At 37.9% G+C, this 144179-nt stretch overlaps 1 protein-coding gene and 4 non-coding genes across 8 annotated transcripts; 4 read left to right on the top strand and 1 right to left on the bottom strand.

Moving 5' to 3' along the window:
- Nucleotides 1–37447: 37447 nt before the first annotated feature.
- DNAJC5B (DnaJ heat shock protein family (Hsp40) member C5 beta) lies at nucleotides 37448–121301 on the top strand. Of its 4 annotated transcripts, none has more exons than XR_006706613.1 (7): nucleotides 37448–37603; nucleotides 59698–59817; nucleotides 65666–65793; nucleotides 99354–99567; nucleotides 103467–103638; nucleotides 119973–120122; nucleotides 120195–121301. XR_006706613.1 is itself a non-coding variant. In XM_045455062.1 (7 exons), exons 4-7 carry the CDS (start codon nucleotides 65675–65677, stop codon nucleotides 120065–120067), a joined length of 600 nt encoding a protein of 199 aa, XP_045311018.1. In that variant the 5' UTR covers nucleotides 37451–37603; nucleotides 40731–41142; nucleotides 59698–59817; nucleotides 65666–65674; the 3' UTR covers nucleotides 120068–121301. The 4 variants fall into 4 exon arrangements, 3 of the variants coding, with proteins under 3 accessions (XP_045311018.1, XP_045311017.1, XP_045311019.1); XM_045455062.1 differs by adding an exon at nucleotides 40731–41142 and having other exon boundaries at nucleotides 37451–37603; nucleotides 119973–121301; XM_045455061.1 differs by having other exon boundaries at nucleotides 37451–37603; nucleotides 119973–121301.
- Nucleotides 121302–133661: 12360 nt separating this feature from the next.
- Nucleotides 133662–133734, bottom strand: TRNAR-ACG. Its single transcript has one exon. It is a non-coding gene; the product is annotated as a tRNA-Arg (tRNA).
- A 358-nt stretch (nucleotides 133735–134092) lies between these two features.
- On the top strand, nucleotides 134093–134185 carry TRNAY-GUA. Its single transcript has 2 exons — nucleotides 134093–134129; nucleotides 134150–134185. It is a non-coding gene; the product is annotated as a tRNA-Tyr (tRNA).
- Nucleotides 134186–134713: 528 nt separating this feature from the next.
- TRNAY-GUA lies at nucleotides 134714–134804 on the top strand. The gene is given in 2 exon segments: nucleotides 134714–134750; nucleotides 134769–134804. It is a non-coding gene; the product is annotated as a tRNA-Tyr (tRNA).
- Nucleotides 134805–134941: 137 nt separating this feature from the next.
- Nucleotides 134942–135014, top strand: TRNAA-AGC. Its single transcript has one exon. It is a non-coding gene; the product is annotated as a tRNA-Ala (tRNA).
- The last annotated feature ends 9165 nt before the right edge of the window (nucleotides 135015–144179 follow it).

Raw genomic sequence — 144179 nt, 5'->3', positions numbered from 1 at the left:
TATCCATGTATGGGGAAAAAGTGTGTGTGCCTCCTAAAAATCTAAATGGGGCAAAAGTTACAAAAAAAAAATCCCAAAGAACAGAAAATAACAAAAAATCTTGATTATCTATATGTGAATTAAAATTAAAGGCTAAGTTTTCTGGATTTTTTTCTAGAAAAAACAGACATGTAGAAAGGTCCAATTGATATCAGAGATTTCTGGGAAATGCCATTATTTTGTACTCTGGCACTTTCTACAGTGAGAGTAGTTGTTAAGGGCATGGGGGAGGAGAGATAGCTGGGAAAGAGGGTATAGACAACCCACAGTGGTGGCCTAAGAGACCTGTGAGGACATCAGAGGACACCAGTGCTAGAAAGCAGATGGGTCCACTTCAGGAAATGAGTCCAGAACTAGGCAATTCAATTTAGCAAACATGCATCAATTCAAACTATGATGAACAATACAATCAAACCCTGGTTTTCACCTTTTCAACTGTGGGCTAAGCACAACAGGAAAATTAAGATCTTGTCCTTCGGCCCTGACAAAAATGCTTGAGAATTCCCTAGGCCGAATCTTGAATCCTATTAGTGAACAGGCTGTTTCAGCTCCTTTCTTGTGGTGGGTGCCTGCTGCCTTTCACGTAGATCTCCTGAAGCTGACTGAAGTGCTTGGCAAGGACTCCTGCCTCTTGGTACCCAAACTCTTTGCCTGGTGGGTCACGGACTTTCTAGCCAATAGGTTTCCTCATATGATTCCTCCTCTTTGTCCTCTCAGAGTCTGGAACTTGTCTGCCCACAAACCTTCCTTGATCCTTTCTATCACTGACTTCTCAGGATCCACCCTCACCAATCCCTCTTCCTAGTTGAATTCCCAATCCTGGCTCCTAAGCCTTTCCATACTGTATAATGAAAATTAAGATCTCAAGGAATGCAAGTTCTTCAACTGTACACTTGGTCAAAGTTGGAATACATCTGTGATGGTCACTGCTGCTTGCCTGGCACCTAATAGTGTCCACATATGCTTGGTATAGAATAGACATAAAAGAAAGAAAAAATTGAAATAAGTTGTAATGTATTATTTACCCCAAATAGGAAACTTAGAAAAAGATCTTTAATATGGTTGACACAAAAAGATGTTTCTGCTTAATCAGCAGTTTATTAAAAAATTTTTAAGTGAAAATATTTATATGTTTATAGTTAATTGGGATTTAAATCCTAATAACTGTTCTACCCTGGCTTCCTCAATGTCCCTCAAACACACCAAGTGGCATCCTACTTTAGGACCTTTGTATTTGATATTCCCTCTGTCAGAAGTGTTCTTCCATTAGTTATTGCATGGCTCATGTGTTCTGGAAGGTTTTTTTCTCAGTTTCTTGAATGGCTTGTATGTTCACTTCCTCCATGTCTCTGATCATATGTCACCACAACAGGGAGGCCTTTCCCTGAGTCCCCATCTAGAATAACACCACCCCACCACTCTCTAGATCTTTTGCTTTGCTTCATTTTCTCTCACCTGACACATCATATGTTTATGGGTCCATTTTTGTATGCTCCTGCTAGAATTCATGAGCTTCATGAGGGAACACCTTTGTTTTCTTCACTACTGTATCCTCACTCACTGGAATGGTGCCTGGTATAAGGCAGGTGCTCAGTAACTATTTCATTGAATGAGTAATTCAAGGTGGAAACTTAAATATGCATTTTTAATCTGATGCTTAAAATTACATTCTTTTAAAAAAATGTTTATTTATTTTGAGAGAGAAAGAGAGAGAAAGAGGGAGAGGGAGAGAGAGAGAGAGGCAGAGAGAATCCTAAGCAGGCTCCATGCTGTCAGCTCAGAGCCAGACAATGGGGCTTGAATTCACGAACCGTAAAATCATGACCTGAGCAGAAATCAAGAGTCAGATGCTTAACCAACTGAGCCACCAGGCACCCCCAAACTACATTCTTAATCAGTACTTCAGTTCAATGGGTAACCATTATTGTTGGAACAGATAAGGAATTATGAAGAAAATAGCCTACTGTATTTAATTATATTATATTTAACTACAGACTATGCTTATATCTATGTATCTATCTATATAATCTATCTATCTATTATATATATTTACATATATATAATATATATATATATATATATATATATATATATATATATATATATTATTTTAGAGAGAGAGAGTGTGCACATGAGCAGGGGAGAGGCAGAGAGGGACAGAGAGAGAATCCCAAGCAGGCTCCACTCTCAGCATGGAGCCCAATGTAAGGCTCAATCCCATGACCCAGGGATCATGACCTGAGCTGAAATCAAGAGTCCAACACTCAACCAATTGAGCTACCCATGTGTGCCAACTATGCTTATATTTATAAACATTGTGATATGGAGTACATTTTCCTCATTTTTATTTACCCTTTTGAGCCTCATGAACCTATTCTAAAATATGTTACTGCTTACTCAACAATCTTTTATCTGTAGGCTAAATAAGACAGAACATCTCCCTCCTAGATTACATATAATAAATCATAAAAGTACAAATAGTATAGACACATGTTAGGAATAGCAAAAGCAGACCACTTTAAAAAACACTCATGTTTAATGTTTAATTTTTAAATGGATTTTCTAGTGGGGCTTTTGACAATCTGATAGCCAAAGTGCATTTATGAACTAACGCTTTTAAAGCCACCTACTACTCATTCATGGATAATTTTATTGAAAATTTTTTTGCCACATCTAATGGTAAGTCCCAAGCCCAAACCATGGGAAAGGATGCATTTGTCATGATACCATATAATAGATGCCAGATCCTAATCTCTGGCTTCCCTGCTAAGTCAGAGCACCCAGAAAAGTCACTCCTGGAAGTTAATGATCAAAATAGATATAAAAGGATTATAAACAAAAATCAGGACAATTGAAATGCAGAGGGAGCAAGAAGGGGAAGTAATAATGGTGATCCTGAATGTCCCGAGAAAATTGTGTGTGTGGTTGAACGGTGGTTAGGTCCGTAGACTTCTTTTAAGCCTCCAAAGCAAGATTAAAATTTTATTCCTTAGTTATTGAAACAAGGCAGGAGCCACTCTTTTTCAAGTATACACTGGTAATAAAATTTCTACATGGAAGATGTGAGGCCTCTCCCTCTCTTCCAGAAGCTAGATTTAACAAATAAGAAGCCTGGTCTGAATCAGAAAACCACTTCCTTGGCCTTAGGAAAGTTACTCAACTTCCTGAGCCTCACTCTCCTCACCTGTTAAGCCAATATAGTATTAATGTATATCATAGGTCATTATAAATATTAAATGAGATAATATACATATGTGCTAAACTGGAGATTAATCATATTAATGATTATTTCTTCCACATTCTTTCTGCACCCTCACTTTTTCTCTCTGCTCCATTTTCTTTTCCTTTATTTTTCCCTGACCACAAAGCCCAATTATAATTATTACTTGTAAATATTTATTGAGCATCAATCAATTATCATCAGACAATAGTTTCAGAAGAGTCAACATGTATTTGTGGATTTACTAAGCAATTATCAGAAGCAACAGGATGGAAGAGACTGTGTGTGTGGTCCCTTGCCCAGTTGGGTGTACAATCACACAGCAATGCAATGCAGGCTGTTATTCCATACCTTGGGGAACCATTGCTGTTGAACTGATGATGGTGGCTGGTCTTGATAGTCTAAGAATAAAGACCTGAAGTGTTTGGATTCTTAGGAAGCCCATTCCTATGTGGGATTAAGAAGGTTCTGGGTATGTACTTCCTGGGGTGGATAGTGAAAGGGGGCTCATTTCCCTGCCTTCTAGAGTCCCTGAGCTCAGAAGAACAGGCTCTGTGAACTTTGGAGCATGACTCTCTCAGGACAATTTCTGAGAAGTGGGCCTATCTAGAAAAAGGCTGTGTCCCATACATTTGGCTCAACCAAAGCTGGACAGAGATCTTTGAAAGTAGTTTTATGGAACTCCTCTCTGTGCTTTCCTTGCTCGTATCTTTGCCCTACCTGATCTGCTCCCCATCCCTTCACAGGACTACTGCTCCCAGCTCCCAAACTGAAATTTTTACAATTCCCTGAAGGAGTCTTGTCTTCTCTCCTTTGCTTATTAAGGAGCTGACCTCTCTGCCTTTATTTTGCTTCTTAGCCTATCTCTTATTTGTCAAGACCCAGCCCAAATACACCTCTGGGCAGTCTTTCTTCATCCCCATCCTACAACAAGATGTCTCTCAATATGTTCCCATGGTCTCAGTGCTTGGAGCCATGATGGCCCTCATCAGTCAGTCAGTATACAACTGTCATGACTCTCCATTCTTCTGAAAGTGCCTTGATAGTACAGACCAGATTTATTTGTTTACTCTTGGTGTCCCTAGTACACAGTACATACTATGTATATATAGTATAGTTCCTGATGCTTACAAAGTGCTTAGTAAATGTTGTGGAACAAATTAATAAGAATCTTCATTACATTCCCCTACATACTCTATCTTCAAGTGAGCTGCTAACTGCTCTCCCCAAATAGTTTGATGAAATAATGTTGACAAAGTGTACACTTTCTCCTGTTTCCTTGGGTATTAAAAAGATTAATACCTATTTGGCAACAAAAGTTTAGTGAGGAGCCTTAGTTCCTTGGAGGAAAGGGGTCATGCATATTTAAAAATTCAGTAACAACTCTGATCCATGGTTATTGCTACATTTCTCCTTGTGCTCTGCTTATAGAGAATTTGGGTGCCTTGAACTACTTAGGAAAGTGGCATAATTTAAATGACTAAAACTGACCATATATTACCCAACATTCTTATCAGATGAAATAAAAGAGATACTTTAGATGAGTAAACAACAACAACAACAAAACCAAAATGACCATTGATTTGATTCACATACTATTCACCCTCCATTTGGGGAAAAACAACTGTTTTATTTTATTTTTTAATATTTATTTTTGAGAGAGAGACAGAGCATGAGTGCGGGAAGAGCAGAGAGAGAGGGAGACACAGAACCCGAAGCAGGCTCCAGGCTCTGTGCTGTCAGTACAGAGCCCGACATGGGGCTTGAACCCAGAGGTCATGAGATCATGACCTGAGCTGAAGTCAGATGCTTAACCTACTGAGCCACCCACGTGCCCCTATTTTATTATTTTTTTTCTTAAAACACAGTGTGGACTGCCAACTGTTTCTGCTTTCTTTCTGAGATAATATGTCCAGACATTACATGCTACATTGCCATAGGTAGCAATTACAGAAGATGAGTAGAATACAGATTCAGAAATGAATACAAGAAAAATATCCACTGGGCATTGGTGGTGGCTGCTTTTGAGAAATCCACAGAAATATCCTTGCTGAGTAATAGTGAGGTTTTATTGAACACTAAATCCACTCTCTCTCCCAAAATTGGTTCTACTATGTCCCTTAATTTTTTTCAGAATTCTAGTTACCTTTGCTTCAGGTTACCCTTGGTATTGATGACTGGACTTCCAAAAATGACAATGGATGGAGCTAGGGGATTCCAACTCTGACCTACTTTCCACCAATATCACCACCTAGGGTTTGTAAAATAAATGTAGAAGAAAAGGCATTAAAAGCTTGATTGGGGGGGGGGGGACTTCAAAGATGAGCATAAAAATATGTAATGAAAACAGAATGATTGAATTCCCTAAAATGTCGCCATAAAGAGACATTGTCACTATCAGTGAAGAAAGTATATGTATGTATAAACTTCAAAGAAAGTGTATGTATGTATAAACTTCTGAAGTGTGAGAAGAGCGACCAGCTATGAGCTAGTACAATTGTTGTAAAAACCGACATGGACTTTGTAGTAACAGACCAGGTTCAAACTCTGCTCTCTCACTTAGTAGCTATGTAACACTGAGCAAATTATTTAACTTCATGAAGTCTACCTTCTGTTTAATTTGGATTCCTAACTACCTTACAAATTTACTGTTCACTCATTCAAATAAGTAATAAATGTTTGATTTTTGAGCAATTCCTAGAAACCAGATACCATGCTGGGTGCTAGAGATTCAACAATAAGACACAATGTTTTTCCTCATGGATTTCATTGTCTAGGAGCAGAGATAGTATAAAATAATTATAATACATTGTGACAACTGCCTTAATACTGTTAAGTTCAAGATAGTACATGGTGATTGTGTCCCCTTAGGACAATCAAGGAAGGCTTCAAAGAAGAGATGAAGTTTAAGCGTCAGTGAATGTTTAACAGATGAGCAGAGATAGGGAATGGAAAGACTGCGAGTGCAAAAACAATGAGTAGCCAGTGACATGACATGAAAAATTTAGAAACTTCACGAGTTCGGGAAACATCAAGTGGCTCAGCTTGTCAATATATTTAAGAAGTAGAAGAGGATTGGTGACCATCTGAATAAGAAGGTGTAGCAAGGAGAAGGATGACACCAAGGCTTCTATAGCAAAAGACTCAGTGGACGTTGATGTCCTTTACTGAGGGACACAGAGAAGGGATGTTAAGAAGAAGGGATGACGAAGATAAAGAGGCAACTTTGGGACAGGTTGACTGTGAGGGTTCTGTGAAACGTCTAGATAAAATGTCTTGTAAGCAGTTCAATGTACTGGTCTGGAGCTCAGGAGAAAGAACTGACCTGGAGATTCAGGTTCAGAACCCAGAGCCTCAGATGTAAGACCAGATGAGCACTCGGATCTTTCCTTCACATAGGCTGACCTCAAGGCAAATGACAAAGTGTGGGGTGTGGGGTGGTGTCCAAGGGAAATCCACAATTTGGTTCAGAGTCTTTGTGGGGAAGAGTGGTATGCTTGGGAAACCCTCTGGTCCGTCCTCATAGCAGAATTACCATCGAGGAAAACCTGCCATAAACCAAAAAAGTACTGTCAAAATTATATAAGTTATCTTATTTGCTTGCATTTTAGAAGACATTTTGAATGAATACAAAAGACCACAGCAGTACTTATTAAAATCCCTGTCTCTTTCTCATTTGCTTCCCTCTCATCACATACTGCTCCTTCAACCCTCCTCCATGTCCTGAAAAACCTTCCCCTACTTCCAGCCCCCACATTTCCTATTCCTATGTCCTTCACACTTTCTCTTATTCTACATCACAAGATCCCCAAATATAAGTCTGATAAGGAAGAGCTTCTCTGGAGGGTGGGGAAGGAGAACAAATGAAACCTGCAAAGTCAGTATCATTTTAGAGGCCAGGAAGAGGAGAAAGGTTGGAAGGACTTATGCATTAATAATTTTGTTCTTGTTACAGTAGACTCAAAAGCCAGGCTGATCATCTAAATAAGTCATGCATGCAAAGAAGCTCAGCAGAGAGCAGGGATCCTTGTTCCAGGAAATGGGATGGAAACCAAAGAGTGAAGAAGGCTCTAAGCCATGGGTGAAAGGTGTTTCCTAGAGAAATTCCCTGGGCTGCTGCAACTGCTGCAGCAACTTGGATATGTTGTAGTCATCTCTGGTACAAAGCGAAAGAAACTATTAAAGTTTCTGGTAAGGCCTGAACATCATTGGAAGAACGTATAAAGTGAGAAGAAAACAAGAGCCAGGACAGAAGCTTAGGGAGCAGGTTGAAGGAGAAAGTCAGTAAAGGATTCTGATGAGAATCTGTCAGGAGGTAAAAGAAAACTGGGAGTGTGTGGTGTCCTGGAAATTAGGATGCATTTTTTCAAGGATACAGTGTCAAATGTCTCATAACCATCAAATTTGACATGGAATGGAAAGTAATCATTGGATTTGGCAATTGGGAGGTCACTGATAACCTTAGCAAAAGCATATTCAATGAAATGGTAGAGGCAAAAGGCAAATTGCAGTGTATTCACAGTGAAAAATGAAAAACTGGGACATGAGGACAACTGTCCTGAGAAGATTGTCTGAGGATAGGAGACAACATAACAGCTAGAGGAGTTTGTGCCTTCCCTTTCTCCCTCTCCCCTCCCTCCTTCTCTTTTTTGTCTCTCCCTCCCTCCCTTCTTTCCTTTCTGATAGGCAAGACTTGAATCTCTTTAAATGCTATTGGGTAGGATCTTGTGAAAAAGAGTCTACAAGTCCAGAAAGGAAATTATAGAGAAGGGGTGGGGGGAGCAGATTTAGATTGAAGGATTCACCTGGAATAAGAGAAGTAGGATTATGCTTTCTTCTGAGAGTAGAGGGAAGGAAAGTTTTAGTAGGAAAGCAGGAGGTCATCAATCAGGAAGTTGAAGGTTTCTGTCTGCTAGCCCTCAAGCTCTCTGCAAGAAGTTGGTAAGGTCATCCACTGACAGTGAGGTATAAGGAGGGAGGAGTTGGGTAGAGGGACATAGGGAGAAGTTTGGAATAGTGACAGTATAGAATGGGAGAGGGGGACAAGATAAATGGCACAAAGGTTCATGTTTATAAGACCACATGTTGGAGACACCTAGTATATTTGAGACTCATAGGATATTTTTCTCAGTTGCAGCTGCATGAGGTGCAGAGATGCTATCATTAGATGTATTCAAGGATAGCAGTTTGAGGCAGGTGAGGCATTCAATGCCTGCTTCCTCGCAAAAGAATATAGGTTAGTAGTACAGAAAATCATGCAGTTGTGATTTTCTAGCAGGAAGAATGTTTTCATTTAGTGAAGTTTAGTCAAATGAAGTCAAGTTATGGCATTTAGTCAAGGCCATGAAGGTCTTCTAAAATTGTTGGTTTTAACTTTGGGCAAATAAACTGCAAAATATCAGGTGGTGCCACTTGGTTAGTGGACCTCAGGTTGTGACTGCTGTTATCTTGAGGATACAGCAGTGGTAATCAATTCCCTTTTTGCCCTACCCAAGTCACGGGGGACAAAAGAATTCCAACAAATATAATCCTCTTGCCCTTGCAGACAACTTCTAACATACCAGGAAGTAGTAGAACAGTGACTTTGGGGAACTTGCTTACAAAGTGTCCACACACATGAGATTATTTCTTACAATTTTTGCATAAAGGGAGAAATATTTTTTCTCAGAAGAGAGATCTGAATCCAGACAAGGTGGAAGCAAACATAAAAGAGCAAAAGCCAGGGGGCGCCTGGGTGGCTCAGTCGGTCGAGCGTCCGACTTCAGCTCAGGTCATGATCTCACAGTCTGTGAGTTCGAGCCCCGCATCGGGCTCTGTGCTGACGGCTCAGAGCCTGGAGCCTGCTTCCGATTCTGTGTCTCCCTCTCTCTCTGCCCCTCCCCCGCTCTGTCTCTCCCTCTCTCTCCCTCTCTCTCTCAAAAATAAATAAACATTAAAAAATTGAAAAAAAAAACCCTTTTAAAAAAGAGCAAAAGCCAGAATCAACCAATTTGTCCTTTTTTCATCCAGTTAAGAAAGCAAACTAATCTTCCAGCAGAGAGGAGTCAAAGCAGGCAAGAGAGATGGAGTGAATCAGAAAGAATGCCCAAGGATTCATGGAGGTCATAGCTATGCTCCTTGAAATTGCAGTGTTTGTGTAATATTTCAGAAAGAAACCTGCACCTGAGCCAGAGCCCATCTTGAGGCATTGATTGTGGAATGAATAGGAACACAGCTTGTGTGTGTGTGTGTGTGTGTGTGTGTGTGTGTGTGTGTTTATGTGTGTGATGTAGTACAAAGTGGAAGGAAAGGAAACTAACATTTGTTGGATCTTTACTATGTGCTAACACCTCACTTTTTCTCATTTAATTCACATATCAACTCTGTGCCAGGGATGTGATTTTCCTTATTTCACAGAGGAAACAATCTGGGGCTCAGAGTGATATGAGAACTTGTTCAGGTTTGCTTTCAGAGACTGCACACTGTATGGCTGCATGGGTTGTAGAGATAGGCAGAAAAAGCCTGAGGATTTGGCTCTGCCACTAACCACCTCTGTCACTTGGGGAACTAGTTAAGAATAATTGTACCTGTGATAATCAGTTTTTTGTGTAAACTTGTCTAGGTTACAAGTCTTCAATTATTCAATCACTATTCTAGGTGTTGCTATGAAGGTGTTTTGCAGATGTCATTAAAGTCCATAGTCAGTTGACTTTAAGTAAGGGAGATTATCCTGGATAATCTTCACAGGCCTGCTTCAATCAGTTGAAAGAACTTAAAAGTAGTGCTGAGGCTTCCTTGAAGAAGAAGAAATTCTACCTGTGGACAGCAACTTCAATCCCAGACTACTCTTCTCTACAGATTTTGGACTTTCCTTGTCAGCCACCATGATCACATAAACCAATTGCACCAAATCTCTTAAATTTGTGCCTCCTACTGATTCTGTTCTCAAAAGGAATCTTGACTGATGCAGCATCTCCCTCTGGTGGGTTGTGAAGATTAAATAAAGTAATGTATTCTCTATGGGAAGTGCCTAACATGGTTGCCAGAAACACTAAAAAGTAGTTTGAAAAATGGCAGTTACTATTATGATGACTTGGCAAACACAGGTTGAGTATTCATCTCGTTGACTTACATACAACCTGACATTTTACCCAACAACTTGGTCAAGAACTGTAGTTACTGGTCTGGGTTCAATCCCTAATTCAGGGTGACCTCAAGCAAGCCACAACATCGAAGGGCCTTGGTTTCCTTTCTGTAAAATGAGGAGCTGTACAACAAATGATTTTTTGTACAAACTTTTCCAGCGTTGATGGTCTCTGGGTCAGTTTTGACCTGATTTATTAGTTTTTTATTAGGCTGGTCTATTTCATCCAACTATCAGACAGAATCTATTCCATTACAGTTACATTCAAGGCTGCTTCTACACAAATAACTCTCTAATTACTGCATAGTTTATGGCCCGAGAATACAAACTAAGTTTAATATTAACCTGAGCAACGCATTCCTGGTCTTTTAGCCAGTGGTTATATAGCTCTTGCTTTACCCCAGACTACAAGCCATGGGGAACATAAAAGAGCATTATATCTGGCTCCTTCCCTCAAGGAACATAGGGAGACATATAAAAATCAGATACTATTATGAGGGACTATATATATTTAAGTCAAAGCACTACTGGAGTTGAGAAAAAGGGGAAAATAAGATCATTCTGAGTTGCAATAATCAGGCTTAATAGAAGAGGCAGGAATTCAGATAGATGAGATGTCTATGTAAGGGATGAGAAAGAAGTTAAATCTTCCACTCTTACTGTGTATTATTTATTCCACAATTGAATGCATGAGATTTGGGCATCTCTTTACATTGCTGCTTGCCTTTGTGGACACAGATGATTTTAAAAGTGACTCCTTCATAACTTCAGGCTTTCTCTCCTATTCTCCATGGCATGTTCTATGCAAAGATAAATGGACAGCAGGTATACTCCCTTGCTCTCATTTACACATGGATACCTGCAAACACCATGATAAACCCCATCATCCATGCATTAGGGTACCCCCTCATTGGAGATTAAGCTCCATTAAGGTGGGGACCATGCTTCTCTTGTCCACTGTATAAATATTCATGGATAAAACAGTGAAATCCTTGTTCTCCAGAATACAGGAAACAGACAGGGGAAGTTTCCCTATTTGAAATTTTCAATGGAATTATACCCTTAAAACAGGGATTTTTTTTTAAAAAAATGTTTATTTAGAGAGAGAATGAGAGAGTGAGTATGCATAAGCAGGGGAGGGGCAAAGAGAGAGAGAAGAAGAGAGAGAGAGAATCCCAAACAGGCTCCACACTGTCAGTGCAGAGCCCGACTCAGGACTCAAACTCATGAACTATGAGATCCTGACCTGAATTGATATCAAGAGTCAGTCGCTCAACCGACTAAACTTCCCAGGCATCCCAGGGATTCTTACACTTTGGAAATTCTTTGATTTTCAATGTCAGCCCAGTCCAACTCCCCACTCCCACTCTTTGCAAAATGTTGGTAAAGCCCTACTGGCAGAGCTTCTTATCCAAAGAAACATTGACAGAACTACTGCCAAAAACTTGATGGAGCTAAACAAAAAAACCAGTGGCTGTGGGTAGAAGAAAAGTTATGCTTGAATAACAAGCAAACACCAGAATGATTAATTTTATAAGCACACCTTTGAGATCAGATAAAGGCAGCTTGACTTTTAAAAGACAATATTCATTTTTATCGGTTTAATAAACATCTCTTAGCAATATTGATAGTCATCTTTAATGGGCAGGAACAAAGAAACCTTTAACAGTTAAATTTAAATTGTTCACTAATCTTACTTCAGTTTATTGCATCTCTCATGATGATCTTTTACTAAATGAGTCTAAAAATATACTTGGTGATGTGTGTAAACAAGCCAGAAATTCTCAAGACTGTGGTCTAATGAAAGCAAACAAACAGGGTTTACAAAATAATTCAGAACACTGAAAGAGGCAGTGTTTGAGATATAAATGTAGATTTCTACAAACAAGAAGTTAATAATCATAAGTTAATATCCATAAGGATCACTATAAAGATTGGAGTAGAAAAATATCCTCCATATTCAGAAACATTTCCTAGTCAATTGCAAAATAATTCTGTCCATCGATTATTAACATTTATATTCCAAAAAATTTTTGTAAACATTGATTCAGTTACAACTATGTACAATGGATAGTTCTCAAAACATACTGTATCCAATAAATGCAATCAATCATTACATATTTACCAAGGACTGAACTATGAATATTCTGGGTAATGTAGTGTATGTACACTGTTTTTGTCTGTCAGCTTCTATGTATTCTCCCTTCTTCTGTTAACAACACTTGAATTTGCCTTTGGGGGATCACTCTCTCCCATTTAACACTATGTGTTTCTATGGGATTGACCCCACTCTGCTAGCTCCAAGGATATTTAGGTAATAAAGACCTGCTTAGTTGTCCTTTGGCCACAGTGATTGATTTAGAGATGGCATAAGTACAGATAGAAATAGAGGTGAGTTTGGTTATAAAAGCCAGGCCAGTGAGATTAAATTCTTGGGTTTTATTAGAAAAACTTGGGCAAGAGAAGCTCTCCTTCTACAGATTGAAAGCTGTAAGGGTGATGAGCTGAGATCCTGTTAGAAAGACATCAACACAGAAGGTAGAGAGCAAGACCAAGTCTTATGGTGGTGTTGCCTTTTTCCACTTGCCCCCAGATCTCCTCTCTCCTCTTCACTACTGGATGACTAAATTAATTCTATCAATCTCTCTTCCCCACTGACTCTAGGTGGGAGTGCTATGAAGAGATCAGGGACATTAGGTTATTTCCCAGTCCCTTTCTGTGGGGTTTCCTCAGGATGGCTGTCCCTCTATTGGAGGCTACAAGTCCTGTTAGGAAATCCTCTCCATACAACTCTCTGCCTTCAGGTTCCAGTAACCACTCTTGGTTTGCTCCTTCAGGCCTGGAGATGGTAACAATGTCCCACTATTACTTACTCTGATATATCAATATCCCTTATAACTTTCCTAAGTTCTGCTTCCATCTTTGTAATTAGCCCTCTTTTTAAAACCCAGCTGGATAGAGATGTCTATTTCCTGCCAGGACCATGACAGATAAAATGACATTATTATAGTTCTTAATCCAGACACGCCTAAAGGTAGTGATACTCCTGATTTGTCAGTTACTTGAGCCAAATAAATTCTCTTTTTTCCAAAGGCTGTTTGAATTGTATTTTCTGCCTCTGATAACAGAAAGTCTTAATATAGTTTGTCATGTTGTTTTGATTGCATAGACACAAAACACTTAAATAAAAGGGAGAGGACACTGTTATTGACTGAATTGAGCTGCTCAAATATTTATGTTGAAGTCCTAACCCCCAATACCTCAGAATATGATTCTCATTTGGATACAAGTTCTTTAAAGAGGTCATTAAATTAAAGGTAAGGTCATTATCAGGGGCCCTAAACCAAGCTGATTAGTATCCTTATGAAAAGAGGAGATTAGGACACAGACATGCACAGAGGGAAGACATTGTGAAGACACAGGGAGAAGACAGCCATCTTTGATTGAAGTAGAAACCAACCCTGCTAATATCTTGATATCAGACTTCTAGCCTACAGAATTGTGAGAAAATAAATTTTTACTGTTTAAGTCACTTAGTCTTTGATACTTTGATATGACAGCCCCAGCAAAGTAATATAGGCATCTATAAACTAGAACTGGGAAAGACACTTCTAGAGGCCAGGTCTCTCCAGGTCTCTGATTCAACATGGTCTCTTAGCTATGGCATCTGTGTCTCTCTGCAAATTCGTTTCATTTACATTTATAACTCACTGGTTACTCCTTCAATATTTCCCAATCCAAATGATCCTAAACTAATTGACTTGGTTAACTGCCATTCATACTACTAGGGTGAAACCTTTGCACTGAGTCAACCTCATGAGTTTCTAGCCAGCAATGGATAAGCTTCCTTTGGATTATATGCCCTTATCTGGTTCTACCAGTGGCTGCTGTGTGTAAGGAAAAATCATATGCTGGTTCTCTGCACAGAAAGTGGTGGGAGGGCCAGTTATAGAGAGAAAGAGAGGCTGGATACAGCTGGCATTTGATAAGTTCAGCATTTGGTCTCCTGAACTAGTGGCATTAATAATTTTATGAAAATATCAACACCAACACATACTGCTCAGATCTGGCTTCAATTTTTACTGTATTAGTCAATTCCTCATTTCAGTTACTTACAAGACCCACTATCTTGACCTTGAGTCTTATAAGACACCCTAGAATCCTTACAATAACCACACTGCTGTGCTTGACTTAGTTTGGTATGTGTTTGTTACTTGAAAACAAAAAATCCTTGATTAAAATAGTTTCAAAGGAGAAAAGCAATTTTGTTCAGGGAAGAGGGATTTGTTTATGTTTATGTTTAATTCATCCTGACAGTTATATCAACTTTGTGACTATGCTAGTGTCTCTTCACCTCTTCATATACAAGAAACAGAACTGATACTGAAGAATGGCTTCTACCTCCCAGTAATGCTGCCAGAGAATCTTAAGAAGGTACCTCATGAGGTCATATACTCTTACCTGAGGTAGGAATTGTTATCTTTTAGTTTATGGAACCCTAAAGAAGAGAATTATTTCAAATTTCCTGAAATGTTCATTTTTTTTCCCTGCTCCATGAACTTCTCCACAGCTCTTTACTTACTTCCTGATACCACACAGACAAGATCAAGTAGGTGTAGGAATTAAGTTTCACAATTTGTGGAGCTGATATCATGTGTCCAGTTGTTTGAATAAATTTGTCTGCAGTTATTTCCCTCTTTGGGGAAGTCAGGGGTGACACATGGAGGAACTGGGTTGGGATGGGGCAACCTTGTGGGAACTTCAGCTTTCAGGCCTATTCTGCTGCCCAGTAGGCCCATCCAGCAGAATTACCAGGATTATTTCACTTTTATTCAAAATCCTGAAGGTGTGAGAGTCTGAGTGGGTGGGAGAAGCTTGATTTATTTTTACCAAGGCTGAATATTTTGGGACAAGTGGGGGCATACTTGGAAAAGCCTCTTTTTATTTACTAGAGACAAAATGTAAAAACACTGAATGATTTAAGACAAGAGGGCCACAAGATCAAATTTTCATCCCAGAAAGACCACTCTGAATCACTTTGAGTGGAGAGTGGTTTGGAGGTGGGCAGGCTGGAGTAGAGCCAGGCTCAAAGGCTGTTGCAGGAAACCAGGCTAGAGATTTTGATGGCCCAAATGAGTTGGAGTCAGTGGGAATGAAAAGAGGAAGGCAATGAGAAAAATGGAAGGATTACAAGTGTGGTTAAGGCCTGCTGTCCAATACTCCAGGAGGAGCAGGTGTAAGGGTACATCTGTTGTACTAGGACTTTGGCATTGAAGAAAGGGATGGGATGGTTAGGACCATGCCTGAACAACTCTGCTTTCAGTTCTTCTCTCTGCTTAAAGCCAGTAAAGAACTTGGAGACTTATCAGGATATTGTAAATTCCTTTAAAAGACAAAAGGATTAGCTGTCTCATCTGCTGCAGAGGTAGTAGGGTTGGAAAGAGCAATCTCTGGGTCATTAGGAGCTGGACAACTGGTGAAGAGCAAAACAGCTGCCCTTGGAGAGCACTGAGGAGCATCCAGCCATGGAATTGGAGTCAGATATTAGGGATATTAAGTACTGATGCAGCCCAGCCCTAGCTGGTCTTTCAGGGAAAGGAACTATTTAAGGGGGAGGAAAAAGGGGACCTGAATTTTAAGTGGGTGTACATTAAAAAAAATTTTTCCCCTAACCATATTTCATCCCTCACCTTCCTGCTCCTCATACACTTTAGTGACCACCTGAATGATGAATAACAGAGGCCAGACCTTTGCCTGGTGAGGTAGATGGTATTATTGTCATATAAGTATTTGCTATTTCCTCTCCTCCCTCCATTGACATTCGGTCTGGTCACATTTGACTTGCTTTGGCCAATAAAATGTGCATAGGGGATTTAAAATGTGCTCCTGTGATTTGGTTTGGCCTTTTGCATTCCTGCCCTTTGCCACAGATAGAGGCCTCTCCTTAAGCCTGGGTCCCAGAGTGAGTATAGAAAAGCATACTTGAACCACCTGCAGGCTGGAGCAGAGCCATTGCAGGCAACCTCAGACTCATGAGCAAAATATCTTTGTTTTATAAGTCATAGAAATCTGGGGGTTGCTTATTACACAGCATTATTACAGCAAAAGCTGACTAATATACAAATTATTCCCTAAAAGTATGATGCTGTTGTAATAAGAACTTAAAATATTGTCCTTGCCTTGGGACTGAAAAGCAGGCAGCAAGAAAGTGTTGAAGACTGGAAACATGATGATCTTGTAGTAGCCACAAGATTATGTAGAAGCAAAAATTTGGTAAAACCTGCAATAATTTGAAGACAGAAAACATACCTCATGAATGGGTGGTTTGGGGTGACAAAATTTTAAGACAGACTGTTATTAGCATGAATTGGTTACTGCCTTCGATTAAAGCCTTTCAAGAAAGAACTGGCCTGCTTGTAAGCAGGGATGAAAGAGTAAAGAGTGACTCCAGAAATTCCAGGACTTGCAAATTTTAAAAATAGAACTGTTTCTCATCTTCAAATAGAAAAATGAAAACATGAAAAATGCTAAAAACCACAAACTCTGATTGATGCTAGTTAAGACCAAGTCTCAAGACAAAGATCTAATAAATATCACTGTCATATGTTTTGTTAAACGTTTAAACGTATTAAGAGAGCACCCAGTAAATTCTTTCATCTGGACAAAATGGCTCATAGAAAAGACATGAGGACTAAGTTCCACTAACCTAATAAGCTCAAACCCTCTGTAATTACGCCTAGAGAGAAATAGAGGCATGACTTGAAAATTACTGTGGCTATGGTTGTCTCATGGAGTTAACTAACTCACACACAAAAAATTAAAAATAGTTTCTGGGGAGGAATTTAACTCCCAAAACACCGTTGCCCTGATTAAAAGAGACTGTGACTTAGGGATGCCTGGGTGGCTCAGGGGGTTAAGCTTCGGACTTTGGCTCAGGTCATGATCTCATGGTTCAAGAGTTTGAGCCCCCCGTTGGGGTCTGTGCTGACAGCTCAGAGCCTGGAGCCTGCTTCAGATTCTGTGTCTCCCTCTCTCTCTAACTCTCCCCCATGCTCTCAGTCTCAATCTCTCTCTCAAAAAAATTAAACCTTAAAAAAAATTAAAAAGAGACAGAGAGAGAGAGAGAGAGAGACTATGACTCTATTAGCCATGAAAAAGGCCTCAGGATAATAATGTTTCAAAATTGGTTCATTAATTGTAACAACTATACCAGACTAATGTAAGATTTAATAACAGTAAAAGCTAGGTGTTGGGTACATGGAACTCTGCAACTTTTGTGTAAATCTAAAACTATTTTCAATTAAAATTTTATATAAAAAACAGAAAGACTAAAAGCTTTTCCTCTAAAATCAAGAACAAAACAAGAAAGTTGATTCTTGCCACTTTTATTCACCATAGTACTAAAAGTCTTAGCAGCAGCAAGCAGATAAGAAAAAGAAATAAAGGACCTTTAAAATGGTAAAGAGGAGGGGCGCCTGGGTGGCGCAGTCGGTTAAGCGTCCGACTTCAGCCAGGTCACGATCTCGCGGTCTGTGAGTTCGAGCCCCGCGTCAGGCCCTGGGCTGATGGCTCAGAGCCTGGAGCCTGTTTCCGATTCTGTGTCTCCCTCTCTCTCTGCCCCTCCCCCGTTCATGCTCTGTCTCTCTCTGTCCCAAAAATAAATAAACGTTGAAAAAAAAAATTAAAAAAAAAAAAATGGTAAAGAGGAGGTAAAACTCACTATTTACAGATGTCATGATACTATACAAAGAAAACCCTTAGAACTCCACCAAAAACCTATTAGAACTAACAAATGAATTCAGAAATTTGCAGGATACGAAATTAATATACAGAAATCTATTGTGGTTTTATACACTAATAGCAAAGTGGCAGAAAAATAAATTGAAGAAACAATCCCATTTATAATTGCATCAAAACCAGAAAATACCTAGGAATAAATTTAACCCAGGAGGTTAAAAACCTGTATTCTAAAAACTATAGGATATTGACGAAAGAATTGAAGATGACACAAACAAATGGGAAGATATACCAGGCTCATGGATTGAAAAAATTAATATTGTTAAAATATCCATAGTACCCAAAGCAACCTACAAATTTAATGCAATACCTATCAAAATACCAATAGTATTTTTCAGAAAACTGGAAAAAAGTTTACTAAAATTCATATGGACCCCCAAATGGCTTAAGCAATCTTGAGAAAGAATGGTATCACACCTCCAAATTGCAAACTACACTACAAAGCCATAGTAATCAAAACAGTATGGTATTGGCACAAAAACAAACACAAAGATCAATGAACAGAACAGAACAGAGAGCCTAGGAATAAACCCATGCTTATATGGTGAATCTATGACAAAGGAGGCGAGAATATACAATGGGAAAAGGACAGTCTCTTCAGTAAATGGCAGTCGTTAAACTAGATAGCTAAATACTATCCAAGTCTTGCAAAAGAATGAAACTGGACCACTTTCTTACATAATATGCAATAATAAATTCAAATGGATTAAAGACCTAACTGTGAGACCTGAAACCATAAAAATCCTTATTTTAAATAAATTTTTTTAATGTTTATTTATTTTTGAAAGAGAAAGAGACAGAGAGAGACAGAGCGTGAGAGGGGGAGGGGCAGAGAGAGAGGGAGACACAGAATCATAAGCAGGCTCCAGGCTCTGAGCTGTCAGCACAGAGTCCGACATGGGGCTTGAACTCATGAGCTGTACAGTCATGACCAAAGTCAGACACTTAACTGACTGAGTCACCCAAGTCCCCCCGTAAAAATCCTAAAAGAAAACTTAGGCAGTAATCTCTTGGACATCAGCCTTAGCAACATTTTTCTGGGTATGTCTCCCAGGCAAGGACAACAAAAACAAAAGAAAACCTACTGTGACTACACCAAAATAAACAGCTTTTGCACAGTGGACGAAACCATCAACAAAATGAAAAGGCAACCTACTGAATGGTAGAAGGTATTTACAAACAATATATCTGATGAGAAATTAATGTCCAAAATACATAAGGAACTTATACAATTCTGTACCAAAAAAACAAACATTCGGATTAAAAAAATGGGCAGAGGACCTGCATAGAAATTTTTCCAAAGAAGACTACAGATGGCCAACAGACATATGAAAAGATGCTCAACATCACTAACCATAAGGGAAATGCAAATAAAAACTACAATCAGATATTACCTTACACCAGCAAGAATGACTAATATCAAAAAGAAAAGAAATAATAAGTGTTGGTGAAGATTTGGAGAAAAAAAGAACTCTTGTGCAGAGTTGCTGGGAATGTAAATTGGTGCAGTCACTGTGGAAAAGTATGGAGTTCCTTAAAAAATTAGAAATTGATGTACTATATAATCTAATAATTCCACTACTGGGTATTTACTCAAAGAAAATTAAAAATAAGATAAAAACACAGAGGGAGGCAAACCGTAAGAGACTCTTAAATACAGAGAACAAACTGAGGGTTGCTGGAGTGGAGGTGGGTGGGGGGATGGGCTAAATGGGTGATGGGCATTAAGGAGGGCTCTTTTTGGGATGAGCATTGTCTGGGTGTCATAGATGAATCACTGGGTTCTACTCCTGAAACCAAATACTACATTGTATGTTAACTAACTTGAATTTAAATAAATAAATAAATAAATAAATAAATAAATAAATAAATAAATCACATCATATGTCAACTATACTTTAATAATTAAAAAAAGAAAGAAAAATGAACCATTAAAAATTAAAGACCTTAGGGTCCCCAACATTCTGCAGGCAGGTAGCAGGATGAGGAAACTGCTCAGTGGCCAGGGGGTACATATTTTCCTTCAGATGTACCCAAGAAGGATAATGGAAAATTACCTCTCAGAAGATGGAGCCAAGAGTCATGAGAACAATGAAAAGAAAGGCTATTCCCAAGGAACAGAATTGGAGCCTAATCAAAGAACACTTCCTACCTCCAGATTAGGAACTTGGCAACATTTGCAGAGTGAGATTTCAGAATTGCTACAGACCAGTGACTGCTTCCCCCTTCTCCAATGGCTATTTGTTTTTGCTCTCCTGTTACTGTCCCAGTAGGGTATGTTGAATGGGGATACTATTCAGCAAATATTCACTTCTGTCTCCTCTTTCTCACTTATATAAAGAGTATTCTATCCTCTACATTGATGTTGGCCAAATGAGCTGTTTTGGCCAGTGAATGTGAGCAGAAACTCTGGACGTGCTTGCACCATTTGACTTGACCCCTCTGCCTTCTGTGTTCCCACCCTCTATTTTAAGAAGAGTTTACCCAGAAGCCACTGTTCCTTTAACCTGAGTCCTAGAATGGAGACTCATGGAATATACTTGAACCTGACCCACAGCTCAGAACAAAGCTGCTGTAGCTGCCCAGCCAACCTGTAAGTAGGATAAAAATGTTTTGTTATTGGAAACCGCTGAGAAATTTTGGTACACAATAAAAGCTGATTAATACATATAGCAAAGGTTCCCAAGAACTGAGGAATGGCTCTAGATGGGACTTGAGCATAATAAAGGTAAGGGAGTAGGTGGAAGAGAAAGTTGTAGGGCATTTCCAGATAATAATCCGTTTTATCTCCAAAATCAGGGTAGATATTCCAGGGTAGAATATGTTCACAGGAGATATTAGAAGTGTCTCAAATAGGGGCGCCTGGGTGGCTCAGTCGGTTAAGTGGCTGACTTCGGCTCAGGTCATGATCTCACGGTCCGTGAGTTCGAGCCCCGTGTCGGGCTCTGTGCTGACAGCTCAGAGCCTGGAGCCTGTTTCAGATTCTGTGTCTCCCTCTCTCTGACCCTCCCCCGTTCATGCTCTGTCTCTCTCTGTCTCAAAAATAAGTAAACGTTAAAAAAAAAAATTAAAAAAAAAGTGTCTCAAATGACTAGAATCCAGAATTTTGTATGTCAAATTTTAATAATTAATGATACCATTAAAATCTAGATAATAACTATAGTCCCAAATAAGCTCTTATAATGAAGAAACCCCTTGGAAATGAGTTTGAGATATAGAATGCTAATGAATACTAGAACCTCTTAGATCATTTTAATGTAGAGTATACAAATCTTAATGACACAATCTCAACTGTGTTTTTCTGATAATATCTTGAAAACAATTATTAAAATAGACATGTGAGGCAAAAATTAACTGCTATACATATCAAAGAAACATTTAAAAAGAACTTGTTCATTTTTTGAGCCATAAGTTTGCACCTGCTAAGATAAACACAGGTAGAATTAAAACTCCTTTACTGCAAAATTATTTGCCAACAATGACTTAATTAATAATAATATTGATATTTATTTTGCTGTGATACAACCTTTACATATTTAGTTTCATACTAAGCAATATTTGATACAACAAAATACCAACACAACAAAATAATTCACTTACCCATGGAGTTTGTTTTAATGGGAACTGACCTATGTTCAATGACTGCAAACCACTTTAACAGGTTTTACTTGTTTATATAAGAGACATTTTTAAAAAGACATTTATTTTCCATTTTTCCTGGCATTAACTAGGGACAATCTTGCCACAATTCTACTTTACAAAACTACAAGGAAGGAACACTCAATTTGATGTTCATGTGAAATATAATTACCCACTTTTCTTCCTTTACAACATGTACTCTATAGACAAGATGACAAGCCAAAAAGTACATAATACATTGCCTGCCATTAATAACAAGCATGCTCTTTTGAAATTATTTCACAATAACACTTATTCAAAATATCCTTAACTTGCTTTTTTGAATATTATATTAGAGCACCTCAATAAGCATTGCCTATTTCAAATCAAAGATAGAAACAGGAATTTATTGAATTAATTGACTAGGTGCAATCATAAATAAGTACTATAACTTTTAACATGTAAAAGTTTCATCTCTGCCTATGTCTCTTAAAGTAGTTACACTGGCAGAGTCAGGGTTCATGTGCCAAGGTTGTAAAAAAATGCAACTCTTCCATCTTGCCTTAAAATACATATCATGCAAACTTCAAGGCTCTTCACAAAGGCCACCTACTTAATAAAGACTTTGTTGAGTCTCCCAAGCACATATGATCTATTTTTCCTTTAAATCCATAGTGTGTAGTTTCTCTCTCTATAATAATAACAAAGCTAATAATAGCCAAAATCACACTGACTTATCACTGAGAACTTCCATGCTTCAACCATGTTAAACTCACCATCTCATTTTTTCTTTGCAGCTCTCCTGCAAAGCAGCAATCATTATTTTCACTTTCTAGATGAGGAAACTGGGAAAGAATTTGAATTCAGGATTTAACTTAAAAAATGATCATCTTAATAACTCTGCTGGAAATATAAATATTTTCTTAAATTTCCTAACATGTTTGTTATCGGTCCTCTATATAACTTCCTGTTCTTCAGAGAGGAGTCACACAGCAAAGGAATCCTATAGGGATCACCTTACAGGATCTGAACTGAGAAGTTCCTGAGGCTTTAATTACAATACAGAAAAAAATGTATCTGGTAATAACTTTAGCATTGTATGTTTTGGATCTGTGATCATTTATTATTTTAACCTTTCAAAGTCAAAAATTTTAAAGCGTTCAACTCAAAGTACTTTCATTGGGCTGGAAATATTTTATTGCAGTTTGGCTGACATTTTATTTTACTAATGTCATTAGCACTGCTTAAAAATGAATTATGTCGAACAGAACAGATGAACACAAGGGAAGGGAAACAAAATTAATATAAAAACATGGAGGGGGATAAAACATAAGAGACTCTTAAATATGGAGAACAAACAGAGGGTTACTGGAGGGGTTGTGGGAGGGGGGATGGGGTAAATAGGTAAGGGGCATTAAGGAATCTACCCCTGAAATCATTGTTGCACTGTATGCTAACTAACTTGTATGTAAATTTAAAAAATAAATAAATAAAATAAAATGAATTATGTCGAGGTGTACAGCACGATCTTTGTTTCAAAAAAAATATTATGATTTTGTGAGTACATGAGGTGGGCCTCATGGCAACAAACATTAGAAATATGTATCTTTCTTATTTTCCAAGCATGCTTATATTTCTATTTAGCATAAGTAGTTTGGCTTCGAAAAAGACATAGATTTAGATTTACTTTTCTGGAATTATGTTGAATTCTCATAACATCCTTTAATTTTTTTTTTTAACATTTATTCATCTTTGAGAGACAGAGCATGAGCGGGGAAGGGGCAGAGAGAGGGAGACACAGAATCCAAAGCAGGCTCCAGGCTCTGAGCTGTCAGCACAGACCCGACCCGGGCTGGAATCCACAAACTGCGAGATCATGACCTGAGCTGAAGTTGGACACTTAACCGACTGAGCCACCCAGCCGCCCCTCTCATAACATCCTTTAAAGAAGAGTCCAGTAAGGCTTAATTAAAATCTTGCACATAGGCTGTTCAAATCCCTTCCCTATTTTATAGCTTTAGCTCTGGTAACTGTTGTTAGGCTAACACTGGTGTTCAGTGGGTCACTGAAATCAAATTAATGCAGGCATCTAAAAAATCAAACATCAATTGCATTCATTTATCAACATTCTCAAATATAAAAGGTACAAATGAAGGGAAAATGATGCTATTTAGCCTTGGAGAATCCTGAATGGATGGACATAGACTGCAAGCATTTTATGTGAAAAAATAAACATTATTTGTGGGGGGAAAATCCTGATTAAAATAAAAACCAAAGTAAGGACAAAATCTTTGACACACAAATTCTTTTCTGAGTCTTTAATAAAATGACTCAAAGTCTCAAATTGCATTTCCTAGGTCTCTGGAAATGCCTTTAGAATCTCCCTAGTTTCCTGGGCTGAGCACAGGGGTTCTCAAAGTGTAGTCCCAATCCTAGTCATCATCTGGGAACTTCTTAAAAATATAAAGTCTTGGGCCTCTCCTAGGCCTCCAGAACTAGAAACTTGAGGGTGGAGTAAACAATCTGTGTTTTAACAAATCTGAAGGATTTGTTAAAACTCTGACATTCTGCTCTAAAGTTTGGGAACCTCTGGCCTACAAGCAATTGTTCTCAAACATTTCTGTGCAGTAGAATCTCCTGGAGGGTTTACTTAAACATGGGTCCCTAATCCAGCCCCTAAGATCAAGTAGCAGTAAATCCAGGGAGTTATGTGAGAATATGCATTAATTTTTAAAAATATAGTAGATAGTTCTGATTTAGGTGGCCCATGATTTGAAAATTCTGGCTTGAAGCGAAATTCAAGTGTCGACAAAATGAGTATTTTTTTCCCCATAAAATTCCCCTCCACAACTGAGCAACAACATTTGAACTCTGACTTCCAATCATCTATAACTTATTTAGCCTGAAGAATGCCTGCTTCCAGTGGGATTCCCTCATTACAGGCTTCCCTCCTCCCACTGCCTGAGGGACTTGAAACCTTTGTGGGCTCCATCTGTGAGGTTTTGCCCACCTCTTCCACAGGTGCAGTATGTGTTTCATTACAGAAGCTTACACAAAAGAAGTGATGTAGTCCATACATCTGCAGAATGTAGAATACTAATTATATGCTCAAACAAGATAAAACACAAGTGAGGATCTAATTTTTTTCCCTGAGATAACTAGAAGGAGATCACTTTAGGAAAAGGGAGCTCAATCCTTACATGTCCTGCCATGAGAATACTTTGTTCTAAGAAGGTGACTTTTAAACTAAGTTTTGGAAATTACTTATTTAATCCATGGACACTACTAAAAATACTAATGAAAGGAGGAAAAATGTTGGTTCACTTTATGCTTCTTCTAATGAATCTTTGCTTGCTCTACAGGTCTTCCCACTTTGTGTGGCAGGAGAAATATGGTAATGTAAATTTTTGGATACCAAATAAATAAACAGAAAGACGTATGCTTATACTGGTTTCGTACTACACTGTTTAGCTAGTTATGATATAAAATTTATTACTATAATATTCCTGGTTCAACTCATTCATTACATTTACAAGTACATTCCTTTCAACATTTTTGTGTTTTATTTTTCATTTTATTAGACTTTTTAATAAGAAAAGTAATGCTTGTTAAAGAAGACAAACATGACAGAGATGTATATATGAATATATGCGACCCATAGCTCTCTCCAATTTTATCTCCAAGTATATATATTTCGGATAGCCTATTTTTCTTAATTTAAGAATAAACATCCTTTCTAAAACATTTAGAAAAGGTAGACAAGCAAAAGAATTGAATCACACATAATCTCCCATTCTGAGGTAACTACTGTTGATATTTTGGTGTAGCTCTTTCGAATTTTACTCAAGATGTGTATTTATGAAAATTGGTAACTATTTTTTACAGCTTATCCTTTTTCCTCACTAATATCTGTGGGCATTCTTCTCTACCTTTAGAATTGGAAACCCTGGGGGCGCCTGGGTGGCGCAGTCGGTTAAGCGTCCGACTTCAGCCAGGTCACGATCTCGCGGTCCGTGAGTTCGAGCCCCGCGTTGGGCTCTGGGCTGATGGCTCACTCAGAGCCTGGAGCCTGTTTCCGATTCTGTGTCTCCCTCTCTCTCTGCCCCTCCCCCGTTCATGCTCTGTCTCTCTCTGTCCCAAAAATAAATAAACGTTGAAAAAATAAATAAATAAATAAAAAAAGAATTGGAAACCCTGTATTTCCTAAAGCATGATATGTAATATGTGCCACAGTTGATGTGTGAGATTATTTTTTGGTGTTGCATGAACACATTTTAAACATTTTTAGTGATTACATTTTTTATGAGTAACTGAAAAATATAGAATATTGAGCCTGTAATTTTACAGATAATCTTGCTTATAACAAGGATAAAGAAGGAAACAGTGATAATCAACTTTATGAAAAATGTGTGGATTACAGTGCAATCTTTTTTGTTTTTGTTTTTTCTTCAGCTGGACCTGACATAATTCCTGATGGCAGAATATGGATGTTTGGCTTCAATCCCTACTATTTCCAGCACAGTTCTCTTTGCATAGAAAGTACCCCCAAAAGGGTTGGATTTCAGGGCTGTGCCCAAATGGATTTTCTTGTATTGTTTATCATGCCACTTCTGATCTTGTCAGTGACTACGGGAACTTCCTGGCAGTACAAAGACCATGACACTTGCCCATCCTGCCTGCATCATGGGCCCTGAGCACAAGAGCTATAACTCTTTTCTGTTCCTTTCTTCCAGTCTGGTCTTTTCCCTTGTGATTTGGTGATTTTTCTTAAGTGTTATGTTTAGATTTCTCTATTTTTTTTTTCGTATCCATTACAGGTTTTTGGCTTATGCTTATCATGAAGTTTATATGTAACTACCTACGTATATAGTACTCTAAGTTGGTGGTCACTTTAGCTGGAACACATTATTAAAGCACTACTTTTTTGTGCTCTTTCCACCATGTTTTATGTTTTTGATGTCATATTTGACATTTTTATTTGGTGTTATCATTATTGCAGTTAAGCTACTTTCACTACTTTTGTTTTTTAACCTTCATACTAGCTTTATAAGTAGTTGATCCACTACCTTTACTGTATGTTTGCCTTACCAGTGAGGTTTTTTTGATATATTTTATTTTTTTCTTTTTATTTTTTTGAAATTTATTGTCAAATTGGTTTCCATACAACACCCAGTGCTCATTCCAACAGGTGCCCTCCTCAATGCCCATCACCCACTTTCCCTCCCCTCCCCCCCACCATCAACCCTCAGTTTATTCTCAGTTTTTTGAGTCTCTTATGGTTTGCCTCCTCCCCTCTCTGGAATTTTTTTTTTCTCCTTCCCCTAGCCCATGGTCTTCTGTTAAGTTTCTCAGGATCCACACAGGAGTGAAAACATATGGTATCTGTCTTTCTTTGTATGACTTATTTCACTTAGGATAACACTCTCCAGTTCCATCCATGTTGCTAAAAAAGGCCAGATTTCATTCTTTCTCATTGCCATGTAGTATTCCATTGTATATATAAACCACAACTTCTTTATCCATTCATCAGTTGATGGACATTTAGGCTCTTTCCATAATTTGACTATTGTTGAAAGTGGTGCTATAAACATTGGCGTACAAGTGCCCCTATCCATCAGCACTCCTGTACCCTTGGATAAATTCTTAGCAGTGTTATTGCTGGGTCATAGGGTAGATCTATTTTTAATTTTTTGAGGAACCTCCACACTGTTTTCCAGAGTGGCTGCACCAGTTTGCATTCCTGCCAAAAGTGCAAGAGGGTTCCCGTTTCTCCACATCCTCTCCAGCATCTATAGTCTCCTGATTTGTTCATTTTAGCCACTCTGACTGGCATGAGGTGATATCTCAGTATGGTTTTGATTTGTATTTCCCTGATGAAGAGTGACGTTGAGCATCTTTTCATGTGCCTATTGGCCATCCGGATGTCTTCTTTAGAGAAGTGCCTATTCATGTTTTCTGCCCATTTCTTCCCTGGATTATTTGTTTTTCGGGTGTGGAGTTTGGTGAGTTCTTTATAGATTTTGGACACTAGCACTTTGACCAATATGTCATTTGCAATTATCTTTTCCCATTCCATCGGTTGCCTTTTAGTTTTGTTGACTGTTTCCTTTGCAGTGCAGAAGCTTTTTATCTTCATGAGGTCCCAATACTTCATTTTTGCTTTTGTTTCCCTTGCCTTTGGAGATATGTCAAGTAAGAAATTGCTGTGGCTGAGGTCAGAGAGGTTTTCTCCTGCTTTCTCCTCTAGGGTTTTGATGGTTTCCTGCCTCACATTCAGGTCCTTCATCCACTTTGAGTTTATTTTTGTGAATGGTGTAAGAAAGTGGTCTAGTTTCATTCTTCTGCATGTTGCTGTCCAGTTCTCCCAGCACCATTTGTTAAAGAGACTGTCTTTTTTCCATTGGATTTTCTTTCCTGCTTTGTCAAAGATTAGTTGGCCGTACTTTTGTGGGTCCAATTCTGGAGTCTCTATTCTATTCCATTGGTCTATGTGTCTGTTTTTGTGCCAATACATACTGTCTTGATGATTACAGCTTTGTGGTAGAGGTTAATGTCTGGGATTGTGATGCCTCCTGCTTTGGTCTTCTTCAATATTACTTTGGCTATTCGGGGTCTTTTGTGGTTCCATACAAATTTTAGGATTGCTTGTTCTAGCTTCAAGAAGAATGTTGGTGCAATTTTGATTGGGATGGCATTGAATGTGTAGATTGCTTTGGGTAGTATTGACATTTTAACAATAGTTGTTCTTCCAATCCATGAGCATGGAATGTTTTTCCATTTCTTTGTATCTTCTTCAATTTCCTTCATAAGTATTCTATAGTTTTCAGCATACAGATCTTTTACATCTTTGGTTAGGTTTTTTCCTAGGTATTTTATGATTCTTGGTGCAATTGTGAATGGGATCAGTTTCTTTATTTGTCTTTCTGTTGCTTCATTATTAGTGTATAAGAATGCAACTGATTTCTGTACATTAATTTTGTATCCTGTGACTTTGCTGAATTCATGTATCAGTTCTAGCAGACTTTTGGTGGAGTCTGTCGAATTTTCCATGTGTAGTATCATGTCATCTGCAAAAAGTGAAAGCTTGACTTCATCTTTTCCAATTTTGATGCCTTTGATTTCATTTTGTTGTCTGATTGCTGATGTTAGAACTTCCAACACTATGTTAAACAACAGTGGTGAGAGTGGACATCCCTGTCGTGTTCCGGATCTCAGGAGGAAAGCTCTTAGTTTTTCCCCATTGAGGATGATATTAGCTGTGGGCTTTTCATAAATGGCTTTTATGATGTTTAGGTATGTTCCTTCTATCCTGACTTTCTCAAGGGGTTTTTATTAAGAAAGGATGCTGAATTTTGTCAAATGCTTTTTCTGCATCGATTGGCAGGATCATATGGTTCTTATCTTTTCTTTTATTAATGTGATGTATCACATTGATTGATTTGCGAATGTTGAACCAGTCCTGCAGCCCAGGAATGAATCCCACTTGATCACGGTGAATAATTCTTTTTATTTATATGCTGTTGAATTCTATTTGATAGTAGCTTGTTGAGAATTTTTGCATCCATATTCATAAGGGATATTGGCCTGTAGTTCTCTTTTTTTTCTGGGTCTCTGTCTGGTTTGGGAATCAAAGTAATGCTGGTTTCATAGAATGAGTCTGGAAGTTTCCCTTCCCTTTCTGTTTTTTGGAACAGCTTGAGAAGGATAGGTATTATCTCTGCTTTATATGTCTGGTAGAATTCCCCAGGGAAGCCATCTGGTCCTGGACTCTTATTTGTTGGGAGATTTTTGATAACTGATTCAATTTCTTTGCTGGTTATGGGTCTGTTCACATTTTCTATTTCTTCCCATTTGAGTTTTAGAAGTGTGTATTTAGGAATTTGTCCATTCCTTCCAGGCTGTCCAGTTTGTTGGCATATAATTTTTCATAGTATTCCCTGATAATTGCTTGTATTTCTGAGGGATGGGTTGTAATAATTCCATTTTCATTCACGATTTTATCTATTTGGGTCATCTCCCTTTTCTTTTTGAGAAGTCTGGCTAGAGGTATATCAGTTTTGTTTATTTTTTCAAAAAACCAACGCTTGGTTTCGTTGATCTGCTCTACAGTTTTTTTAGATTCTATATTGTTTATTTCTGCTCTGATCTTTATTATTTCTCTTCTTCTGCTGGGTTTGGGGTGTCTTTGCTGTTCTGCTTCTAGTTCCTCTAGGTGTGCTGTTAGATTTTGTATTTGGGATTTTTCTTGTTTCTTGAGATAGGCCTGGATTGCAATGTATTTTCCTCTCAGGACTGCCTTTGTTGCATCCCAAAGCGTTTGGATTGTATTTTCATTTTCATTTGTTTCCATATATTTTTAAATTTCTTCTCTAATTGCCTGGTTGACCCATTCATTCTTTAGTAGGGTGTTCTTTAACCTCCATGCTTTTGGAGGTTTTCCAGACTTTTTCCTGTGGCTAATTCAAGTTTCATAGCATTGGGGTCTAAAAGTGTGCATGGTATGATCTCAATTCTTTTATACTTATGAAGGGCTGTTTTGTGACCCAGTATATGATCTATCTTGGAGAATGTTCCATGTGCACTTGAGAAGAAAGTATATTCTGTTGCTTTGGGATGCAAAGTTCTAAATATATCTGTCAAGTCCATCTGATCCAATGTATCATTCAGGGCCTTTGTTTCCTTATTGATTCCCTGTCTAGATGATCTATCCATTGCTGTAAGTGGGGTACTAAAGTCCCCTGCAATTACCACATTCTTATCAATAAGGTTGCTTATGTTTGTGAGTAATTGTTTTATATATTTGGGGTCTCCCGTATTGGGTGCATAGACATTTATAATTGTTAGCTCTTCCTGATGGATAGACCCTGTGATTATTATATAATGCCCTTCTTCATCTCTTGTTACAGCCTTTAATTTTAAAGTCTAGTTTGTCTGATATAAGTATGACTATTCCAGCTTTTTTTTTACTTCCAGTAGCATGATAGATAGTTCTCCATCCCCTCACTTTCAATCTGAAGGTGTCCTCAGGTCTAAAATGAGTCTCTTGTAGACAGCAAATAGATGGGTCTTGTTTCTTTATCCATTCTGATACCCTATGTCTTTTGGTTGGAGCATTTAGTCCCTTTACATTCAGTGTTATTATTAAAAGATATGGGTTTAGAGTCATTGTGATGTCTGTAGGTTTCATGCTTATAGTGATGTCTCTGGTACTTTGTGGTCCTTGCAACATTTCACTCACAGAGTCCCCTTTAGGATCTCTTATAGGGCTGGTTTAGTGGTGATGAATTCCTTCAGTTTTTGTTTGTTTGGGAAAACCTTTATCTCTCCTTCTATTCTGAATGACAGACTTGCTGGATAAAGGATTCTCGGCTGCATATTTTTTCTGTTCATCACCTTGAAGATTTCCTGCCATTCCTTTCTGGCCTGCCAAGTTTCAGTAGATAGGTCTGCAACTACCCTTATGTGTCTACCTTTGTATGTTAAGGCCTGTTTATCCCTAGCTTCTTTCAGAATTCTCTCTTTATCCTTGTATTTTGCCAGTTTCACTATGATATGTTGTGCAGAAGATCGATTCAAGTTACATCTGAAGGGAGTTCTCTGTGCCTCTTGGATTTCAGTGCCTGCTTCCTTCCCCAGATCAGGGAAGTTCTCAGCTATGATTTGTTCAAGTACACCTTCAGCCCCTTTCTTTCTCTCTTCTTCTGGAATTCCTATGATACAGATATTGTTCCATTTGATTGCATCACTTAGTTCTCTAATTTTCCCCTCACACTCCTGGATTTTTTATCTCTCTTTTTCTCACCTTCCTCTTTTTCCATAATTTTATCTTCTAATTCACCTATGCTCTCCTCTGCCTTTTCAATCCGTGCTATGGCTGCCTCCATTTTATTTTGCACCTCATTTATAGCAGTTTTTAATTCCTCATGACTATCTTTTAGTCCCTTTATCTCTGTAGCAATAGATTCTCTGCTGTCCTCTATGCTTTTTTCAAGCCCAGCGATTAATTTTATGACTATTATTCTAAATTCTTGTTCTGTTACATTGCTTAAATTGTTTTTGATCAATTCATTAGGTGTAGCTACTTCCTGGAGTTTCTTTTGAGGAGAATTCTTCCGTTTCATCACTTTGGGTAGTCCCTGCAGTAGCTCCAAACTGCAGTGCACTTCCCCTGTGCTGTCCAGAGTAACTTGTGTTGGTGGGCAGGGCTGCAGTCAGACTCGACGTCTGCTCCCAGTCCACCCCTGGAGCCACAATCAGACTGGTGTGTACCTTATCTTCCCCTCTCCCAGGGGCAGGACTCACTGTGGAGTGGTGTGGCCCCTGTCCAGGCTGCTTGCACACTGCCAGGCTTGTGGTGCTGCTTCGATGGTATCTGGCCAAGGGCATATTAGACAGGGTGGATCCGCAAGTTGCACAGGGGCGGGAGGGGTAGGCTTAGCCAGCTTTGCCATGGGTGGTCCCCTGTGGAAGGGGCCCTGCAGCACTGGGAGGGAGGCAGGTCTGTCGGAGGAATGGATCCACAGAAGCATAGCTTTGGGCATTTGTGCGGTGCAAGCAAGTTCAGTGATGGGAACTGGTTCCCTTTGGAATTTCAGCTGGAGGATGAGAGAGGGAAATGGCACTTGCCAGCATCTTTGTTCCCCCGCTGAGCTCTGTCCTATGGGGGCTCAACCACTCTCCCTCCCGGAGTCCTCTCGCCTTCCCTGCTCTCTGAGAGCAGAGCTGTTGAGTTTTAACATTCCAGATGTTAAGTCCCGCTGGCTGTCAGAATTCACGGAGTCCAGCCCCTCCGCTTTTGCAAGCCATACTTCAGGGGCTCTGCCTTGCCTGGTGGGCTGCCCCTCCACTGCCCCAGCTCCCTCCCGCCAGTCTGTGTAGCATGCACCACCTCTCCACTCTTCCTACCCTCTTCCCGTGGGCCTCTTGTCTATGCTTGGCTCTGGAGAGTCTGTTCTGCTAGTCTTCCGGCTGTTTTCTGGGTTATTGAGGAAGATGTGGGTGGAATCTAAGCAATCGGCAGGACGATGTGAGCCCAGAGTCCTCCCATGCTGCCATATTCCCAGAACTCTCTTTCATATATTTTCTTAATTCTAGTTTTGGCCTTTTATTTTCCACTTAAAGAAGTTCTTTAATATTTCTTACAATAAAGCCTGTTTAGTGGTGATTAACTCCTTCAGCTTTTGCTTATCTGGGAAACTCTTTATCTCCCCTTCAATTTTTAATAATAAACTTGCCCGGTATTCCTGGTTGTGTTTTTTTTTTTCCTTTCAGCACTTTGAATATATCATGTCACTGCTTTCTGGCCTGTAAAGTTTCTGCTGAAAAATCAGCTGATACTCTTATAGCAGGTTCCCTTATATACAGCTAATTGCTCTTTTCTTGCTGCTTTTAAGATTCTCTCTTTGCCTTTAATTTTTGACATTTAAATTATAATGTATCTTGGTGTTCATCTTGTTTGGGACTTTCTATTATTCCTGGCCTGGATATCTGTTTTCTTTTCCAAGTTAGGGAAGTTTTTAACTATTAATTATTCAAATAAGTCTTCTGCCCCCTTCTCTCTGTCTTCTGTCTCTGGGACCCCTAAAAGGCAAATGTTAGTATGCTTGATGTTTTCCTAGAGGTCCCTTAAACTATCTTCACTTTTAAAAAATTCTTTTTTCTCTTGTCTTTTCAGTTTGGGTGATTTCCACTAAATCTTCAAGATTATTGATCCACTGTTCTGTATCACTTAATCTGCTTTTTATTCCCTCTGGTATATTGTTAATTTCTGTTACTGTATCCTATAGTTCTGATTCATACTTTCTTATACTCTGTCTCTTTATTGAAGTTCACACTGTTTTCATATAATCTTCTCTTGAGCTATAAAGTAAACATGGCAATTACTTTGAACTGTATTGGATAGATTGTTTATCTTTGTTTTGTTCTGTTCTTTTTCTGAGGTTTTGTTTTATTTTTTCATTTGCAAGTTTTTCCTCATACTCCTCATTTTGCCCAAATCTGTGTTTGTTTTTCTATATTAGGTAGTCCAGCTATAACTCCCAGACTTAAAGGAGTGTCCTTATGTAGGAGATGTCCTGTGGGGGACAAGAAGGACAATCACCCTGGCCATCAGAACCAGGTGTTCCAGGGGTATCCTATTTGTGGGCCATATGTACCTTTCTGTTGTGGCAGAATCATGACTGCTGAGGGGGTAGTGGTGGGTGGGATTGACTCAGAGCCTGATTTTGTTATATTTGTTTTTATGGTTATCTGACATTTAAGGTAATTGTACTACATTTCTACTTATGTAGTGATAAAAAAAATTACCTTTAAATTCTCTTATTTCAGTAAAATGTGAGAGTTAATTGAAAGAATATATTAAGTAGAACCCTTATGAAAGAAGCTGAAGGGGACACATAGAAATAGAAAAGCATTCCATGATCATGGATTGGAAGAACAAACATTGTTAAAATGTCTATACTTCCCAAAGCAATCTACACATTTAATGTAATCCCTATCAAAATACCGACAGCACTTTTCACAGAGCCAGAACAAATAAACCTAAAGTTTGTATGGAACCACAAAAGACCCCAAATAGCAAAAGTTAATCCTGATAAAGAAAAAAAAAAAAACTGGAGGCAACATGGTTCTGGATTTCAAACTACATTACAAAGCTGTAGTCAAGACAGTATGGTACTAATACAAAAACAGACACATAGATCAACAGAATAGAAAATTCAGAAATGGACCCCAACTATATGTTCAATTAATCTTCAACAAAGCAGGAAAGAATATCCAATGGAAAAAAGACAGTCTCTTTAACAAATGGTATTGGGAAAACTGGACAGCAACAAGCAGAAGAAAACTGGAACACTTTCTTACACCATACACAAAGATAAATTTAAAATGGATGAAAGACCTAAATATGATACAGTAAACCATCAAAATGCTAGACAAGAACACAGCAGTAACCTCTTTGACTTCAGCCCGTGGGAGTAACTTCTTACTAAACGTATTGCCAGAGGCAAGGGAAACAAAAGCAAAAATGAACTACTGGGACTTCATCAAGATAAAAACCTTTTGCACAGTGAAGGAAACAATCAACAGAACTGAAAGGCAGCCTATGGAATGGGAGAGGATATTTGCAAATGACATACCTGATAAAGGGTTAGTATCCAAAATCTATAAAGAACTTATCAAACCAAACACCCAAATAACAATCCAGTTAAGAAATGAGAAGACACTTTTCCAAAGAAGACATCCAGAGTACTAACAGACACATGAAAAGATGCTCAACATCACTCATAATCAGGAAAATACAAATCTAGACCACGATGAGATACCACTTCACAACTGTCAGAATGGCTAAAATTAATAACACAAGAAACAACAGGTGTTGGTGAGGATGCAGAGAAAGGGGAACCCTCTTGCACTAGTTGTGGGGATGCATATTGGTACAGCCATTTTAGAGAACAGTATGGAGTTTCCTCAAAAAGTTAAAAATAGAACTACCCTATGATCCAGCAATTGCACTATAGGTGCTTGCCCAATGGATACAAAACACAGATCCAAAGGGGCATGTGCACTCCGATGTGTATAGCAGCATTATCAACAATAGAGCACAACTATGGAGAGAGCCCAAATGTCAATCAACTAAAGAATGGATAAAGAAGAAGTAGTATATATATGAAATGGAATATCACACAGCCATCAAAAAGAATGAAATCTTGCCATTTGCAATAATGTGGATTGAGCTATAATGTATTATGCGAAGCAAAATAAGTCAGGCAGAGAAAGACAAATACTATATGCTTTCACTTATACGTGGAATTTAAGAAACAAAACAATGAACACATGGGAAAGGGGGGAAAGAGAAGAGAGGGAAAGAAAATGCAAGAGACTCTTAACCATAGAGAACAAACTGAGGGTTAATGGAGGAAGGTGAGTGGGGGATGGGCTAGATTGGTAATGGGTATTAAGGAGGGGACTTGTTATGATGAGCACTGGGTGTTGTATGTAAGTGATGAATCACTGAATGTTACCTCTGAAACCAATATGTACTGTATGTTAACTAACTAGAGTTTAAATAAAAATTTGAAAAGAAAAATAAATTAAAAAATAAAGAAGATATTAAGTAGGTATTAGCACAGATGGCAATATTCTAAAGATAGCACATGAATGATTAAAGTTCTGGAAAACTTCACCAACAACATTATTTTCATGAGTTAAGCATAATCCATTTTACCACTTTTCTAATATTGAGCTTTTAATTTGTTTTCTATTATAAACAATGCTTCAAAGAACCTCTTATAGCTAAATATTATTCATATCCATGATGATTCCCTTAGGAGAATTCTCAGATGTGGAATTGTCAGGTGGAAGGGCAATGATTATATTATTTTAAAGTTTGAAATTAGTGTTCATTAACCATTTCTCTAAGTTTTTATTGAGACATGTAGGAGGTTAGCAAAGCAACATTTATGACCCAGAGGAATAATTTCTTGTTAATCAAAAGGTTGCTTAATGCAATTAACTTCAAGTGTGTTCCAGGACCACATGACAATTCCTCCCACCCTGGGGAAGTCCTGTGGTAGGGAAAATGGTTGGTTGGAAGATCTGATTTGTAGTTGATGTTACTGTTTCCACTTAATTAGCTTTGTGATCTTGTGCAAGTCACAACCTCTCTCTGAGCTATAATTTTCTCACTCATAAAGTCATACTAAAAATAATACAGTGTTTACCTCACTGAGCTGTGAAGATTAAATGAAATATGTGGAAATGGCTTGTAAATGCTAAAACATGATATAAAATGTTAGTAGCTGGTGTTATAAAAGTACAATATATGCTCCCCACTTGAGAGATTTTGCAAGTACAATTCTCAGGCTTCACAGATACAGGTCATCTCGTGCAATGCAGACAATTTTTTAATGTCATATGGGGACAGTATATAGAAAAAGTGGAGGGTATGAAAGAGAATTAAATTCCAATGAAAGTCTATTTCCTTACTGATTATTCCTTCCCATTCTCTCCTCAGCAAGCACTAGAACCTCGTATGGCATTGCAGCCAACACTAATCCTGGGTTGAGCATTCTTTCTTATCATTAAATCTCATTGAAAACATCAGTTACTCAAAAGTCACATTACTTGTTAATCTAGAATTGGTCAGGTGGCTCAGAATTTCAGAGTTTGGGCCAGAACCAAAGTTAGCTATTTCTGGTACCTATAGATTTTTTGAAAAACTAATGATCTTCCCTGAGACTCTGTTCTCTTCCCATGATGCACGTTATCTGAATGGTCTCTTGTCATGGGTAGATTCAGGTAAAAATCAACCAATGAGCTGCCTACCAGAGAACAATGATGTTGATAAAGCCCAGAGAGCAGAGCCCATTGTGAGTGCAGTGTGTTCAGAAGGGAAGGGGGCTGACCCTGAAGGCAGCTGGGTTCTAGATTTAGCTCTGCCATGAACTACCTAGAATCTGAATGTCCGCATCTGTAAAATAAGTGAGTTAGATTAGAATCTAGTCACAAGGTCTTTAAGGTCTCTGTTCACAGTAAGATTCTATAGCTCTATAAGTCAGTTAACAAATAAAGGGATTAAGCTTCCCAACCTTCCACCATGGGCAAGACAGAAAATACTGAAGCCAGAGGGTCTCAGCTGGGAGTTTGGGAGGAGCAAGGATTCTACTCTGTGACATCACAATATTCAGCCCAGGCTCCAACTTGGCCACTGAGAAGAAAGTAACAGGAGGTTCAGCTATTGATATATTAGAGGCAGGACACTACCGGACAGAGCTAGAAGGAATCAGCTAGCCATGCCTCCAGTTCAGGTATGTAACAATTGCTAAGCTTAGAATAGAAATTGCTGTTATCTAAAAAAATAGAAAGAGAGGACCAGGAGATGAGTATATCTCCAGGCTTAGGAATAAGATAAGCATAGAGACTATGCATCACATACTTTATGGTAAAGGTTCCCAATGATCAGACAAAGGCCAAAGGCAGTCCCACCAGAAAGTGTTATGTCCTCTTAATAGCCAGACTTATTTAATGTCATGAAGCCAGATGAAGATATTTCCAAGACTTTTAACCCCTCACCGGTCTATCCCCAACCATGGCAAAAATGCAAAAGCAACAGTTACCCCGAGGAAGTCAGTGTAAAATTACTTTGTAGAGTAGTTTACATTTATTGCCTGGTGGTGTTTATTCTTTTAATAGCTTCTTCCCAACATTGAAAGGGAAGGATAGACTTAACAAAAAATAAGTTAACTGAAAGAACTGAAAGAAGTATTTTCATAGAAGATAATACAAAGATAGAAACAAAAGTAATAAAAAGAGGAGAAATAAGTTTATTATGGGTTAGCAACCAAGATTAAATTTAAAGCCTTGAAATTTCAAGGCTTAAAAGGCAAAAGGCCATCATCTCCTATAAACAGTGAAAGAGAAGGGCCTTATGGTTGAGAAGTAGGTAAAACAGTTCAGCTGGAACCATCTACAGCTCCTCCCCCTCTAAAGAACTCATGCCAGTGAAATCATCGCTGGGGATGCAGACATTTCTGTTTTCTTTACCTTGCCTTGGGGTTTTGGCTTCTAAAGTATTTGTTTCTTCCTGGAGTCTTGGGGCCCTGAGAGGCTCAAGTGACGGCAAATAGCTGTTCTGTTTACCAGTAGGGCGGAGCATGGGGTGAGCGCCAGGTCCTGACTCATCTCCATTGGCCTCCCTCCGTGTCTCAACACACTGCGACCCCAGAGCTGAGTACAAGACTGTTCAGGCAAGCACGCTGAGATTTGCCCGCAAGAGCTAAGTTTATTGCCACATTCCCTCAGTGGAAGCAGCAGTCCGGTGTTCTGACAGGTAGATTAGTTACCCACAGGGGACTCCAACAGCAATAGACCAGGGGACGGGAGATCCAATCTCTAACCACAGGACACAATTTTAACACACTATGACCTCCAACATCAGGAATAAATATATCTCAGCAGTAAGACCAATACTCTATACACTATAAAAGTAGTAATAACCTAAAGCATGTCAATAAATCCGGAGGTCCAGATGAAAACAAAATGTACTTGTACATTAATTCTACTATATATTCAACCTCCCTCTAGAGAAACCATCATGATTTTTACAATTGCAGTATTTATTTATTAAAAAATGTTTTTTTCATGTTTATTTTTTGAGAGAGAGACACAGACAGGGGTGAGTGGGAGAGAGACTGAGAGAGATGGAGACACACAATCTGAAGCAGGCTTCAGGTTCTGAGCTGTCAGTGCAGAGCCTGATGCAGGGCTTGAACCCACAAACCACGAGATCATGACCTAAGCCAAAGTCAGATGCTCAACCGACGGAGCCACCCAGGTGCCCCTACAGTTACATTATGATCCAACTTCTTAGGTCCTTGAAAATTAAATCCTCAATGGTCCAACTTTTAGACTTCATTAATAGCTATTGAAAACCAAGTTTAGGTTTAACTTAAAATAATATCCAAAAACATAGTGTCCTAACGTCTACGTTTATATTCCTTGACTATAATGTTCTCTGAGCATTGTGTTAGTCACATACCATGGAATTTTAGAGTTGGAGGGGAACTAAGAGATCATACATTCCAATGTCCTCATTTCTACAAGAGGGAACCAGCACAGAGAGGTTGTGTCTTGACTTAGGTCATTAAGCTAGTTAGTGTTAGCTTGGGGAACATAGCTTAAGTCCTCTTACTTTCAGCCAGGTGTCTTCAATATTCCCTGCCCCTAATTCATGCTGAAAGAATTAACTATTCATATCTGACCTATTTTAGAATATCCTAAGAAAGGAAATCTCATTTTATACCCTTGGAGTGGTTATTAGTAAATTCAAGTACTCTATATAGGTGGCACCAGTCACCAAAACTCTCCTAGCCTTTATAGCTCCAAATAGAACAAGCTTTGGTCAAGGTCAAGAAAAGGCATCCAAGACCCCATCCAAAAGGCTGAGATAACAATTAAAATAAATCCAGGGAAACTGACAGGTTATTCTGCCTTGAGGCCTGATTAGAAGTAGTTCACTGAAAAAAAAAAAAAAAAAAAGAAAGAAAAGAAAAAAGGCATTTATAACATTAACAACCTTTCTGCTTTTTAATAAATATGCAGACTTTCTGTGGCCTTGCCTTTTCCAGTTTAGCTAGATCACTTTGTTTATGTGTATGAGTGTGTATACTCTGTATATATATCATATATATGTATACTCCATAGATGTATGTATGAGTGAACACTTCATCTGGCAGGTGTGGCTATTACACCATCTGTGGTAACCTATCCTTACTACCTAATATACCTCCTTTATGAGCCTCTCCTGACTCTTCCCATGAATTAATATTTTATTTGTAATTATGAGCTGCCTTAGATTTTTCCAGGGTTTGTTTTATGTAGAGCTGTATATGTCTTGCATCTCTAATTAACCTGTAAGTCTGAGCCCAGGCATTCCCTGGATACAGATATTCACAGCTTTTTCCTATTCAATTCATTGCAAATATATTAATATCTGTCTAAAGTCCCAAAATCTGAAAGGAAATGAAATTGCTAAATATAAATATAGATCTCATTTTCATAGTCATCAGTGCCAAAGATCTGATGAATATTTTCTAGGCTGCTAGACTGTTTTTTAACCAACTGAAAAGTGTATATCCTGTAAGGAACTTCCATATGTTTCTAGCTATCCATGCAGATTATCTTTCATAAAAGAGAATTATTAAATGATCACTAATAGAAAAGAACATTCCATCATGACATAGGGTTTAAACGGGTTGTAGTAATGTCTTTCAGCTTCCACATTAATTTCAAAGGTTGTGTAATATATTGAGTAACTTTGCACATACTACAGCATAAAACTTCATGAGAAAGCTGATTGTAAGAAATGGAGGGTTTTATAAAAAGAGCTTTAATTTCAGATTCTTCATTGTGGGTTTTGCATTTTCATCTCTACAGTAAACTGAAACACAGGTATGCCAAGTGAACTTTCAAAATGTTTTCCATCAAATTACCCAAGAAAATGCATCCTGATCAGTTTTATTTAACAGCTTTGGGAGGAAAAAAAAGCAAAGAAATCTACCTTGCCAGAGATCAAGGCATTTGATTCTTTCTCTTGCTGCCACCACCTGGGGTGCCTTGGCATCTGGCCACACCTGGATCTCTGACACATACAGGACTCTCCTTTATCCCAGCCCAGCCTCCATGCCCACTCTCCTAAGAATTGTGCAATGAGACCTTTGTAACCTGAGGCTTGTGAAGTCTGGAAAGGAATGTGACACAGAGCCAACAGACGTTGCTGCCACCAGGGCTTAGAAGGAGCTTTCCTACCTGTTCACCTGGTGCCTGGGGGAATCTCAGAAGGGGAAAGGTATGCTCTAAAAGGAGTGGGAATGGAGCCTTTGGCAAGACAATGAAGCAATCACTCGAGTGTCTTTTCCCTGTTCTCTTTGCCAACCTTCAGAGTCATGTTTCATGCTGCTCCCAAGAGTAATCTCAGATCCACTTTTGAACCACTTCCTTTCCTACTCCTAATTACACTCCCTGCTGAAAGCTATGAGTAGTAGGTTCATTCTTCCAGTGGCTCTATAAATGCTGATGGGTGATCCTAATGGGGGTTCTATATTAAACAGTGATATTGATGACAGATTGGTGGGAGCTGTTGGCGGGACAGCTGGAGAGATCTTTGTGATCAGAGCCCCACCCTATTGGTACTTGTCAGTTAGCAACACAAAACTTTTCTCCCCACCTCCCCCACATACATCTTCCTCCATCATGGCAAATACACAATCTGCCCATTGGCAATACTTGAGGTTGTCCTACCTCTTCTGCCCAGGGAATTCTGTCATGAGCTGAGTCAGGAATAAGTGTCTTTTAAGTTGCCCATTTATCAGGGCATTTGGGTGGCTCAGTCGGTTGAGTGTCCGACTCTTGATTTCAGCTCAGGTCATGATCCCAGGATTGTGGGATTGAGGCCCATGTCAGGCTCCGTGCTGAGGATGGAGCCTGCTTAAGATTCTCTCTCTCTTTCTCTCTCTCTCTCTCTCTCTCTCTCTCTCTCTCTCTCTCCTTCTGCCCCTCTCCCTTACTCACACTTCTCTCTCTCAAAAATAAAATAAAATAAAATAAAATAAAATAAAATAAAATAAAATAAAATAAATTGTTAAAAAAAAGTTGCCCAATCATAATGGTCACACAAGTAGACCTCTAAAAGGAAGAACTAAAAGAAAGTGAAAGACTTACTCTTCAGTCTTATACTGTTTAGAACAACCAAATATAATTAATTATAAAGGACAAGTTCTGTATTTTATCCATATTGTTTATAAACAAAAGGTAGTCCCTGAAAAACAGATTTTTAGCGAGTTGAGAAGGTAATTTACTTGACAATTACCAGTATTTTCCTTTCTTTAGAACATATTTAGAATGCAAAGTCATTTTTCTTAGAAAATGGAGGAAGGATTTCTTTTATGTTAGAATAGGTTCTTTTCTATGTTAGGAACTGATACCACCTCACACCTCTAACCAACATATCACCTCTTGCTGTACTCTGTCCTTTCAAGATGGTTCTCCTTTCTTCCCCAAATGAATTCAGTATCAGTTTCAATCCACTTTGTGGTTTTTGAAAACTCAATATGTACCAGGCTCTGTGACAATAAAAAAGTTAAATGTCTGGCATAAATTTGGCTCTTTAAGAATTAAGAATTTAGTTAGGGAGACAAGATATACACCTTTGAAGAGTTCAAAAGCAAAAAGGAGTTTAAAAACTGCATAACTATGAAAAATATTTGTATTGTGGACTTCAAAGTGTCCAGGGGCTAAGGGAAGAGTAGAGGTGAAGTTGCCCCAGGTTGCTCATCATAGCAGAGTTGGGACTTGAAGAGAAATAGTAGCGTGCTGTTTAAGTAGTAGGCTTAAAGAGAAAAACCATTTTCTAGATTTTGGTCCTGGAACAACAGGTCTTCTCCTATTCACAGACCTTATCTCCACTCTCCCTGTACTTCTACAATTCCGTTTTTGCATGCAAGGGGAACAAACATTTCACATGGCTTTGTTGGGATATGGAAAATAGGAGTCATGGAAACATGCCACACGAGAAAAGATTAAACCAACCTTAACATGTGGTTTCTGTGAAAGGCACAGCATACTGTATCCTGAACTGTGTCTGATTTTAATTATGGACATGGGCTTCCTGATCTCCCACCCAAAAGTTGGCATGTTCCAGACCTAATTCATTGTATTCCTCCAAATCTTCTCCCTTTTTTGTGATTCCCATCTCGGCCAATAACCTTACCATATTCCCAGTTATTCTGACAAGGTGGTGAGTCCTTTCTGATTCCTTTGACTCTCCTCCCATTCACTTGGTTATGAAGCCCAGGAGGTTATCTCCACATCTCTTTCAAGTCCATTTCTTCTGCCAGTTCCACCTGCTGTTGCCCTGGGCCAGGCTCTCATTCTCTTTCCCTAAGATTACCCATCTTCCCAACTTCATTGCTCTGATCTCTGTTGTTTACATCTTTCTAAAATAAATACTGGAGGTTGTCACTTGCTAGGTTAAAAATGGTTCAAGTTTACTCACTGTTTAAAAAATGAAGACCAAACTCCTTATCTTGGCTTTCAAGGTCTTTCACTTTTTCTAGCCATTCTCTGCCAACCATTCACTCAGTCTTCCCCAGTTTATTAACCAGATGGACTCCTCTACTTTCCATTCTCCAGACTGCCCAGCCCTTTCTTTCCTCGATGGTCTTACTCATACAGTTCTCTTCGGACAGCTGAATTCCTACAGGATTCCTCCTCAGATTGGTGACTTTTTCTTTCTTCCTTCATTTATGATTTTCTCATGGAATTCTTTTTTTTTAAATGTTTATTTTTAAGAGAGAGAGAGTGTGAGTGGAAGGGGCAGAGAGAGAGAGAGAGAGAGAGAGAGAGAGAGAGAGAGGAAGACAGAATCTGAAGTAGGCTCCAGGTTCTGAGCTGTCAGCACAGAACCCGATGCAGGGCTGGAACTCAAGAACCGGAAGATCATGGCCTGAGCTGAAGTCAGATGCTTAATTGACCAAGTCACCCAGGTGCCCCTCTCATGGCATTCTTATTTTTATGACCCTTTTGGCTGAAGGAGTGAGCCAGGTGGGGTTGGAAGATCAAGAAGAAGAGAGAAGAGTTTCTTAAGACCCGAAATAGCATGTGCAAAGACTCAGAGTAAAGAGAGAATGGCATCTTCAAGGAACTGAGCAGTGTACAGTAGTTGGTAGAAATCAAATCTAAGCAGAGAGGAAAGAACTGGGGAGAGATGGCACTGGACCTGCTACGGAGCTGGGGTTTTAACTTAAGATCAGTGGGCAGCTTTCTTTCTTCTTTATAAAGTTTATCTATCTATTTTTAAAATTTATTTAGTAATCTCTACATCCAACATGGGGCTACTCACAACCCCAACATTAAGAGTTGCATGCTCTCCTTACTGAGCCAGCCAGGTGCCCCTGGTGGGTAGGTAGTTTTAAAGGGTTGGTTATAAGCAGGGGAGCAATAGATATTATTTGCACTTTAAAAGAAAGTAATTTATGGAGAACAGATGGGAATGGAGAAAAACTGGAGAAAAGACTGTCAGTTAGGATCCTGGTAGGGTAAACCAAGGAGATGATAAGCTTGGTCTAGGGTAGTGACAGTAGAAAAGAGAGGAAGGCAGTGGACTTCTGGAAGGCCCAGGAATGATACTGTACTAGGTGCAATATCACTTCCCACTAATGCCCCACTAAGCAGATCAGACTTTATCTTGTAGGAAACAGGAAGCAACAAGTATTTCTTAGCTTAGGTAAATCTACATTTTTGAAAGAGAACACTGGAGATGGTATGGAAGAAGGCTAGAAGGGGAAGACTGGTTGCAGATGGACAGGAAGCAAAGTCATTGAGGTGGGTGTTAAATGCTGATGGCACAGCTGCTCAAAGCAAGTGAACCCCTCTCAGCACTGGTGATCCTGCCCCAAGTGCAGTTAAATAAAAATAAATACGTTTTAATTGAAAAGTTATATGTGCATGCAGTAAAAATTTAAACAGTATAAACTTTATGCCATGAAATAATTCTCCCTTGTATCCCAGTCCCCAGTCCCTTCCCTCCATGGAACTTGAGACAAATTTTACATGCTCTCCAGAAATTTTCTATGCATAAACAAACATGTACAAGTATGTATTATGCACATGCTCTCTATGTATATATGCACACATATGGATCCACTTTTTAAAATAAGATTACTATACACATACTTCTATGCCTTGCTTTTTTATAAAAATGTGAAACTGCATTTTTATACCCTTTTTTATATCACCTCATGGAGATGTGTGCTTCATTCTTTTTATGCCTACATTGAAAATACTCCTACAGTTAACTCACAAGTTTCCCTACTTATGAACATTGAAGTCAAACATGGCTTCACAGGAGGAAGTCAAATTTTCACTCTTCACAGATGACATGATATTCTATATGGAAAAACCTAAAGGTTCCACCAGAAAACTCTTAGACCAACCCATGAATTCAGCAAACTCACAAACTATAAAATCAGTGCACAGTTTAAGGAATCCACTCCTGAAATTATTGTTGCACTATATGCTAACTAACTTGGATGTAAATTCAAAAAATAAATAAATAAAAAGAAAGTAAAATCAAAGCACAGAAATTGGTTGCATTTCTATACACCAATACTGAAGCAGAAAGAGAAATCAAGGAATCTATTCTATCCCATTTACAATTGCACCAAAACCCATAAAATACCTAGGAATAAACCTAACCAGAGAGGTAAAAAATCTATACACTGAAAACTATAGAAAAGCTTATGAAAGAAATTGAAGAAGACACACAAAAAAATGGAAAAATATTCCATGCTCATGGATTGGGAGAACAAATATTGTTAAAATGTCAATACTACCCAAAGAAATCTACATATTCAATACAATCCCTATCAAAATAGCACCAGTAGGGGCGCCTGGGTGGCGCAGTCGGTTAAGCGTCCGACTTCAGCCAGGTCACGATCTCGCGGTCTGTGAGTTCGAGCCCCGCGTCGGGCTCTGGGCTGATGGCTCAGAGCCTGGAGCCTGTTTCCGATTCTGTGTCTCCCTCTCTCTCTGCCCCTCCCCCGTTCATGCTCTGTCTCTCTCTGTCCCAAAAATAAATAAATAAATAAACGTTGAAAAAAAAAAAATAGCACCAGCATTCTTCACAGAGCTAGAACAAACAATCCTAAAATTTGTATGGAACCAGAAAACACCCTGAATAGCCAAAGCAATCTTGAAAAAGAAAACCAAAGTGGGAGCCATCACAACCCTGGACTTTAAGATGTATTATAAATCTGTAATCATCAAGACAGCATGGTACTGGCACAAAAACAGACACCCAGATCAATAGAACAGAATAGAGAGCCCAGAAATGGACCCACAAACGTATGGGCAACTAATCTTTGACAAAGCAGGAAAGAATATCCAATGGAATAAAGACAGTCTCTTCAGCAAAAGGTGCTGGGAAAACTGGACAGCAACATGCAGAAGAATGAACATGGACCACTTTCTTACACCATACACAAAAGTAAACTCAAAGTGGATGAAAGACCTAAATGTAAGACAGGAAGCCATCAAAATCCCAGAGGAGAAAGCAGGCAAAAACCTCTTTGATCTTGGCCACAGCAATTTCTTACTCAACACGTCTCCAGAGCCAATGGAAACAAAGGCAAAAATGAACTATTTGAACCTCATCAAAATAAAAAGCTTCTGCACAGCAAAGGAAACAATCAGCAAAACTAAAAGGTAACCGACAGAATGGGAGAAGATATTTGCAAATGGCATATCAGATAAAGGGTTAGTATCCAAAATCTATACAGAACTCACCAAACTCCACACCCGAAAAACAAATAATCCAGGGAAGAAATGGGAGGAAGACATGAATAGACACTTCTCTAAAGAAGGCATCCAGATGGCCAATAGGCACATGAAAAGATGCTCAACATCACTCATCATCAGGGAAATAGAAATCAAAACCACACTGAGATACCACTTCACACTGGTCAGAGTGGCTAAAATGAACAAATCAAGAGACTATAAATGCTGGAGAGGATGTGGAGAAACGGGAACCCTCTTGCACTGTTGGTGGGAAGGCAAACTGGTGCAGCCACTCTGGAAAACAGTGTGGAGTTTCCTCAAAAAATTAAAAATAGATCTACCTTACGACCCAGCGATAGCACTGCTAGGAATTTACCCAAGGGATACATGAGTGCTGATTCATAGGGGCACATGTACCCCAATGTTTACAGCAGCACTTTCAACAATAGCCAAATTATGGAAAGACCCTAAATGTTCATCAACTGATGAATGGATAAGGAAGATGTGGTTTATATATACAATGGGATACTACTTGGCAATGAGAAAGAATGAAATCTGGTGCTCTTAGCCTGTGTGGTAGCTGTCTCCCAGTGCTGTTGCATCATTCCCCACAGGTACTGAGATGCCCCCTTTGTAGTTGGACAGGTCTGAAGGTATTAGTTATTGGTCCAAGCTCAGGGGCAGCATTGGGGACGGGAAGGCTCATTTTTGTCTTCACATGTCTGAATACATTGAACTTGAGTGCAACCTGGAGCTACTAGGAGAGCTTTACTTTCCTTTGCCTTTGAAGTAAGCCACAGAACATTAACAGTTGCTACCCTTTATTGAAAGTTATGTGCTTGTGCTTTGATCAGGATAATTTCATTTAATGTTTGCAATGACCCTGTGCTCTTCCCACCACCCCACTCTCCCATGGAAGGGTAGGGATGACATGGTCACTGTGGGCTTCCAAGGGCAGGGACTGTGAAACACCTTCTTAAACCACTGTCCTCAGAGCTACCAAGAGCACCCTACATTGCCTTCAAGGTCCCCATGGGCCAGAAACATTCTGTTACACTCATCCCCAATTATGTCCATAAAAACAGCTTACAACATGCATGAATCAATAATTCTACAGGTGTGTGCTGTCTGCTGATTCACCCATGGAACAGGCCTGGGCTTTCCCTTCATTTGGTTTGCTCTTTGTAGCCTAACTAACATGTTGCTGCTCCTCACTTTCCATCTCCTCTGGCACTTTCAGGAAACACTGTCCAGTAGCAAACTTATTGTAAGTCCCTAAATCAATCTTATTTAAAGGAGACTCCTCTGTCCTCTCTTCCTTCATCACTTTCTGGGTTCTTCCCTGGAGGTTCTCTTTGTGGTGACAGCATAAGCAGTTTTCACAGTGTTACTAAGTTAGCTTTGGCCACAGCAAACCTCTTGTCTGAGAGAGGAGGAATCAAGATCAAGAAGACATGTGTCTTATCCAAGTTCACAGTTAGACGCCAAGTCATCCATCTCCCAGTCCAGTGTTTCTGGTGTACCCCACAGATATCAGTTCTGATGGGTGGGGTTCAGTCCAATCCATTGGAGTCAGGCTGAAGAGCAGCATATCTCCAAGGTGAGAGGCAGATATGCAGGCTGTACCAGATGACAAGGGAGGTCAGTAACTCTTTTGCACGGCTGCCTCTATGTACAACCGTGTACAATGATGTAGGTACAGCATGAACAAAGCAAGGTATTGGTAGAACAACTGGGATAGAGTAGTCCTTTTTTATCAACAGGAGCAAATTCCCTTTGGTTTTCATGCTTCACTGGAAGGCCCAGGAAAGATCTGAGACTCTTATCTGTCTGGAATTGCAACAAGTGATTCACTATGGCCCCCATTCCCAATGGAAGTGGCTTTGGCTTGTATCGTGCGTTTATAGAAAATCAGCTGGTAAGTCTGCATGGATTCACCCAGTGAATTCTCCATGACACCTTTGTAGGCCAATAGACAAGCATTTGGGCTTCATGGGATGACATTTCCAGATCAGAGCCCTGGTCTGGTTCCATCTCATCACCAGTGTTGTTTTGAGTGTGAATTATACGATAGGAGCTGAGAGTAAATGGGATTGTTTCAGCCAAGGTTCTGAGAACTCTCTATCAGATAAACACTAACACAAGGAAACAATCATTGGTGGTAACAACTCACAAAAGAAAGAAGAATAAAACTGTTTTCAAGATCATCCTACTTTTTATTTTTAAACAAAGAATACATGAATTTCAGGTGCTTTGAGAGCAATAAAGCAATTGTTGAGAAGGCAGCACACTCTAGAGGTGGGTAAAGACTTTGGGAGGTACCCACAGACATGGATGTTCATCCTGGCTGCCAAGACCTCATTGGTGCCCTTGGGCAAATCACCTACTTCACTGCTTGACCTGGGATTCTTGGAACTGGGAGACCTGTGATCCTATCCAGGCTCTGTTAGTAACTATTTGATGTTGACATGTGTTACTTTTTTGAACCTTTGTTTCTTGATTTGTAAAATGGGAATAATAACATTTTCCCTGCCTACCTGTCCCTGTTGTTGTGTACGTTAAATGAACCTATGTGAAAATACTTTGTTAATAACAGTGTGCTCTCTATATTATATTTTCCTGTGATGCAGACATAATGTCTTTTGCTGAAAGTGAAGCAGGAGATTGGTGGAGAATGGTGGAGCATGGTAAAAAGACCAGGGTCTTCTGGGACACAGAGAAGCATGCAGGGCAGGGTTGCAACTGGGTTTGGAGATCATGGATCTGTGATGGCAACATTCACCTCACCAGTGGATGTTCAATTAAATATTGGTTGGGGCAGTAGAAGGAATTAGGGGTATTGACAAAGGAATAGTTACAATGGTGATGCCAGAGTCTAAGTTGAACAGGTAAAGGGTTAAAGAAAGGGACATGGCTGATAGATTTGGGGAATTAGGAGGTGTTAGTGAGACGTAAATGCTGTGTGTACAGATGAGCTAGCTGGTGAGGTGGGCAATGATGGGTTTAGGGTGTGAGTCTGGAGTTCAAGGTTTGAGAGCTGGAGGACATCCAGCTATCCTAGTAGGGCAACGAGCCATGAGGGAAAGGGTGCTGGCTTGGAAAACCACATGGGAACTGAAGGGCCCCAGGTCAGTGACAGGACTTGGGTTAGAGAGAGCTGATTGCCAGAGTCCTGAGAGAATACGAGCGAGGTGTCAGATATAGGAATGGATATGGGGAGGACAGGGAAACTATGAATGGTAGACAGATCAAATGTAAGGGATAGAGTGTCTGGAAGGGCTTGGAGGAGAATGTTGAAGCTATTTCAGGGTAAATGAGAACCAGAAAACAGAATGACCCAGAGGCATGTTTGACTTAAAATTTGATATGAATTATATATAAACCAATCATTTTACACATAGATAATCAAAAGTTGTAGGGGAATCTTGACCTCAATATGCAAATATTTAAAATAAATTTTAATGGGAAACTCCTTTTAACCATTAACATTTTTAAAAATAATAGGCCCAGTGGCATGCTGGAGCCAGTTAGTTAGTACCAGCGGATGGGAGCCACATATTGTTAAATTCTCTGGAATTCTGCAAGTGAGGTGTCATGTTGGTAGCTTGAAACAGGCCTGGGAGGGAATAGTTACACCATGAAAATCTGCAAATACTATGAACTAGGGCTTTTTCTTCCCTGAAAAAATCTGGTTCCATCGTATCACTAGTGTTGTTTCCAGAGTTTGTGAATTATATGACAGGAGCTGAGAGTAAATGGGCTTGTTTCAGCCAATGCTCTGAGAACTCTCTATCAGATGAACACTAACATTTCCCAGCACTTCAGCCTAAATACAAAATCCAAATTTGCCCAACTTTATAGCCCTGTCATTGTGGTTTAATTGTATTACTAACAGAGATATGTCCAAACCCTTGGTTCCTGTGATTGTGATCTTATTGGGAAGTAGTCTTTGCAGATGCAATTAAAATGTAAGTTAAGGTACAGTCTACTGGAGTAGGGTGGGCCCTTAATCCAATTTGACTAGTGTCTTTATAAGAAAAGGAGACCCAGATACAGACACACAGAACACCGCATTAAGACACAAATGCAGGGGAGAAGGCCATGGCTATGGGAGCAGAGACTGAGGTACCCTGAGAGTTGCCTGCAATTCCAGAAGCTAAGAGGAAGTTGTGAAACACATTTTCCCTCAGAGCTGCCAAAAGGAAGCAAAAATGCCAAGACCTTGATTTCAGTCAGACTTCTAGCCTCCAGAACTGTGAGAGAGTACATTTCTGTGGTCCTAAGTCACCCCGTTTATACTACCTTTTTACAGCAGTGCTAGGAAACTGATATCTGTTATGCTATCAAGTTTGGACACAAAATAAGTGGAAGTTCCCCAAGGTGAACTACAAAGGGAAGGTCCCTGTTCCCTGTGCTCTGGTTCCAGGGAGAGGATCCTCCCCTCCTACGTCCTCCAGCATGTATTTTCTGTACCATCCTCTGGTCCTTCTTGTTAGCTGCCTTGTATTGTGGATTATGCTTTTAAGTATAGACGTGTTGCCTCCTCCTCTTCTAGGTGGTAACCAGAGGTTGTAAATTCAGATGCCTCATGGGTCAAAGTTGCTAAATGTGATGCCAGGGGAACCATTTCTGGCTGGAATGTGTGTCTGCCTTTAAATAAAAACACCTCACCCTGCTGGTCAAGGAAAACTTGACTAAGACCTGCCATCTGGGGACTTCTGGGATGTGCCTAAGGGAGGGGGAATGTCTCTTGGCCTTTGCCTCCGCCCAGTAGCAGCTGGCTGGCACATATTCACTGTGAATTTGCTGCCTGGATCTCTTACATCTTCTGTCCTGACCCAGCCAACGAGTGGATGGGTCTGAGACCTCAGAAGTTCAACAACTGCCCCAAAGTTTCTGCTTCCAAACAGAAGCTTCAACACAAATTTTTGTCAGGTTATAACTTAAATCCCCCAGCTGACTAACTACTTGACACTATTGCAAAACTTCAGCCTCAGAAGAATGCAGTAAAAGGGCGGCGCCCCTCTAGACACGGCCCTACCCTGGTGCTTCCATGAGTGTTTTTCTCACAATTCTTGAAATCTCAGATGGCTGAGAGAGAGGCATCAGGGATACTGAAAATTGAGGGTGATTTGGGGTGAGGAATATTTTGAAGTTGAAACTCCTGTTTACAGTCCATTTCCTTTTGAACAGCAGAGGGCGATACATCTACACTGAATAGCCAGTCTGCCTTGCTTCAGGACTGAAATCCTGGGAACCAAGGATTTTCTTTTTTTAATATGAGAACAAAGGCTGAATTGAATATTTGTTCATTTGACTGTTTTGCTTAGGCCTCTGAGAAAGTTACAGAGAAGGCCTTTGAGTCGCTTACAGATTGTTCAAGCCCTGGGACCTGGGGCAGGGAGACTCTCTGAAGGGTTGTTGCAGGGTTGGGCAGGGTTGCTGCTTCCCTTATGGGCAAGCACTTGTCACACTCTCACTCCACCTAGAGACTGTCTAGTTCTGGTCAGTTTTGTGGGAGGGTTTAGACTGTGTCTCAGGTAAGACCAACCTTGTATAGGGACCAAGCGTGTCACTTCCAGAGCTATCCTTTTTAAATTGGTTCCATGGGATTGTTCTACTTAGTATCTGGAGGTGAGGCCTGGCCCTAAGAGAATGGAGAAGACTGAGAGAAGGAGATGCTGTGAGGAGGGTGGAGGAAATGCAGAGGTCCTAACAGTTATTACCTAGATGGTAGCAGAGCTCTAGTGATGGTAGCCACTGACCAGTCTTTGTGTCTTTGGTCTTAGACCAGCTCTAACCAACCTCTGATAGTGAGGACATCCAGCAGAATGTTCATGTTTCTGGAGCAACACAGAAAACTCTACAGTGCATGGAAGAGTCTGGAAGGAGCAGGTGTAGAGCAGTTGGGGAGGCTAGGAGGCTTGCTTACGGAAGTGGTGGTGAGGGCCCTGGGAAAGGGTGACTAGGTCAACATGTAGGTGAGGGCTTGGCTTTGGAGCTATGAGGCCTGTAAGGAGAGCCCAAGTTGGACAGGTGCTCACCTAGATGGCAGGAGGGAGAAGACCACCAGCATCAATTCTCATCTAACCTTGCATATCTGGAATCCATTCACATGTGTGTGCAGTTGCAGAAAAATCTGCACCCAATTACATGATTCATTCAAAATGGGATCTGTCTACTTTTGCCACCCGGGAGAGGTTGGCTAAGCATTAGCTATTCATCTCTGAGCACCTCCAATGGCACTTAGCAGAGATTAAGACTGCTCTTAGCAATGGTGTGTTGTCTGGTATGTTGTCAACAGCAAAGCACCATTTACCTTACAAGATACAAGGTCCTGTAGACCAAAAGTTGTGCTAATGGGTTGATTGGAATTTAGTAGGCCAGCTGAAAAAGAATACTTTGACAAAATGAGGGAAGAATGTGTATCTAAAATAGAAGGCACAAGGTAATTGTTATTATTTTGATGAATAAGTTGAAATGTACCAGTGAGAAGATCCACTTTGGACACTAGAAATTGGTGCAAGGCCATAATCTGCCTGGTGCAGTGGACCCAGAAGGCAGAGAGGACTGCTCTGCTTCCTCAGGCCTGTGACCAGATAAAAAAAGATTATCTTTGTCATTTACAATTATATTGCTCAATACAGCCTTTTTACTTAATGAGGATATAAAACCACAGAATTTGGAAGCAGAGCACTTAGATTTTACTCCGGTTCCTGCTTCTTACCACTCATCATTGTAGGTATTCATTCTTGGGGGAAGTCACATGACCACACTTAGCCAGTTATCTCTTTCTTAAAATGAACATTGAGTATCAAATAATGTAATGACATGTGAAACACTTAGGAAATTACCAAGTGTGATATAAGTGCAATTACAAAGTCTCTAGAGGGAGTCCTTGGCAATTCCTTCCCTTTCAAATATTTGTCTGTTACCTGGGTGGGGTGAGGCTTCACTTGAAAGGGGGCTTCATTAGAGTTAAGATAAAGATTTATCTTAAGGTCAATACTATTAAATTATCATCTAAATGCTAAACAAATAGGAATGACAACTATTTTGGTTTAGGTGTACTCTATTGTTTTCATAGGCTGTTTAGCCACATTCAGATGACAATTTGTAGAATGATCACTTACTGAAAACTCTATTGAAAATGACTTTTGCTTCAAGCAAAAGTTTTTGTCTTCTATCTTTTTTAGCTAATTAACTTAACAGACATCTTGGGCTAATGTGAACAGGGAATAATTATTGGTAAAAACAAGGATCAAGAGTCTGCTTACAGACATTTTATAAAAAAAAATACTTCTGTTGGACCTGAAGCCTCCTTGGTTATTACAGCAATTGTTTACTGTAAGTGACTAGGTTTGTTTGTCCTTTTTTTAAATGTTTATTTATTTTTGAGAGAGAGAGGGAGTGGCAGAGAAAGAGAAGGGGAGAGAGAATCCTAAGCAGGCTCGGCACGGTCAGCACAAAGCCCAATGCAGAGCTTGAACTCATGAACCATGGGACCATGACTTGAGCCAAAATTAAGAGTTAGATGCTTAGCCGACTGAGGCACCTAGGCACCCCGACAAGGTGTTTAAATTTCACACCTGTGAAATACATATTGTGTTTCCTAATCAGGGGACAAGACTTTGTTGATATATATATTTTTTCAGTAACACAGGTCTCAGATTCAGGGCTTTACTTAACCAAATAGATACTGTACTTGATACTGAACTACATACACAGTAAACCTCATTAATGAATGTGCTTATGGTAGTTCCTTGTTTAAAGTCATTATTCCAACAATTTTTTTTCTTGAGCTTTAACACATACACCATCTAGTTCAGTCACAGATTGATCAGCAAGGGAGTATCGCAGGCTGTAGTCTCCTGCAATTAGACTATAAGCTTCTGAAGCAAAATACTGAAATGAGTTAGAGCTTAGACCATGAAACAGCGAGCTGGTTTCAAAGCCTGGGTCTACTGCTTACTGGTTGGTGACATCGGGCAATTCATTTAACCTCTCCTCTAAAATAATTTCATATTCCTCCTCTGTAAAATAAGGATACGAAAGTACCACCTAATACTTTTGTAGGATTTTAATGAGATAATCTAGTTAACAAGTTAATTATCATCATCATCATCATCACCACCACTACCACCTCTGAATCCCTCACAACCTCCAATATAGTACTCTGCACTGTGTAACAAGGGAGCAATTTCCCTTTGTTGTACAACTGATTCTACCTACTAATGAATTATAGATTTCAGATGAAATCTACCCGGATTGCACATTCAAATTCTTAAAGCACTACCAGTGTACTGTGTTCCAATTTTAGGGGGCAAGAGAGTAACTTCTTAACAGTTGCTCAAACCCTAACCCTAGAAAACAATCATTAGTTCTGTATTTATAAAAGTTCCTGGCATAATGTTGGCACACTGTAGACTTTGATAAAAGGTCTGAGAAGTAAAAAGGTTCATATTTCATTACTGTTTTACAGAGAAGACACAGGCTTATAGTGACTTTCCCAAAGTCTAAGAAATAGGAATATTGTCTTTATTGTCTTTGGATAGTTCTTCCTAAGTTAAATTAGGCAAAGTCAAGTTCTATTTTGTGTTTAATAACACAGATACCATTATCTTTAGTAAATGTTTTCTTAGGATATCCAGGGAATGGAAAATTCCTCCAGAGAGCTGCTTGGTTGTTTTCCATGTTACTTAACTGAGGAGTCTCTGCCCATAAGATCTGGTGTATAAGGGAAGTGATGAACAGTGGCTCTCAACCTGAGCAGCTATTTAGAAACACCTAGAGCCCTGAAAATGCCCGAGTGTAGCCCAACTCTGAGATTTTACTTCAAGATAACTCAGAGATTTTGCTTTGGAATAATCTGGTGGGGCCTATGCACCAGAATTCTTAAAGTCTTTCTAAGCTATTCTAGAAAGAGCTTCCATCTAGTTCTTCCTCCATAGTCTCCTATGATTCTATATTCTAATGCTTTCTATGTAGATTATAGATTTAGGCACATTAAAATGCCATGCCCTTTGTAACTTCTGTATAAAAGGGACATTTTTAAATTTTGGAAAATTATGAAGCATGACAGGAATTAATTTGTTCCTCTAAAACATATATAAACACTTGATTTTACAAAAGAAATTCCAGGATTATTCCATAATTATGTCTGAGATACCACTGGTGTGGTAGCAAACAGCCTCTTCATTTAAATGATCAAGCAATCAACTGTCTTTTTCCCTTTTAAATTCACTTAACAGAATGAAGCTTGCCCCAAAGATCTTCCCTTTGAAATTTACAGAATGAGGGGTGCCTGGGTGGCTCAGTCAGTTGAGTGTCTGACTGACTCAGGTCATGATCTTGTAGTCCATGAGTTCAACCCCAGAGTCGGGCTCTGTGCTGAAGCTCAGAGCCTGGAGCCTACTTTGGATTCTGTGTCTGTCTCCCTCTCTGCCCCTCCCCTGCTCAAGCTCTGTCTCTGTCTCTCTCTCAAAAATAAATAAACATTAAAAAAAATGAAATTTACAGAACGATAACCTGAATTCCATACACTGTAATAACAATACAATGTAGAGAGGTAATAAAAATAGTAACCATAATATTGATAATTCTCCTTTTGTTCATTGTATTGGGCTCTTTCGATTAGGATTTGTTGGGGCTAAGTGCCCTTGCACATCACAAGTTCAAAAATGAGTGATAGTTGCACCTGTAGAGATGTGAAGTTTAAATGAAATACTGTGTACTCTAATTTTTATATTAAATTTTTTTTAATTTTATTTAAGTATTCTCTACATCCAGCATGGGAGTTGAACTCACAACCCTGAGATCAAGAGTTGCATGTTCTTCTGAATGAGCCAGCCAGGTTCCCCTCTAATTTTTATGATTGATAGATTATTTTGGTTGAATATCCAAAGTCATCTGGTACCTGCTGCAGATTCTCTGTTGATGTACTAGTCATTTCTTATAATAACACTAACCCCATGTAGTAACAGAGAGAGGTAGGTAAAAGGTCTCTAGGAGCACCTCAGGGAATGGTGAAGACCTCATAAATAGAATACACAGGGAAAACTGGCATGTAAACTACTCCCTCTTCACCACATACATGGTTCTCTTTCCAATTTTTACCTTCCAGAGAGACCACTTTTGTCCAGTTGTGGAATATCTTCTAAGCTCTCCTCTTCAACCTTGAATGATTCAATTGGCAATACTTTTACAATACACTTAGTGTATTTTGTATCAAGGAATTATTTGTGTGCTTGCCATGAGTTATTTCCTTTTACAAACATTATTTGAAATTCACCACTTCTAGAAAGCCTTCCCTGGTTAAGTGGTATATGATCCCATTAACCTTTGGCTATATTTTTAGATGATATATCAGAAACCATATATGTATAGGTATGTGTTGATATCCTATGTATGAGAGCACATGTCAGCATGTTTCTTTATTTCTCCAATTTAAGCACCCAGAGACAATATGTTCAGTGGAGAATACTCTTCCAACTGCCCAGAATATATTTTGTTTCTACCAGCAACCCCCTCATCTAGTTCTTTTCAGATCTCTGTTTGGTTATTTTTGTTCAGGGAAGGTGTCTTTGACTGATTTACATGGTCTTGTAACATCTCTCCAAAGTTTCTTGTATATACTTATTTGGATGATCATTTGATTCATATCTGCCTTTCTTGGTAGGCTGTAACTTTGTGACCCACAAACCCCGAGCTTACATTTGATTTTGTTTACCAGTGTATTTCTAGTATTTAGCCCAGTGCCTGGATCTAATAGGTGACTAATTGCTAAATGACTAGATGAAATAGAAACTCTGTTTTCTCTATGAAGCACAGCTACAGTCTACTTCACACAGGAGTTTTGCAATACTTACTTTTAGAACTCATGGCTTAGGCAATATGTTAAAAAATTAAAAAGTAATGATTAAGAAGATTTAATAAGTGGTTAATTATACAAAAATAATGAATTTTACCAAAAATATTAAATTGAATTTGAAACATAAACTGTACTTTTTAAAAACAGTCACCCATAATCTCATAATATTATTATAGCCATTATTTTCATTTCATCAAAGGATGCTGTCCTTAAGCTGACGTGATTTTAGTTTTAAATGTCTTTAGCTTCCCTTTCCCCACCCACTTCTCTGAGTGATGATAGGCTGCTTCCTAAACTCTGGCTGGAAGTCAGGATCTATGGGAAATAGCCTTTTATTCCTTTGTATCTAAAAAATCAATACTATCTAGAGATAAGACTGCTCTCTGAAATGTTCTCACAAAATAACCCTAGGCTTCCTACCTGTTGTGCCAAGCAACACGCTTAAACTCTGCCTTCAGCCTCAGGAACCAGACCCCATTGTCCCAAATTCAGAGTAATACCTGTCTCATTTAAGACTTTTTCAGTCATAGGATCTTAGTCAAAATCGTAAGAATTGTCCTCGTGGTTTGACCTTTTGTTGCATATGAAAGTTAGAGCATTTTTATTAAATATTTTTTAATGTTTATTTATTTTGAGAGAGAGAGAGAGAGAGCAGGGGAGGGGCAGAGAGAGAGGGAGACACAGAATCCAAAGCAGATTCCAGACTCTGAGCTGTCAGCACAGAGCCTGATGTGGGGCTTGAACTCAGGAACCATGAGATCATGACCTGAGCTGAAGTCAGATGCCTAACCAACTGAGCTACCCAGGTGCCCCTAGAGCATTGTTTTAACAAGAGATTCCTTCATTCTTTTTTTAAAAGTTTATTAGTTATTCATTTTAAGAGAGACAGAGACAGAGACGGAGACAGAGAGAGAGAATGCTCCCATGCACATGGGAGTAGGGCACAGAGAGAGGGAGAGAGAGAATCTCACAAACCATGAGATCATGACCTAAGTCAAAATCAAGAGTCCAAGAGTTGGACACTTAACTAACTGAGCCACTCAGATACCCTAATTCCTTCATTCTTAAAACTACCACATTTACCACTATGGCTCAGTGCCTCTAGACCAAGGCAATTGACCAAGATTCAACTAAAATGTTCAAATATGAAAACAGTTGGATTGATGTAGTGAGCAATTAAAGTCTCCTCCTTATTGATGTTACATGTTCTTTCCAGTATTTCTTAAATTATTGTAGTTGACATACAATGTTATGTTAGTTTCAGATGTAGAATTGAGAATTATATACATTATGAAATCGTTATAATACAAGTGTTGTTATCTTCTGTCACCATATGATGTTATTACAACATTATTGACTATATTCCCTATCTATACTTTTCATACTGTGACCTTATTTATTTTACAATTGGAAGTTTGTACCTCTTAATCCCCTTCACCTTTTTCACCCATCTCCCTATCCCTTCCCCTTTGGCAACCATCAGTTTGTTCTTTGTATTTATAAGTCTGTTCCTGTTTTAATTTTGTTTTATTTTTTTAGATTCCACATATAAGTGAAATAATATGGTATTTGTCTTTGTCTGACTTATTTCACTTAGCATAATACCCTTTAGGTCCATCTATGTTGTCATGAATGACAAGATTTCATCATTTTTTATGGCTGAGTAATATTCCTCTCTGTGTATATGTGTGTGTGTGTGTGTGTGTGTGTGTGTGTGTGTGTGTGTGTTCTTTATCCATTCATTTATTGATGAATACTTAGGTTGCTTCCATATTTTGGCTACTGTAAATAATGCTACAGTAAACATGAGGTGCATCTTTTTGAATTAGTGTTTTAATTTTTTCTGAGTAAATACAGAAGTAGAATTAATGAATGGTATGGTATTTCTGTTTTTAATTTTTTGAGGAAACTGTAATGTTTTCCATAGTGGCTGTAACCAATTTAAATCCTCACCAACAATGCACAAAGTTTCCCTTCTCTTTATATCCTAATCAACACTATTTATTTCTGCATATTCTCTTAATTGGAAGTTCTGAGGGAAACCTGGAGGCAGTTCCATAGCAGCATTTGGTTGAGCCAAGCACCAGTTTACTAATGATCAACAGTAAATGTAGCATATATTTTGGTATCAGTTGGTGCCTTGTAATGGCAGCCTTTACTATCATGCATGTTTTATTTTCTCTTTGTTATGTTTTCCAGAGGGATAACCAATTGGCTGATGAAGTAACAAATGAAAAGTAATCTAACTCCACTGACCCGCTTAACCCTGGATGAGAACAATGGAAAGGAGTAGCCTTTTGCTTTGAAACAGTGGAACAGGTATGGAATAGCTCCTTTCATTGTTGCCTTCCTTTATTTCTTTGCACATCTATTTCCAGACCAGTTAAAAACAGCAAGTTGTTCCTGTTTTGAGAACACAGAATCGGAGTTATAGGAACAGGTACTGTGGGTTATTTCTAACATTTCCAAGTGGTCCCATCTTCAAGTCGCTGTTTATATAAGTATCAATGTGATTAAGAGATAATTATTTTTCTATAATGAGTAATTATGCTAGGGAGAATTATTACTGTTAAACATAGGCTTAGTTAGCATTTTGGATATGTGTTTAGCTTTAAGATACAATGTTATTTGAATAAGGAAATTTTACCTCACTAAATAGATTTCAATGTAGGAATCACAAAAATAATAAGAAAATGGCAAAGCATGTTGGTTTCACCAATGACAGCCATTGAAAGTGTTTTTGCTGCATTTAATGATCTAATTTTCCTTGCCCACCATCACTTTCTCAGTCTTGAAGGAATGCTTTCAAGAAAGGTATAGCTTGATTTTTTCCAATTTTCAGAATTGACATAATAGATATAGGTGAAGCATCTTTTGCTTTGAAAAAAATATTTTATGTCAACATGAAAATTTTAAAACAGCATTTGTAAAACTCCTGGAATTAGAATCTTTGAAATAAGTATTTATATTGAATTGTATACCCATCATCACCGGAGTGCTGAACCTTCTTTCAATTATATCTGTTATCAAAAGACAGATGAGCTATATGTGACTGAATAGTGGTCAGTGCTTTAAGAAATTATGATATTAATGGAATTGTAATGTACCAAAAAGTAATTTAAGTTCAGAAGATTAAATATCATGTACTGGATGATCAAAATTAAATTACTTAATAATTTTGCATGACAACATTTTTTTCTACATTGGATGGCTAATAGATGAGGGACTATGAATAAATAATAAAGACCTGAATTTTACATTGGAGTATTAGAATTCAAAAGGCTACAAAAAAAGAATTCATAAATATTATATTTTACATAAGGAATTTAAAAAAGGTATGGCTCCATTATTTAGTTTAAGGTTATTTAAGGAGAGTTTTTAGATGTTTTGACTATCACTCTGTAGTTAGTATGTTCTCAGGGCATATATCTATATTTATACATTTTTATACAACTAAGTTTTTCACTGAATTACACTGTTGCATTTGAAACTAGATGTCATCTACATCAATAATGTATGAAGTCTGGTTTCTATATCAGCATAGAGACAGGAAAGGAGCCATGTTGTTGCTATTTGATGTACAGAAGGCAAGTTTGCAGTTTTTTGGTCCCTTTGTGTTATAGTCTGTAGAGTCCGCTAACAACTCACCACAGTGACCAACTATTGACCAACTATCTTTCTTGTGTTACAGTACTGATGTAAAAGCGCTTTTTTTTTTTTTAGTACTTTAATCAACAGACTTCATCTGTTTGAAAGGCAATCTTTTGGGAATAGGGCAAAGAAGGTGAAACATAATAATTTCCAAACTCTTTACAACAACCCACTCTGAATATTGTTCAATCCATACCATAAAGCAAGTCAGCTACTGGATTTTATTTAGTAGGAATAGATTACAGTGTTATTGGATTTCTAAAAAAGAAAAAAACATGATTTGAAAAAAATACATAAACCAAAGTAATAGCAAGTTTTCCTGGTGAGTTTCTATGTATGAAATTATTTAAGAAATAGAATCTGCCTTCCTTTTTTCCATTAGGAAGAGGAATGTGTATAGAAGGATAGATCCTAGGCTGTTTCCATGACTATTCTCTGGAAAGGATTAAGGGTAGCCCCCAACTGACCCCATCTCTCTTTTCTATACCTGGGATAAGTTTGAAGGGAGTAGTCTTAGAAAAAAAAAGTCCCAGTCACAATGTCAGAATGTCCTGCCTCCTCTTTCAGCCCCCAAACCCAGAAGTCTTCTTTTCTGTTGATTTATGCAAATAATGGTCAAGAAAGGCAATGGCTACCACGTCTATGCAGATCCAAGGTTAGGCTTACATGCGAGAGCTATAATAGAAATATATGCTAAGTTCTACAGAAATAAATGGTAGTATTATTATCAGCTCAGATTTCATCTTTTCTATGAAGTTCTCCCTAACATTCTCATTCAAGTTAACCACTCATTTTTGATTCAGTTACCCAACAGACATTTATCACACACCTAATATATCCCAGGGACAATGTTGGGCCTCTGTTGGCAGAAAACAGAATCCCTGTCTCCCAGAAAATTCCTTCATCTATCCTCAGTACTTGTTCAACCTCTAAACAGTAGTTTCATTATTGGCTTACAGTTTTGTATCTCATGTTAGTCTGAAATCTCCCTAAAGACTTGGCCTGCATTGCAGGCTTTGACTAAACAATTGAACTGCTGCTGTGAGTATTACCATAACCTGTTTAAAAGATTATCTTCCGTAACCTGTAAATCCTTTTCCTGGATTAGTGACAGCAAGACCCAAGTAGGAAGGAATCAAAGCTGGTCATGCAGCATGATACTCACAACTGTGGAAATTGTGCATGTTTTGTTAAAATTGATTTTAGGACCATCTGTTGATTTATGGGAGCCATGGCATCTGAGAGATGGGTGAAGAGTGAATACATTTTTTCCCTCAAATTGAAACTATTTCTTTGGAATGCTGAATACAAAGATAAATAGATAAAACAAAAACAACTATTTGTCTTATTTTTATTTCTTCTTAGTGTTCCTGAATAGCTCTCCACAAACTTTCTTTATGAAAGGGTCTTAAGATAGATTTATCACTGCTCCTTTTATCTGTACTAGTAATGTTTACACAATATATATAAATGAATCTGTTAGAATATCTTAGTATATTATTGTTATTTCCCCCAAAGTATTAATTCCCAAGTATCAGGAAGCCACATTCACTTTAAAGGATGAGTAGGTGCAATAATTTAAGATTAGCCTCCTTTGGAAGTGCCTTGGGGAAGCCCTGGTGGTGTTTAATTGAGAGAGTACATGACACTTAGGAATTTTGGTTAACAGTGACCAAAACCTAGTGAAAATATGCTCAAAAGAAAAAACATGTGTGTAAATTTGGGTATGGGGAGGAATTTTATTGGTTCCATCTGAGGAAGAGTTGATTGACAAGCTGTGGGAGTGGAAGAGTTGCAAGTGCACCCTGAAACAACTAGAACCACGGGATTGAACTCTACTGGCTGTCTCCCCATCTTCTAGCCACTGCTCCTCTTCTTCAAATCAGTTTCAATTTCTGTCGTTTCAGGCCAGCCAACAATACCTAAATTTTACATTTTACTGATTTTACCATCTGTGAGATTGTCCTATATATAAAAAAATGCTAGGGGAGGACTCTGATTGGTCTGCCTTGGTACCCACTCTTGGTCTACTCAACTGAGATCAGGTAAGACTGAGGCAAGTGTCAGGAAAGGCATATGTTGCAATGGGGACCTAAGCATTCCTCAGAGAAAGGACAACTAGTACACTAATAAGTAAAGTCTGCTACAATGATCTATGGCCCAAATTTCCCAAAAAGCATTTGTTAAGTTGGCTTAGATGATCTCTAACTCCATATCTTACAGTCCTAAAATTTCAATCATTAGTTGATATATTCTTAGTTTGTGACTCTGGGGATCTTGCTAACCAGTGACATCTTAAAATCTCAGAGAGACAAGTAGGATGACTGTGGACCTACTCCTTGTCCACAAAGCCACACAGAAATCCCTATCTTCCAAACCCACTCATTTGTGGCATTTAGTATGACTTGTAGAAGCCTACTGGTTGCCTTCATTCCTGGCAACCACAGGTGTATGAATGGTGCAGAGCATCAGTATCCTGAGCATATCTCTGTGTGGTGGCAGTAGGACAGAGGAGACAGAGAAGGAAGTAGGGAGGGTGTCAGTTACTCAGGCAATTCTTCCTTCAATTGTGAATAATCAGCTGGTCTGTGGTTGCAGGATAGGGCTGACCTGTCAGCCTGGAATACAGAGATGAATGGCATACCCCAAGTCTTGAATTGCTTACTCCCTAGGAAGTTGTAATGGGTAGACAAGAAAGGTAAACTAGCACAGCAATGAAAATAAGTGCTATAATTTACTGAATGGCTGCTAGTCAGTATGAGCATCAGTTAGATTTGTTTTGTAGCTCGCAAAGTAAGGATTCCTTTTCCTCTTGGTGAAGGTCCTTGGGTGAACCAGGAATTTGGGACGAGGCTCCTTCTGGCCTCTAGGGACACTCTTTTCACAGGTTGCTAATTGAGGAAGGAACAATGAGCTGTGCCACAAAACAAGCATTTGTCCTTGGTGCCTCTAGGCAAGATTTTTGCCTCGGTCTTCCTTTTCTTTCTTTCTTTTTTTTTTTTTAAGTTAATTTTTTTGAGAGAGAGCACAAGTGGGGTGGGGGCATTCACTCTTACAGCACTTGCTGTACAAGGCCCAATGCCAAGAAATGGACAATGATTTTCAAGGAACTTCTAGTCAGGGGAGCTTACAATCTAAGTAGCTTTTATTTTCCTTATTTTGTTTTTGTGACAAAATTTAACATTTACTCTTTGAACTGTTTTTAAGGGTACTATTTAGTGACATCAAGTACAATCACAGTGTTTTCTAATCATCACTACTATTTCCAGAACTTCTTCATCATCCCAAACAGAAACTCTATGCCCATTAAATACTAATTCCCCATGTCCCCCAGCCCCTAGTAACCTTTATTCTACTTTGTGTCTTTATAAATTTACTTATTCAAGATATCTCATATATGAGGAATTATACAATATTTGTCCTTTTGTAACTGATTTATTTCACTTAGTATAATGTTTTCAAGGTTCATCTGTGCTGTGGCATGTGTCAAAATTCCATTTCTTTTTATGGCTGAATAATATTCCATTGTGTGTATGTACCATATTTTCATTCACCTGTTGATGGACATTTGGATTGTCTCTACCTTTTGGCTATTATGAACAATGGTGCTATGAACAATGGCTTATGTCTTTGTTTCTTAATATATGAATACACTGAATTATTACAGCAACTCCATGATTTTAGGTACATTTCTATCTCCAGTTTACAGATAGGGAAGGTCATGCAGCTGGTCATGGCCAGGCCAAATCGACTACAGTGCACTCTCAGAATTACATACTGAGCTGCTTTTAATAAAAGTAGTTATCTTTTTCTATCCTGTGATGTGGGCTTTATTACCCTTTTATAAATGGAGGTTTAGAGAGATTAAGTGGTGGATACAGGTATGCCTCCAGGTATGCTTGCTTCTCTTCACCTTCCCTAGAGCCAAAGCATGGCAGGTAGATGGCTCCTTGGGTCAGATAGCCCAGCCCCTTCTTTATAAACCATAGGGAAAGGATCTATCTCAAGTGCAAAACCCATGAGCACTGTGGGGTCTTTGGCATCCATAGCTGCAGAGAAGTTCTAACCTGGCACTCAGATGATTTTTTTTCCCCCTGATATTTATAAAAGTTGTCTTTTATTGTAAAATGGAAGATTATTTCCATTGTCTGGCTAAATCGGGAAAACATACATAAAAGGAGCTATGCAAATTCTGGCAAACAAAAAAATCTACATATGCCTGACCTGTGAGGATTCATTTTCAACAATTCTGAACTGGCTGGGTATTTAGATTACATTTCTAACCATGTGGACAAAGCCATATTCCATTTACATGGCTGCCTATAGCCTTTAACACCCTGACTTGAAGCTCCACTTTTGGCTCTCCTAACCCTTTTCTCCTCTTCTTTTGTGGCTGGCACAAAAATGTATTTCAGATTGTCATTTTACAAAAGGTTAAAAATAAACTATCTTTTCTTTAGAGAGTGGGATCCAGTATGCATAACCTTCATGGCTATTTCCCCTCTTTGTTTTGCAGCCTGAGAAAATGGCATGTAACATACCTAACCAAAGACAGCGGACTATGTCTACATCTGGAGAAGCTCTATATGAAGTTCTTGGTCTGCAAAAGGGAGCATCAAATGAAGAAATAAAGAAAACTTACAGGTACAGAGGAAGTTCAATGATGACATTTCTTATACCACTAGTGATAGTTATTTTGTGATAGGCATGTGCTCCCAATTAAAGACATAAACTTCTTGCCAAAACCAAGTCATCGGTGTTTTGAACCTGATGTTCCCTGTTCTACAAAATAGGCAGTTAGGAATAGACAAGTGTGACACTGACTTTTAAAAAGAATGCTCTCATGATTTGGGGCCTTAGGAAACAGAAGCCTGTGTTCTAGGCCTGCAGTGTCAGAGAGAGAGAGAGGTCACGGAGAATGACCAGGAGTTTTAACTTAACCCAAATGATAGACCATCATGGAACCTGGTAGAGGGATTTTAAAAAAGCTGGAGTTGGGGGAGCAGGGAGGGAGGCTTGTCACTATTCCTGTATTATACAGTATGCTTTTCAAGTCTTCAATTTTGATTTTTCATACCTGATCTTGTTCCAAGTTAGCTATTTTTGGGAAAAACTCAAATATGTTTTTCTTTAAAGCTCCAAGGAATAAAGAAAAAAGTGTTGATTACAAAATAGTTACTTACAGCACAAAATTTGGAAATTACTCAAAATGAAGACAATAACATTTATCCATAATTCTATCTCTAGCAGTAATTATTGATATTTTGTTTTTTTCTCGTTTTTTTTTTTTTTTTGTCTAGAAAAAATCAGATTGGATTCACTGATACCCTCTATCTTTTCCAAGGTTCTGTCATGAAAATATCTTGGTATTACTAAATATTGATTTTTTTTAATGACCGTAGCCTATGGCTATTCTGTAATTATTTTATGAGATATTTTTTGAAGTTTAAGTTCTTTTAATTTTCCTCATACTTAATATCCCTGTACACAAATCATGATGCCTATTTCCAAGTATTTCATTATTTTCTTATTGAGGAATAAAGATCTGCCTTTAGAGAGAAAAAAATAAATGAAAATATAAAAGAAAGTTTCTCTTGATTTGACTTTGAATTAGGTTTTTAAAACTTATTGTACTTTATTTGACATATTGCAGTTTAGAATTTTTAAGTGGGCAAATTTCCTTTATGGATTTTGTTTTATTTGTCATGTTTAAAAAGCCACTCTCAATTACAATAAAAATACTAACCCATGTCTTATTCCAGTACATTTATAACTTATTTTTATATTAAATCTTTGATCCATTTGGAGTTTATTTTGATGTAAGTAATGAAGGTAGGAGTCTAGATTTATTTTTTCACAAATCACTAGCCCACCAATATTTATTGATTTCACTGTTTTTACCTACTGATGGGAAATTCTTTGGCTTTGGATTGGAACCTTCACCATGTGCTAAACTGTGGTACCTGAAATGCCTTCAAGAAGCATGTGCTGGAGAATAAATGACAGAGGTGAAATTGCCATTTGTATCCAAATAGTTACATGAAAATGGTCAAGGAGTTTAATCAAAGTCAATATCAATCTTCTAGTTTACATTTCACTTAAGGTGCTGGGGACAGTAAGTCTTCACTGTTTCACTGCTCCCCAGAGTTATTTAGGAGTGTGCCTAGGAGCTGCTCAGCCTCCTCTGGGTGGAAACCCATAGCTGAGAGTTACTAAACTTGACCCTTAAGGCTTCAGGCTGAGACACTATGCTGGAGGTGGGGGCTTGGAATCAAAGCAATTGCACGGCAAGCTTACTACCTCTAAAGATGCTTCCCAAAATGAGAAAAAAAGTGATATCTAACTACCTTGTAAACTTTAAAACCCACTTTACTTTACAAATGTGACTTTTAATTGCCTCAATTAATTTTCTAAGCTAAAATTTCAGGTCATATCCTAATTAAGGCACTAATTATGCTGAGTTGTTTGCAAGTTTAATAATTACAACCTAAAGTCTTTTCATGTAATCAGCGTCTTGCTATTAATTTTGTTTTAATGTCATACAAACATCATTTTTTTCAGCTGATTAAGGTGATAGTATGCTGCCAAAAGCATCTACTTCTATCTAAATTACACATTTGTATTCTGCAAGTTATTCAAAATGTATGAGCAGGCTGAAAATCCACTGAGAACATTATTCTTACATTTAGAGATCGGGATCAAAGCAGTCACAATACAGTGAAATTAAAAGTCAGTGAAAGTTGGGGCGCCTGGGTGGCTCAGTTGGTTAAGGGTCCGACTTCAGCTCAGGTCACGATCTCGCAGTCTGTGAGTCTGAGCCCCGCGTCGGGCTCTGGGCTGATGGCTCAGAGCCTGGAGCCTGCTTCTAATTCTGTGTCTCCCTCTCTCTCTCTGCCCCTCCCCCATTCATGCTCTGTCTCTCTCTGTCTCAAAAATAAATAAACATTAAAAAAATTTTTTAAAAATCAGTGAAAGTTAATAAAATTACAAATTATTGAATCCATACACTGCTTGACCACTGTTGGAATTCTTGGTTGTGCCCCTGAAAGCAAATCTGAATTAGAAGATTTCCTTCTTCTTTTACATTTTATTTTTGACTAGATAATATATTCATCTGATTAAAATGAAAATATGCAAGCACATATACAAAAAAGAGTTTCTCTCCCGCCTCATATTCCCCAGATTCCCTCCTCAGGGAAGGCAATTTTTGTGTACCTGTCTAGAGAGATTTTAGGCCTATATAAGCTTATATAGAGACCTTCTGATCTGAGCAAAATGATGTAGACTTGTTTGTCTCTGCTTCTTCTTGCCAAGCATGACTAAAAGCTTTGGAAATAACATAAGAGACAACTAAAAGGTAGAAGGAGGAAGATGAATTAGTTAGGGACCAGAGGACCAAGGGAACGACACAGTGGCATGGCATTCAAGAGAAAGTAACCCAGACCCAGCCTTTCCTGACACCAAATCTAGCAAGAGAAGGGGGCCAAATAGCTTTATGCTTCCTCCAACCTGAGTAAGAGTCCTGCCAATAATTCTAGCCTAGAGGAAATAGCAAGGGGAACCAACTAAATGTTTCCCTAACAATAACCCACCAAAGAACTTTCCCACCAGGCAGAGACTCCCCTCTCCCAACCCAGGGACTCCACTTGACAGGGGACATTAGCAAGCAGGTTCCTGCCACAACAAGCACCCAGTCCCAAAAGTCCTTCTTGTCTCTGCAGGCTGGAGATTTCCTTCCCCCACCTAAAGGCACCAGGCCACTCATCTCAGAAAGCTCCTTCACTTTCTCAACTAGTACCAACAAGTACCAGTGGGGGTCCCAGAGGCAGGAGAGAAACCAAGAAGACCAACATAGTACTATCAAGTCTCTCAAAATTAGACTATCTTTGGAACCACAGCCCATAAAAAGTAGGCTATAACCAATATGTTAAATCTAAACAGAGTAACAGTCTGTTAAAATTAAAAATTTAAGTAGGACCCAGAGTTTCCTCACTTAATAGCCAAAATGTCCAGATACAATTAAAATCATTTATCATACAAAAAAATAAAACAAACAAGAAAATCTCAACATGAATGAGAAAAGATAATCCTCTGATTCCCACACTGAGATGAACCAGAGATTAGAATTATCTGACAAGTAGCCATCATAAGAAAAATTCAACAAGCAATTACAAATGCTCTTGAAATGAGTGAAAAGGGAAAATTTCAGAAAAGAGGTAGGAATTATAAAAAAGAACCAATGAAAATTATAGCACTGACAAAATAATAGAAATAATAAAAACGACTGATGAGTTCAATAGCAGAGTGCAGCTTACAGAGGGTAGAATCAGTGAAGTTGAGGACAGATCCATAGAATTTACCCAATCTGAACAACAGAGAGAAAATAAACCAAAAACAAACAAGCAGGGCCTCAGGAACCTGCGAGACCATAACAAAAGATCCAACATTTGTAACATTGGTGTCCTAGAAGAAGAGAAAGATAATGGGACTGAAAGAATATTCAAAGAAATAATGACTGAAAATTTCCCAAATACAACAAAACATATAAATCCACAGATCAAGCAGCTAAGTGAATTAGAAATAGGATGAATTCAAAGAAATCCATGCCCAGACACATAGTAATTACACTTCTGAAAACTAAAGACAAAGAAAATATCTTGAAAGCAGCCAGAAAGAAACAACACATTACCTATAGGGGGATGCCAATTCAAAAGACAACAGATTTCTCATCTGAAATAACAGAGGCCAGAAGAAGTGATACACTGTTTTTCAAGTGCTGAAAGAAAATTACTGTAAACTGCAAATTCTGTATTTGATGAAACTATACCTCAGGAATTAAGGGGAAATAAAGACATTCTCACATGAAGGAAAACTAAAAGAATTTGTCACTTAGCCATATTTATTCTTCAAGAATGGCTAAAGGACACATTACAAAAGAAATAATAAAGGAAGAAATCTTGCATCATTAGGAAGTAAGAAAGAGCAATGGAAAGGCAGAAATATAGGTAAGTACAATATACTATCTCCAGAAATTTTCTAAATTATATATGACAATTGGCACAAAAATTATAACACTATCTGATACTCAAGACAATGATATTTAAAAGTGGGGAGGATATGGAAACCTAAATGAAAAGTTTCTGCACTTCACTCAAATTGGAAAACATTGCTATCAGTAGAATGTGATGAGTTGTATATATATATATATATATATATATATATTCAACCACTAAGAAAACTATACAAAGTAATACACTTCAAAACACTATAATAAGGCTCTTCAGCTCTGGGAGATTTCATTGAGGTTCTAGCCACCAGATTTCCAAGGATGCCCTTATGTACCCAGACTCCCAGCCCTGAATAGTAGACTGTGGTGGCTCAAGATGCATCCCTATCATAGCCCTAAAACAAAGCTACCTGATTGTGTTCTCTTTGGTAACTTGAATGAGGTAAATATAGCTCACCATTCTACTGCTGCTCAGCAAGCACTTCAGGTGTGTAATTAGATCCTTCTTTTTTTGGTACTTTTTTTGGTACTGACTGACACATAAAAATCCTTCACTCCAAATCCAGTAGATTGTTGATCTACACATACTGTTACCCAATTATAATGAAGCCAGGAAGGCTGATCAGAGCATGTAGCATGTAGTATGTCTAGACTCTCTTAGATTCTTAATGACTTCATAACAACAAGTCTAGTTCATTATTCAACAAATATTTATTGAGCACTGTTTTAGGCACTGAGAAAAGTGCAGTGAAAAAAGATGAAATCCCTACATTCTTGAAGCCTATATTCTGGGCTGGGGGAGTAGGGAGGCCTAAAAATAGCTAAATAAACTATACAGCCTAGTAGATATTGGCAAGTACTATGGAGAAAAGCGAAGCAGGTAGTATTGATTTTAACACTAAAATCCCTCTGTTGCAGTGCATTTTAAGTATAAAGTAGCAGTTAAGAATGTAGGGTATGAAGTCAGAAAGACCTGGATTCAAACCCTTTCTCTTCACCTCATTTTATTCATAAGTAAAATGCAGATAACAGTACTGACCTCAGAGGGTTGTTAGGTTTGAATGAGGTGATACATGTAAAGGGTTTAGCCAAGTTTTGGGACACAGTTACTGGGCATCACAAAAAAATACATAAGGCATCAGAGAAAAAGGCATTCTTAAAAGTTAGCTGGGGTATGAATACAAGGAGACTCTCCAAGGAGTATGTGTGTGTGTGTGTGTGTGTGTGTGTGTGTGTACGCGTGTGCATGCTTCCAAGTGCATGTGTGAGAGTGTGTGCATGTGTGTATGTGCATACGGGTGACTGGGTGTTTAGATTCTGTGACATTTAAATTCTAGTGAATACACTTAAAAGAGTGTTAACAACTATTTTATTTTAACATGTTAATGTCTGTAATATGCTGAAAATTACACCTTTGCATCTGTTTTATCTTACAAAAAATTTAGATACCAAGTTAAAAATGTTGAAGGGACAATTTCTCAAAATTACTTTAAGGAACACATAAGCAAAAAATTAGAATCTAATTGAGAGAGAGAGAGAGAGAAAGAGAAAGAAACCTAAACATCATACCCAAAATGATTACAAGGAGCCATTTAGGTAAATTTGGGAGAGAGGCCTGAGGGCCTTCCCTGAGGCCCTTTGTAGGTCCGATGTTGTTCAATCAGAGCATAAAACCCTCACAGGTTGTGAAATTCACTCTTCTTTTCTCCCTCTCACATTCCATGAATTCCCTGAGGCCAGGCATTATGTCTTGTCTTCCACTGCACTTTTATTAGTTCTAGCTAATATTTACCAAATTCAAAAATGCTTTGGTCAACAAAATGATTTTGCCTGTGGTATATGTCTGTGTCTCTTTAATTATATTCTCAGCTTCTTCAGGACCATTTCTCAAGGGTTTTGTCACCTAGATGTCACCTAGATGTCACCTAGTCATTCACTGACCCAGTAAAGAGAGGGACAGCTCACCAAAGAAAGACCATAGTTTCAGATTGGGACACGGTGCATTTTTTTTTTATGGCTATAAGACCTTCAGGTAAAATGTAGTTAGGGGATAAAAAAGGGAAAACTCTGAGAAAAATAGAGCCAGTTATGTAATATCGAGAATGTGAGTCTTGAGTATTCAAAATCTCATATGGAGCTTAAATGTTTTTATTTACACCGATGTGTGCATTTTTGTAACAAGATTAAGTTACAAGATTAAGTAACAAGTTAAAAATGTTGAAAGGACAATTTCTCAAAATTATTTTAAGAATAGATTAATATGCCCAAAAAGGAAGCCACCTGGTTCTTCTAGTGTTTTGGGGACAAGAGCCTAGCAATGTGCTGGCCTACTAGATGAGAAATCAGACAAAGATCTAGCCCTTCCTTAGCCCCTCAGAATACCACAAAATCAGAGTGAGCTAGTTTTATACATTAGCACCTGGGTTTCTGTGCTTCATGAAAGTGCTGAATTTATCCTTGTTGATGAGGTACCAAATATCCTGGTTCACAGGGCAGCAGGGACTTGATTTTTCTATTGCATTCAACTTCACATGGAACATTCTGGAAATCATCCTCCATCTCTGAAGAGGTGAGTTCTCAGAGTAGACCAACATGAGGCAAATGTTATGTTCACAAGAAGCAGGAAAGTGTGTCATTTCCATAGTGATCTATGGCAACCTCAATCTGTGGTGCTCTTATCCATCTTTATTAGCAATTATAGGTCAAAACAGAGGCTGCTTATGAATAAAGTGTAAATGTCAGGGGAATGCATAGCTAATAGAAGAATTGTAAATATTTACAAGGCAAAGTGATGATTCAAGCTCACAAGATAAACTGAAATTAATCTCTATCAGTACTAATTTGTTTCCTGAATTCTAAAACCTTCCACTAAAAAGAAGAGTATATGAGGCTATGTCAGTTATCTTTCAGGTCAGGGGCATATCCTCCCTTCTCCCATGGAAAATCTACTTGGTCCTCCCAGTTCTTCATGCAACTTCATTTGTTCCTAGGCACTACAATCATTATGATCAATGACTTTTCTTTCCATTCATTCATTCAATGCCTATTTGTATTGGATACTTATTTATATTATACTATGAGAAAATGAATATAAGTATCTATCTATATATCTGTAACTACCTGAATACATGTAATTTGTACCACTTAAAAATCTTACCTTATAAAGAGTTAGACTTAGTAAGGTTAAAAGATATATACAGAATGACAAGCAAAATAAGGGAGACTGTGGTGAGTAAAATAGACTGACTAGAGTATAGAGTTCATATTAATCATTTAAACGAAAGTGAATGCTTCATTCCATCATTCATTCTTGTCCTAGGTACTGTGCCAGTATCTATAAGGAAATCATTGTCACTGACCTCATGTAACTTGAGATATAATGCAGGAAACAGAAATGAATCAAATGTTGATAAAAATTAGTATATAATTACCAATGAGATAAAATATTTTGGGGAAAAAAAGCATTGCTCCATGAGAATTTATAACAAAGAAGCTAATTTTGGACTCAGGAGTATGGAAGTCTTCCCTGAGAAAGTGAATGCAGTCTTTCTTCACTTATTCATTCTTTTTTCTTTTTGCTCCTCTGACTGGATAATTTCCAATGTCCTATCCTCCAGGTTGCTGATTCTTTCTCCTACATGGTTGAGTCTACTTTTGAACTCTCTATTGAATTCTTCAGCTCAGTTACTGTATTTTCAACTCTAAGCTTTCTGTTTGGATTTTTTGATGGTTGCTATTTCCTTGTCAAATTTCTCATTTTGTTCATGTGTTGTTTTCCTAATTTTGTTTGTTTAGGTTTTCTTTTAGTTTACTAAACTTCCTTAAAGAGATTATTCCAAATTCTTTGACCATTCATAGATCTCCATTTCTTTAGGATCTGTTATTAGAACTTTATTAGTTTCCTTTGATGGTGTTATATTTACCTGATTTTTCATGATCCTTGATTCCTTTCTTTGGTACCTGTGCCTTTGAGTAGTGGGATTCCTATTCCAGACTTTACAGGTTTGCTTTGGCAAAAACAGTTTTTCACCAGTCAACTAAGTTTGGGTGTATCTGCTGATGATGTTTTTGAGCAAGTGGGGCCTCCTATTATGGCCTATTTGGGGGTAAAGCCACTGTCTGGGCTCTGAGGACAAGCAAGAGGGTCTGTGCCACTGGCTAAGAACAGCTGAATGGGACCATTGGCTTGGTTTCCTACCCAATCAAGGGGTGTAGAATAGGCTCTGCAGTTGTCTGAATTTTCTGGTCAGGCTTACTAAATGGTCAGGACTGGGCATTGTATTCAGTGGTAGATGGGTTTATGAATTAGCTTCCCTGACCTGGCAGAGCAGCAGACCAGGGCTCAGGGCTTATACAGCTCTTTTGGGGGCCCAAATCAAGCCTGAGTGTGCACTGAATTCCCTGGTTATGTAAGGCCACTGGTTTTGCTCCACAGATGATAGAAGTTTCAGGGTATGTTCCCTGTTCAAGTGCCACTGTACAGAGGGCTATTGAATGTACTAGGCAACTTCTGTGTGCTCTGGTTAGCTTCCTTGGTAGGACAGGCTGAATGCTATATTTAGTGATGAGCAGGTCTATGAATTAGATTTCCTGAACAGGCACAGTAGGGGGGTAGCTCTAAAACTAGTACATTTCTTTGTTGTCTTAAGTCAACCTAAGCTCCCCAAGCTCCCCGGCCAAACAGGGCTACTGGATTTACCCTGCAAACTATTGTCTGTCTTCTCTTCTCTCTGCCCAAACGGTGCTAGGCTGCACAGCTTCAAGTTGTTGCTGGCCCTCTGGTCAGATGGGGCTGGAGAACTTTCTCCACAAGGGGTGGGGTTATATCTCAGCCCCCTTGCTGAGACAGGTGGGAATGGGAGTGGATGATCCAGGCTCCTCTCAATTTCCCAAACAGACTCTAGTTGAGAGAGGCCAGGTACTACCCTTAGCCTTTCCTTTCAATTAATATGCCTGCCTGTGCACAACACAGGAAGCCTCCATGCCTGGTACTGGCATTGTTCTGCAGGTGATCAGCTCTGCCTGTCTACTTCTTGGCTCGAGTGCTACTGGGCTACACAGCTTTCAGGAGTTGTCAACAGCTTTTCTGATCAGATGGGGATGAAGGCACTCCCCACAGAAAGTGAGGCTGTGACTCAGCACCCTGCCTGGGTAAAAGCAAACCAATCTCTAGGCCTGGCAAAACTCCTCATTTGAGGATCCAAATCAGGCAAATCTGGACCCTGCCAGGTTCCCTGGTCAGAGTGCACCCCCAACTTAGTTCTGCAGATGAGCAAAACTGCTGGTTAGGATTACAACTTGGGCACTGCAGGTATGAACTCAGTCTCCCAAGTTCTATGTGCTGGTTGTTGTAATTCCCTTACTCCTTCATCATTATAGTAAGATTCCCAGTGCCTGGGCCCCAAAAAATCCCTTGCAATACTTGTGATTCAAGACTAGAGGAGAGCTCCTATAAAGTGACCCACAAGGCTGGGGGAGATTGGTTGTCTCCCCCTGGGTTCTCTTCATCCACTGGAGGAACCTGAGGCTCAGGGAGATCTCTCCATTTGGGGTTGTGCTGTCTTAGGGAGGGGGCAATGTGTTAATGTGTAACCACTTCTCTTCCCTTCTAATGAAGTTTGTCTTGGTCTGAGGTGCAGGGGAGTACTTCAGCCTCACCCCCATGTTCTAGGATTCTCTCAGTGTTGTCTTTTTTTAAAATAGATGTTAGTAGTTGTTCTTTCAAGGGGAAGTGAAGTCAGGAACCACCTATGTCAACATCTTGGTGACATCACCTCTATACTGCCTTGATTTTATTACAATTTACACCAATTTCTTGAAGGTAATAAAAAAAAAAGCCAGAAAGGCAAGCCCAAGAGCCACAATGAAGCAATGATAACAAGAATAATAAAAATAACCAGTATAAATGGAATACTTATTATGTGCCAGGCACTGTGTTCAGTGATTTGTATTCATTTTTCTATTTAATTCTCACATCTCTAGTGTAGGTACTTTGTTATATTCATTTTACAGTTTTCTCAACCTCCTATAAGGGTAAGTTAAGTAGCTGTCCAAAGTTACACAGCAGTACATAGTGGAGTTAATACTGGCAATGGGTTGTCTTACTCTAGAACCCACTGCTTTCAATTACTACATCTTTGATTTTAGAACAGCTCCCATGAATCCCAAAGATTCAAAGACCAGATTCTGAGTGATGAGTCATTCTGGAAAATGGAGTAAAGGTTAATGTCTGAGAAGAAAGTCTAGGGATGAAATTCAGGGTTCTTATCCCCAGTTGGGATTTAAAGATGGAAGTAGGGAGAGGAATCCAGAATGAGCATAGAGGTTTAAGTTACAAACAATGTGGGTAAGTGGGTCCACTATTGGCACAGCCTGGGAATGACTGTACATCCCAGCTAATATGATATCTGTCCTTTCACTAGACAGAGTAGCTTTTGGTACTGACAGCAAGGTTCTGTATATTTGATAGTTAAAAGAGTAAGATCTGCCAAGGAATCCTTATAGGTCATAAGGTAAGGCAATGCACCTTTTCCTGGCAATACTATTAAGTCCAATTGCTTCTTAAGTCATCTGTTGATAAACTAAAATCGTGTCATCATTCAGCATATGTTACCTTCCAATATTCTGCACCTTTAGCTATTTCTGATGGACTAAGTGCTTAATAAATAACTGGTAAATAAATGCATGAATAAAATCATAAATGAGAAAAAGCAATGTTTGTCTTCTTGTGTGCTTTAGCAATGGGCATTGAGCCAAATAATCTCATACAGTAATTGAAAGAAATTACGTGAACATAAATTTAAAAGTAGGGGTATGAAGGTACAACACTGTTAGACTTCATTAAAAATTGTTAATCTATTAGGTACCAAAATATTCCTTAAATCTTCTTAATGTCTATCAGTATTCTCCTAACATAAGCATAAATAATCCAAGTATACTTTCAAATGAATATGTTTTCCATAAACCTCAATACATTTTACTGAAATTGGTATAGATACTAAAACTATCAGTAGATGATTATGACAGTGAAAGTGGTGGAATAAGGAACTCTAAAAGTCAGCTCTTCCATAAAAACAACTAAAAATCTGAAAAGAACTGTCAGAATCAAACTTTTCAGAATCTGGAAATTAACCAAAAGCCTATGGCAATTGAGCTGTACTTATATATATATATATATATATTTTTTTTTTTTTAACATTAACTATTGATAAGAATGATGATTTTCAGGGCATTTTAGGTTGCCTTAGTCCCATACCCTGCTTCTCAGCTCAGTGGTAAACTTGAAAATAACTGCTAGCACTCCCAGTAAGAATACTAGTAGTGGTACCAGAGGATTGCAAAAAGACCTAATTTTCAAATAATTATCATTTGTTAATCTGTGTGGGCTCTCTGAAAAACCCACTCAAAAGGCTTGTCTTTTCTCACCTAAATCAAATTGTCAGCGCTAAAGCCAACATGAGAGGGCAGGGGGGACATTTGTTGAAAATATTTACAGGAAAATTTTTAGTTATTGATACCTGAGGTAATGGATAACAGTTGGCACAACAGTAAACTTATTAAAAAAAACTTGGGAGAAAAGGCTGATGAATGAGATGTTTTGGGGAAGTAGGGCTTTGAAAAGTTCTGACATATCCCAGGGAATCTAGAAGCTCCTCACCTGCTCACAGGTGTGCACACACTCAGGAAAGACCGGAGAAAGAACTCAAGAACTAGGGTTGCCTGGGGGGCTCAGGCAGTTAACCGTCCAACTTTGGCTCAGGTCATGATCTCATGGTTTGTGGGCTCGAGCCCCGCGTCAGACTCTGTGCTGACAGCTCAGAGCCTAGAGCCTGCTTCAGATTCTGTGTCTCCCTCTCTCTCTCTGCCCCTCTCCCACTCAAGCTCTGTCTCTCAAAAATAAATAAACACTAGAAACAAAGAAATATATATATATATGTATATATGCCTAATAACAAAGCCCCAAAATACATGCAGAAAAACCTGATGGAACTAAAGGGAGAGACAGATAGTTCAACAATTGTAACTGGAGACTTCAACACCTCACTTTCAATAGTGGACAGAACAACTAGGCAGAAGATCAGCAAGGAAACATAAGACTTGTACAATACTATAAATCAACTAGAATTACTAGACATCTATAGAACACTCTACCCAATAATACAAGTACATGTGGGATATTCTCCAAGTTTAACAATGTTAGGCCACAAAACAAGTATCAATAAATTCAGAAACATTTAAGTCAAATGAAGTATGTTCTCTTGTCACAATGGAATAAAATTTGAAATCAATAACAGAAGGAAATTTGCAAAATTCAGAAACATGTAGAAATTAAACAATACACTCCTCAATAACTAATGGGTCAAAGAAGAAATCACAGGGTAAATTGGAAATACTACGGGATCGATGAAAGAAAAAACATATCATACCAAAACATATGGGATGCAGTGAAAGCAATTCTCAGAAGGGAATTCAGAATGGCAAATGCCTACATTCAAAAGGAAGAAAGATCTCAAATAATTTAAACTTCCATTTTAAGAAACCAGAAGAATCACAAACTAGACCAAAAGCAGGAGGGAAAAAAGAATAGTGAATATTAGAGTGGAAACAAATAAAATAGGGAATAGAAGAATGAGAAAATCCACAAAACCCAAAACTGGTTATTTGAAAATACGGACAACATCGAAGTCATTGCAAATGACAAGATTTTCTTCTTCTTCCAGACTATGGAGAGAGCGCCAATGTTCATCAACTGATGAATGTATAAAGAAGATGTGGTGTATATATACAATGGAATATTACTCAGCCATCAAGAAGTATGAAATCTTGTCATTTGCAATGATGTGATGGAGCTTGAGTGTATTTTGCTAAGTGAAATAAGTCAAACAGAAAGACAAATACCATATGATTTCACTCATTTGTGGAATTTAAGAAACACAAAATATAAATATATGGGAGGGGGAAAAAAGAAAAGAGAGAGAAACAAACCATAAGAGACTCTTAAAGATACAGAACAAACTGAGGGTTGATGGAGGGAGGTGGGTAGGGGATAAGCTAGATGGGTGAAGGGTGTTAAGGAGGACACTTGTTGTGATGAGCACTGGGTGTTGAATGTAAGTGATGAATTACTGAATTCTATTCCTGAAACCAATATTGCACTGTATGTTAACTAACTAGAATATAAATAAAAATTTGTAAAGAAAAAAAGAAAAAGATATTCCATGCTCATAGGTTGGAAGATTTAATACTGTTAAAATGTCCATACAACTGAAGGCAATCTACAGATTCAATGCAATACCTATCAAAATTCCAATAGCATTTTTCACACAAATAGAACAAAGAATCTTCAAATTTGTTTGGAAGCACAAGAGATGCATAATAGCCAAAGCAATCTTGAGAAAGAAGAACAAAGTTGAAAGTATCATGCTTTGTGATTTCAAGCTATGTTTACAAAGCCTATAATAATTAAAATAGTGCAATATTGGCATAAAAACAGACACAGATTCATGGGTACAATAGAGAGCTCAGGAATAAATCCAGGCACATATGGCCAATTAACTTACAACAAAAGAAGCAAGAATATACCATGGGGAAAGAACAGTCTCTTCAACAAATAGTGCTGGGAAAACTGGAAAGCTACATGCAAAAGAATGAAACTTGACCACCATCTTACACCACACACAAACATCACCTCAAAATAAATTAAAGATCTGAATGTAAGACCTGAAATCCTAAAACTCCTAGCAGAAAACTTAGGCAGTAAACTCTTGGACATGGATCTTGGTGATGCTTTCTGGATTTGTCAACAAAAGCAAAAGCAATTAGAGCAAAAATAAACAAGTGGGACTACATAAAACTGAAAAGATTTTGTATAGCAAAGGAAACCATCAACAAAATGAAAAGTCAACTTACCTAATGAAAGAAAATATTTGCAAATCATATGTCCACTAAAGGATCAATATCAAAAGTTTATAAAGAAAATGTAAAACTCAATAGCAAACAACCAAACAATCTAATTTAAAAATGGGAAGAAGATCTGATTAGATAATTTTCCAAGAAGATCTACAGATGGTCAACAGTTATAGGAAAAGATGCTCATCACTAATAATTGGGAAAATGCAAATCAAAACCACAGTGATATACTAATAAAAAAGTAGCAGAAAGAGAAATTAAGAAAACAATCCCATTTAAAATTGCACCAAACAGCCTCCCGAAATCTAGGAATAAACCTAACCAAGGAGGTGAAAGACCTTTCACAACTATAAAATCTTGATGAAAAAACTGAAATGGCACCAAAAAATGGACAGATATACATGATTATGTATTAGAAGAATTAATATCATTAAAATGTCCATACTACCCAAAGCAATCTACAAATTGAGTGCAATCCCTATCAAAATACCAACAGAATTTTCACAGAACTAGAACTAATAATATTAAAATTTGTATGAATTATAGACTCCCAATAGCCAAAGCAATCTTGAGGAAGAAGAACAGAGCTAGAGATATCATAATCCCAGATTTCAAGATATACTACAAAGCTGTAGTAATCAAAACAGTATGGTACTGGCTCAAAAATAATACAACATAGAACAAAATAGAGTGCCCAGAACTAAACCCATGCTTATGTGGTCAATTAATCTATGACAAGGGAGGCAAAAGCATACAATGTGGAAAAGACAATCTCTTCAATAAATGGTGTTGGGAAATTAGACAGCTACATGCTAAAGAATGAAACTGGACCATTTTCTCACATCATACACAAAAATAAACTCAAAGTGAATTAAAGACCTAAATGTGAGACATGAAAGCATAAAACTCCTAAAAGAAAATTAGGCAGTAATCTCTTTGACATGGACCCTAGCAACACTTTTCTACATATGTCTCCTCAGGCAAGGGAAACAAAAGCAAAAATAAACTACTGGTATGACAGCAAAATAGAAAGGTTTTGCACAGTGAGGGAAACCATCAACAACATGAAAGGGTAACCTACTGCATGGGAGAAGATACTCACAAATGACATATTGGATAAGGGGCTAATATCCAAAATATATAAATACTTATGCAACACAACATGAGAAAACAAATAATCCAATTAAAAACTAGGCAGAGGACCTAAACAGACATGTTTTTCCCCAAAGAAGACCTACAGATAGCCAACAGACATATTAAAAGGTACTTAAAATCACTAATCATCATGGAAATGCAAATCAAAACCACAATGAGATATCATCTTATACCTGTCAGAAAGGCTAGAATCCAAAACACAAGAAATAACAAGTGTTGGCAAGGATATGGAGAAAGACAGCCCTTGTGCACTGTTGGTGGGAATGTAAATTGGTACAGCCAATGTGGAAAACAGCATGGAAGCTCCTCAAGAAATTAAAAATAAAAATACAGTAAGATTCAGTAATTCCACTACTGGTATTTATCCAAAGAAAATGAAAACAGTAACTTTAAAAGACATGCATCCCTGTTTACTACAGTTATTTACATTAGGCAACATATGGAATCAATGCAAGTGTGCATTAATAGATAAATGGATGAACAAAGCTGTAATCATCAAGACAGCATGGTACTGGCACAAGAACAGACACATAGACCAATGGAATAGAATAGAGACTCCAGAATTGGACCCACAAAAGTATGGCCAACTAATCTTTGACAAAGCAAGAAAGAATATCCAGTGGGAAAAAGACAGTCTCTCTAACAAATGGTGCTGGGAGAACTGGACAGCAACACGCAGAAGAATGAAATTAGACCACTTTCTTACACCATTCACAAAAATAAACTCAAAATGGATGAAGGACCTGAATGTAAGGCAGGAAACCATCAAAACCCTAGAGGAGAAAGCAGGAAAAAATCTCTCTGACCTCAGCTGCAGTAATTTCTTACTTGACACATCTCCAAAGGCAAGGGAAACAAAAGCAAAAATGAAGTATTGGGACCTCATGAAGATAAAAAGCTTCTGCACTGCAAAGGAAACAATCAACAAAACTAAAAGGCAACCAACAGAATGGGAAAAGATATTTGCAAATGACATATCGGGCAAAGGGCTAGTATCCAAAATCTATAAAGAACTCACCAAACTCCACACCCAAAAAACAAATAATCCAGTGAAGAAATGGGAAGAAGACATGAATAGACACTGCTCTAAAGAAGACATTCAGATGGCCAACAGGCACATGAAAAGATGTTCAAAGTCACTCCTCATCAGGGAAATACAAATCAAAACCACACTGAGATACTACCTCATGCCAGTCAGAGTGGCTAAAATGAACAAATCAGGAAACTATAGATGTGGAGAGGATGTGGAGAAACGGGAACCCTCTTGCACTGTTGGTGGGAAGGCAAACTGGTGCAGCCACTCTGGAAAACAGTGTGGCATTTCCTCAAAAAATTAAAAATATAACTACCCTATGAGTCAGCAATAGCACTGCTAGGAATTTACCCAAGGGATACAGGAGTGCTGATGCATAGGGGCACACGTACCCCAATGTTTATAGCACCACTTTCAACAATAGCCAAATTATGGAAAGAGCCTCAATGTCCATCAACTGATGAATGGATAAAGAAATTGTGGTTTATATACACAATGGAATACTATGTGGCAATGAGAAAAAATGAAATATGGCCTTTTGTAGCAATGTGGATGGAACTGGAGAGTGTTATGCTAAGTGAAATAAGTCACACAGAGAAAGACAGATACCATGTGTTTTCACTCTTATGTGGATCCTGAGAAACTTAACAGAAGACCATGAGGGAGGGGAAGGGGAAAAAATAAAGTTAGAGAGGGAGGGAGCCAAACCATAAGAGACTCTTAAAAACTGAGAATAAAATGAGGGTTGATGGGGGGACGGGAGGGAGGGGAAAGTGGGTGATGGGCATTGAGGAGGGCACCTGTTGGGATGAGCACTGGGTATTATATGGAAACCAATTTGACAATAAATTTCATATTAAAAAAACTCAAGAAAAGAAGATGTACTGTATATGTATATATATTATGGTATATATGTATGTATGATATGATGCATATATAATGTGTATATAACATATATGTATATACATATATAATGGAATATTACTCAGCCATAAAAAAGAATGAGATATTATCATTTGCAATAACATGGATGGATCTAGAGGGTATTATGCTTAAGGAAATAAGGTAGAGAAAGACAAATACTGTGATTTCACTTATATTTGGAATCCAAAAAACAAAACCAAACAACAAACAAACAAAAAAGAAGCAGAAATAAACCCCTACAGAAAATGAACTGATGATTGCTGGGGGGGGGGGGGGGGGCAGGGGAGGCAGAATGGGCAAAACGGGTGAAGGGGAGAGGGAAGTACAAGTCTCCAGTTATGGAATGGATAAATCATGGGAATGAAAGGCACACCACAGGGAGATAGTCCATAGTATTATAACAGCATTGTATCATGACAGGTGGTAGCTACACTTGTAGTGAGCATAGCGTAACATACAGAGTTGTCAAATCACTGAGTTGTACACTAGAAATTAACATAATATTGTTATGTAATATTGTGTGTCAAACACACCTCAATAAAAAATGTTTAAATCACAATGAGATTACTTTGTGCCTATCATAATGGCTAGTATCATAAAGACAAAAGATGAGTGTGGTGATGATGTGGAGAAAAGGGAACCCTTGTGCATTGTTGGTGAGAATGTAAGTTGGTGCAGTCACTATGGAATACATTATAGAGAGTCCTCAAAAATCAAAACAAAACTACTACATGATCCAGCAATGCCACTTCTGGGTATTTATCTGATGGAAATGAAAAAACTAACTGGAAAAGATATATGTACTTCTATATTCACTGCAGCATTTTTTCAATACCCAAGACACGGAAACAACTTAAGTGTCCATTGATGGATGAATGTATAAATAAAATGTAGCATATATATATACAAGGGAATATTGTTGGGCTATAAAAAGGAAGGAAATCCTATCATTTACAACAATATGGATGATATTTGAAGGCATTACACTAAGTGAAATAAGTGAGACAGAGAAAGACCAGTACTTATGGTCTCACTTATACGTGAAATAGAAAGAAGAAAAAAAGAAAGAAAGAAAGAAAGAAAGAAAGAAAGAAGAAAGGAGAAAGAAAGAAAAAGAAAGAAAGAAAGAAAGAAAGAAAGAAAGAAAGAGCCCTAAATACATAGATACAGAGAATAGATTGGTGTTTGCCAGAGGTGAGGGGTAGGGGTGAAGGTCAAAAGGTACAAACTTACAGTTATAAAATAAATAACTCTTGTATAAAAAAATAAAATAAACAAAAGGAGGCTATACATGTTTAATAAAGATCAAATTGCCATAACATGATGGTATGTGTATGCAATGCTGTGCCATAAATATTGCACAATATATTTAACTACCATGGAGGGGAAAAGCATCAAATAATTAATAGTATAATCGCATTCCAAAAAAGTTGCCAAGAAAGTGTTAAATAGCTTTGAAGCTGACAATTCAGTAGTATATTTAAAAAAACAGAAAACAAAACAAAACAAAACAACAAAAACAAAGTTCTATTTAAATAGCCAAATTCATAGAAACAAAGTTAGAATTATGGTTTCCAGGGGTTAAAGGGAGGGGGAAATGGGAAGTTGTTCAACAGATACAGAGTTTCAGCTTTGCAAAGTAAAAAAGTTCTAGAGATCTGTTACACAACAACAGTAATATAGCTAATGGTACTGATCTGTACACTTAAAAATGATCAAAATAGTAATTTTATGTTGTGTGTGTTTTTTTTACCACAATTAAGGAAGGAAGGAAGAAAAAAGAAAGGAAGGGAGGGAGGGATAGAGGGAGGGAAAGAATTTAAGAAAGGACGGGAAGGAAGGGAAGGGAGGGAAGAAGGAAGGAAGGTAGAAAGAGAGAGGAAGGAGGGAAGGAAGGAAGGAAGGAAGGAAGGAAGGAAGGAAGGAAGGAAGGAAGGAGAAAGACAAAGAATCATGTGTCAAGTAGAATAGCAGCAAAACTTCAAAACCAGACTTTGATACACAGCCAAATCAACTTTGGAGCTTTTGCAAGCATACAGATGTCCCAGACCTACAAAATTAGAACCTCTAATAGTAGAGCCATGACACATGAGTTTTTAAAAACAACATCCCATTCACAGATGATTCTGAGCATCACATGCTGAAAACTACGGATTTAACTGGTGAGCACAGGAGAAATTATAAACATACATGACTGTAGCAACACATTCAGATTGTCTACTCTGTTCCTTGTCCTTTTTATGAGAAGTGGCCCTCCTTTGGTTTATGAAGAATGAATAAAATCCTGTCTCTGACATGTCCACTTTACTCTCAAGTTCCTGCTCCTGGCTTCCCAGTTGTTTGTCTGCCTTATCCTTACTTGGTGTTTGACTATTTGCTTGCTTTTGCTGCACTGGTCACTTTGGATAAGACATACTCCTTCTGCCAAACTTGGCCCCAAGGGACCCACATATGTCTGAACTACCTTGCGCAGCCCCCCAGTCAGGGCAGGAGAAGAGTCAAGGAAGACATCCTGGAAACCAAAGGAAAAGAAGGTGTGGTCAACAAACCTTGTAGAAAAGTCTGATAGAATGAGGGTTAGGATGTCATGGGATGGAGAGCAAGTTGAGAACTAGAAATTAGATTACAGCGGGTTGAAGAGTAAATGATATTGAGGATGCAACCTTTTTCGTGTAAACTTTGCTTTGAAGAAGTATTATGAAGAAGGGAAGGAGGAGATAATTAACAGTCCAATAATTTGAAGGGGAGGCAAGGACATAAAAATAGGTTTCCTTTTTAAAAAATGATGGGCATGTTTTTTTGCTGAAAACAAAGAGAAATTACTGAAGGTACTGAAGTTGAGGGTAGGGATTGATGACTGATGGACCAGGATTCAGGAAGGTGCAGAGGTAGATCCTAGAAAACACTGGAAAGGTTAATCTTAAAGAGAATAGGTTCTTCTTCCCTCCAAATAAGAAGAAGAGGAAAGATGATGCAATTGTGCAGAATTATTTCCTTCTAATGAAGCTTTCCCCTCTTTTGAAGTAGGAAATGAGGTTTCTTGTTGAGGGGTAGGGTGAGGGAATGAGGAAGAGGAATCAAGGATAAGTCATAAAAGCTGGAATATCTGCCACAGGAGACTTAAGAAGGAACTTGAGGCCAAGCAAAAGGATTGACAAGCAGAATAGAAGACCAGCTGAGGTAGAAAGTTGAAGGCCTTTATTGGCTCTAGTTTGCATGGTTGTGCAATCTTCTCCAGCAATGCTGGTCATTACAGAAATGGGAGTGGAAGCAATTGAAGACTAGAATAATTTCTTTGAGGATATGACAGGAAATCAGAACATTTAAACAACTGAATAATTTGGTTTGAGTAGCACTCAAGTGCATGACTGCAAGGGTCAGACTGTATAGTTAAGGAAATTAAGTCAGTGAGATGTCAGTCTGGAAGAACAGGTCCTGGTAAGTTTAAAAAATGGGTTTGGTGGGGGGTCGGGAATGGGTTTAGGGGAGAACAAGAAAGTGAGCACTTAATATAAAGATGTATCTGAGAGTTATACTATATATATTTTCACTGAGAAACCTAGAAGATAAAGAGACTGGGGACCCTATAAGAACTACCAGCCTGGACCACCACTGGAAATTACCAGGAACTGCTTGTAGCTTTGACACAATTCACTATGTCTGGCACTTGAGCCATCAGACAGCAGTAGGAAGGTCTACAGAGAGCAAGTGCCTGCTAAGGGCTTTGACTAGAACAAGTGGTGGGAGCTGCTGTTGGTAGGAGACAAAGTTTGTATAGCTGTTTCTTCTACATTCCAGGTCTCTCCCTTGATGATTGATCACAGTTCTGTAAAGATTGCTGGCTTAAAAAAATGCAAACATTTCCCTAAGAAACATAGTAAGATTAGAGGTCCAGAAACTTTTGTTGGAAACCTGAGCCAAATACATAAATCTTAAGTTCTATGCAGCTCTTAGATTCTGGACAAGCTTTAGGCTGGTAAGAAAAAAATATTTTAAAAATGTAACACACAGAGATCTTAGTGGCTTGCTGAAGGTTTGAAGGCTTATAGTGGCCTACTGGTTTCAGAATATCAGGTCCTCATTCCTTAAGGCAGTACTCTTATGACTGGTGTAGATAAATACTTCTAATATTGGGCACAGTTTATCTGTGTTTGTACAAATATTCTAGTCTATTCTACCTTATTAGGGGAGGTAAAGAGCTGGCTCTTAAAATTAGCCTAAGAGTTCTGACCAGAAAACTATCTAAAACAAAGATATATCAATTAGCATTTAAACTTTTCAAAAGTTTAAATATTTTTAACTCTCAAATTAAAAAAATACTCAAGCATAATGCCTCATAAAGTCAAATTATTACATAGTCTAGTAAAAACTTGAGAAGATTATTGTGAAGTGATATCAATGCATTGACTGCCACTAGAGGTCAGCACTTGACTCTCCATCAGGTTTTATGTGATGGGGCGAAAAGGTCAATTCTCTAAAACAGATCATCATTTATGGTTCCTATTGTTATCTCATGCCATCTGTCTTGAATCACGAATGTGACTGAGGATCACACAGAACTAGAGAACACCCTGACAATTGCTGGGGTGAGCTGTTCTGATATTCCATCTGCAAATGTGAGGAAATCATAGGACTGTGTAATGTGGCCTTCAGAGGGCCCTGGGTGGCTTGGTGATCAAAATACTTGAATCATATACTATGGCAGCAGGTGTTTCAGAAATAATTACATGGCAGGGGTAGCACTGGCATCATTATTTGCAATTTGAAGCCAAATGGTGCCCTGAAATTGCTATTCTGTCCCTTTTGCAGGACTCTGTACTAATCCTCACCCAGTGGCTCCTCTTCCTTAAGTCCCAATAACATCTTGTTCTGGCCTTCTTTCATCAGTAGATTGTATCAAGTTTCTTGTGGGGAGAAAATATGTGCTAAGTACAAATGCATGAAGGGGTTGTAAAGTGTTCAAGGGATTCAGAGGTTGACCAAGAGAAAAGATATGACCATAAGAGGCAGTAACCCACAATAAGTTTTATTGGGTGGGGCTTTATTGCTTGAGAGGGGAAGATGCTCACAGCATGAAACAATCCAGAGGTTTTTAGCTAGGGAGCCACTTACAGAAGGGGAGCAAGGCAAGGGAACTCAGTGAGAAGGGAAGGTGGGGGCATTGGCAAGGGGGCTTACATGTCTAGGTGATGTCACTCAGGAGCATAGTGGGAAGACTCTGAGCCAGACAGCTCCAGAGGGCCATGGCAGGTTGGATTCTTAGAACCTCAAGGCTCTTAGAGAGCACATATGGAGCAAGGTCTTGCAGATATATAAAGTAGGTAGGCTCCAAATGGCTGATAATCTGCTTCTTTCAGCTATTTTTAAAATAATTAAACATGTAAAAATTTGAGTCTAGCTTTGGTGGGCTTTTGAGCTAATGGGTCTCAGGTTGCAGTAAAGAAACAAACAATGGGTCATTTACATAACAGTGGTATAGAACAGAGGCCTTAGGTAGAATTAACATATATAGTTGACCCTTGAACAACATTGGTTTGAACTGTACTGGTCCACTTTCATGTGGATTTTTTTAAGGTAAATACAGTATGGTACTATAAATGTATTTTCTCTTCCTTATGATTTTCTTAATAATATTTTCTTTCTCTAGTTTACTTTATTGTAAGAATATAGTATATAAGTTAATTGACTATTTACTTTATCAGTACGGCTTCTGGTCAACAGTAGGCTATTAGTAGTTAAGTTTTGGGGGAGTCAAAAGTTATATATGGATTTTTGACTGTGGGAGGTTGGCACCCCAACTCCTGCATTGTTCAAAAGGTCAACTATACTTGAAAGAGAAGAATGGAGACATAAAAGATAACCAAGAGTTTCTGGTTATCATTGACTAGGTAATTTGGGTCATTTTCCTTTCCCCTGAGAGAAACTAGAAAAACTGGATAAAAATTATCTTTTAATATATACATCTGAAAAGCACTTGATATTAAAGAATTACTGCTGACTAGGTCATGATAAGGAAGAAGAGAAGCTGAAAGGCTGAGCAGGACTCTACAGAGAAAGGAGAAAATTTTGGGACCCTAGCCAACAAGAATGAGAGTCTTGCAATTCTATTTATACTCTGAAGTGCTGCACCCCAGGACAAAGGACAAAATGGAAGTAAATCATCTGTGGTTCACTATTACTTTTGTGGTCCTCTATAAACCATATTTCCTGGTATTCATGTCCTTGTATAACCCTCTTGAATCTGGGCTGGCTCTCTGATCTAATTTAACCAATAGAATGTGGCAGAAGTGATGGTGGACCTAAATCCTAAAAAGGCCTAGCAGCTTCTGCTTCTGCAATATGGTTTAAGTTAGCCACTTTTTAAGAAGTATGGATATCCTGAGATTATCATACTTTGGGGCTCCTCATTTAGCCATGTGGAGAAGCCCCATGAAGAACAGAGTTCCCAACCAACAAGCCCTAGCTGAGCTCTCAGCCATAGCTAGTGCCAACTTACCAGCAAGTCAGTGAGGCCATCTTGAAAGCAAATCCTTCAGCTCCAATTGAGCAGTCTTAGCCAAAGCAAACAGGACTTGTATCCACTAAGTTCTGCCTAATTACAACATTGTAGGCAAATTAATAAAATTTTTGTTGCTTTAAGCTATTAAATTTCACTGTAGCTTGTTACCCAGAAGTAGATAAAGGAAAACACCAGTTTTGTATGGATTATAACTGAACTTGGAGCCATCTAGGTGACTGAAAAAAATCTCAATCCCTAATATTGGATTAAGATGACCTCAGTTTAGTAAATGCTTCCAGGCATCTGAAAATAGGAAATAAAAGTGCTCTCTGGTATAAGACAATATTCTCTTGGCAGTCCAACTATTTCTTTAAAAATTTTCCTAGTTTTATTGGGAAATAATTGGCATACATCTTTATATAAGTTTAAGCTATATAGCACGATGGTCTGATTTACATACTTTGTGAAATGATTATTGCAATAGGCTCAACTAACATCCATCATCTCATATAGATACAAAAGAAGAAAAGAGAAAAAAATTTCTGCTTACCATAAAAAGTCTTAGGATTTACTCTTTCACAACTTTCCTACATATAATACTCTTTTTACAGTTTTAAAAATACAGTATTTGGCACACAGAGACAAGCACAGAAGTCAAGACAATATGAACAGGAATCAGCAGAAATGAGACAATAGACACAAAACCACAGACAACCTCAGGTATTAAAATTATCCAATACAGATTTAAAATAACTATGATCAAGAAATAAAATATAAGATTGAGGATTTTCACAGAAAACTGAAAATTATGAAAAGGGATATTTCAGATTTTTTAAATGAAACATAAGTTTCACAACTAAAAAATACAGCAACCAAACTTAAGAACTCAAAGGCAGTGTTTAACAAGTTAGAGAGCTGACTGGAAGATAGACCAGAAGAAAATAGCAAGAAAGAATTACAAAAGGACAGGAAACAATGCAAGAAGATGAAACACATAGAAGAAGATCCATTAGATAAATGCAACTGGAGTCTGAAAAGAAGAGTAGAAAGAGAATAAGAGGAAACTTATTTGAAAACAATGTTTGTGAATTTTCCAGGCTCATGAACAATATCAATCCATTTATACCAGCAGCCAAATAAAAGCCAAACAGAACAAATAGAAAGAAATCTGTATCAAAGCACATCACAGGAAAACTGTTGAAAAATGATGTAAAGCTTTGATGGCCACCAGAAAAAAAATACAAACTATCTTCAAAGAATAACAATAGACTTGTAACAGATTTTTTAACAGAAATAATGGAATCTAGAAGACACTGGACTGAGATCTTCAGTGTGAAAAAGAAAATAGTTGATAACTTACAATTCTATATCCAAGGAAAATGCCCTTCAAAAATGAAAGTGGAATAAAGACATTTTTAAGTTAAACAAAAATCGTAAGAATTAATTATCAGCAGATCTATACAGATATACTAAAGGGTGTTAATATGCAGGAGGAAAATAATTCTAGATGGATAGTCAGAGATGTAAGATGTTCCAATCAATGGCAACATAATTGGAAAATATGCGAGTAAATGCACACAAACACTAATTGTGAAAAAGATCATTAAATAATAATTGTATTAAATAGCAATTCTTGAGGGACTAAGAGACTTAGAGAATTAAAGTACATGCTACCAACAACACTTATGTTAGGAGGAAAGTAATAGTGTTCATGTCCTAAGACTTTTATATTCTCTTGAAGGAAGACTAAAGTATCTTGATATTGGACTTTGATAAGGATTTTCTAAGAGGAATTTTAAAAATGTATAATTTCCAAAAGCAACCATGGAAAAAAGTAGAAAAACTATAAAGACTTAATCCAAAAGAAGGCAAAAAGGAGGAAAAATATATTTTTATATGGGCAAAAAAAATAATGATGTGGTAGATTTAACCTGAATTATATCAATAATTATATTAAAAATAGGGGCGCCTGGGTGGCGCAGTCGGTTAAGCGTCCGACTTCAGCCAGGTCACGATCTCGCGGTCCGTGAGTTCGAGCCCCGCGTCGGGCTCTGGGCTGATGGCTCAGAGCCTGGAGCCTGTTTCCGATTCTGTGTCTCCCTCTCTCTCTGCCCCTCCCCCGTTCATGCTCTGTCTCTCTCTGTCCCAAAAATAAATAAACGTTGGAAAAAAAAATTAAAAATAAAATAAACATAGGCTAAATGCTTCAATTAAAAGAGAAAGATTGTCATTGTAAATAAAAAAATAATATGGGATTCACAAAACACACATCTAATACATAAGTATACAGAAAATGTGAAAATAAAAGTAAAGAAAAATATATTCTAGGTAGATGCCTACCCAAAGAAAGCTGGTGTTGCTTATTCATATCAAAGTAATGACAAAAAGTATTACTAGAGGTGAAGAGGCATATTTCAAATGATAAAAGTTCAATTCACTAGTCATGTATAACGGTTGTTAATTTGTATGCTTCAAAAACCATGGCCTAAAATACATACAGCAACAAGTGACAACTATAAGGAGAAATATGCAAACCTGCAGCCATAGTGGGAAACATACCTTGTTTGGTAGATCAGTAAAATGGTTAAGAATATAGAAGATTTGAACAAGAAAAATTAGCAAATAAAATCTAATGCTCTTCTACAAGAACAAAGCACTCAACAGGTATGGAATATATATTCTTTAAAGTACACATGGAACATTTATAAAAATTGAACAAATAATGAGACATAGAGCAACCCTCAAATTTTGAAGGACTTAAATCAAATAAAATGTTTTCTCACAGCAATACGATCATGATAGACAGTAAGAATAATAAGATAACTAGAAAATTCCCATGTGTTTGAAAATCGGGAGGCATAATTTAAACTAACTCATGGGTAAAATAAACCACAATTAAAATTAGAAAATATCTAGAACCAGGGGCACCTGGGTGGCTCAGTCGGTTAAGCGTCCAACTTTGGTTCAGGTCATGATCTCATGGTGGGTTCAAGCCCCGCATTGGGCTCTGAGCTGTCAGCTTTGGATTCTGAACTTTTGAGACTGCTTTGGATTCTGTGTCTCCCTCTCTCTGCCTCTACCCTGCTCATGTTTCTCTCTCTCTCTCTCAAAGAATAAACATTTTAAAAAAGGAAATATCTAGAACTGAATGTCACATATTAAAACTTGGGAAATGCAGTTTAAGTAGTACTTAGAAGGAAATTTATAATTAGATGCACATTTTAGAAAACTGAGACTAGCAATAAATAAAAAATAATACAAAATGGCCAAGTTGAGTTTATCCAAGAACACAAACTTCAATTAACATTAGAAAATCAATCACATAAACAGATTGAAAGACAAAAAAAATGTGTCTTCTCAACAGATAAAGAAAAAGCATTTGATAAAATCTAACATCCATTCACTGTTAGTAAATTAGTAAAAGAGAAGGATGGCTGCTATAATCACTTTTATTTTTTTAACTTATTTTTATTTTTTGTATTGTTTATTTTGAAGAGAGAGAGAGACAGAGTGCAAGCAGGGGAGGAGCAGGGATAGAGGGAGACAAAGACTCTGAAGCTGGTTCCAGGCTCTGAGCTGTCAGCACAGAGCCCTCAAATTCATGAGTTGTGAGATCATGAGCTGAGCTGAAGTTGGATGCGTAACCGACTGAGCCACCCAGGCACCCCTGATACAACTGCTTTTATCTGACATCATACCCAAGGTCTTAGCCAAAACAATAATAAGAAGAAAATGTTAAATGATATAAGGACTGGAAAGGAAAGAAACAATTTTTTATATATTATATAACTGTGTATGTAGAAAATGCAAAATAATCTGTAATTTATTAACATTAATAAATAAGCTTAGGAACATCAATATATAAAAATCTCTTATATCTGCAATGAATTAAGAAAACATTTTGAAATGTCAAAACCACACACACAAAGTATAAGTTCCTAGGAATAAATCTAATAAAATATATGCAAGACGTAAATGGTAAAATTATAAAACTTTGAGAATCTTTCTGAATTCAGACTAAAATTGATCAATTCAACTAAATTAAAATTAAGAATTTCTGTTCATCAAAAGAGTCCATAAAGAAAATAACAACAAGTTCCCAGAATGGGAGAATATATATGTAATACATATAAGTGACAAAGGATTCATATATAGAACACATATTTTTTTTTTTCAACGTTTATTTATTTTTGGGACAGAGAGAGACAGAGCATGAACGGGGGAGGGGCAGAGAGAGAGGGAGACACAGAATCGGAAACAGGCTCCAGGCTCTGAGCCATCAGCCCAGAGCCCGACGCGGGGCTCGAACTCACGGACCGCGAGATCGTGACCTGGCTGAAGTCGGACGCTTAACCGACTGTGCCACCCAGGCGCCCCGAACACATATTTTTTAAATACTACAAATTAATTTAAACATCAAACTAAACACTGGCAAAAGATTATGCACTTAAATGGAGGATATCCAAATTATAATTGCAAGAATATATATATCAGCCTCATTAGTAATTAGGAAAATACAAATGAAACTACAAAGAGATGTATATATGTGTATACATATGTATATATGTATGTATGTATATATATGTATATATGTGTATATATGTATGTATATATACACATATATACATACATCTATATCCATCCAACTGTCAAACATTAAAATGTCCATCACTACCAAATGTCAGGGAGATGTGTGCACTGGGATTCCTATGTTGGTTTCTTATGTTTTCACTTGGGTGTTGATTTAGTCCAAGAGGGCACAGGAGGTCCACCAAACTTCCAGTATTATGACAGCTATCAAGTTCCATTATGCAACACTTGCCATACATCTAGGGTTACTAATCTAGGGGTTGTTTTCACCTTCAAACTCTGGTTTATAGCAGTTAATTTTCCTATTTACCACCAGTCTCCTTCCCATTATAGCCAATTTTTTCTAGAAATAATTATCTGAGAATAATATTTAAGAGAATATTATCTAGAATATTTCTAGAAAGTCTATCTCTGAACTCAGATTTTGCTTTGTTTTGCTACCTGAGCTTTTTCAAACTCAGATTTTGTTTGGGTTTTTTGTTTGTTTGTTTTGTTTTGTTTTGCTATCTTTGCAGTAGATGCTAACTTTATTTTAAAGGTTCTAGGAGATGGGAAGAAATCATGCTTCGCTCTTCTTCTACTCTTTCATCTTAGGCAACAGGGACACTGGAGGGGAAATAAACTTTGTGGCTGAGAGAGTTTAACAGAAAGTCACACTGCAGTGGAGAAATTTTGAAATAGGAAACAACAGGAGGTAATTGGAGAAAGCAGCTGAAAATGTGTTGAGTGGGGAAAGGCAGCTTATAGACACAGCCATGCCAGGATGGAACTTAATTCCCTGAAGTTCAGATGCCACCCTTCCCAAACAAGTTCTCCTCTGATATTTCAACCCCATGGAGATAGATCTGGCCTAGAATTGAGGCAACATGGTCAGAATCAGGTCTTAGATGACGTAGAGACTGGTAGAGAGTAGTAGGTAGATCTGATCTGAGTGTTAGATGTTAAGAGGAAAAGAACTGGGAAAACATCATACATCTTAGAAGTATGCCACTGTCTCAAAATAGGGGCCATAAGTAATTACAACTATAAACCCCACGTTTATCTTCTCCACCACTCAACTGAATTCACTATGCATTTCAGTTTACGGTTGTCAATGGATTGCAAAGTGGAAATGAGAGGCATTGATGCTATTTCTAACATTAGTTATAGCCATACCAGATTAATTAGGTGATTAAGAGTAGAGAGAGATTTAGGATAAAAAGCACACATTCTGGTTAGAATTCTATTACTTTTTAAGTTTAAAATGAGAAATTATAAGAAAGATCTTTAAAATGAATTAGGTGAATTTTATATTTAAACGTACTCCAAGCACTTTCTTTCACCCTAAATTCCACACATGCTTCCTTGGTCTATAGGCAGTTCCCAAGTGTGGGTCATTAACCAATTACTTCCTGAGCAGTTGTGTAATTTTGGTAGCTGCCTCTGCTAGCCATATTTCCCAAGGATTCCTCAGAGCCAAGAGCATCTGCCAAGAGGAGTCAAAATGCTGCTGACGACCAGGAATTGGATTTGTTACAAATGGAGATGCTCCAGCCCTCTGAATTTGCCAGTGCTATTGTTAGAGGAGTGTAATAAATGGCTGGGTGCATCTGCCCTTGTAAGCTGACAAAGATCCGAACAGCTTAAAATATGACAGGAAGCTAGGCTTCTCTGGCTAAGTCTCGGGCAGTATATAATCAGTCTACAACTGAAACCTAAAAAGAAGCAAATGTATGCAAAGAGGCACTTTGCAGGGGTTTCTTTTTTCAAGGCAGAATTAATAGCTCTTGTATCTGATTGGCTTGAATTTGATTTCTGGAACTAGTAGGGGGAAATGCTGTAAATTGTATTCGAGGGCATGGTGTGAGAATTCCAGGGATATCATGCCATTAAAATTAATGTGTTTAAAGAATCCACTTGATGTTATTTGATGATGATCATTGTATCACTGAAGTTAGAGGACTTTTTTCTTTCTTCCTTTTTTACCCCTTCTAATTTGTCAGTGGGTCATTTAAGAGAACAAACTCTCTAAACTTTCAGCTATTAAAAGAGAACAACATTTGTAACTGGACCTTAACAATGCTTATGGAAGGAAACTACACAAGCGATATGTATATTTTTTGTAACAAGCAAAAACAAAATAAAGAATCACCTATAATCCCAATGTGCAGCTATAAACACTGTTAATTGTGGTCATAACCTTCCATTTTCCTCTTTCTTCTCATTTTTCTGCTTTATTTTTCCTTATACAGACATATATACCACTGTCTATGTGTATGTGCATGTGCATGTGCGTGTGTGTGTGTGTGTGTGTGTGTATCAAGGTCACCAAAAATTTCTATATCACTAAACCTAGTGATCAGTTCTTAGTCCTCATCATATATGACCTGTTAATAGTATTTGACAAAAATGACCACTCTCCTCCTTGAAATACTTTGTTCACTTAGATCCCAAGACCCCATATTCTCCATATTTTTCCTTCTGCCTCATTGATCTTTCTTTCTTCATCTCCTTTGCTTGTTCTTCCTTCTCAAAGCCCAGTTTTTTGGACTTCTCTTGGACCCACTCACTTGTGAATCTTTTCCACTTCCATAGCTCTAAATACCATCTACTTGCTGAGAACTCCCAAACATGCATCTCCTACAGTAATTCTTGCCTAAACTCCAGGCTCATATATCTCTCTTACCTCCATCTCCACTTAGAAGTCTAATAGGCATCTCAAATGTGTCTAAAATATAAACTCTAAATCCTAACAAACCATTCCCTACTGCCAAAAAAAGAAAAAAAAATTCTTGCCAACTCATTAAGTAGTAACTACAAACTGCTATTTGCTCAGGCCAAAACTCTGGTGCCATCTCTCATTTCTTTCTTTTGTATCCCACATCCAATTCATCAGCTAGCTTTCAAAATATATCCAGAATCCAACCAGTTCTCATTATATCCTCCACTACCACACTGATCAGAACCACCATGGACTTTTCCTAAAAGAGTCTCCCTGCTTTGGTCTTTGTCCTCTCCAAGAGTCAGTAATCCTTCTAAAACTAAAGTCAGATCATACCACTCTTTTTCTGAAAAAAACCCAATGGCTTCCCACATCACCTTAAAGACCAAAAGCCAAAGTCCTTTTATAATGGTCTACTAACACTGTGTGCCTTACTTTTTTAATTTAAAAATATAAAAAAGGCAGCCTAGTGGTGGTTAAGAGCATGTGCTCGAGGTCAAATTCCCTGTGTTCAAAGCCTGGCTGTAATTATTAGCTGTGTGATATTGGGCAAATTACTTAACTTTCTGGTGGCTAAATTTCCTCATCTGTAAAATGGGATCATGATAATACCTATTTCATAGAGTTGTGATAAATATTAATGAATTAATATTTATAACATGCTTACAATAGTGCTAGCACATAGTAAACATTATAAAAGATCTTTTAAATGACAAAATAGGCATTTTATGCTATTAGCACAAGATTTCATTATGAATTCTGCACATAAAAAAACATAGATACCCCAAACATCTCTCAAAAAGCATGAAAATGTTTTAGTTAAACAAATTTAAAATGAACTATCATTATTCTTTTTGCTTATTCTGAGTTCAGAGTTGAAATCGCTTTTACACCATGATTTACACTTTTAAGTATTTTGGTACTGTGCTGAGCTGCTTAATCACCTACTTCCTAATCAGCAGTACTTTAATTCCTAAAATATGTGTGATTTTTTTCCAGCTTATTGTATAGATTGACTTATAAAGTAGACTTTACTTTTCTGTTCTACTATGGCCTTTTATTATTGCATTAAAATGAAACCATTTAATCTAAACCAAAATAAAAGCTTAAGGTATATTCGTACATAGAGCTATAAAGGACACAGCAGAGAGAACAAGTCACATAAAATTTCCAGTACGGAGTCATAAAATTTGTTGACTTTTTAGTGGAAAAATTACTACAGACTCAATTTTGAACACAGCTTTAATCATTATTTAAATCTGTCTGCAAAGGGAAGTGAAGGAAATGGCCACCAGCCAGACCCTGACTATCATAGCCCAGTTCTCACATTCGTGTTATAGGTTTTTTAATACTTGAGTATAACAAGAATAAATTACCCTCAAATCTCTCTCTCTGTCTCTGTCTCTCTCTCTCTCTCTCTCTCTCTCTCTCTCACACACACACACACACACACACACACACCACTGCAACACAACACATACATATATTCATCAGGAACTGATTCATGATCCACAGAGAACACAGGCCCTTTTACTCACAACTAAATTTCTACAGATTATTTGAAGTGGAAAGACCTATTTTAAAAGAAGTCAAATAGGGACGCCTGGGTGGCTCACTTGGTTAAGCATCTGACTCTTCATTTCAGTTCAGGTCATGACCTCACGGCTCATGCAATCTAGCTCCATGTTGGGCTCTGCGCTGACAGCACAGAATCTGCTTTGGATCTGTCTCCCTCTCCCTCTGCCCCTCCCCTGCTTGCTCACTCTCTCTCAAAATAAATAAATTAAAAAAAAAGAAGTCAAATATACATTTGACAACAAGGAAAGTCACAGTATCTGTTCATAAAAACAAAAGGGAGTGAAAAAGAGTTTGTGGAAGATCTGTGAAAAAGGTCATAATTTTATTCAAGGGAGTATGAATCAGATTTTTTTGGACAATTTTTCATTTAACTTTTAGAATATGTGGTGTGAACTTTTGTTAATTCCAGAAACTTGTTCCAGTTCTAAATGGAATTTTGGTGTAAACTTACTCTATTGCTCAAACACTTGAAAGGCCTCTGCATATTGAAGTGGGCCACTGATCAGCTGCCAGGTGAAAATAAACTTCACATATCCGACAACAGCAAAATGGCTCAGACTCAACAACTACGCAGCTATTGAGAATTCCTTTGAGGATGTGAGGAAAGAAACAATACTACTGTGCCTGCACATAGAAACAAGAGACAACATCTAATGGAAACTTGCTTAGTCACATCAACATTTTTGTGAAACTTATCACTTCACAGTAATTGCATGTAAAAATGATGAACAAATGAATAATGCCCCCCTAAAATGTCATTGCAATTCTTGTCAAATAATACTTTCCCTCACTTTTTTTATTTTAAAAGAAAACTGGCCTTGAAACATCATCCAGACAAGAATCCAGATGATCCAGCTGCTGCTGAAAAGTTTAAAGAAATCAACAACGCCCACACAATACTTACCGACATGTCAAAGAGAAACATATATGACAAGTATGGATCACTGGGACTCTATGTGGCTGAGCAATTTGGAGATGAAAATGTTAATACCTACTTCATGCTGTCAAGCTGGTGGGCAAAGGTAAATCAATTTTTTCTTCAAAAACAATTTCCTAGAAAAACCATGATATTATTCACTCTTTTAGGCTCCATCTCAGAGAAAACCTAAGCTTACTATATTATTAAACTCTTATAAATAAAAAGAGGTATCACTTTAATCAAAAGCTATTATTTGAGGATCATTTTTTGCTTTAGCTCATTAAATAATCATAAAATACAGCATGACTTAAAATATCTCTAGACATTAATTATAAATGAATTTGAGGCTTCAGGTTAATTCTGACTGCCCCCCCCTCGACCCATGACTAAATAAGAACTGATTCACTGCTCAAAAACAAAAATAATTTATTAGTGTGACAACTGCTTAGTAAGTTATTATAGGACAAATTTAGCCATGTACTTTACTATCTATAGCATAGGCTACATGAACAAACACAGTACTTGGGAGAATGTGTGGTAATTATGTCATAGGCTCACGTGCAGCCTGACTTGAAGTAGTAGAGAAGGAAATGAGGAGGAAAAAGTGAGAATTAAGTAGTGTTGAACAGGGTGTTGGAGAGACATAGAGGCAAAAGGGGAAAAAAGGATATCTGGTCAAGAAGAAGGCAACATTTTTAAGGACTTAGTACAATCAGAATTCACTTTTAACAATAAATTTTGGGTGGTTTCCTAGGAATACCTGGTATATGTCTGGTGATGGTTATGCATTTGTTCATGAGTTTTAATGTCCTTACCTTTTTTTTTTTTACATTTATTTATTTTTGATAGACAGAGAGAGACAAAGCACAAGTGGGGTAGGGGCAGAGAGAGAAGGAGACACAGAATATGAAGCGGGCTTCAGGCTCTGAGCTGTCAGCACAGAGCCCGACACGGGGCTCGGGCTAACAAACTGTGACATCATGACCTGAGCTGAAGTTGGACGCTTAACTGACTGAGCTACCCAGGCGCCCCCTTATCTTTTGACGAAAGCATATTTACATACAAAGCATTCATATGATCCATCAGGATATTTTTGGACAATTCACACATTTTGTGAAATCATATGAACTCACACTCATATGAGAGGTAATTAATTTAAAAAACTGCAGATCTCCAAAAAAAGGGGTTGCATGGTCAATAGGATTCTGATTGCTATTTTCTTCCACTAAAATAAATCTTGCTAAATTGAGGAGTTTTATATATGCAGAGAAAGAATATATTTTTGCACAGAAGCATGGAGAGTCTACAACCTAAAGCTACATTTGTCTTGTACAGTCTCCAAAAATGTCTTCTCCTGGAGATAACTGGGATTCCCACTTGAGATCCCCTTTCTCTATTGTTGAAGACCTGGGAGAGAGACAAGTTCCTGCTGAGTGGATTTGGACCTTGGAATAAGAGTGTACATACTGACAATATCACTTATGATTGACTTAATGTTCACATAAAATGTAGGCTTTAAGGGGCTTGCCTGGGAACCTAACCTCCAGGTGTGACATTCTCTCCCTGGGAAGGTATATCGGACATTCTAGATAATTTACACACTAATACCTGGTTGCATATTAGGGCTGGCCTGCATAAAAACAAATAGGTTTCCTTACTGAGGAAGTTGACAAAGTTGATAAAAATTCATATAGAAAAACAGACGCTGTCCAGCAGTATAAGAAATATATGAAATAATTTCTGATGTGGCTCTTTAAAAGTAAGGCCACAAAAAAATGTACCTTCTTCTGTTTATGTCAAAAGCCTAACTGCACCATGTCCATCAGAGTGGTTCGGCGCATATGATCATGTATTGAGTATGCATTAGATGAATGATTTATTGTACCACTGAAAATATGTATTTCAAAAATATTGAGCTCCTGGGGCACCTGGGTGGTTCAGTCAGTTAAGTGGCTAACTTCAGCTCAGATCATGATCTCATGGTTGGTGAGTTTGGGCTTTTTGCTGTTAGCGCAGAGCCCGCTTTGGATCCTCTCTCTGCCCCTCCCCTGCTTGCACTCTTTCTCTGAAAAATAAATACACATTTAAAAAAATAAATAAATCTTCCCATTAAAAAAAAATAGTGAGCTCCTACTTATGCTCAGTAGTGTGCTAAGTACTATGAGTATGTAAGTCAAGGCTATTTGTGTAGCAGGCAACCAATCTAGTTGGATTAATTAAAGAACAAAACAATATATGAATTAAAGAAAATTTTCAGTGAAGAGTAAATATGGGAATTGCATGGCAAAGACATAAGAGGACAAAAGTAGGTAGAGAAAGGAGGAGCTGGTTGAGGCAATAGCTCAGGAATACTGCACAGGAAGGTTTTGGAGGCAGCTGGTGAGGACAGTGTTGCAGCATTTTTCACAGAGTAATTTTCTTAAGTCTATGAAAATATAGAGTATCCACAGCAAAAAGATTATAGGTGCAAGAGTGTGACTAAAGCTCCCTCACTCCAAACCACAGTAGGCTCCACCCCATAATGGGGGCCAGAGTCAGAAAAAAGCAGGAATGAGCCAGGTGAGTTTCATCAACATTAAAGATTTCTACCTTAAGTTACTAAAGAACTGCATACACGAAAGGTGATCTTTATCCTCTTTGTTCTTTTTAGATAAAATCTGCATTCTTATTCAAAACACTTCCTATTTCAAATACTATATTTTTTACAACCATTATATTGCTGAATTAAAAAATTTGGCTTATTTTAACTTAAATTGAGGGTTGGTAGAGTTTCTTTTCATTTTAGCTATGGCAGACTTAGTAAACAAACCTTTCATATGCTTGTGGGGAAATCCTGGTTCTGGCTGTTCACTAAAAGGAACAAATTATTCATCTATCTATTAATTACTTTATACATTCATTAATTCAGTAGGTATTTATTGTCTCCCACATGTCAGGTACTAAATCCTTAGGTAGGAGGGATTAAAAGATGACTAACATATAGTTACAGCCTTCAAAACTCTCGCAGTCTAATGTGACACAGACCTGTAAACAGATAAATGTCCTAAGGCGTCAACAACATCAACAGAACCATGGGAGAAATTTCTGTGGAGTACAACTGGGGCACAAAGGAGGGAGTAATTGTTCTAGAGTGGGGGGATCAGGAAAGATGTCAGAGAGAGGATCTTTGAGATGAATCTTAAACTCAGAGTTGGCATTTGTTAGATGGCTGAGGAATGGAAGGAGCCCTCTGGGAAGATGAATCCACAAGGAGAGCAAAGCTATGGAAGGTATGGCAGGAATAGGGCTGTGCTAATTAGGGAAAGGTTTGAAGCCAGATGACCATTAATAAGGAGTTCCAGTCTTTCCTGAGAGGCAGGAAAGTTGCCGCATAGGTTCAAGAGAAATGTATTTCAGTAAGTTCCAACAACAATGTGCAGAGTAGAATAGGAGGCAAGAGTGGAGGCAGGGAGGCTAGTTAGGAGGCTACTGATGTGTTAAAGGCAGAGATAAGGAGATCTTTCTAAAGTCCTTACCAGTCAGGAGAGAGACAAGGGAGAGGGTGTAAGAGATCTTAAAGAGACTCTGGCAAGACTTAGTGACTAAGGGAAATGAGGAGGTGTGGGGGAGAACTATCAATAGCTTATCTTTGGTGAGAATGACTCAGTCCCCTTGGTTAGCTCATTTGACCTGTAGAGGTTGTCTGTTTGTTGTTTCGTTTGTTCTCCTCTTAATAATGATCACCATAGCTTATGAATAAAGAAGAAAGTATCACACCTCATTACTGTGGCTACAAGTCACTTCCTGTGAACTTGTTAGGCAAAACTTTATAAGGAATTTGTTTCCAAGGCAACTAAAAAGCTAGTTCTTGCATGGAATAAGGATGCGGGTGAATATGTGGTCCTCAGGGGAACTGCAACATCTTCAGGTCTCTGAAGATACATGGATGCACACTTAATTTCTGGTTTCTCCCACACGCCACCATTCCTCACCCCTATTTTGGTTTGTCTCTGTTTCCCCTAGACCCTGTTTGTCATCATTGGACTCTTTACTGGCTGTTATTTTTGCTGCTGCCTGTGCTGCTGTTGCAACTGCTGCTGTGGACGCTGCCGGCCCAAATCATCAGTGCCAGAAGAGGACTTCTATGTGTCCCCAGAGGATCTTGAGGAGCAGATCAAGACCGACATGGAAAAAGGTGGAGTAAGATGACAGCAGAGCTAGTGGGTGTCCCTTCACAGGCCTGACCAAGGACAAGGTCCCTGGTGATGGTTATCACTGAAGTGACAGAGATCCAACAACCCAATGAGGGGAATCCCACAGATTGTCAGCTTTTGGTACCTCTTTTGGGCGAGGATAAAGGAACAGTTACTTTTCCTGGCCACAGAGAAAAGCAGAACCTGACACCATTAGAAATAAATCACAAAATATGCTGATCACAAAGCAAAGCCAGTACAATTCATGATGTTGTTACAAGAGTGTTCAGGGAGGTTCAGGGAGGTTTGGGTGGGAATACCCAGAGATATGAGAACCAAGCCTGTTAACAAAGATCTCTATTCAAATAGAAGAAAATGGACATCAATAACCCTGGACTTTTTTTCTTTTCTAATTACTTGGTAATGAGTTTTGGGTAGAGCTGGGGAAGGGTGATCTTTCTTCCCTGGAAATGAAGCTTCCTTCCAAATCCACATATTCAGAGCTAGCCTCAGCCAGCATCAAGAGAAGACTGAGGGATTTTCCTGCAACATGTGACCCCTTCCTATGGGGAACACTGGGTGGCTAGTCTGGCAAATAGGTGGGTTACTGTAACAATTTTTTGTTATTGCCCTTAGAGACAAACTGTGGGCCCATGGTGAAATACAATTACCATTGTCTTTTGCCTCATTTGGGATATAAAAGGACAACTAATCTTTTATTAAGGACATACATACCAAAAAGAACAAATAAGCAGCACTACTCAAAAATGGGTTAAACAGAAATGTATAAATGTAAACTCCTCTCCATGGAAGGGCCAGTGACCTTACATAACTTGCTTACGAATGATGATCCCATCTGCCTTTGTAAGGGAGATAAACTGTTTTAAGATCTCATTAGCTGGCTCTGTTGTCTATAGGATCTCCCATAACATCCATCAACCCAGTACAGTACTCTATCATTGACAGAGGATAGGAAGGGACGTGAGATAGGAGAGTATTGTCATCATCATCCACTGTGTCAACCTTATCTTAACTTTTCCCGTATAGTGCAGAAACCAAAACTAGGTGAATTGAACCCAGATATCCCAAATCCACTGATGTACACTTCTCTGAAAAGCCTCAAAATCTTTTCTATTTTAAATTAGATAAAAGCTCTACCAGGTCATTTCAGCAGACCTCCTTTGCAGAAGATTTCTTTTCTGGAACAGAAATTTACTCTCAGTGCCAAATTCCACCCAGGTTTCCTTCCTGCAGGGTGACTAGTGATAAATCTGTGTGCCTCTCACTGTTCTTAGTTCTGACTCCCCAGAGCTACCAATTCCATTGCAGAGGTCATATTCTAGACTAAGTCTGATTGTGTTACCAAGAGTCCTTAAGCAAAAGGACAAGCTTTATTCTATGGCTAAATATTTAAAAGCTCTATGCAGAGTTGATCCGGGTTTTATAGGGCCTGACACACTATTTGGGCAGTCCTCTTAAGAAAAAAAAAAGCACGAAATTACAAATACAAAATTAGATCTGAAAGTGAATATTTATTTGGAATGAGAAAATGAAATCACAACAAATTTAAAAGTTTAAAAACTGAAAATATCATGTATCAGAAAATCTAGAAAAATAGCAAATAGTTTAATTAACTGCCCGACACACCTCTACAGTACTTTCTCCTTATGTTTTCGGGATGCATTCATTATTCTTCGCCTCTTCATTTAATAATAATATTGGAATGTCGTTTTCTGTAGGAAGAGTAGAAAACTAATTGTTTTTCCTCTAGCATGTTTGATCAAAATTTGTTTTCTCTCATTGGTAGAGTAGAAAAATTTCTTTTGGTTTTACAACTCACTAATAATAATGTCTAAATTTTTAGGGATTGCTTTAAATTTGGGAAGACTAATCTAGTCTGTTTCCTATATATGTTGTAAGATTTGGAAGAATTTTTCACAGACCACTTTTTAAGTCTGCACATTTCCAACTTTGTTGCCTCTACATCACCTAATACTTCCAGTATCAGAGCCCCCTGGGCACATTCATATAGTGTGACATCACCTGTGGCATGGATCTTCATGTCTCCTCAGCAAGTGAACTGGCATAGGGAGCTATAGTATTCCTCGAGCCATTCCCATGCCAGTATGGCTAGCAATAATTAACTATAAACAGAGTTGCTGCAAACCACAAAAACATATCCCTCTAAGTCCAAATGAAACTTATCATTTAACTCTATTTCCTCTTAACTGAATCCCTCAAAACATCCATAGCCCCCCTGCTGCCACTCATTAAGAAGAAAAGTATGATGGAGGGAAAGTCAAAGTGAAAAGAGACAGTGTTTTTGCTAATTATGATTAAAATATCTTACTTTTGCAAATCTACAAAAATATAAGCACATTGCTAGGGCCCCAAAAGGCCCTTAGAAAGATTTGCACAGATAGAGGTCCATGAAGCTAAAACTCATTAACCATCCAGGGGCGCCTGGGTGGCGCAGTCGATTAAGCGTCCGACTTCAGCCAGGTCACGATCTCGCGGTCCGTGAGTTCGAGCCCCGCGTCAGGCTCTGGGCTGATGGCTCAGAGCCTGGAGCCTGTTTCCGATTCTGTGTCTCCCTCTCTCTCTGCCCCTCCCCCGTTCATGCTCTGTCTCTCTCTGTCCCAAAAATAAATAAACGTTGAAAAAAAAAAAAAAACTCATTAACCATCCAGTAAATTTACCACTGCTCTTCAATCTAACATTTCATTACGAAAATCTATGCCTTATTTGTAGCTAGCTGCACTAGTTAATTTCAGATTTTTATTCACTAATTCAGAGACTTTATGTTTACAGATAAAATAAACATTAAGACTTGTAAAGATGAAAAAGCAGATTCCATGAGAAGACTCTGCTTTCTGGACTATGATCCAATAAACATAATGTGGTATCTTCTATTCTGCAAAAGAAGGGGGGCCATTTAAAGTTGTTAAAGAAAATATTCTTGAAAGGTGCTACTAATCATGCAGATATCAAGCTACTCATGAAAAATGATAGGCAGCATACATCAATATCTGAGTCCATTAGAAGGCACTGGTGAGATATTAGCACTTCAAGATTTTTTTTCAGTGATTCTGAAATTAAATGAAACATGGCAAACATTTTCTCACTTGGGGAATTATTACCTTATATTGAATCTAATCATAAAATCCTAGGATTTTAGAGGTGGAAGAAATCTGAGTAGTCAACCCTTACCTTTCCACAATTTTTTATCAGACTGCTGCCTAACCTCATTTGAAAGCTGCCAATGGTGAGGAGGTTTGGGACTTTGTATGAAAGTGAGAGATACTCAAAAATTCAACAACCACAGAAGGATTATAGAGTCAAAAGCAAGTTTATACCAACCTTCTGGCACCAACTCTCTAAGAATAACAACATTAAAAAAATTTTTTGTGTAAATATTTATGGGTTCTGTTTTGCAAAACTCTTATCCTGGCTACATATTTTTTGCTGCTTCTTTGCATAGCAAAAATTTTGATGAAAAATTTATCAGATTTTTAAGTGGATTATGATTTTAATGTCATGTCTAAGAACTTTGAGTCTAACATTATGTCATAAAGATTTTCTTCAATGTTCTCTTCCCCTCTTTTAAAGTTTATTTATTTTGAGAGAGAGAGGGAGCATGCACACACAGGAAAGGAGAAGAAAGAGAGGGAGAGAGAGAGAATCCCAAGCAAGCTCCTCAGGTTCCACACTGTCAGCGTAGAGCCTAATATGGGGCTTGAACCCACGAACCCATGAGATCATGACTTCAGCCAAAATCAAGAGTCAGACGCTCACCTGACTGAGCCATCCAGGCACCCCTCCAGTGTTTTCTAAAAGTGTCATAGTTTTATGTCTAACATTTAGATCTGTGACCCATTTTAAGTTCATTTTTGTTTACGGTGTAGACTTAGGTCAACTTTGGTGGGCCTTTTTGGCACATGGAGTTTAATTGTTCTAACACTATTTGTTGAAAAGATTATCCTTTCTCCATTGAATTATCTTCGTCCCTGTGTTAAAAATCAAGTGACTATATTTCTATGGGTCTATTTATTGACTCTATTCTGTTCCATTGATCTATATCTATCCCTTCACCAATAACACACACATCTTGCTTTCTGCAACTTTAAAGTAAGTCTTAAAATCAGCTAGTGTGATTCCTCTAACTTTATTGTTTTTCAAAATTGTTTTGGTGATTCTAGTTTGGTTTCCTTTCTGTATAAATTTTAGTATCAGGTTGTCTAAATCTACAGAAAAATACCAATTTTCAAAATTAAAATTGCATGAAATTTATATATTAGTTTGGGAAAAATTGAGATCTTTACTATGTTGAATCTTCTAATTCAACAACATGGGATGTGTCTCTACTTATTTAGGTCTCATTTGGTTTCTTTTATGAGTGTTCTGTAGTTTTCAGAATACAGAGATGGAATATGTTTTGTTAAATGGATACCTAACTATTTCATTTTGGGGAGAGCTACTGTAAATGGCACTGGCTTTTAATCTGGGTTTCCAGATTAAATACTTAAATACTTGTTCATCACAAGTATTTACAATTATTTTTGTGTACTGACTTTGTATCCTGTGTTCCTGTTAAGCTCACTCATTAATTTGTATTGATATGTGTGAATTCTTTGGGATTCTCTATGATGTCAATTATGTCCTCTGCAAATAGAAATAGTCTTATTTCTTCCATTCCAATCTACATGCTTTTTATTTATTTTTCTTGATTTATTGCACTGGCTAGAATTCCAACACTTGGTTTATTACTCTGCTGTCACCATCTTCAAATTGTTAGCTTTTAAAAAAAATTTTTTTAATGTTTATTCATTTTTGAGACAGAGAAAGACAGACAGAGCATGGATGGGGGGAGGGGGGTAAGAGAGAGGGAGACAGGATCTGAAGCAGGCTCTAGGCTCTGAGCTATTAGCACAAATAGCACTGTGAGATCACTACCTGAGCTCAAGTTGGACACTTAACCAGCTGAGCCACCCAGGTGCCTCACTTCAAATTCTTAGCTTTTGAATCAGGTATAACACATTTTTCATTGTTCACTGTGTTTTGCTAATTATGTAGCCAGTACTGATAAAACATTTCTCTGAGTGGACTATAAATCCACATTTCAAGCTTGATACTCATTGGCAAGTAATAGAACAAATGCCTGTGGAGCATAATACCCTACTTTCAGGGAAGACTGAAGCTAATTGAGATGATACAGTGGGGTGGGGAGAAGCAGGTGGAGCAAGGGTTTTATATTAATTATCAATGTAAATGCTATGCTACAGATTATACTGTACTTAGAGATTTGACCAGTATATGAATATTACAAATGAAAATGTATTTTTCATATTTGAGTATTAATTTTCAAAGAAGTATGGCTAGCATATCTTATATTATTCTAAGTGCAATTCTCAGAAATGCCAAGATAAAAACTATACTAAAACTAATATGAGATTATCTTCTCTCCAGATTAAAAGTTATAGCTCCTTAATACTTTATTGCCTCCTTATGCCTAATTAGACTAACAAAGAAGAAAGAAGCTAACTAGAGAAATACATTTGTGATTTGAATTCAGTGAATAAACACCTCAAACTTCTCTTTTAAGGACACGTTATAGAACACTAGATATTTCTTAATTTATGAAAATCCAAATTTAAAATATCAAACTTTTTTAGCCAGCCGACTTATTAAAAAACATTACAGATGTTTTTCACTTGACTTGAGATAGTTAATATTCTAGTTTTATATTTAAAGTCTACAATTTTTCTTGGATATTTTTTATTATGTACATATTACAAACATACCTACTCCTTGACACTGGCTAAAGCCTAAGATACGTTTTGATGCTGTAAATGGTACCAGTTTCTATTTGGGAGTAGTGGTACAGGGTGGGATTTGGTAGTAGAGAGGAAAGATTAGCTTTAGTTATTATGTCTCTTTCAACTATCTGAGAAGGTATAATCCAGCTTCTACACTTAAGAAAGGGGGAAATTCCAGTGGACTCTTCAATATTCACAGGAAACTATAGAATTTGTAAACAGATATCCATCTCTTTTCAAAATAAAAATACACAGAGATTTGTATCCTAGGAACACAGAGAAATTCTATTATTCTTATGAATCAATTAGGATCAAACAGAAGAAAGAAAGTATCTGGGGGGAGCCCATCGCCCCCTCTTTTTCATCTTGGAAAGTTTGAAACTTGAAAGGTAAAGGTAATAAATACCAGGTGATTTCCCTTCCTTTCAAATGTTCACAAATTCGAAGTTCCACTTTGTGAGTTTTTGAGTGGTATACTTAAAACAATCTCATTTAGACCCAGTATACTCCTGTTAGCTGAAGACCACAATGAAATCAGAATACTACTGCTAGCTAAGAGAACTCTGTAGACCATCTTCAGATACCCTGTTTCCTGGAACTCTGCGTGTGTGTGTGTGTGTGTGTGTGTGTGTGTGTGTGTGAGAGAGAGAGAGAGAGAGAGAGAGAGAGAGAGAAACAAAATACAGAAGCAAGAGCGTAAGTGAGAACCAGTTATCTCTAAACACCCTGGTAAAACAATCCAAGATTACAACAGCTAAATTCAGTGTTGGTTTTTTTCCCCCAAACTGAAGGCAATGGACTGAAAACTCCCAGTTAAACCCTAAAGATTTTTTTCATGCAATCACGATTTCCCCATTTTTTGGAAGGAGAGGGAATAAGATATCTAAGGAGAAGATTTTATAGAGTTGACCTTGGTTCTAAACATGTGATATTCAGTAATAGAAAAATCTATTGATTGCTTAACTGTTCTTGTTACTCACCTGGATAAAACCCAAATAAATTCACAGCCACTGTGCTGAAGAGGCCATATGGCTTGTAATTAGACTCCTGCTCTCAGCCAAGATATTGAGACATTTATTACATTTGCTCTGTAGCATTCATCACACTTTGCTGCTCAGGTAAAGGGCATCAAGGAAGAGATTAAATTCATCTTCTCTCTTTTCACCAACCCCCACTCAATCTCCCTCCTACCTTCTTCCCCCCAACCAAAAGGGACCCATTTCTAAAACTAATTCATAGAAAAAAAATTCTTGCAACTAACTAATCCAAAGTCCTTTACTTCTTCTTTATATAAATCCACCAAGTAAGCATCATCAAGGCTCTGGGCCAGGGGACCAGGACAAGTGAGTCAGCTCAGAATGCTGACCCAAAAGAAACTCAAAGTGGATCCAAAGTTTCTTCAATTTGTGGCTGCCAAGGTTCAAACAAACAGTGTAAAAACCTGTTTACTAGACAGGTTTATTAAGATAGTTTTCCCACAGCAAACATTTATTGAGCACTTAATATTTGTTAGACACTGTGGTAGGAGCTAGAAAAAGAAAATACATGGACTGGGCTATCTTGGATTTTACAATTTAGCAGAGGAGATGGGAGACAAATTGAAATAATGACACAAAAGAGCTGGCTAATTTATGAGTATAAGCACACCAAAGAAGAGGCACAGGGGCTGTGATAATAAACACTAGGAGGCCTGACTTGTGAGACAATGTAACAAGGAACAGAAACAAGAGCATAAATGGGGACCAGTTATCCCTGGCAAAGCAAACCAAAGGATGCAGGTAAAGCTAGCTTCCCTGAGGAAGTGACATTTAAAGCTGAAGACATAAAAAAGGAGAAGTTGAGGTGTAGGAGATTATGAGGATGGATAACCCTAGAAGGGATGAATCTTGATACCAACAAAGCGTTTGGCACAGTATCTCCCTACACCCTGTAGATAAGATGGCAAATAATGTTCTCCATGCCAGACAAAGCAGTTAAAATCATATTGGGCTGTTCTACTGAACAGTTTTATCAAGGAATTGAGTAAAGCAGTAGTTGTACAGAGATCACAGTTGCAAATAACCCCAAAATGGGAGTTGTTCAGATAAGGGCTCATCCCATCCAAGTATGATAGAGAGAAAGCAGCTAGAATCTTAGACATTTTGCTAGAGAAGAGCAAGAGCCGTAAAATTTAACTAGATAAAGGGGAAAAGGAGTTAAGAGAAACCCAGGAGGTTCTGAGGAGGAAAGGACAAAAAGTAGAGGAGAGGTGGAATTGTATTCAGCCATAGAAAGAATGAAATACTGACACGTGCTACAATGTAGATGAACCTGTAAACATTATGCTAAGTGGAAGAAACCAGACACCAAAGGACAAATATTGCATGATACATTTATATTAAATAAGCAGAACAGACAAGTCCATTGAGGCAGAAAACTGATGGTTGCCAGGGCCTGGGGAAGGGAGAAACAGGGAGCAACTGCCTAATAGGTACTGGGTTTCCTTTGGGGGAAATGTCTTATAACTAGATAGAAGTGGTGTATTATACTAAATTGTTTGCTTTTTTTTTTAATTTTTTTTAACCTTTATTTATTTTTGAGACAGAGAGAGACAGAGCATGAATGGGGGAGGGTCAGAGAGAGGGAGATACAGAATCTGAAACAGGCTCCAGGCTCCGAGCTGTCAGCACAGAGCCCGACGCGGGGCTCGAACTCACGGACCACGAGATCATGACCTGAGCCGAAGACGGACGCTTAACCGACTGAGCCACCCAGGCGCCCCTAAATTGTTTGCTTTAAAATGACTAATTTTATGTGAATCTTACCTCAATTAAACAAATACACAGGGGTGCCTGTGTGGTTCAGTCGGTTAAGCGTCTGACTCTTGGTTTCAGCTCAGGTCATGTTCTCATGGTTCATGAGTTCAAGTCCTGTATCAGGCTCTCTGCTAATAGTATGGAGCCTGCCTGGGATTCTCGCTTTCTCCCTCCTTCTCTCTCAAAAATAAATAAACTTAAAAAAAAACAAACAAACATAGAGGAGAAGGGTAAACAAAATTTGATTAGAGAAAGAAATTAAATACCCTTCCTACAGAAAAGGAGAAGGTTCTTTGTTCTCTGCAAATTCACCCATGGCAGGGAGTGGAAGATGCCACAGGCCTAACCAACTCACAAAGTAAGGGAAAATGAGAAAGTGGATTATTAGCCTTTTATGCCAACTACTTTGAGAGCAGATACTATTATGGCTACAACCAAGGGCTTTGGAGTCAGACAATTCCATTTCAAGCCCTAAATACAGGTTATTGGTTGAGGTTTGGGGGTAATTCACTTAATTCCTTAATCTGTTATTGTTTTTATTAAATACTAAACACATACAAATATTATGACCTGACTTTATACCTTTTATAAAAAGAATATGCCACTACCTTTTCAGTTCCTATTGACTTTTCCCTCTGCTATCATAAATCCTTTGTAATCATTTTTTTCCTTCAGTTTTATTGAGATATTTGATGTACAGCATTGTTTAAAGTATACAATGACCTGACTTATATATATTTATGAAATGATTACCACAATATGTTTAGATAACATCCATCATCTCATTTGGATACAAAAAGAAAAAAGAAAAAAAGGTTTTCCCTGTGATGAGAGCTTTTATGATTTACTCTCTTGGCAACCTTCAAATATACCATAGAGCAGTGTTAACTACAGTCATCATGTTGTATATTGCATCCCCAGAAATTATTCATCTTATAACTACAAGTTTGTACCTTTTAACTACCCTCACCTCTGGTAACCACAAATCCAATCTCCAATAAGTTTTATAATCTACATATAAGTGCGATTATACAGTATTTGTCTTTATCGGACTTACTTCACTTAGTTTAATGTACTCACATTCTATCCATGTTGTTACAAATGGCAGGATTTCTTTCTTTTTATGGCAGAATAATATTCTATCACACACACACTTTTTCTTTATCCATTCAAACATCGATGGACACTTAGGTTGTCTCCATGTCCTGGCTATTATAATGTAATAATTTCCTTAATATTCTTTTTAGCATTACAAATAAAGAAATTTGCATTCCTAATCCATATATTGCTTGGTTTTGCATATTTCTGAACTTTAAGTGAATGGGCTTATATTCAACAATTATCCTCCAACTTTCTTTTTTTTTTTCAAAAATCAACATCCTATTTCTTTTTCTTTTTAAAATTTTTTTAATGTTTATTTCTGAGACAGAGAGAGAGCATGAGTTGGGGAGGGGCAGAGAGAGAGGGAGACACAGAATCAGAAGCAGGCTCCAGGCTCTGAGCTGTCAGCACAAAGTCCGACACGGGGCTCGAACTCACAAACCATGAGATCATGACCTGAGCCGAAGTCGATTGCTCAACCAACTGAGCCACCCAGGCGCCCCTCAACATACTATTTCTGAGATCCATTCACATTATGACTGCCTTTCATTCATTTTCACTGTTGTATAGTATTCTTCTGTGAGAACATCCCATAAATTTATTTACCCATTCTACTGCTAACAGATATTTGGGTAGTTTCCACTTTTTTGTCCATTAAAAACAATGCTTCTATGAATGTTCTTATACATATCTTCTGGTGCATAAGTGCTAACAGCAAATACCTTAGTCAAATTGTTTGTACATCTATACTTTATTACATAATGCCACGTTGTTCTGCAAAACTATTGCACTAATTTCCATTACTACTAAAAGTTAATGAGAGTTCCTGTTGTTCCACATCCTTGTCAACACTTAATATCACCAGACTAATTGTGTGCCAATCTGGTGAGTGGGAAATGGTATGCCATTGTGGTTCTAATTTTTATCTCTTTTCTTATGTTGTTAATTTGAGTTTTCCCTTCTATGAAATGCCTATTCAAATCTTCTGCAGGTTTTCATTATATCATGTACTTTTTTCTAACTGATATTTTTATATTTGGGTATTAACTCATCATGTTTGTTTAAAATGTATTCTCTGTTTATGTCTTGGTGTTTTTTCACTCTATGGTATCTTTTGATACACCAAAGTTCTCAGTTTTAATGTAATAAAATGTCAATTGTTGTCTTTATCTTTGGTGATTTTTGTATTTTAAGAAATCTTTCCTATCCCAAGGATATAAAGGGGTTCTTCTATGTGGTCCTTTCAAAGTTTATAGTTTTGCTCTTCACATTTACATGTTTAATCATCTGGACTGATTTTTATATGTCATATGATGTATGGTTCCAGTTTCAAGTTTTACATATAGAAAAAAATTGTCAGAGCACAGTGATTTCTAGTCTTGGTTTCAGAATACACTAAGTTTCAATAGATATATGGAGGACTTTCTGGTCTTTCTATTCTGGTTCACTCCTCATTTTGTCTATCTGTATGCAACACCAGGCCCATTTATAAAATTCCTGGTACTGTTTAGGCAAGTCTTCCCACTCTGTTTTTCAGGGAAGTCTTATGTATCCTTGGCCTTTTGCTTTTCCATATAAATTTTAGAATCAGCTTTGTCCAATTTTTAAACAAAAGATATTTAAATAAAACCTTTGAAATCTTGTTTAGAATTGCAGTGACTCTGTAGATCAGTTACATACTATTGACATTTTAAAAAATGTGTCTTCTAACATGTGACATGGTATATCCCTTCTTTACTGGCTTTTGCTAAGGATATCTTATGTATTTTTGGCTACATTTATTCCTGAATACTTTATCCATTTTTATATAGTTACAAATAAATAACATTAATTTTCTACATTGTTTTGGTATACAGAAATGTGCTTTTTTTAAACATTGATTTTGAATTAAAGAAACTAGCTAAGCTCTCTATTTCCAATTATTTATCTGTAAATTCTTCAGGGTTTCTACATAATTGCTTGTATCATGTGTGAACAGTGATAGTTTTGATTCTTCCTTCCCATCTCTTATAATTTTTTTTCTCTGTCTTGCCATTCTGTTTTTGCTGAGACTACTGGTAAAATGTTGAAGAGAAGATGCTTTCAAGATTGCATCTTAACTATGAGGCTTGCTGTAGGTTTTGTCTCTGTTCCTTTTTGTTAGAACTTTGTCACGAGTGTGAAAGTTTATCAAATATTTTTTTCTTCATCAGTTGAGATGATCATGATTTTTCTCCCTTAATCTGTTAATGTGAAGAACTATATGTTATTTTTCCAATGTTAAAACAATCTTGCATTCTTGAGATAAACCCAATGCAGTCATGATGAATTAACTATTTTTTGATAAAATGGGTTTGCTAATGTTTTGTTTTAGATGTTTGTATCTATATTAATGAGTGAAGTTGGTTTATAATTTTCCTTTGTCAAAATTTCCTTATAGGGTTCTATATCAAGATTATGCCTCATGAAATAAATTAGAAACGATTCCTTCTTTTTAAACTTTTCTTAAAGAGTTTGTGTATTATTATATTTATTTCTTTCTACAGGATTTTGTAGGACTTTCTGGGCTAATGTGTGATTGTACAAATTTTAAGTTACTGATTCAATGTATTTAATGTCTATAGGCCATCTAGATTTTCTTTATTAAAAAAATAGTTCTTCAAAATTTCTTCTTATTACCTTTCATGTATTTGCATTACTGTCCCATTTTTCACTCCCTATATTGGTTATTTCCATTTTTTTTAGCCGTTCTACCAGATATTTGAAAATTTAATTGGTCTTCTCAAATAACTTTTGGTTTTGATTCTCTTGTATATTTGCTTCTATTTAATTTCTATTCTTTATTATTTCTATTAATTTATTGTTAGTTTTCTAACTTCTTAAATTTTATACTTCTTTTCATCCTTTCTTCTTTTGTGATATTAAGCATTAAAGGCTATAAATTTTCCTATAAGTAACACTTTAGTGTCACACACACACATTCTTATATTGTTCTTATAATCAGAGTCCTAAATATTTTCTCATTTCCATTATAATTTTTTCTTTGATCTCTAAGTTAGGCCTAAGTTTTAATTTGTAGACCTGTGGGGTTTTTCAGGTTTTTTATTATTGTTTGCATCTATAACTTAACTACACTGTGATCAGAAATTATGGAGAGCATGATACAATAGTTCAAAATGTCTTCAGGCTTGCTCTGTATCCTAGAACTTAATTTTTATAAATGTCCCACATTGCTTCAAAACAATACATTCTGCATTTGTTAGGTTCACCGTTCCATATATGACTGTTAAATAAACCCAACTTATTGTATGTACTAGTTTGCTAGGGCTGCTGTTAACAAAGAACCACAGACAGGGTGGCTTGACAACAGAAATTTATTCTTTCACAAGTACGGAGGTTAGAAGTAAAAGATTAAGGTGTCATTAAGATTGACTCCCTCTGAGGCCTCTCTTCTTGGCAGGTAAATGGTCATTTTCACCTTATGTCTTCACATGGTCTTCCCCCTGTGTATCTGTATCCTAATAACTTCTTATAATGACACCAGTTATACCGAATGAATGCCCACCCTGAAGATCTCATTTTAATTTAATTACCTCTTTAAGAACCCTCTCTCCAAATTTGATTCATATTTGAGGTACTGGGGGTTAGAACTTTAACATATGAGCTGGGGCAGGGGGAAGAGGTATGTGCGACACAGTTTAGTCCACAACATTGTACTTTTCAAATTCTTTATATCTTTAAAGATTTGTTTCACCAGTTACTGGAGGAAGCATTCAAATCTTCCACTATGATGATGGATTTCTCTATTTTTCTATAAAGTCTATCAGTTTTGCTTCATATATTTTGAGGCTATTTTATTAGTGTATATAAGTTTAGAATTTTTATAGTTATTTGGTGAATTGAATATTATATTATTATGTAGTTACTCTTTAGCTCTATCAATGCTTTTTGTCTGTTAAAGTTATGGTAGCTTTCTCTTATTTATTTATTTATTTATTTATTTATTTATTTATTTATGTATTTACTTACCTACTTACTTATTTAGAGTGTGCGCCTGAGCCAGGGAGGGGCAGAGGGAGAGAGAGAATCTCAAACAGGTTCCATGCCCAGCTCAGAGCCCAATTCGGGGCTCCATCTCATGACTGTGAGATCATGGCCTGAGCCAAAATCAAGAGTCAGGCACTTAACCAGCTGAGTCATTCAGGAGCCCCACATCAGCTTTCTTTTTATTAGTGTTTGTGTGGTAAGATGTTTACATCTTTTCACTATCAACTTTTTTGTCTTTATGTCCTTTGATGTGTGTTTTATAACGTGGGGTGGGGGGGGGGAGGGATTTATTCAGTTTGAGAAAGTTTTTCTTTTAAATAAAGTATTAAGTCCATTTGTATTTATTATAATTAACTATATATTTCAATTATTTCCTACTAGCACAGGAAGTATATATACTTCCTTTTTGTGTATAGCACAGTTTTTAAGAGAACAGACTCTAAGAAATACTGCCTACGTTTGATTACCAGCTCTATTACTTACTGAGTAACTTGGGCTACTTACTTATAATTAGTTATATGTAATTATCACTTTAAATTGACTTTTTTTCTGTTTCTCTTTTCTTTTTTCTTTCTTTTGTAATGAAAGATTTTTTTTCATATTTCATTTCTTTTCCTCTCCAGTTGGGAAATTATATTCTTTGCTCTGTTCTTTAAGGGTTACTCTAAACATTTATCAGGCATACTTAAGTTATCAAAGTTTAAAGTTAATTCTTATCTTTACCCCTCCTGAACAATACAAGACCTCTGTAATACCTTAATTCTGATCACTCCCTTTCTGATTTATACACCATTGCTATATTCTAGTTTGATCTTAATTTAAGGCTCATAAATTATTATTGCTGTAATAGTCAATAATCATTTAGTTTTATTCACATATCTACCATTTTCTTTACTAATCATCATTCCTTTTTACAGCACAAATTTTCCATCTAGTAACACTTTCTTTGTGCCTGAATCACATCTTCTAAATTGAGTCTGTTGGTAGCACAATTTCCATTTTTATTGTCTGAAAATGCCTTTATATTATGATTTTTTAAAAAGTAACAATAGCACAGTTTGTAAACAAATTTAGTTGATAGATACTTCTTTTAACATATTAAAAGTATAATTCCATAGTTTTCTGGCCTACACATTTGCTATTCAGAGATAAGACTGCTGTTGAAACCACTGGTTTTCTTTAATGTCACTAAGATGTCTTAGATATAACTTTATCTTTAATTTATCCTGACTTGTTCTTGAATCTGGGGATTGGTGTCTTTCTAGAGAATTCTTAGCCATTAAATCTTCAAAATATTGCCTCTAATTTTTTTTTGAAAGTCTTATCAGATATGTTAGACTTTATCACTCTATTCCTCATGTCTTTTAACCTCTTTCATATTTTATTTCTTTGTTTCTCTATTACATGCTGGTTAACCTCCTCAGATCTGTCTTCCACTTCATTCTCTCTTTAGCTATAAACCCACTCATCAGGTTTTTAAATTTCAGATGTTTTAATCTCAACTTCTTTTTTAATAGTTTCAAAATCTACTTGGTCACTTAAAAAACACATGCAACTCTTTTTTATTCTATGTCTTAAAAGTGCAGGACTTGAAGTCTTTGTGGGTCTGATTTGGCCTATTGTTTCTACTAGCTCTCACTCAGTGTGCATTGTTTCTGTGTGTAATCTTTCACTCCCTCCTTCTCAATCTTTCCATCTCTCTCTCTCTCTCTCTCTCTCTCTCTCTGTTTTCACTATGAGTTACGTTTCTTGCAATTTTTTAGTTATTTTTTTGAGGGTCTTTCTCTATTTCTCTATATCTCCCCGATCTCTCTATTCATTTTTACCTTGAGTTCATGTATTTAAGCAATATTTTAATGAATCTTTGAGACCTGTGTTGAAGGTGGAGCCATTCTCTTCTGCTAGGTGCTTGGGAGCACATCTTATACTGGACCATTTTAAACTAAATTATCAGCTTGAGGTTTCCTGGAACACATAGATATTTAAATTTGGTCTGCCAATATGTATGCTCATTGGCTTGCCATTAAGTATTTGTAGGGGAGCTCTTTCCTCTTTCACCTCAGCACCAAAACGCAAGCCTAACAAATTTCCTTATAGATTTAGGGGTATGGTGACTTAGAGTGTGATAACCATTTTGGGTACAGCATTATGTGGGAAGCTTCCTATTAGACTTTCATCTAAGCAAGCTCCAAATTCTGACCTCTCTCCCAACCAGGACCATATATGTAATTGTGCACTGAACAACTTTAGGGGGCATTTTGCATACAGATATACACTAGAGTCTATATGACATATGTGGTAGACCTGTCCTCATCCCCACAAGATGGCTCAAGTTCACCAGGTTCAGCAATTGCTTCAAGTTGAAAGCTGGGTTCAGTGCTTTTGTTTTATAATTCTATAACTGACAGAACTTAAATGAAGAGTAAAGATAGTGTCTCCTCCCTTTTGAAGTCCTTTAAAGGGTAGGCATCCTCAATATCTTATGAACTGAATTGGTTTGCCAATCATCATTTCAACAAAAATATCTACCACTTGCCCCATTAAAGGAAATGTAACATAATAAGAGGGTGTTTATTGCTTTGCTTTGTTTATTTTTAGATGTGGACTTTCCAGTTGTTCTCCAGCCTACAAATGCAAATGAGAAAACACAGCTAATCAGAGAAGAACCTCGAAGTTATTGCACAGACTCTTAATATTGAGACCACTGAGGGTCCACAATACATCTTCTTGGTTCAACCATGTCTCCAGGTGGTCATGGGAGGGCAGGGTAGGGGGCATGAAATGCTGTGAACTTTTCCACATTTGTATTTTATTTTTTAGGTTAGGGAAAGATGATTGCTACATAATTTTCTCAGTAAGCAGTCTCACTCTTTGAGTAGAATTCCTAATGAAACACATTCCATTTTGATGAATAAAAGCCTGAAGAGTTATTTTATGCTCCTTGCATGAGGTAAGACAGTAGTACTGGACAGCCTTCATGAGCCTGCCCTTTATGTGACCCAGACCTAATTCCTTACTGTAGTATTCCAAACAGAAGCCACTTTTCATCTATTTAACTGAATTGCAATATTCCTATCTGCCACAAATATCATCAGCAAAATATATATGAGAATTTAAGAGGAATCTTGTGTATGTGTGGAGACTTTTCCCTGTCAATATTCAATATGGCTAGAAAAATATTTCAAGAGTCAGGAAGAAATTATTAGGTAAAAAAGACAAATCACTTAATTTTGAAGTATATCTTTGAAAGATTAAAAACTGTCATTTGCTAGAAATTGTTGAGTAAAACCAAGAAGAAAGGTTTTGTGTGTACTTTTATTGGCACAAAAACAAAAACAAAATATCAACCTGGTTAAGTTTATGGTTTTTCTGGATCCAGAAAAATTCCCAAACCAGCCCTAAAAATGTGTTGACCATTTTTTTAAGTAAAAATAATTTTTCTACAACTGACTCAAATTAGACAAAGTGAGGAAAAGAAACATATAGGGTAAAAGGTAGAATTCTGAATTCTAAGCCTAACTTTAGACTTAAAGGCATATCATTTACCCCTTTTTGGGTGGGATTAATTACACTGATCAGAAAGTGCTCAGCTCTGTGCATGTTGAACAATTAAGCTCAAAGGTCATGTCTGCATTTACTGTTTGATCTTTATATTCATTATGTGATCAAAACCATGTGCTAAAACCATGTTCTAAAATAGTACAGAAAGTGTTTGTTTTTTCTTGGTTCTTTATATAATATTGCAGCTTTCAAGATCTTATTATGTTTTTATATAATACTGCATGAAATGCCATTTTCTTTTTCTGTTTCTTATTCTCCCCTACCACCAAATTACAGTCAAATGAGCCTAAATATACATTGTAAGTGAAAATTGGTATTATAACTCTGACAGTTATGAAGTCATTAAAACTCTACTTTAACTCTTGAGTTACTGGATTTTTTTTTAATTGACATAATCAAGTAGGAAAAGCCCTGGTTTGAAAGTTAGGAAAGCTGGTTCTAATCTAAACTCCCACTACCTAGCCCTGTGACCAAGTGAGATGAGAATATGGCTAATTGCTCTGTGTCTCCATTTTCTTATCTGCTCTGACCACCTTCCAAGTTACTGTGAGACCAGATGAAATAGCTGAGGTGAAAGAACTTTACAGAATCAAGTATTTGGCAAATATGAGGTGGTTTTATGTGAATTTGTATATGTTTGTATAATGTGACTTCTTACATAGATAAACTCTTACCCAACAAAACCCAGGAAGATACCCAGTACTAATGGCTCCAGTGATCAGCAAGTACTTGGAACTCTGTATTCAACAAACAAGTGCTATTTTCCATTTGATGGGAACCTAAGATAAATAGCCCTGTCTGTGGATAATTTCAGCTACTACATTTCCTTCCTGAAGTCTTTTAAAGCAAAAGGTCAGGCCTATTTTTGAAGAGCAACTGTAAATCACAAAGTTCCTTTCTTTCTCTCCCAGACCTCATTTTTCTTTCTCACATGGAATGTTTTACTTCTACTCACAGCTTATCCAGAGAGCTGGTACAAGAGTAGAAAGATGAGAACAGGACATGAATCAGAATCAGAATCAGATGGTCAGATTAAATTCATGAAGGGGTTCTTGTTAATGTTCCCCACAAAGGGCTAATTACCGGTTACAATGATGAATGTGTATGAATGAGGAAATGAATCTACAGAATGTCCATTGGCTACATAGAAACAAGGATCAACTCTTCATTTGAGGAGAGGCTATTTAGGCATCTTGTAGAGATCAACAGAAGCTGCCATCCAGAGTCACCTGCAGGTCTTCTAAATTCATAAGCATCTTAGCAGAGAAGCACCAAGAGGAAACATGCTCACTGTGATCTTCATAAAGGGTCAAATGAACCAGCACTTCAGTGGCTTAACACCTAGTCCTGGGCTTCAGGTTATCACAGTAGGTGATTTCATATAAGGTTTCAAAGTCCATCTATTTATTTTTTCCTCTTTTACATAAGAACATAATAAAATACATATATGCATTTTTGTTTACCAAAATACACATATTTTAATTCTTTGAGAATAAATGACATTCTATTTCTACATTTTAAATGGTATGTATGCTAAAACACATCTGATGTGGCCTAAAATACACCCACCTGTAATGCACTGCCCGATCTTCTGATCTACAGAGAGGGTTCCACTTAGGGCTACATAATCTCTGTGGTTGGCACAATGATGACTCCTCCAAGATGTACTTATCCTAACTCCCAGAACCAGTGAATATATTACCTTTTACAGTAAGAGGGACTTTGTAGATGTCATTGCCAATGATTCTGAGATAGGGAGATTATCCTGGATTATCCAAGTGGGCACAATCTAATCACATGGCTCCTTAAAAATGGAGAATTTTTCCTGGCTATGAGAGAGATGTGATGATTGAAGAATGGTCAGAGATATGCTCTGAAGTTAGAGGAAGAAAAGGGCCATAAACCAAGGTATGCAGGCAACTTCTAAAAGTTGGAAATTTTAAGGAAATGGATTCTTCTCTAGAGCCTCCAAAAAAGAAATGCAGCTCTGCCACCACCTTGATTTTTGTCCCGTGACACACGTCAAACTTCTGACCTTCTGACTGTATGAGTTTAACACTGAATCAGTGCTCCTCACTTGTTTCTTTATTGTCCTTACTCCTTATTCTAGATTTCTTTTTCTTTTTCTTTTTCTTTTTTTTTTTATTCCTTCACCCTGAGTTTCTAACTTCATTTTCTCCTCATCTCTTCTCTTCCCTGGTTCTCAATACTCCATCTCCTTCCCTGTTCTCCTCCCTTCTCCCACTCCCACCTTTCTTCCATTTGACATTTATTCCTTTGTTTTAGTCTCCTAATCTCTCTGCTGGCCACTACCAATGCCATGTCCATGTTTACTGGTCTTTTACATAAACTGTTATAAATCTACCCCCAACCAGCGCAGGAGGGAGAGATAGCAAATAGTCTGGGTAGCAATATTCAGAAAGGTGAATATTTTCAAATTCAAGCACAGATACTCATAATGCTGATAGGCCAGAGAGGAACAGAAGTATTTTTCCAACAATTCTCTGAGTGTATTGACAGAAAAATAATTCATAGTGACCACATTCATTATTTGAATGTATGGCAAGGTAATTTATTGAGACATTAATTGTGTTTTGTCCTTAGTGAGACTCAAAGGAATGAGGGCTGTCCTTCTGAGATTCATCTTATAAAGGTCACTCCCTTGCTATTGTGACCTTGGAGGTTAAATATAATGGTAGAGAGACACCTAGAAAACTACCACCCAGGCTTTTGTTTGGGTGCTTGGGCTATTATAAGGGCTGTTAGAAAGAAATGTGAGGGAGAGAAGTAGCCCTGTTATGAGGGCCTTTAGACTAAAGATGGGTTTGGAAGTTTGGAGGGGAGCTCCCAGAGTAGCCCAGACTTGTGCCTCTGTTAGAGTAAGAAGTTAGTTAGATTCTAACAGGATACCCAGAAGCCAGCAAAGAGGAAGTCATGGCCACCTATCAGGGAAGTCAGAGGCCTGTCCTGGCAGCACTCCACAAGAAGCCAGATCAAACCAGACAGGCCCAAGAAGGTGGGTGTCATGACACGAAAACCCTGGCCAAAAAAGGAAGAAAAGGCCAAAACCCAGCTTCCAAGAAATCCCTGCCCCTAGTAATGAATATTCCACCCCTAGTTTGTAACTGTCAGTAAAAGATAGAAACCCAAACCCCAGTGCGCACAGCTCTTCTTCTCTTTCTCTAAGTCACCCGCTGTCATATCTGAAGAGTATACTCTAGCTTTAATAAACTTTCCCACTTGTGTCATTCATCCCTGTGTTGTGTCTGTCCTTGAATTCTTTCTCGTGAGGAGACCAAGAAGCTTCAGCGACACCTTTGGGACAGGCTGGGTCAAGGCTCCAGGGCCCAGGGTCTCCCCAGTTTACTGGCAATATCTCCACAGGGGAGAGCCCCTCTGATGAGATAGCACTTGGATGCTGGGTGACAGACAAATTTAAGTCATGGCTTCTTAGCCATAACAAAAGATTCCTTTACCCACACCTGGCCCCTCAAAGGAATCCTACAGGGTTGGACACAGACACCCCAGGAGCAATGAGGCTGGAGCAAGATGAAGGGCTAGAAACTCACTTGGAGGAGGAAGACAGAAAACCTGAGGACCCCATACATCCCTAGGAAGTGGGGAAGACTCTAAAAACCTGGCTGGGGTGAAATTTCTTGCTACCTTGTTAAACTGCAGCTCTGAGTCAGAATTAAATTTAGAACATATAATGTATTTAGATGATGAAGAAACTTACCTAAGATCTTTTCTCAAATGTCACTTCTTCAAAGGCTTTCCCAGACTACCATGCCTAGAACTATAACCCACCTCATGCTTCCTATTCCCTACTTTTTTCCTTCATACCTTTCACTAACATACTTTTTAGTCTTGATTTATTGTCTGTCTCCCACACTGTGAAGGCAAAGATTTTGGGCTATTTTTGTGTTCTGCTGTATCCCCAGTGCTTAAAATAATGCCTGACACATGGTAGACAGCAAGGAAATATTTGTTAAATGAGTAAATGTTTAACCTGTATCACAGAATAGAGAAATTCCTACCTGCTAGAAATGCAAAAGCTGCTAGAATCTTTAGCCTTTAGGAAGGCTTAGTATATTAATTTTTTTGCATATTAATATGAACAATTTGATTAATATAAAAATTAATGGTAGCTTGGCACCCAATAAGGCCTCTGACTCAATTACAGAGCTATCTTAAAAAATTTTAGCAGCTTGCCCTCCCTTACTCCTCACTGATGTGAAGGCAAATCCATCCCCAGAGCACCAGTCCTTCCCCAACAAAGAAAAACCTTTATCCGAGAAACACAAGTCTACTTCTCCAAACCCCTCTTTTTCCAGCCACCCCTCCTAAGCACCTAAGTAACATTTATCTGTATATTATTCTTGAGCTGTTCTAGAGTACAAAGTATAAACTTAGATTAAGTTATGTATAACCAGTTTCTGTAAAACAAATCCATTTCCAAATTGCAGATGGCTCAAATTAGCAGTGATTTCCAGAATGACATCTTAGAGTCAGAGTCTACATTTGTATTTTTCCCAGTGCTAAAAATGAAGTAGGAACTAACAAATATCTTTTGATTAACTGATTAATTCTTACAACACATGTCATTTCTGAGAAAAGCCTTTCTCCAAAAAGAGGCCTAAACATGCTCAGTATTAAATGGGTGGGATACAGCTTTCTGGAACTTTCATGCTGTTTCCGGGCTGTCCCCAAGAAGCAAAACTAAATTCCCAGAATCCAATCAGCAGTAATAGGACAGCTGTTAACACTTTCTGCTCGCTACTGGGGCTGCCAACTCAGCTTTGTAATAGCGGAAAAATCCTATTACAGTATCAACTTCTTCAGCTCCTGAGAGCCCCCCCACCCCAGGCAGGTCCTTGTTCCCAGGCCCAGAAAGAGGGAATCTTACCTCGTGAAGGTTTTTTCCTTCTGAGTAATCTGTCCTGGTACCCAAATATCTCTACTCCCGAAACATTGTCCAGAGTCATCTATAATGCACTTTATTTTCTGGTGAAGAATAATTGGGGAGAAAATTTTTAGTGAAAATTTTCACTTTGGGAATGAAATTCCAACATTTTCTTAAATATTTTTAGAATGATCTATTTGGGCATGTTAATTATTAAACTGACATTTTTCAGGATTATTTATTATAATTGCAGAAAGCAGTATTTTAAAGCTAACCTAGGTTTAAAAGTAACAAATGATAGCCATCAGGAACAGAAAAATATTAAGTCTACTTATTGATTAACTTATAGCATAACAGTTTTATATGAAATGCCTTCATTTCAAAAGTTGCTTCATTGTATTTAGCATGGAATTTGTTTTTTAAACAATACATAGTATACTGAGAAAATAAAATTTTAGCTACCGAAACCTGAAAGATGCAGGTTATTCTGAGTAAGAGGGTAAAAAGAATAAAAGTGATTCACTTCCCTTCTTTCTACTTTTCTTTGTTCTCTCTTAAGTCTTTTCTCAGCACATGCTATCCCTCAAACTAAAGGATTTGAAAGGAGGTGGGAAGTGATGGCTTTTAGGATCACAGGAGCATTTGTATTTTTAAAAGATGATTCATTCTTTCATGAATTAAAAATAAATCTGTCGAATGAACAGTAATAACCAATAGTTATAGTGCTTACTACCTGAAGCTGCCCTAAGAGCTTCTTATTAGCTTGATATATTTTATATTTATATATTCACTTAATACACCATCTAAGGGACAAGTACTATCAGCATTATCACTCCCCCATTTCCACACTAAGAAACTAAACCACACAAAGTTTAAATAAACTTGGCCAACATCATCCAGTTAGTAAGACGTAGAACAGGCTTGTCCTCAAATCCATGGTTTTAACAGCTGCGCTATATTGCTTCTCCATGGTGATCTTAGATTTCCAACTACATTTGTCCTTCCTGAAAACTAACCCTCTCCATGTCCTGCCCAACTCTGTCCCAGAGCTCTCATTTTCAAAAGAATATTCATTTCTGTCACTCTATTATGTATCTTTCTCTTTAACTGCCCTTTGTAGTAATCATCCTCACTTAATTCTCAGGGCCTTCTTCAAAAGCAAATCCTCAAAGACTCAAAATCCTCAAATTCTGCAAGAGCAAATTCCCAAACACTTCCTCTGTTGCTGCTTCCTCCTCCTCCTCCTCCTCCTGCTCCTATTCCTCCTCCACCCCCCCCTCCACTCCCAGCTCCCTGTAGCATTTGTTTACCTGGGAAGCCTGTGTAGCCTTGGTAGCTGTCTGCCACTTTCTCTTGTCTGACCAATGAATAGCTGCAGCATTAATCAAGTGAGTGGAAAGTTGGATTTATTTTTTTAATTTTAAAAGTGATTCTAGAGCTGTGGATATTACTAAACAATCCTGACTAAAAATTTTGGTAAAGTTCCTGCCATAATTTTACAGGATAATAGACAGTGCTAAGAAAACTTTTAATATACTTTTAAATAGTATTTAGTACACAGTAAGTACTAAATATATATATATATATATATATATATATATAGTATATTATATATATTTAGTACATATATGAATTTATTGTGTGTGTGTATATATATATATATATATATATATATATATATTTAGTACTTACTATGTGCCAGACACTATTCTAAGTGTTTAATATAGATTAATTCATTTAATCCTCACAGCAAGACTCTGAAGTTGGTACTATTATTTCTCATTTCATAGATGGGAAAACTGGAGCTGTTAATTAACCTGTGACTTTAATAACAAGAGAACCAGCATTTGAACTCAGGTAGTCTAGTTCTAGGGTCTGTCTGCCTAATTATGACACCACCATAGCACCATAAGACATCTGAATTCTGTAAAGTCAGATATAACTACTTATTTAATATCAAAACAGCATTTATACTCAGTATACTCAAATTTGTTCCTCCCCTATTAAAAGTGAATACCATAGGTCTATAAATCCAAGTTAATACATTCTATTCCATTATTCTGATTCCACAAGATTGGGATGAGAACATTTGCTATTATATGTAAAAACAAGGCATTTCAATATCATTTATACAATAGGATGTATAGTTTTCCATGACTTTAATTATCTATTCATAATAAAAGAAATTATACTCAATTTCTCCATTGTACAAAATAAGGTACAATTTTTGAAGTTTCTATTAGTAAAAATATACCATTATTATGTCAGATGACTAAATTAATAACCCTTTATTATTTCTTCATAGGAAATACAACATGGCAAGCTAACTTTTCCTAAAGGACCTGGAATTTTATCTCCCATCATTTAAAATAAACGTGTGTGTTCCACAGCAATTTATTTTGTTTCTGGTAGTCTGTGTATGTCAAATTGCCATTGTGAAAAGCACAGTACCCTCCACACTCTGGACCTACCAGTCTTTATTTTTTCCTTTGGCACTCCCCACTGTTAAGCCTACTATAGATATTATTTATTGTCAACCTGTTGTCTGTCTGTCCCTTCAAAATATATGCTCCGAGAGCAGAAATTTGTGGCTGTTTTGCTTACTGCTGCATCCTCAGCACTATAATAGTTCCTGGAACATAGTAGAGACTGAATAAATGTTTATTAAAGGAATAAATATGAATCTCTGAAGAAAATCTCCCTGCAACATCTTTTCCCAGCCCTAGTCCTCCAAATCTTACCTTTGGGAAAGACACTACATGAACAAGATGATAGCTCTACTTCCTGAGTGTGAAAGACTGCCAACAAACTTGCAGTCTTATGGAGCCTTGGGAATTGGATGGGTCTTGCAATCTCCCTGTAGTGCAAATGGTTCCTTTTAACCTCCTTAAGAGAAGTAGGGGACCAAGGGTTGCTCTCATTAAAATCTTCTGATATAGTGATTTGGCTTATAATTCAGGATTTAGCTTGGCTTAATCATCCTGATTCCATATTTGCAAATTTTCCTACTTGCTAAAATTTATTTCATGGTCATTCACAATAATATATATTAAATAAGGTATATAAACAGTAACACACAAAACACATATTGATCACTTAAGATAATGTTGTGAACAGAGGCTCACAGGAACTTAACCTTGTATTTTTCCTAAAAGCAAAGTTTCAGTATTCACTAAACCACTGTTTGTAGTGACTATATAGAACCTAACTACTGCAAATAACACAAATGAACTGTATCTCCTGGAGTTATCCGGAATAGTTCCCTTTCTAACCTTGAAAATGCTATCTTTGTGGTTTCTCATAACAAGCAAATGTTCTCATTCCAATCTTTTGGAATCCTTCTTGGAAACAGTACACATTTACAGAAAGCCATGGATGAGGAATCAGTAAACCTGAGTTCAGCCCTGCTCCCTCAACTTGAAGAGTTATCCTAAAGAAATTATTTAACATTTTTTGGTAGAGCTTCCTGCTCTGCAGAACGGTTTCAACTGAAAGGAAGAACTTGAAAGTTCTTTCATATGCATATTTCAGCAGGTTTGATTTCTTCTGAGGCCTGTCTCCTTGGTTTGCAGATGGCCACTTTCTTGCTGTGTATTCACGTGGTTGTCTCTCCATGCATGCACATGTCTGGTGTTCTCTCTCCCTGTGTCCTAATCTAATAAGGACAGTAGTCATATTGGATGAGGGCCCACCCTAATGACCTCATTTTAATCTAATTATCTTTTTAAAGGTCCCCATCTCCAAATACAGTAACATTCTGAGGCACTGGGGGTTAGTATTAGAATTTGGAGAGGGGTAGGAGAAAATTAGTCCATAATATACACCATCAGTCTCTCAAAATTGTGCCAGATTTTGGTTTGCTTTATATTTGCACCATGAATTCTTTTTTTTTTTTTTCCCTTCAAGCATTTTATTTTGGCAAAACTTTGCAGATCTGTAATGAATATTTTTTAATGCTGGATGCATGCTAGAAACTATGTCAAGAATATAGATATTAATAAACATAGGTACTAATTTCAAAAATAACTCATGAAATAAGGACATTATATTAGTGCCAACTTTAGATCAAACACTTAAGTGTCTGTCATTGTACTAGCTGCTATAGGATATTATTTTAATTTCCAAAAATATCTTCTTTTTTTATGAAATTTATTGTCAAATTGGTTTCCATACAACACCCAGTACTCATCCCAACAGGTACCCTCCTCAATGCCCATCACCCACTTTCCCCTCCCTCCCACCCCCCATCAACCCTCAGTTTATTCTCAGTTTTTAAGAGTCTCTTATGGTTTGGCTCCCTGCCTCTCTGTAACTTTTTTTTCTCCCTTCCCCTCCCTCATGGTCTTCTGTTAAGTTTCTCAGGATCCACATCAGAGTGAGAACATATGGTATCTGTCTTTCTCTGTATGACTTATTTCACTTAGCATCACACTCTCCAGTTCCATCCACATTGCTATATTTCATTCTTTCTCATTGCCATGTAGTATTCCATTGTATATATAAACCACAATTTCTTTATCCATTCATCAGTTGATGGACATTGAGGCTCTTTCCATAATTTGGCTATTGTTGAAAGTGCTGCTATAAACACTGGGGTGCAAGTGCCCCTATGCATTAGCACTCCTGGATCCCTCGGGTAAATTCCTAGCAGTGCTATTGCTGGGTCATAGGGTAGATCTATTTTTAATTTTTTGAGGAAACTCCACACTACTTTCCAGAGTGGCTGCACCAGTTTGCCTTCCCACCAACAGTGCAAGAGGGTTCCCGTTTCTCCACATGCTCGCCAGCATCTATAGTCTCCTGATTTGTTCATTTTAGCCACTGTGACTGGCGTGAGGTGGTATCTCAGTGTGGTTTTGATTTGTATTTCCCTGATGAAGAGTGATGTTGAGCAACTTTTCATGTGCCTGTTGGCCATCTGGATGTCTTCTTTAGAGAAGTGTCTATTCATGTTTTCTGCCCATTTCTTCACTGGATTATTTAATTTTTGGGTGTGGAGTTTGGTGAGTTCTTTCTAGGTTTTGGATACTAGCCCTTTGTCAGATATGTCATTGGCAAATATCTTTTCCCAATCCTTTGGTTGCCTATAAGTTTTGTTGATTGTTTCCTTTCTCTTTATCTTCAAGAGGTCCCAATAGTTCATTTTTGCTTTTAATTCCCTTGCTGTTGGAGATGTGTCAAGTAAGAAATTGCTGCAGCTGAAGTCAGAGAGATTTTTTCCTGCTTTCTCCTCCAGGGTTTTGATGGTTTCCTGCCTCACATTCAGGTCCTTTATCCATTTTGAGTTTATTTTTGTGAATGGTGTAAGAAAGTGGTCTAGTTTCATTCTTCTGCATGTTGCTGTCCAGTTCTCCCAGCACCATTTGTTAAAGAGACTATCTTTTTTTCACTGGATATTCTTTCCTGCTTTGTCAAAGATTAGTTGGCCATACTTTTGTGGGTCCAATTCTGGAGTCTCTATTCTATTCCATTGGTCTATATGTCTGTTTTTGTGCCATGGACCATGAATTCTTTATAAAGCTCTTTGTATTTTTTTCCAGAAATTTCTAATTATCTTTGGCTTGCTTTTTGAGAAAAGTTACAAGCCGTTATCATATCTCTAAAGTCTTCCTGGTCCTTAATCACACTGTTATGAACGACTCCCCTTTCTTCTTAGAGCCCTCTGACACACCTTTTGTTTTTTCCTAATTTGTCCTGATTGCTTTCTTGGCTGGTTCCCTTTTTACTTAAATTCTATGTACTCCTCTTCTTGGATCTTTTTTTTTTTTTTTTTACTGAAGTACATCTATGGCAGACACAGAGATTTGCTGCTAGACTGATTGCCTTTCAAGAAAGAACTGCCCAGCTGCAGAGAGGATAGTTAATTGAGAGCCTCCAGGTGTTACCTCCTTTAGGGTCTACCTCAGCTCTCCAGAGGAGGTATTCAGTCTTTGGCCTATGACTGAGCAAAGTGATGGTCTGAAAACCTAGTCATTCCTACCCAATTCAGGACTCCTCTGAAGGGAAATCTTTGCTCTGCAGGTACCAAGCCTATCAGGTCCACATTGCTGTCTAACTACCCCTACCTAATACCGTGTCCTCTCCTTTTCCATTCACAGACGTTACTCCCCACTATAATTTTATACTCTAGTTCTGTGTCAACTCCTGCTTCCTAGAGAACCCAATCAGTATAACATCTTCAAGTAATGTTTATTTTTTTGTTTCAGAAAGGAATCGTAGGATTTAAATTTTATGACACCTTGCAAGTGTGAACTATTCTCATATGTGATTGCTACTTTGATTGTTTATACAATTCTGGGTTCAAATTATTTCCCCAGAGAACTTCAAGAATCTTGCTCTACTGTGTTCTAGCACCCAGTATTGCTGATAAGAAATCTGATCAAAATCTGATTTTCATTCTTTTGTAGCTAGCCTGTTTTTTGTTTGTTTTGTTTTATTTCTTTCTGTCCCCATCTCTGAAAGCCTAGGCTTTCATCTTTATCCTCAATGATTTTACATTTCACTAGGCTGTCCAGGCATGGTTGTTTTCTGTCACAAGTAAGAGAGCCAGAAATCACCCACCATCTTGGCCCTCTTGGAGGGTGTTACTCTGGTCTGGCTGACTGCTGGGCAAAGAGTGCAAGAAGGGGATACACCAAGAAGCTAGAGTTTCTCCCACAGTGCAATGATGGCCATGACCGTGACCTCTGCAAATAATCAACCCCTTACTTGTCACCCTTGTAAAATGAGAAGAAAGTAAGAATAAGATGGAGGCTCTTTCCTTGGAGGCTCATTTTGAAAGTTCTGTCAACAAACTTGGGAGAAGGCCTGCAACATATGGCCGCAACTTCCCACAGAGGTAATTTTTTTAAACTCTCAGGAATACTATGTAACTTGAAACAAATATTAGCTTGTTACCTGCAAAAATGGCAAAATGTTCACTAGGAAACAAAAATAAAACCCACCATCATTTTGTTCAAATTGTACTTGTCCCCCCCCCCCTCCAATTTTTAGCTTCCTTTAACTGTTTATGTGACCTTAAGCAGACTGCTTTCCCAGTTAAAAACTAGTCCTTTCTCCTAACCCCACATTTTCTCCTCCCTAACTTATATCTTCCGGAATTTCACATTTTTTTTTTTAAAGCTTTTACTTTTGGAAATTGCTATTTTCCTTGAGGAAATTTAAGAGAATTCTAAACTACTCTCCACAAATAAGATCAATAACTTCAAAATAAAAATCCAATGTATTCAAACCAACATTATGCCCTCTCGGTTAAAAGACCCTTGAGCACAGAATCCAAGTTATTCGATGGTTTTTATGCTATGCTTACAACCTAGGAGGGGCTCGATACACTAAGATGAAATGTAAAACAGGAACCGAATCAAAAATACCTTAACTTTCTCTCATCAGCACTGTCAGGGCGTGTGCGTGGGCAGTTTTTCTCGTGACTTTGGTGACTAAAGTCTTCAACTATTTTACAAGACCCGACGAATGAAGCTGCTGCAGAAGCAACCCTGGCATTTCAACCAGCTTCCTCACGGGGACTGCGGGCTTCACTTTCCCTAACCCAGCTTCCTACCTGGAGTTCCTGAGCGGCTGATCTCCCCAGCTTTCCCCAGAGCCTCCCCCCGCCCGTGTCGGAAGCGCTCTCGCGGGCAGTTAGCCGCGCGGCCGCGGCTGCCTCTCCTTAGCGCTCGAGAGAGTTCGACGTGGCGGCACTGGAAGCGACGCACAACAGATTTCTGGACTCGAAGTGCAGTAAAATACTCTCGGCATTTGTGACTTGAGGAACCCTGAAGAAGTAATAATCTTTGCTTTTAAAAAAATCATTGTGACAAAAATACCGAGCCAGGCAGGAGTCGAACCTACAATCTTCTGATCCGTAGTCAGACGCGTTATCCATTGCGCCACTGGCCCTCCACACAAGGAGAAACTAAGGGGACATACAGATTAGAGTGGTAAGGCCACACTCGGGCAGTCACTCCCAATATAGGGTGGTAAAGGAAAAGTAAAGGAAGGTGGTGTCGGAGTTGCTGAGCCCTGGTACCACTAGCTCTAGGACACACGCATTGGGGGTCCTTTCCGGGGTCTGTCAGGATCCCACGAAGGGGAACTAGGTTGTGTTTCTGCGCACGCGTGAAACAATACACAGGCATTTAGTCCCTTCCCCTCCCCGTCCCGGAATACGCATGCTCTATTCAGTCTCTAGCCCGCAGCTGTGCTTGCTCGGGTTCTTGAACATTGAGTCTCAAGGGGCACGGACAGTTTGCCCGTCCCTTCGATAGCTCAGCTGGTAGAGCGGAGGACTGTAGCTGACTTCCTGGCAGGAGACATCCTTAGGTCGCTGGTTCGATTCCGGCTCGAAGGAGACAAGTATGCTTTTTGCCAACTTTCTACGATTTACGGCCCTTTCCACGGGTCTCCTTTCCTAATATAATATTCCAACGAACACTTGGAGATTCTGGTACTTTCGCTCCAGTTTTGGCCTATGGCAGCAACCCCCGTATGAAATATTTTGTGAATTACCCAAGCTGGGACGTGCTGTCCTAGTAACAAGCGCCGAAGTGAGTCTGCGCTCTGCGGGGCGGCTGCCAGGTCCCGGCCTTCTGCTCCTTTCTAAATCGTCTTTGGCGTTTCCCGAGTCCCCTGAGCATACAGAGAAAGGTCCCGAGCCAGCCAGCCGCCTGCTCTTTTCCTCAGAGCTCCGGGGAGAGGGGGCAACTCGAACGCTCTTTCCAGCGGCCATGAGAAGATGGGGGTGGGGGGTGGGGTCACCAGAAGGATACCTTGTGATGGGCAAACCTGGGAGTCGGGAAAGAAACGCGGTAGAAAGCACACGAAGCTTAGAAAATGAGAAAACATTATAAAGAAAAGTCGGCACTCTGCCTCCCCGTTCCCTTCGATAGCTCAGCTGGTAGAGCGGAGGACTGTAGGCCCTGATGTCCCTAGCCATCCTTAGGTCGCTGGTTCGATTCCGGCTCGAAGGAGAGTGTTTATTGATTTTTGTTACTTTGGCCTCAGCTGTGACGCAAGATCAAGAACGTGATTAAGAAAAACATTTTTTCCATTTCTAAATGCTCTGACCTCTCTCTAGGGGAAGAGATAACCGGCCGTGCCCAGCGGTGGGGGATTAGCTCAAATGGTAGAGCGCTCGCTTAGCATGCGAGAGGTAGCGGGATCGATGCCCGCATCCTCCAACCTTTTTCTCCTCATTCCGTGTAATAGTTTTTCTTTCGATTCTCATTCAACTCAAGTAGAACTTGAAATCAGCTCTCAGGCAAGTGAGACAAGGCGAACTTGAGGTTACCGTTTCCTAAAACTCCCCAGACGAGGGATAATGGGTGCTGACGGAGTTTATTCCTACAACTTAAAATTTTTAGACCCATTTACTTTGGGAGGTTCACGAAATTGGTTCTTTTTCTGTCCAAAAATGGTTACAGATTGCAGTCCCATCTGTTCCCACTTTGATTTGTACTCGATCGCTGCACTTCCAAGGACCCATTTGATACTAAACTGCCCGGATTTAAGGGGGGACTGACAGAAAAACAACGCAAAAAACATTGAACTTGGAAAAGGACGCTGGCTACTTTAAACTTAGCGTTAAGCCGAAGCGAGAAGTATTCCGCTCCACATCAACTTTCAGTGGGGTGACCAACTCTGGGCCGATCTACTAAGGTAGGATAAAGATACCTGAAGAGAGGTGAGGAAGCGGAAGGGTTTAAACCTAGAAGCTGGCTACTGAAGGAGGGGTTCTAATGCCCTTTTCCTCCTGGGGAGTAACTGTGGAGAACTGGAGACCAGCACTGAAAAGGAATTAAATGGAAAAAAGTTTTACTTAGGGCTGATTTTGAGCATAGTCTAGTTTGTTAAAGACAAAACAAAAACAAAATAAATACACACACACTCACTGAAAGATTCAGAAGTTGAGCAGAACACACACAAAGGCTTTTCTGGAAATATATGCTCCCTTATCCTAATTTACTAGAATATAGCCTTTAAAAAGCTGTTGAAACTATACTGTGGTTCTCAACACAAAACATAAATTTACAAAGACAAAGGCAGAAATACTATCTTTTTTGAGGATTACAATTAGTAAATGATAATTCTTTTATCTCATGTTCATTTTAGGGTTCTAGGCAACCTGTATTTTTTTGTACTAATGTATACAACCTGCTGCATTTTATTGGTATATCTTTCATTTTCTAGGGCAGTCTCCATTTTTATCTCACTTTACTCTTTTCAATAAAGTCTTTAAATTGAATGTATAGTGATTCGTTTAAAATATATCATTATTTTCATAAAAACAAATTTATAAAGTAGGAAAAGGAATCCTTTTATCAGATGTTAGGTCTCAATTTCCAGTTGAGATTATGAGTACTCTAACTGGCTGACTGGAGGAGCTGACAGTGAAATTATAAATGACTAAAAGATCAAGGAATGGGTAATAAGTGGAAGGAATGCTCTCCAAATCCAGGTGGGAGCACATGGTTAGGGCAGGTGAGCTGGGTAAGAACTCAAACATCTCAGGATCAGCAATTAGGTATGGAATGGAATTCTTATTAAAAAGTCTAAAGGGGGGCACCTGGGTGGCTCAGTTGGTTAAGCATCTGACTTTGGCTCAGGTCATGATCTCACCGTTCATGGGTTGGAGCCCCACGTTGGGCTCTGTGCTCATAGCTCAGAGCCTGGAGCCTGCTTTGGATTCTGTGTCTCCTTCTCTTTCTGCCCTTCCCTGGGTCATGATCTGTCTGTCTCTGTCTCGCAAAAATAAATAAAGGTTTAAAAAAATTTTTTTTTAAGTCTAAAGGTATAAGCTGAGAGGCACTATTGCATAGTGGTTAGTCACGTGGGCTGTGGAACCTGATGGCCTTTCTTGGCTTTCACATTCCCTACCTAGTTACATTGGGCAAGTTGCTTGGCATCATGGTACTTCAGTTTCCTCGTTTGTTAAATAGGGATGATAATAATGATACCCTTATTACAGTGCCTAGTACATAGTGAACACACTGTAAACATGAACTGTTGTCAGAGTATGTTAACACTACCATAAAGGGAAGGCCTGGAGGGAATATTCTGAGGGTTTGCATGTGTGTTTATATAAATATATATGGGAGTACAGGAAAGAGATGCTTGGATCTACTGTGGAGGGAAAGTAGGACAATTCTAAAAATACAAAATGATAGTTAAATTATGTTGTGACCATATAATGGAGTATATGTAGCCATTGAAATTATACTTATTAAGAACTATTTACATGGGAAATGTTAATCAAATGCTAAGTTAATAAATTGCATACAGGGCAATATAAATAATAACAATATAAACAAGCATTAATTTGTAGAAAAGACTGAAGAATGAATTGAAATGTTAATAGTAGTGATCTTTGGATAGTAGCATCACTGTGATTTTTTTCTTCCTTAAAAGTTTAAAATATTTTCTAATTTCTGCAGTACACATTATAAGCTTTAATGGAAAATATAGACACATTTAAAAAAATTAACAGCTAACAGCACTTCCTGTAAGCCAAGCACAGTTCTAGTTACTTTACTTGTATTAACCCATATATTTTTCTCATAAAAAAAGCACTAGGCCCAGATGGCTTGCATGGTGGATTCTACCAAACAATTAAGGAAGAAATAATACCAATTCTACACAGACTTTCAGAAAATTGAATAAGAGGAAATGCTGTCCAACTTGCTATGAAGCCAACATTGTCCTGATCCAAAACCAGGCAAAGACATTATAAAAAAAAAAAGAAAGAAAGAAACCAACAGACCAATATCCTTCATGAACATAAACGTAAAAATTTTAGTCAATTAAATCCAACAATACAAAAAAGGAAAATACAGCATTGACCACATGGGATTTATTTCAAGAATACAAGACTGGTTGAACATTCAGAAATCAACAATTCATCATAATAAACAGACTAAAAAAGAATAACCACATGATCATCTTAGTTTGATGCAGAAAAAGCATTTGACAAAATTCAACATCCATTCCTGATTTTTAAAACCATCAGCATGGGGTGCCTGGGTGGCTCAGTTGTTAAGGGGCTGACTTCGGCTCAGGTCATGATCTCTCACTCCGTGAGTTTGAGCCCTGCGTTGGGCTCTGTGCTGACAGCTCAGAGCCTGTGTCTCCCTTTCTCTGACCCTCCCCTATTCATGCTCTGTCTCTCTCTGTCTCAAAAATAAATAAATGTTAAAAAATAAATAAATAAAACTATCAGCAAACGTGGAAGGGAACCGAACTCCTTCAACTTCATAAAGGGCCTCAATGAAAAACACACACTTAACATTATACTTAATAGTATGAATGCTTTCCTCCCAAGATCAGGAACAAAGCAAGGATATCCATTCTGAGGTGTCTAGCCAGTACAATAAGGCAAGAAAAATGAAGTAAAAGGCCTCTAGATTGGAAAGGAGAAGTAAAACTATCTCTATTCACAGATGTCTCATTTTTTAAAATATTGATTACATGTTAAAATAATAGTTTAAATTTTGGGGGGTTAAATAAAATATATTAATAACATTAATATCATTTGTTTCTGTCTTTTAATGTGGCTATTAGAAATTTATAATTATATATATGTATATATATACACTATATATACATATATATACATATATATACACATATATACATATATATATACATGTGTATATATATATATATATATATATATATATATATATATATATATGTATGTCACATCTTATTTCTATTGGATATTAGGTCAGAGAGGTAGGTAGGGGAAGATCATGTCAGGTCTTAGAGACCACAATGAGGATTAACATTTTTATCCTATGGGTAATATGACCATTAGTGCAATTTAAATAAGGACTGACATATGAGAAACAGATTGCAGAAAACAAGAGTGAATCCAGAAAAATCAATCAGGGGGCTGAGGTGGAGGGAAGGTGAGAGGGTTGTGTGTGCTGAAGGTGGAGTCAAGAAGGGCCTGGAGCCTATATAAGTTCAGACATGGCCATTGGGAAGGCCTTAGGCTAAAGGATTTATTTGTTGGGGCTGTCACTATTTATTTCTGGCATTTGAATTATGCCAAGAAATGTTCAGAGGAAAGTAAAATATGTTAATTTTCTAATATGTCCTGAGAGATATTTATGATAAATTGAAATGTATAAACAATGGATTTGGAGGAGTAATTATCAAGAAGAAAAGCTTACAGCCAGAAGTTTGCAAACTAATGAAAGAAATGCCATGTTATTAGCTTCTGTAAACTTTTCAAGTTAACTCATTTGATTTTATATTTTGTAAAATGTTTCTTTTCATTAAAAATTTTTAAATCAGATATCCAACCTACCTATTGCCAGATAGCTAAATTGAAGAGACTGAAAATGTAGACAGAGGAAAAATGTTAAGTATTTTGTAGATGTCATGAGTTGAGTCCTTGGTGAAAAAAGATTGCAAGAATCCTTTTACTGGAAATAGAGTTCTGGGTTATATTTTTTTCAAGTAACTTGTAAAGTTGCTATATGGTTAAATAATGGTTCAAAGGTGCTTTTCCAGATCACACCCTGAACCCCAGAATACCAAAAGAAATAACATTATACTCTACATATGCCTCCTGTGGTCAGATGAGTTATATCTAACAGGACTGATCAACAGAGCCTGGCTCTTGGAACACCAGCTCATCTAAATCCCAAATGAAGTGCTGCCTTATCTCCACTGGTCATATATTAGTGCTCTCACTAATAGAGGGAAGAATGGTGAGAGGGAGAGATGGATGGATGGATGGATGGATGGATATTGCAGGGAACAATTAATAACCTCATTGTCTTGGTTTTAAGAGGACCTGGTCTGCACAATATTAAGAATGGGTCTTGTTTTGGGATGGAATTAAATTGACTTTCAAGAGATGTGTGACTGGTGCTGGAGTTGACCTGAAGGTTCTGGTCCACTCATGCCCTAGCGTTCCAGGCTAAATAAACCTCCTTCTTAAGCAGTCCCTAATTCTCTGCTTCCACATCCACATCATCCAGTGTTCTTTCCCTGTTTTAATGATTTAGTCAGCCACCAACTTTCTTACCTCTGGTGGGTAGAAGAAGTAAGAATTCTCTTCCCTCTCTACCTTAAACATTGAGCCAGAAGCAAGGCCAGCGTTCTAGTGCCTTTCGTTTTCTCTTCCTTCCAGCAGGGTTACAGTGTCTCTGCTTCACTGCTTTGCTTCAAATCAATTTTTTACTTCCTCTTAGCTCACCTTCCATCTGACCATAAGTCTGCTGCTCTGTTTGATGAATGACTAGCTCCTTGAGTTAAACCTTGATGATTTTCAAGTACCTGGATTTTCAGTTACCTGGGCTAAAGAGACAGAACATGGGTAAATGAAATGCTGAGAAAATTCTGGAATCCTCAGGAAAGTTAGCACTCCTGACACTGATTTCCTGGGACTCTTCTAATGCCTCCTATTCCCAGGATGGTTTCTCTTATCTTGTAAGTTGGGATGAAGAGTTGATGTTGCTCTTGTAACTATTCTAGGCTTAGAAGACTTTCATATCACTCTGACCAGAAGGTATAAAATTCATCAAAAGAAGGGGACCTTGTTCCTATGGGAGAATCCTTCAAATACACTCCAATTTTCCCCAAGATTTTTTCATATCACATATTTTAGAGCTGGTTGTTCAATATGGTAACCACTAGCCACGTATGGTTGTTTAAACACAAGTTTAAATTGATAAAATTTAAAACTCAGATCTTGAATTGCATTATACGCATTTCAAGTACTCAATAGCCACCTTTGGATAGAGGTTAGACAGTACAGATAAAGAACATTAACATCACTGCAGAAAATTCTAATGGATAGTGTGCTATAAAGCAGTGTGGTATAGCTTAGCCGGTGAGGTCATGGTCTCTGTAGTCAAAAGATGTGTCTCTAAATCTGCTTCACAGCTAGCAGCCATATGACTAGGCAACTACTTTGTTGAGTTACAGTTGGTTCAGTGGAAATAATACCTATTATAAAGAGCTATTTTAAGTAGTGATTGGTACTCTGTACAGATTTATTATGTTTGTTGTGGCAGTATACAGTTGACCTTTGAACAATGTGGAGGTTAGGGGTGTTGACCCCCCGTGCAGTTGAAAATCCACATACAATTTTTACTCCCCCAAAATTTAACTACTAATAGCCTACTGTTGACCAGAAGCCTTACTGATAAGTCAATTAACATATATTTTGTATGTTATATGTATTATATACAATAAAGTAAGCTAGAGAAAAGAAAATGTTATTAAGAAAATCATAAGGAAGAGAAAGTATATTTATAGTACTGTACCATTAAAAAAAAACACCTAAGTTATTGTTCAAGGGTCAGCCATAGTACTAAAAGTAATAGGCTTTAGAACTCCCTTTTCTTCCCTCCTGAGATGAGCAACACACTGAAATCCACATTTCACTCCTATGCTCTGTCCTCTGAAGTCTGGGTCCATTTAGCCTGGTAGCTAGAGGTTGAAAAAAGTCAAAAGTCTTCTCTTTTTGTTATCATGCCTTAATGCCAAGTCTGCTGTTGGGCATATAGTCAGGTTCTTAGGGACCCATCTTACTTCCTCTGACTTATCGGGGGGATTGGGAAACTGCTGGTCCTCCAGGAGGTGACAGCAATGGTGGTTTTGCTTCATCTCCTCAATGTGTGTAAACATACCCCTGCCCTAGTTTGGTGGGACTCAGGAATGAGGAGTGATTGGGGCTTCCAACTAAACCAATCCCCCATGTAAAATTGCCCCAACTGGTTTTAACCCCCTGTCCTAATTGTGGCGGGTTGGGGTACGAGAAGCAGGGAAAGTTGTACATCACTCCTACACAGTAAAGACAACTTCGGGAAACTAAGCCGGCTTTCACGTCTGTGGAAGTCCCAGAGCCTTGAAGTTAGCTTCAAATCTCATTCAGCTTCAGAATTTTCAGAATCATTCAGGGAAATTTGTGAATGATTTGGGAGCAGACTAAAATTTTCTGGTTCTTCTTTAGAACAGAATGCTACTCCTATGTCCCACTCTTAATTCACATGCCCACCTCATGGACTCCTGGTCTCTGAGATTGGGGAGGAACAAAGAATGGAAAAAAGAAGATAAAGAGGGAAAGGCGATAATTTGGGCATATAGTCGACTTGATTTGACTCTTATTCCTATGAGATTCTTGCTAGTTTCCTGGGTAGTCTCCTAGTGGCAGTTCTAAGAAAAAGTACAAGGCAGAAAGTAGGAAACAGAAAAACAGAGGAGAGGATAGGATCAACTTAGCATCACATAATTGAATTGGGGATTCTCAATGTCAAAATTAATATTTCAAGGGTTTTTCTTTCTTTTCCCCTAAAAATACTGTTAAGCCTAGGTTATGAACACCACTCACTTACAGATTAAACAGAAATCCAGCTAGGTGAGGTCAGTTTCCCAAGATGACAAAGCAAGGTAGACATAGAAACTGGATAGAAGGCCTGTCTCCTGACTCACTGTGCACCTCTCACTGCATCACTGGTGGTTGCTCATACTCAGACCATCTGAGTCACCTCTGTGGATTCTAATTTCATAGCCTCAGAGTCCCTTTCCTCTTTTTCTTCCCCACAGCTATCGCCCAGTGCCAGGGCATCATGACCTCTCACCTAGGCATTGCAACAATCTCCCATCTGGTCTTTATCTAGGTCACCTTCAGTATTCTAGCCACCACTGTGATACTAATCTAACCAATGCACAGCTCTCACAGAAATGTTTCTGTGAGAAACTTTCAACAACTTCCTGTTGACTAATTTATTAAGTGTTAAAAACTCTTTAGCCCAGTATTTGTGACCTGCTCATGTGCCAGCAGCATGCTCTGCACTCCAGCCCAAAGCACCCTACGCTCTGAGCATTCCCCACACTCCTGTGCCTCACTGTCTTTGCTTCTGTGCCTTTTATTAGAAAGCCCCAACTATGCCCCACATAACTACACATCCATTTGTCCAAGTTCTCAGTGGATCATTCAGATACCATCCACCCATGAAGCCCTCCTGATGAATCCAACTCTGAAATTTTGTGGCTCTTTATCACATTTTGTTTTGTACTGTGGTTCTGTACATGCATGTCTTATTTCTGCTGTTAGACTGAGCTCCTTGAGGACAGTAACCTGTGTCTTGTTTGTCTTTCAATCCACAGAGCTGAACACAATGGGGATACACAATAGACACTCAATGAATATTTTTTGAAAGAATGAATTCCTCTAATAAGGATGGGCGTGGCTCATTGTACACTATTAGTTTGTTTGTTTTTTTCTTAGACTGATGAGTCTTTTACAGTAGAAACTTTATCTTTCCTAGAAAATAACCTCCATAGCCCATGTGATGATAAATACTGTTAACTGCCTGGGCTAGGTGAACTGAATTAACTCAATAAAAAAATGTCACCCAATTCCCTTCTTTACTCAATAGATATTGAAAGGAATAACAAAATTCTCCTAAGATCCTTGAAATGTTTACGAACACATGTAACTTATTGCTAACTAATAGAGTTTATTAGATTCTCAATAAGCTTTCAGTGCACACAGCAATAAGACCATACATAACCAGTCACACTGGCCTACTGTTTACTGGTAATTAAGTGCACACTGGGGATATTTTGACAAGATGTGCTCAATGTTTGAATATTTTTAAATCAAGGAGAAATAAACCTGCAAGTAAATCACATATAAACAGATACTATTTCATTTTTGATCTGATTTTTTAATTTTTAAATAACTCTATATTGATGAAACAGTTTCACAAAATTCTGGCAAATATCAAAATTGTTATTTGTGACTCAAGAGCAGACCAAGAATATCAGAAATGACTAGGGAAACTATCATTTTAAAAAATCAACTTGGAAGAGGAGGGGGCAAATGCAAAGAGTTGTAATAGGTATTTCAGACCAGATGAAACCCGGGTATGGAAGCAGGACTCCATTTTCACTTCGGTTGGCAACAGCACTGATATCTGTTCCTTGCTTTATGGAAAAATGAAACAATGGGTCTGTTATCCTACATGCCATTACTACCTCATTACTGATTATTGTTGCAAACTAACTTTATATTTTAAAAGATTGCCAAATTTTCTTTGTGTTTTTGGTGTGTGTGAGAGGGAAGGTGACTGTAGGGATACAGGATGATGAGGGAGTTAGGGAGGAGGAAGAGCAGTGTGGAAGAAAAATGAATTTACTAGAATTTTATTCACAACTTATAAAAACATGGGATCATCAACTGGTGTTTGGATTTTTTTTTCGTAGATACTTTTATGGTGAAAAGGATTGAAATCAGTTTTTAAATTTGAATTTTTCCCAAACCGCCATTCTTGCAAAGATGAAAAATTTAAAGTGAAGCAAATCGTTTTAGTTGATTGCCCTTG

The sequence above is a fragment of the Leopardus geoffroyi genome, chromosome C3, assembly GCF_018350155.1.
Source record: "Leopardus geoffroyi isolate Oge1 chromosome C3, O.geoffroyi_Oge1_pat1.0, whole genome shotgun sequence".
Taxonomy (NCBI): Eukaryota; Metazoa; Chordata; class Mammalia; order Carnivora; family Felidae; genus Leopardus; species Leopardus geoffroyi.
The sequence above is the reverse complement of the archived record's forward strand: the minus strand, read 5'-3'. Positions and strand labels throughout refer to the sequence as shown.

Excerpts from the sequence above, each read along its gene's own strand:
- DNAJC5B (XM_045455061.1), top strand. The coding sequence starts at position 65,675 with ATGGCATGTAACATACCTAACCAAAGACAGCGGACTATGTCTACATCT. Across the intron at positions 99,568-103,466 it reads TGTCAAGCTGGTGGGCAAAG|ACCCTGTTTGTCATCATTGG; the intron begins GTAAATCAATTT and ends TGTTTCCCCTAG. Across the intron at positions 103,639-119,972 it reads CAAGACCGACATGGAAAAAG|ATGTGGACTTTCCAGTTGTT; the intron begins GTGGAGTAAGAT and ends GTTTATTTTTAG.